The sequence below is a fragment of the Cervus canadensis genome, chromosome 27, assembly GCF_019320065.1.
Source record: "Cervus canadensis isolate Bull #8, Minnesota chromosome 27, ASM1932006v1, whole genome shotgun sequence".
In the NCBI taxonomy this organism is placed as follows: domain Eukaryota; kingdom Metazoa; phylum Chordata; class Mammalia; order Artiodactyla; family Cervidae; genus Cervus; species Cervus canadensis.
In genome coordinates this window covers 5,976,465-6,083,449 of record NC_057412.1, presented here as the reverse complement: position 1 = coordinate 6,083,449, position 106,985 = coordinate 5,976,465, and the positions used below count along the sequence as shown (strand labels likewise).

Here is a 106,985-nt window from a genome sequence, read left to right as displayed (position 1 = left end):
ATAAATTATGCTGCAAATAATAAAAATGCTAATAGGAAATGTATTCCATAACACTAACGCTGTATTTCTTGAGGCTACTGAAGCCCAGTTACTACTATCATTACAGGCAATCTTAGGCTACAATTGATCAATTTAGGAAAGGAGTTTTGGTGACCCAAGGGAAAGTGTGTGTGTGTGTGTGTGTGTGTGTGCGTGTGTGTGTGTGTGTGTGCGCGCGCGCGTATGTGTGTTGAAGAAGGCAGGGCCAGGCCACCTTTTGTGACCCTGCTTTCTCTGATCTCATTATGACGGGAACTTTCCTTTGTTCCCCTTTTCTTTAGTTTGGAATCTTGGGATGTGACTGACTGTCCCAGTGAGTCAGTTACCTTTTTCTGTTTTTTGCAACAGAGAGAACTAACAAGATACTGGTGCTGGGAGTACTGAGCCTGGATATCCCAGAGAAACCTCTTCTCCCTAAATGAAGAAGTTGAGGAAGGCTGCTTATTCTCGTTTGGGAAAATGAGGTGGGCTCCTGAGATTCCAAGTTGGAAGTATTATGGGGTCTTTTCCTATAAAAATACAGTTACATATTATTTTGATAGAGTAGAAATAATTGTATTGTTAGTAGTCTGTCTCAGATCTATTTTAGGTTAATGCGTATTTGTATAGTTGCAAGCTGGTCCAGGAACAAAGGAGAAAAGACGTCTAATTCTAAACAACCAACATATCAACTGCCTCTGGGAAGATAACCCTTTCCTAAGTCGACAGCTGCTTATCCTTCTGTACTTGACACCATTAATTTTCTAGCTGCTGAACGTTTGTGGTCTTAAAAGTTCTTGACCTCATCTGCTAGGTTGGTCTTAGATACACAAACGAGGTGAACCTCATAAAGAAATCGTACTGAAATGAGCAGCATAGATCTCTAAAGTTGAATCTCACCTTGTGCTTTCTGTCTTTACATAGGATTTATAAAAAGGGTGTTTCTGAACTATTCAAAGGGTGAAAGATAAAAAAAAGATGGAAGGAAGGGTGGAGGGAAGGATGGAAGGAAGGAAGGAAGAAAAAGCCGGAGGGAAGAAAAGAGAGTTGACATGACCTAAAAATAGCTTTCACATTATTAAACCTGTTCCCTTGCCCTAATTTCCATCATCACTGAATCCATGGTGAAAGTTGTAAGTGCAATAATGTGAAATGTAACTCATTCATTGTTATTTAGACTCCGTGCCTATTTTTCTTAAAACGTTACTGAGTAGCCAGCAGAGGGTGCTCTTTCCCTAATTTAAGTCTTTCCGATGACGACTTAACCAAAAAGTGAGGTGTTGCTTTATAAGATCAAAAACTGTCCTCTTTGCTTTCCTCTTCCAAATGTTACAAGATGGAATATATAAAACGCATAGGAAATGCAGTCTCTTTTAGCTTTTTTGCTAATAGAAAAATCTAATCTTGATGGTTTCTGTTCTTCAGTGGGGCTAGGATTATCAAATCTGTTCCTCCCTCGTAAACGAATGATCTTTCAATTTGCTGCATCCTGGGAGCTTCCTGTTCCTCAACCGGTGTGTGTGTGTATTCTTTCCGTCTTCCTATGCCAGTACTGTCCAATAGAGATATAGTGCAGTCTGCACGCGTAATTTAAAAAGGTTTTCATAGTCACACTAGACAAGTAAAATGAAACAGGTGAAATTAATTTTAAAATATATTTTATTTATTCCAATGTATCCAGTTTTAGGGCTTCCCTGGTGGCTTAGAGGTAAAGAATCTGCCTGCCAATGCAGGAGATGGGTTCAATCTCTGGGTTGATCCCCTGGAGAGGGAAATGGCAAACCATTCCAGTGTTCTTGCCTGGGAAATCCCATGGACAGAAGGAGCTTTATGACCATGGTTGTCACAAAGGAGTCAAACATGACTTAGCAACTGCTGCTGCTGCTGCTAAGTCACTTCAGTCGTATCCGACTCTGTGCGACCCCATCCCTGGGATTCTCCAGGCAAGAACACTGGAGTGGGTTGCCATTTCCTTCTCCAATGCGTGAAAGTGAAAAGTGAAAGTGAAGTCGCTCAGTCATGTCCGACTCTTCGTCACCCCATGGACTGCAGGCTACCAGGCTCCTCTGTCCATGGGATTTTCCAGGCAAGAGTACTGGAGTGGGGTGCCATTGCCCTCTCCTGACTTAGCAACTAGACAACAAAAATCCAGTTTTTATCATTTTAATGTGTAGCTATTATAAAAAGGGGGCTTCCCTTGTAGTTCAGTCGGTAAAGAATCTTCCTCCAATGCAGGAATCCACCTTGAACAGAGAAGAGCTGAATTTGGTTCATGGGTTAGGAAGATCTCCTGGAGAAGGAAATGGCAACCACTCCAGTAATCTTGCCTGGAAAATCCCACGGTTGGAGGAGCATGGTAGGCTACAGTCCATGGGGTCGAAAGAGTCGGACATGACTTAGTGACTAAACCACAGTGTGAAAATATTACTAAGACATTTTTTATTATTTTTTGGTACTGAGTCTTTTAAATCCAGTGTGTTATTTTACACTTTTGGCACAATTCAACTTGACCTATCGCTTTCAACTGCTCAATAGTCACATGTGATCACTGGTTACTGTATTTGATAGTCCAGCCCTATACCTTCCCTCTTTCTTTTATCATTTCCCCATCCCTAATGAAACTAGTAGGAAACGGCGTATTACAAAATGATGCTATGTCTGCTGGGTCTCTTTATGTCTAATTATCTGCTACTTTGGATCACAAAGGAAACGTGACAAATGACTTGCATTGTTTTGAGTGACTGTCATTTACCCATTCTGAGGTCTTTAAATAGAAAGTAAATAATATTTCCTAGCCTGTCATTTTTTAAGCAGCTCTAATTCTATCACAATCAGAGGTGTAGATTTGACTCAAAACCTTCAGTGTTTATTTTCTGAGTGTCTGTTTGCAAATACGTAACTACAATCTGTGGTATATTACCTATAAACCAGGATGTGCCTGCTCAGTCACTCAGTTGTGTCAGACTCTTTGTGACTTCATGGACTGTAGCCCACCAGGCTCTTCTGTCCATGGGATTTTCCAGGCAAGAACACTGGAGTGGGCTGCCATTTTCTACTCCAGCGGATCTTCCTGACTCAGGGATCGAACTCACCTCTCCTGCATTGGTAGGTGGATTCTTTACCACGGAGCCACCTGGGAAGCCCCCATATACCAAGGACTTTGTGCATATTATTTATCTGGATGATTCATTTAATTGTCACAATAGCCCGTTGGGTTAGTTGCTATTATTGATATTATTACTTCTATTTTAAGGACGAGGAGACTAAGGAAAGGAGGGGTTAGGGAGTCATCCCACGTACCAGCCAGGACATAGAAGAGAAGGGATTTCACGCTGGGTCTGCAGAACTCAAGATCCCAGCTTCTTTAACTTTGTGCTTGGTATTTCCCAAGTTGTGAGCATATTAACGGCAAGTTTAGGTTGTTGGTAGGGCTTCCCATGTGGCTCAGACGGTAAAGAATCTGCCTGCAGTGTGGAAGACCTGGGTTCGATCCCTGGGTGGGGAAGATCCCCTGGAGAAGGGAAAGGCTACCCGCTCCAGTGTTCTTGCCTGGAGTATTCTAAGGACAGAGGAGCTTGGTGGGCTATAGTCCACGGAGTTGCAAACAGCCAGATTCGACCGAGTGACTAACATGTTAGGATGCTGGTAAAGAGTAGAATTCTACAAATGGAAGTAATCCTAGAGTTCCTATAATCAGTTTTCTCTGTTTTATAGGAAGCATACACATACACATACTCAAGAACCCAAACCTGAGGCTGAGGGAGACTGAGCCATTTCTCCTTTGACTGTTCAGGTCTGGAACCCAGGCTTTCTGACTCCAAGCCCAGTGCTCTTTCCTCGGATTAAATTATCTCCAGAGTTAGACCCCAGTCTATAGGACCATTAGCCATCCTCTCTCAAAAGGAGGCAAGAGGTTTCAAATTCTTGTCAGGATGAAACAGAACTGACATCAGAAGGTTTGTTTGAGGTCATTTGTCTCATGGTGACTTTCATTTGGCCTTGTTCTTTATTTAGCACTTCAGTTTTATGCTCGGTGACAAGTTTGGCCATGTCGGAGGACCGTCCAAAGGTCAGCGGGCTGGCTGCTGGCGATGGGATGCTCCCTCAGAAGCCAAAGTCTATTACTGTGCCATGGAAATCCCCAGCTCACCTCTGCAGGACGATTGCGTCTTCTCTCTGGAAGTTGTGGGCGTTGCAGTCTTTCTGCACCCTGCTTCCTGGGAGCCTGATGCTGGCCATTCAGCACTTCATGCTGTGAGGACCTGGGTCACAGCAGGTCGATGGCTCGCTCGGGTTCTGAGCATCCTCTGATACGCATTCATTTCCCCGTCGGGGGCTGTGGTCTAGAGGAGAAAGACTATTCTTGAATTTGTTAATCGTGCTATTTTTTCCTTCTCTGATTTGAGTACAAATCTCCCCGACATCTTGCCTAAGGCTCATGATAATGCCCAGAAAGCTTTTATTTCCAAGTAATAGCTCATGCCAACATCTGTAAATAGGCTTCCTCTAATCTTAGATGTATGACACATTTTTCATATTAAACAGAATGTTGAAGTATTCCTACTGTGATAACTCTTCAGCTAATCTTGAATTTGTTCCAAGAACAATGATACTGTTCAAGGCTAGACACATCCCCTCCATCACCTGCTTAAAAAGATAATTTTCTTTATCTATGAAAAGGGAGGATATGGGTTTAAGTTTTGGCTGTGCCACTTAGCAGCTGTGACCTTGAGCATATTGAGTAACCTCTATGAATTTCAGTTACCTTACTAGGTATACCAGGTATATGAGAATGACGATAGTTACCTTCCTTGTAGGATTAATGTGAACAGCAAATGACACATATGAAAGAGCTTTGTACAGCATGAATTATTCAAACCTTCAGTTCAATTCAGTTGCTCAGTCATGTCTGACTCTTTGTGACCCCATGGACTGCAGCACACCAGGCTTCCCTGTCCATCACCAACTCCCGGACCTTACTCAAACTCATGTCCATTGAATCGGTGATGCCATCCAACCATCTCATCCTCTGTCATCCCACTTCGCAAGAGGTGGCCAAAGTATTGGAGTTTTCAGCTTCAGCATCAGTCCTTCCAATGAATATTCAGGACTGATTTCCTTTAGGATGGACTGGTTGGAGCTCCTTGCAGTTCAAGGGACTTTCAAGAGTCTTCTCCAACACCACAGTTCAAAAGCATCAATTCTTCAGTGCTCAACTTTCTTTACAGTCCAACTCTCACTCAATTCTCATCCGTACATGACTACTGGAAAAACCAGTAGCCTTTGACTAGATGGAGTTTTTTTGGCAAAGTAATGTCTCTGCTTTTTAATATGCTGTCTAGGTTGGTCAAAGCTTTTCTTCCAAGAAGCAAGCATCTTTTAATTTCATGGCTGCAGTCACCATCTGCAGTGATTTTGGAGCCCCCCAAAATAAAGTGTCTCACTGTTTCCATTGTTTCCCCATCTATTTGCCATGAAGTGATGGGACCGGATTCCATGACCTTAGTTTTCTGAATGTTTAGTATTAAGCCAGCTTTTTCACTCTCCTCTTTCACTTTCATTCAAACCTTAGTTTATGACATGTTATCACCCATCTGTGAACGCATGGATGCATGTATACTTATAGATGTGATTGTTTCTATGCCATGATAGAGACTTGGATCAGTCCTGAATGTTCATTGGAAGGACTGATGTTGAAGCTGAAACTCCAATACTTTGGCCACCTGATGCAAAGAGCTGACTTATTTGAAAAGACCCTGGTGCTGGGAAAGATTGAGGGCAGGAGGAGACAGGAACGACAGAGGATGAGATGTTGGATGGCATCACCGATTCAATGGACATGAGTCTGAGTAAACTCTGGGAGTTGGTGATGGACAGGGAGGCCTGATGTGCTGCAGTCCATGAGCAACTGAACTGAACTGAACTGAGGTGGAGTTGGAGATTCTTCATTTCTTCAAAACTCTGTGATGATGTCAATACTGCTGGTCCAGGGACCACACTTTAAGTGGCAAGACTAATGTTTCATGGAAGTAACGATTTCATTAAGAGAATTAGAATAAATATACAGAGACCCACAAAACAGTTAAAGTGATACCCGTCAGTGGTGTCAGCTGTTTCTAAGATTGAAAAAATGAGGTGAATTAAAATAAAACAGTGGTGCTCAACCCAGGGTTCATCTGAGGAGTTTATAACTTTTAGTAAAGAAGCATATTTTTGGAAGCAGGTGTTTAGGGTAAGATGTAAGCTGAATCAGGAGTTGAAATATCATAGTTCCAGATTAGTAATTGGCATTATGAACTGTGGGCTCTTAGAGAAGCTCATGTCTGCCAGCTTGATTCTGTTGGTTAACAAGTGGGGATGAAAACACATACTACACTTCGCCCAGTTACTATGCACATGGCCCATTACAGGTGAAGATCACAGTCCTGGGTTTCTCAGGAAAGGATACAGATTCTGAAGAAGGAGGATCTCTAGACAGGGGGCATTTTTACAAAGAAATGATGGAGCAGTCAGAAGGTACAAACCCTCAGTTCTAAGAGAAGAAGTTATTGGGAGGTAACATAGAGCATGATGAATATAGTTAATGATACTATTATATATTTGAAAGTCTCTAAGAAAATAGATCTTAAAAATTCTTAATGTACTGATACAGCCATATGGAGAGCAGCATGGATATTCTTAAAAAAACTAGGAATAAAGCTACCATATGACCCAGCAATCCCACTACTGGGCATATATCCCAAGGAACTCATAACTGAAAAAGACACTTGTACCCCAATATTCATTGTAGCACTATGTACAATGACTAGGGCATGGAAGAAAAGTAGATGTCCATCTACAGCTGAATGGATAAAGAAGCTGTGGTACATGCATACAATGGAATGTTACTCAGCCATAAAAAGAATGCATTTGAGTCCATTCTAATGAGGTAGATGAAACTAGAGCCTATTATAGAGAGTGAAGAAAGTCAGAAAGAGAAAAACAAATACTGTATATTAATGCATTTATGGAATATAGAAAGATGGTACTGACGAACCTATGTACAGGGCAGCGATGGAAACGCAGACAGAGTGAAGGGACTTGTGGGGACAGAGGGGGAGGAGAGGGTGGGACAAACTGGGAGAGTAGCATTGTAACACAGACGGCCAGTGGGAATTTGCCGTACGATGCGGGGAGCGCAAGCCCCATGCTCTGTGACAGCCTAGAGGGGTGGGACGGGGTGGGGGGGGAGGGGGATCAAGAGGTGGGGGACACATGTATACCGATGACTGATTCATGTTGATGCATGGCAGAAACCGAGACAATATTGTAAAGCAATTATCTCCCAATTAAAAATAAGTATTTTTTTTTAAGTATCTTAAAAAATTCTTAAAGAAAGCAAATTTGTAACTGTGTGAGGTGATGGATGTTAACTAAACTAATTATTGTGAGTATTTTACATAGATACATCAAATCATCATGTTGTATAGTTTAAACTAATACAATTTTGCATGTCAATTGTATTTCAATAAAATTAGGCAAACAAAGAAATGGTGAATCTAAAAAAAAACATATACTATGCTCTGACAACACTTAAAGGTTTGTTGTTGATATCAAATGAGAAACTATGAGAGAAAACACCATTCGCTTATTTGTTCATAACAATTGTGCATTAGATGCCTACTCTCGGCTCCAAATTAGGCTGGGTTCTGGGGAATACATCAGTGAAAAAAGGGTATAGTCCTTGGCTTCATAAAACTTGGAGTCCAGTGGTGAAAACAAACATCAGAGAGGAAATAATAGTAAAGTTGGGTGAGTGTTATGATAGAGGAAGCACCAATTACTGGTGGAGTTCATAGCAGGTGAATTCCCTTGATCTGAAAGTCAGGGATGACCTCCATAAGAACATAATATTCAAGGTGAGATTTGCAGGCTAGGGCTCCAGGCAGAAGGAGGATATGCCCAAAGGCCCAGCAGTGAAAGAGAATAGTAACCAGGAAGAATGTTTGAGTATGGCTGGAGGATGGAGAAAGGAGAGTGTGGATCCTTGTGAGGCTGGTTAGGTGCTATTTTCAGGACATCTGGTTACAGGTGGTAGCAGCCCAACGTCCAGTAAAAGTGAAAGTCGCTCACTTGTGTCTGACTCTGCGGCCCCATGGACTGCAGCTGGACAGATTCCTCTGTCCATGGAATTCTCCAGGCAAGAATACTGGAGTGGGTAGCCATTCCCTTCTCCAGGGGATCTTCCCAACCCAGGGACTGAACCCACGTATCCTGCATTGCAGGCAGATTCTTTATCAGCTGAGCCACCAGGGAAGGTCCCATCTTCTAGAGCTGAAGTATACAAGGGAAATTGTTGGCTGGTGGAAGTCTGTGAGTGGAGCTGGTCTCAAGGCGAATGAAATGAGATCATCAGGTCTGCGTCTGGAGTGGGTTGCTGGGCCCTCCTCCAAGGGATCTTCCCCACCCAGGGATCAAAACCTCGTCTCCTTCTCCTCAGATGGATTCTTTACCAGTGAGTCACCTGGGAAGCCCTGAGTTCTGGTCTTTCTCTCCTCCATTTCAGAGGCATGTCCCTCACATGGATGGGAAATGGCAGGGCGTGATTAGAGACATCTCAAGATGTACAGATCCCAGTGCAGCTATTACAAAGGAAATGAGGTCTCCTTTCTTCTAGAATATGTATAAAATCTCAGATGAGAACGCTGATTGCATCATGAATTAATGCCATTCTAGCCTATGATTATAGCTGAGGCAATCAGAGGATTACAATGATTGGCTGTCCCACCAAACTCACAGGTAGGGGAAGGGATATTACCTAAATGAGAAAAGAGTTGCTTTTATCAGAAAAAAAAGGGGGCACGGGGAGGCTGAACAGACAGAACCAAAAGATATTCATTTCAAGTACCTAGTCGGAATATGAAGGGGGTATGCCTGCCACAATAAGACCTCAGTCTTTTCCCTAAAGACAGCTTAGATGAAAGGTTTGATTTTGAATACATTGTTGAGATGTATGTGGACTATGTGGTAACCAGCAGTTATTTGGAGCTCACCTAAGGATAATGAGAAAAGATAGGAAGAAAAGAAAAAATAATGATTGCCAAATGAATTGAAAATATTACAATCACACACAAAATAGGAGCTAGAACAAAATGAAAGTTTATTTAGTTTATTTTCACCCTTAATATCAGCCCTGCAATTCCCCTTATGCTGACCTTGAGATGTCTGCTAAATACCTGTGGTTTGATGACACCTCCAGGCCTTAGGTTGGAAGAGAGTCAGATTTATTACTAGTGTTTAGGTCATAGTCTTTCTTCTGAGTCCTTTTGAAATTTATCATTTCTCCTATAGACATGATGGTCAAGCACATGCTATATAAGTTACCACAGCAATTGATTTCACATGAATTAGGCAGAACAGCAATATTCCAACTTAATTAAAACATGCAAAGATATAATTTATACGATGTTTACAACTGGTCAAAATGGGCTACCCATTAGTGCCATCACATCGGGATTAATGGAAGCAGAAGAGTCTTTATCTTTTTTTTTTCAGGCTCTTAGCTGAGTCAACAGAAACTAGGCAAGCAGTTAAGATTAGATAAAGTCATAAAAATGTATGTGAAAGCAAATTGTAGTTTCTTCAAATTGTGTCTGTGTAACTAAGGAAATCAACCCTGAATTTTCATTGTAAGGACTGATGATAAAGCTGAAGCTCCAATAGTTTGGCCACCTGATGCAAAGAGACAACTTTGTAGCCAAAAGACCCTGACTCTGGGAAAGATTGAGGGCAGGAAGAGAAGGGGATGACAGAGGATGAGATGGTTGGATGGCATCACCAACTCAATGGACATGAGTTTGAGCAAGCTCCGGGAGTTGGTGATGGACAGGGAGGCCTGGCGTGCTGCGATTCATGGGGTTGGAGAGTCAGACACGACTGAGCGACTGAATGAAAACTTGAAAGGATGATAGAGGAAAAACATGTAGGTGGGTCTGTTATCTAGATTTGTGCCGTCTGATATGGTAGCTATTAATACACAAATTTAAATTGTTATATTAAATAAAATTAAAAATTCAGTTCCTAGTCACCCCGCTCACACTTCATGTGCTTAATAGACACATGTGGCTACTATCTAACACATTGGACAACACCTATACGGAACGTTCCCATCATCACTGAAAGTTCTACCAGACAAAGCTAATCGAGATACCATTGAAGGGTCAGGTCCCCTTTCTTCAGGATGAAATAAACTAAAGACAAATTTTAAAAGGGATTTTTCTCTCTTCTCATGCCCAGAGTAAATTCTGCCAACTGTACCTTGAAAACACACTCCCAGATCTACACTCTCCTTTTCTTTTCTGCTGAGCCCAAATCATTATTATCTCTCATCTGTACAAATGAAGTAGCCTCCTGAACTCACCTCGTTTCTATATTTTAGAAGAATATATAAAGGCAAATTTAATTTGGAGATTTTGTTTAATATCTATAGAAACTACACTCCTATGTAGGGACCAGGAGACTTCCAGCCATATTGCTTTTTGAGTTACAGCGGAATTTTGATGAAAACATGAGCTGCACTAATTTTGTGTTGCAGGATGGAGGAGTCGAGGGGTACTGGGGAAATGGACACATTTTCAATAGTTTCCCATATTTTTCTACATTTGCTTCTTTTTGTCCCCCTACTCTACAAGGATGGTGTTTTAAAAAATTAATGCACAGTTAATTTTCTTAAAAGTTTCCATTCATTCCATTCATATATGGTCCCCATAGAGCAGCTGGGGCGGTTTTTAAAAAATAGATCAAATGTAAATTTTGTAAAAAAAAAAATGACTGCAAAAGAAGAAAATCGAACATTTATTGAATTCCTACTATTTGCACCACTCTGTGCTGTTCTTTTAAGTAAAGTATCTTCTTTAATCTTCATAATAATACATGAGGGAGGGACTCCCCTGGTGGCCCAGTGGTTAAGAATCCACCTTGCAATGCAGGGAATGTGTGTTTGATACCAGGTGAGGGAACTAGGATCCCATAAGCCTTGGAGTAACTGAGCCCAAGCACTGCAACTACTGTGTTTACCTAGCAAGTGACAAAGCTGGTGAAGAAATGAGTGAATGATCAGACGGCAAAGTCCACACGCTTCCGAGACTGACTTGCCAAACATTGTTAAACCCTAGAGGAAATTGGTTATTGGGCTTCTTGCTTTTGAGGAAAAGAGGGACTCTGTATCTTTATCTGCCCTATCTGTTTATTTATCTGGACTTTGCATCCTTAGTTGAGGCCAGCACTCTCCTGATCAGATTAGAGTTGAGTGAGTTCTGACACAGCTTATCCTGAAAGGGTTCCCTCCCTGACATTATCCTAGAGTTTAAAGCAGTGGCTCCCCACTTTTTGGGGCTTGCTGTGGGTTTCGTCACTTCAGTTGCAACCCCATGAACCCTAGCCCGCCAGACTCCTCTGTCCATGGGATTCTCCAGGCAAGAATACTGCAGTGGGTTGCCATGCCTTCCTCCAAGGGATCTTCCCAACATAGGGATTGTCTTCTGTGTCTCCTGCATTGCAGGTGGATTCTTTACTGCTGAGCCACCAGGGCTGCCCTTTTGGGGCTTGAGTCATAGTTAAAATACGAGTTTTTGAAGGCATACAAAAAGATCTTGAGAGAGTAAAAATAGGACACACATAGAAAGCCAGTAAAAATGACAAGGAAGCATAATAAAGTAAAACAACATCTCAGTATAGAACCACAGCCATCACACTGTTGATCATGGACTTTCTCTTTGAAACCCTGCCACCCCTTTGTCTGCACAGGACAACATGTTCTGTCTGTCACATTACTGTGTTCAGAGTATGCACACCGCAGCAAAGGTAAGTCTTAAAACTTTTATTATCTTTGTTGTTGCTGGGGGATCTCCGTGAAGAGACTGCCACATAGCAGTTGGTCAGAGTAGAAGGTTCTTTATTTTCTCCTATGAAATAGACCTCACCCCCCTTTTATCCTCTGAATGGCAGACCGTGGTATACAGGAAGTTGTCTGCATCAACTACTTTAACAATGGAGATTCCTAAGCTTCAGTGGTTTTGAACTTCATGTCTTGGGTTGGATTTTAACTCAAAACAGCTCCGTGACTCTTTTCTCTTGCATAAGGCATCTCTTGCTTGTTTTCCTAGTAAGTGACCCTGAGATCCAGGGATCACAAGATAAAATCAAGGTAAAGAGGATATTTCTGCACGTCTCTCGTAGGCCCCTTTGCCAAATTCCTCTGTATTACATAGGTTCTCATCCTTCCCAGGTTTCTAACCCTCTGGCCATGCAGCAGCTCCAGTTTATGTTGAGAGTTCCCATCAGCACAAACTCGTGCCAGAATGCAGTTTACACATTTTTTTTTTTCTTCTTCATGTAAATTTTCCTGCCAGCCAGTCTCAGGTTCTGTATCTTTTAAGGCCATGCTATTCAGCGGGTGAGTGTCAGCATAAAGTCGAACGATTCTTTAAAAACAACAGATAATTCCACTTCTGAGTATTTATTAGAAGGAAAAGAGAACACTAATTCAAAAAGATATCTGTGTCCCCACATTCTTTGCAGCATTGTTTACAATAGTCAAGACATGGAAATAACCTAAGTGTCCACTGATGGGTAAATGGATAAAGAAACTGATGTATACAATGGAATATTATTCAGCCACAAAATGAAGAAATGTTGGAGACACCTCTGGCGGTCCAGAGGTTAAGACTCCACGCTCCCACTGCAGGGGGCGCAGGTTTGATCCTGGTCAGGGAAGTAAGATCCCACATGCCTCCCAGTGTGACAACAGCAAAAAAGGAAATCTTGCCATTTTTGATGCATGAATGGACCCTGAGTGCACTATGCTGAATGAAATGTCTGAGGAAGACAAATGCTGTTTGATCGCACTTTTCTGTGGAAGCTGAAAAACAAATAATCCAGCCAAGAAACACCTGAACAGACTGGTGGTTGCCAGAGGCAGAAGGAGAAAGGTGGCTGAAATGTGTGAAGGGAGTCTAAGGTACAAACTTCCAGTCACAAAAGGAATAAGTCCTGGGGATGTGATGTTCAGCATAGTGACTATATATATATAATCACTGTGTTGTGTACTTGAATTGGAAAGTTGCTAAAGAGTGGACCTTAAAATTTCTCATCACACACAAAAAAAAAACTATGCGTGGTGATAGATGTTAACTAGACTTCCTGTGGTAACCATTTCAAACATATATAAATAGCAAATCATGTTGTATACCTGAAACTAATGTTATAGGTGAATTACATCTCAATTAAAAAAAAACAAAAAACAACTTTTTTTTCCCTCAAGTTTCCTTCTGAGAGGAAACATTCAGAAACATTCTCCAGGCCGCCTCCCAGCAGAGCTGTGGTTTACATTTAAACTAGGAGAAAGACCCCTTCCATGTCTTTAAACGTATTCACATTGTCGACCCCGTGTAAGGCCGGAAGCGCATAGCAGTCGTTGCATTTCCAGCGGCGGAAGGACTGAACCGGAAGCGAATCCTCCACGGGGAGGCGAGCCTTGCTGTCCGCGCTGTGCCGGGCGGCCTTACCCACATACCGCTCATGTTAGAACCTCCTTTGCTCAAAGAGAGAGCTTGTCTGGATTAGAACCTTGACGCTGTCCTGGGCTGGTAGTATTTGCACTCACTCACAGGAAAGGGTTGTGTATTTGTTGACCTGCCCACACGACAGAATCCGTGTGTGACCATCTCTAGTTACAGCCGTCCAGGAAGCGTCACTCCCAGAGGACGAGTGCTTACGAACGCGGGTTAATCTTCATTAACGGAGGTGGAGGTTCTCTTTCTGTCTCTACCGTCTCCTAAACGATATCCTTCCTGCAGTCCTTTTTTCTTCCAATGTTTATTTATTTCTTTTGACTGGGACAGGTCTCAGCTGCAGCACACAGCTTCTTCATTGCGGCCCGGATTCTCTAGCTGTGGCACGTGAGTTTAGTTGCTGAGCGGGTATGTGGGGTTTTAGTTTCCTGATTAGGGGTGGAATCCACGTCCCCTGCATTGCATGGTGGGTTCTTAATCACTGGGCCAGCAAGGAAGTCCCTTCCTGCAGTCTTTCATGCCTTGGCGGCTCACTAGGCCATCCTCTGGGGGCGCATGGGCCTAAATTTACCCCGATCAGTAGTTATTCAATAGTTATTCAATCATTTTTGTGACTGAATAGCTATTCATTCATGCTCATAGTTATTCAGTCATACTAAGTAGTTATTCAATCATTTTTGTGAATAAGCAACTCTCCTTAATCAGACTCTGGGTCCTGTTGAAGGAACACACACAGGGGCCTGGAGAGCCCCAGGTAGGATTTCTCATGTGAGAAACACCCTCTCCGAGAAGGGAAGCAGCTCAGCTGTAGCCATTTGACTTCTACCCAGATCTCAGATCCCCTGGAGGAGGGCATGGCAACCCACTCCAGTATTCTGGAGCCTGGCGGGCTACAGTCCACAGGGTCGCAAAGAGTTGGACATGACTGAAGCGACTTAGCACACTCAAACTCCAGTTGGTGGGATCCCACTGCTGATTGGGTTTCCCAGGTGGTGCTAGTGGTAAAGAACCCACCTGCCAATGCAGGAGACACAGGAGATGCAGGTTCAATCCTTGGGTCAGGAAGATCCCCTGGAGGAGAGCATGGCAATCCACTCCAGTATTCTTACTTGGAGAATCCCATGGACAGAGTCCGACATGACTGAAGCTACTTAGCACATATGCGCTGTGGTGCTGGAGAAGACTCTTGAGAGTCCCTTGGACTGTCAGGAGATCAAAACAGTCAATCCTAAAGAAAATCAACCCTGAGTATTCATTGGAAGGACTGATGCTGAAGATGAAGTTCCAATACTTTGGCCACCGGATGCCAAGAGCCAACTCATTGGAAAAGACCCTGATTCTGGGAAAGATACAAGGTAGGAGGAGAAGCAGGTGACAGAGGACGAGATGGTTGGATGGCATCACCGACTCAGTGGACAGGAGTTTGAGAAAACTCCAGGAGATAGTGAAGGACAGGGAAGCCTGGTGTGCTGCAGTCCATGGGGTTGCAAAGAGTCGGACACGACTTAGGGATTGAATAGCAGAACAGCAGCTGCTGATTAGCCTCTGGGCCAATCCTGATCTTTTGCTTTCTGTCTCTAGGACCCCACCTCTGGAAGCAGGGCTTGCCCTGGGGGATTTCAGGCCTAAGGGAGGTTTTTCTTTCTGATTCTTCTCAGTCCTTCAGTCCTGGGTGGTTTATCCTTTCTCTTCCACCCCTCCCCCACACCTTGCTGATTATTAATCTTCCCAAGATGAGGTGTTGCCCTTCTTGCTGATCCTGGTGCAATCCATAGAGCTCCTTGTGCTCTGAGCTGAAAGCTGTAGTGATAAGGATGAGGTCTTTGGCTGGGGGGAGGAGTTTCCTGCTCCTCTGTTGAGTCATAGCTGTAAACCTGTAAAATGCCAGTGAAATCTGATTAATGACCTGAAGGACATTCAAGTTGCATCCTTGAGGAAGGAGCTTGGAATTGTTTACCTGGAGGAGGAGTGGGGTTTGGGAAGAGATCCCAAGCTGTGGGGATAAACATCACATACAGAGACAGAAAAACACATGGAGCACTGGAAACTGTGTGTGCGAGCCCGCCAGGCTCCTCTGTCCGTGGCCTTTCCCAGGCAAGAATCCTGAGTGCGGTGCCATTTTCTCCTCCAGGGGATCTTTCCGACCCAGGGACTGAACCCATGTCTCCTGCATTGGCAGGCGGATTCTTTACCACTGAGTCACCTGGGAAGCCAATACTTACACCAATATTGCACGTAATCTTAGAAGACCTCAATGTGAATGCAGTCCATCTTTCAACACCTGGGTATGCTTGGGCAAGCCACTTTCCCCTCTGGGCCTCAGTTTCCCACTTGTCAAATTAGGATAACAGTGATCATCCCAGCTTTATCTGTGCCATCTCATAGGCCCAGTGTCAATGAGAGGAAGAGTAAGAATACATTTTGTAAACTATAAAACACCAGCAACAGTGGTTGTGTTTATTTATCTTACTGCCCCAGTAGAATAAACTATAGAATGTTTTGGAGGTTGAACGAAACAGTCTGAAATAATAGTGCAGTGTTAAATGGACTCAAATGGCATATAAATTAGTTAAAATGAGATATACAAAAATACTTTGAGTACCAAAGTTCAAGTTGAATCTGAATTCACTGTAGACTGGGCCCAAACCATTTTCTAATTCTAGAAGAGTAGCTCAAGAGTCCATGAATTTCCTATTCTTCATTGCAAAATTGTGTTCCTGTGCTGCTATTTTGTATCTTCCTATGAGGTTGATGGGCTTCCCTGAGTGGCTCAGTGGTAGAGAATCTGCCTGCTAATGCAGAAATTTTGGGTTCGGATCCCTGGATCGGGAAGATCCCCTGGAGAAGGAAAAGGCTACCCGCTCCATTAGTCATGCCTGGGAAATCCTATGGACAGAGGACACTGGTGGACTACAATCCATGGGGATGCAAAAGAATTGAACACAACTTAGTGACAAAAACAACAAACAGTAACAAACAAGGCTGACGTTCTTTTTTTTAATTGGAATATAATTGCTTTACAATGTTGTGTTAGTTTATGCTGTGCAATGAAATGAGTCAGCTATATGTATACACATAAAACCCCTCCCTCCGGGACCTCCCTCCCATAAACAAGATGAAAAGACAACTCTCAGAATGGAAGAAAATATCTGCAAGTGAAGCAACTGATTAATCTCCGAAATATGCAAACAGCTCATGAAGCTCAATATCAAAACAACAGTGCATGCATCCTAAGTCGTTTCAGTTGTGTCTGAGTCTTTCCCATCCTATGGATTGTAGCCCACCAGGCTCCCCTGTCCCTGAGAATCTCCAGGCAAGAATACTGGAGAGGGTTGCCATTCCTTTCTCCAGGGGATCTTCCCCACCCAGGGATTGAACCTGGGTCTCCCACATTGCAGGCAGATTCTCTACCATCTGAGCCATCAGGGTAATGTGCTCAAATCTTGGCTCCATTTTTAAGAGAATTTCTTTTCTTTTTTGTTTTCTTTCACCTCTCTTCCTCTCTCATGTCCCCATATTACGCACTTCTCCTCCCAATCCATGTTAACAAAAATGTCCTTTAACATTTTCTTCCAACCTCACAGCATCCACTCAAATATATACATGTAGAAGCCCATATATCTCTAGGTAAATATTTTATACAAAGAAATCATGCTTTTTTTGCATCATGCTTCTTTTCACTCAGCAGCTCCACATACTAATCCCTCCAAGACAGTTTCTGTGGCTTGGATTGATTGTTTTGAATGGTTGTAGGCCATTCTGTCATATGAAAACAATATGATTAAATCAACTACTCCACCACTGATGGACAGTTGCTTTGTTTCTATTTTTGCCATTATGTTCTGTGCTTCAGTAAACTATCTTGCACATAAGTCCTCTGCACTGCAGCTTTCAGCTTTAAAGTGTAGACTCCCAGGAGTGAAATTTCTGGGCAAAATGTGGAAGAATTTAAATTTTAATTGATATTGTCATATTGCTCTCCAGGAAGACATTAATCTAGCAACACAAAGCTGTGTGTTTTCCTCATAACCCTGCTAACAAGAGATGTTATCTGTTTTAAAAGGTTGTCTGTCCAATGATGTATAAAGTGATATTATATTGTGTATTTAATTTGCATTTCTTTGACACTCAGTAGATTTGAGCATATTTTTACTTTTCTTCAAACCTTCTCCTACCTGTACCCATTCACATTTTTTTTCCTGTTACTGTTTTCCGTTACATCTTAGAACAAGACATTTTAAACACAAAAGGACTCTATCCCTTCACTAAAAAGCACATCCATTATATGAACATATGTTTATATATCTCACCAATTATATATGTTAATCACCTATATTAATTACAAATTTTAGCTAACGTCATTAACTTTGAGTTACATTTTCTACTTTTTCACCTTCACTTTCACTCCTTTATTCAAAATCAGTGGGACTAGTTCTTGGATTTTCTCATCTTCCCACAGGCCCACTTTCCATTTCCATCTCTGTGCTCTATCTGCTGGTAAATAATTTTCTATTCTACCCTTTCTACTGAGTTGTTCCATTTCTACTTTCATGTTCTTCATTTTGAAAGATATTTTCCTTCTCTGAATGTTTCTTTTCTTTATACTGTCCATTTTGTTTCATGGGTGCAATATCTTCTTTTAAATCCAAATATGTATATATAGAATATTCTCTCTCTACATATAATCTGAATGTGTATACATATTTTGAAGTTTTTAATTGGAGGACAACTGCTTTACAATGTTGTGTTAGGCTCTGCTGCACAACAACATGAATCAACTATATGCATGCATATCTCCCCTCCCTCACGGGCCTGCCTCCGACCCATCCCATCCCACCCCTCTAGGTGGCCACGGAGCACCAAGCTGGGCTCCCTGTGTGATACAGCAGCTTCCCACTAGCTCTCTGTTTTATAGATGAATGGAGAAAGATGTGGTGCATGTACACAGTGGAATACTTGTTGTTGTTGCTCTTCAGTCACTGAGTCACATCCAACTCTTTGCGACCCCATGGACTGCAGCACGCCAGGCTTCCCTGTCCTTCACCAACTCCCGGAGCTTGCTCAAATGCATGTCCATTGAGTGGGTGATGCCATCCAACCATCTCATCCTCTGTCGACCCCTTCTACTCCCACCTTCAATCTTTCCCAGGATCAGGGTCTTTTCTAGTGAGTCAGTTCTTCTCATCAGGTGACCAAAGTTTTGGAGCTTCAGCTTCAGCATCAGTCCAATGAATATTCAGAACTAATTTCCTTTAAGACTGACTGATTTGATCTCCTTGCAGTCCAAGGGACTCTCAAGATTCTTCTCCAACACCACAGTTCAAAAGCATCAATTCTTCAGCACTCAGCTTTCTTCATGGTCCAGCTCTCACATCCATACATGACCACTGGAGAAACCATAGCTTTGACTAGATGCACCTTTGCTGGCAAAGTAATGTCTCTGCTTTTTAATACGCTGTCTCGGTTTGTCATAGCTTTTCTTCCAAGGAGCAAGGGTCTTCTAATTTCATGGCTGCATTCACCATCTGCAGCGATTTTGGAGCACAAAAAAATAAAGTCTCTCACTGTTTCCACTGTTTCCCCATCTATTTCCCATGAAGTGATGCGACCAGATGCCATAATTTTTGTTTTTTGAACGTTGAGTTTTCAGCCAGTTTTTTCACTCTCCTCTTTCACTTTCATCAAGAGGCTCTTCAGTTCCTCTTTGCTTTCAGCCATAAGTGTGATGTCATCTGCATATCTGAGGTTATTGATATTTCTCCCAGCAGTCTTGATTCCAGCTTGTGCTTCATCCAGCCTGGCATTTCGCATGATGTACTCTGCATGTAAGTTAAATAAACAGGGTGACAGTATATAGCCTTGACATACACCTGTCCCAATTTGGAACCAGTCTGTTGTTCCATGTCTGGTTCTAACTGTTGCTTCTTGACGTGCGTACAGGTTTCTCAGGAAATGGAATATTACTCAGCCATAAAAAAGGAATGAAATGGAGTCAGTTGTGGTGTTGTGGATGAACCTAGAGCTGTCATACAGAGTGAAGTAAGTTAGAAACAGAAAAACAGATATAGTATATCAAAGTGTGTATATGGAATGTAGAAAAATGGTGCTGATGAGCCTATCTGCAGGGCAGGAATAGAGATGCAGACATAGAGAACGCACTTGTAGACATGGTAGGGGAAGGAAAGAGCGGGATGGACTGAGAGAGTAGCATTGACTATGTACACTACAATGTGTAGAATATATGTGTGTGTGTGTATATATATATCTTAAGTAATTTTTCTATTCTCAGCAGTCTCTGTTTCTTCCAAGATACTTTCTTTGGTCTTTATTTCTATGTTAGAGATGTTCCTTGGGTGCCTGTTAATCCTTCCTAGTGAGGAGCTGAAATCCTGAGGAATGTCAGCACGCACAGATGGGGTGATGGACTGGAGGTGATGAGGCTGTGGAATTTGTTGGGCGCTCCTCCTCCTCCTGATATCAGTATCTTTTGCTCTGTCTTCCTGGGCCTGTGAGGTTCCCCTAAGAAGAATCTCCCAATCTCCCACCAGTCTGAAGAGCAAGACTCATCAGCCTTCTGGAGGTTGGGAAGGCCAGGATCACTGCACTTTCACTGAATCCCCCCTGTTTTCAGCTGGTGCACCCACAGTTTCTCTTCCCCCTTCTCCAGGGAACAAAGCCCGGCTCTTCCCCTAGATGAGGGTAGGAGTGCGGAGTCGAAAAGGGACTTAAAGACTTGCTTGTGTCTCAGGCAGATTTCAACAGGCTTCCCAGGTGGCTCAGTGGTAAAGAATCTGCCTGCCAAGGCAGGACATGCAGATTCAATATTACCCTGTGTTGGGTAAATCCCCTGGGGATGAAATGGCAACCTGCTCCAGGATTCTTGCCTGGAAAATTCCGTGGACAGCAGAGCCTGGTGGGACCCCTATGTAGTTGATGGGGTCACAAACAATCAGATGTGACCGAGTATGCACGCAAGCAGATCTCAGCACATACTCCTTATTTAAATTTTAATCATTCTTTAAAAAGTTATCTATCTATCTATCTGGCGGTGCCAGGACTTAGTTGCGGCAGGCGGGATCTTTAGTTGCAGATCTCAGTTGCAACTCTTAGTTGTGGCACGTGGGATCTAGTTCCCTGAACCGGGATTGAACTCAGCCCCCCTGCACTGGGAGTTGGGGTTCTCAGACTCTGGAGCACCAGGGAAGTCCATGAACTCATTAGTTTAGTTTCTTACTTTGCTCCCACTTCCAGAGCTATCTGCTGCCACCATCTCCTGAGTCTTTGGGGGATTCTGCATTGTACCAAGTTGGTCCTTGATCTTCCTTGCTGACGGCTGACAACCTCTGTGAACTAAGCCATCTGTCATTCTCACATCTGGATACTGCCAAACCCAAATCCTGCACCGTCTCTTCTCCAAGCCTCTGTCTGCTCAAGGTTCTGTGCTCATTCGTTAAAAAATCTTTTGCGGTAGTTTTGGAAGAACTGAAATGAAATTCAATCCTCTATCCTTACAGAGACAAACCTTTCTTAGCTCTTGGTGTTATGTGACTTTTTTGAAATTAGTATGCAGCTCCGATTTCTTTTTTTAACCCTATCTGACCCTCTCTGCTTTGTAGATTAATGATCGTGTGTGCATGCATAGTTGCTTCAGTTGTGTCTGATTCTGTGCAACCCCATGGACTGTAGCCCACCAGGCTGTGCATGGGATTCTCCAGGCAAGAATACTGGAGTGGGTTGCCATGCCCTCCTCCAGGGGATCTTCCCCACCCAGGGATCAAACCTGGGTCTCTTACATCTCCTGCATTGGCAGATAGGCTCTTTACCACTAGTGTCACCTGGGAGCCCTTAATGATCAATGCATTTCAATTTATTCCACATTTGGTTTTATATTCTTTAATTTATTTTTTACTTCTTTTTGTTCTTTTTCCTTTACTTGGTAGGTCTGGTATTCATTCTTTCTTTTTCATAATTTCTATACTTTTCCACTGTATCTTCTCTTTTTGGTCCTCATGACTATATAACGTATTTCTCTACCACTGTTGGAAACAAGATACCATTTATTTCCCTTATCAAGATGCTCTTTATACTTTGCTATCATCCCTCCCACCTTGATTAGCTGACTCCCCCAGAATACATTTATTCTTCCTTCCACCTTCCCTCCCAGCAAATGAGACCTTTGAAACTTTTACTCTAAATCCTCCCCACCTCCCAGCTTTCATTCTCAACTCCACTGCTTTGGGGTGAGATAGTGGAGAATTTTTGATTCTGTACTCCTGTTAGAATTTCTTCTTGCGGTATATTTTTTCTTCAAGAGTGCCATTATGAGAACAATTCAGGGTTGTGTTTAAAGAACATGAGATCTGGAGCTAGACCATGTGGGTTTGAATATGGGCTCTGCCCCTTCCTTGTCTTGTGACTGTGACGAAAGTCACAAGTTAAATAAATCTAATCAGTCTGCGCTTCAGTTTCCTCCTTGGTGAAGTGGGGTTAATATTAGTATTGTTCTCATAAGGGATTTCGTGAATGTTTAGTTACTGAATGACCAGAACTTAAAACAGCATTTCTTTTATAGTTGAGTAAATGTTAACTTATTAATACTTTTATACACATTATTAGATATTAAGTCTTTTTTCATTTACATATATATTATCAAGATATATATGTGTATAGCTATACTACACGTATACATATGTATATATATATACACATACATACATAAACTTCCAGGCAGTGAGATGGTGAAGGTGGGTGGGATATTTAGGGGGTCTGGAGTAAGGTGGGTCTTTCAATATGGCAAGGGTTGATTGGGCTTGGGGAAAGTTTGTAATATAGTAATTGGGAGACATCAAGAGAGTTGTTAGGCCAGTCAGGAAGCATACACACTCATCTGATAAATTGGTTAATGGAAATGTTGTTCTGAGAAGGTAGTATTTGCTCTGATGAGGTCTGGTGAGTGGTCCAGTGCTTGGATAAATGACTTTTTGTTTTTGAGAAGTTTCCAGAAACGCTTAAGTTACTTGCAAGTTCGTCTTCCAAGTTTCCTGGAATAGTAGAGTGATGTTAATGTAGACAGTGACCTGTGTAGTTACAGATGGTTCCTGGGTTCGGGGTTCAAGGTCAGACACCATCCCTCATGCTCGTCTGCTCCCAGCCGTAGTCTTCAACAGGTGCATCTTCAGCTCTGCTCTCTGAGGGTCAGAGTTTCTGACTTTTGGTTGCACACAGAGCAGTGATGCCATTAAAAGAAATTCGGGGCCAGATTGGAGGGACAGTGTGTCTCACAGAAGACAAAGGCAGAATGGATTAGAGGATGGGAAAGACTCTTTGGAACCCTTCCTTGGTCCCTTACAGTTCTAAGCAGGGAGATAGGTTGGGAGACCTCCTAAAGGAGACTGCTGTTGGTTAACTAACTAAATCTTAAAAGTCATAGAGACCATTATCGATTAAGCAGAAAACCATAAAAACCTAAGAACTCTGTGATCCTGTTGGCTTTACCAAATCCAATTAGAAAATAATATGCAGGCTTATAGTGAAAGACAAGGAAGCCTGGCATGCCTCAGTTCTTGAGTTGCAAAGAGTTGGACACAACTGAGCAACTGAACAACAACAACAGCAACAGCAAACGCAGGTTTATCAGAGAATCAGTTCCGTTCAGTTCAGTCATTCAGTTGTGTCCGACTCTGTGCCATGCCAGGCTTCCCTGTCCATCACCAACTCCCGGAGCTTGCTCAGACTCATGTCCATTGAGTCAGTGATGCCATCCAACCATCTCATCCTGTCGTCCCCTTCTCCTCCAACCTTCAATCTTTCCAAGCATCAGGGTCTTTTCCAACGAGTCAGTTCTTCGCATCAGGTGGCCAAAGTATTGGAGTTTCAGCTTCAGCATCAGTCCTTCCAATGAATATCAAGGGGCCGATCCCAAAGAAAGGCAATCCCAAAAAATGCATGCTCAAACTACCGCACAATTGCACTCATCTCACATGCTAGGAAAGTAATGCTCAAAATTCTCCAAGCCAGGCTGCAGCAATACGTGAACTGTGAACTTCCAGATGTTCAAGCTGGTTTTAGAAAAGGCAGAGAAACCAGAGATCAAACTGCCAACATCCGCTGGATCATCAAAAAAGCAAGAGAGTTCCAGAAAAACATCTATTTCTGCTTTATTGACTATGCCAAGGCATTTGACTGTGTGGATCACAATGAACTGTGGAAAATTCTGAAAGAGATGGGAATACCAGACCACCTGACCTGCCTCTTGAGAAACCTGTATACAGGTCAGGAATCAACAGTTAGAACTGGACATGGGACAATAGACTGGTTCCAAATAGGAAAAGCAGTACGTCAAGGCTGTATATTGTCACCCTTCTTATTTAACTTCTATGCAGAGTACATCATGAGAAACGCTGGACTGGAGGAAGCACAAGCTAGAATCAAGATTGCAGGGAGAAATATCAATAACCTCAGATATGCAGATGACAGCACCCTTATGGCAGAAAGTGAAGAAGAACTAAAGAGCCTCTTGATGAAAGTGAAAGAGGAGAGTGAAAAAGTTGGCTTAAAGCTCAACATTCAGAAAACTAAGATCATGGCATCTGTTCCCATCACTTCATGGCAAATAGATGGGGAAACAGTGGAAACAGTGTCAGACTTTATTTTTCGGGGGGCTCCAAAATCACTGCAGATGGTGATTGCAGCCATGAAATTAAAAGACACTTACTCCTTGGAAGGAAAGTTATGACCAACCTAGACAGCATATTAAAAAGCAGAGATATTACTTTGTCAACAAAGGTCCATCTAGTCAAAGCTATGGTTTTTCTAGTGGTCATGTATGGATGTGAGAGTTGGACTATAAAGAAAGCTGAGTGCTGAAGAACTGATGCTTTTGAACTGTGGTGTTGGAGAAGACTCTTGAGAGTCCCTTGGACTGCAAGGAGATCCAACCAGTCCATCCTAAGGGAGATCAGTCCTGGGTGTTCATTGGAAGGACTGATGCTGAACCTAAACTCCAATACTTTGGCCACCTCATGCAAAGATTTGACTCATTGGAAAAGACTCTGATACTGGGAGAGATTGAGGGTGGGAGGATAAGGGGATGACAGAGGATGAGATGGCTGGATGGCATCACTGACACAATGGACATGGGTTTGGGTGGACTCTGGGAGTTGGTGATGGACAGGGAGGCCTGGCATGAGGCAGTTAATGGGGTCGCAAAGAGTCGGACACGACTGAGCGACTGGACTAAACTGAACTGATTTCCTCACAACCATATGTGACTACTGGAAAAACCATAGCTTTGACAAGACGGACCTTTGTTGGCAAAGTAATGTCTCTGGCTTTTTAATATGCTGTCTAGGTTGGTCATAGCTTTTCTTCCAGGGAGCAAGTGTCTTTTAATTTCATGGCTGCAGTCACCATCTGCAGTGATTTTGGAGCTGCCCAAAAAATAAAGTCTGTCATTGTTTCCACTGTTTCCCATGAAGTGATGGGACTGGATGCCATGATTTTCATTTTCGGAATGGTGAGTTTTAGGCCAGCTTTTTCACTCTCTTCTTCACTGAGTTCCCCGAGCAGGGCTCAGACCCACACTCCCCGCAGTGACACGTGGCGTCTTAACTGCTGGCTGTGCTGCGCTTAGTTGCTCTGTTGTGTCTGACTCTTTTCCACCCTTTTAACTGTAAGCTCCTCTGTCCCTGGGATTCTCCAGGCAAGAATACTGGCACAGGCTGCCATTTCCTCCTCCAGGGGATCTTCCTGATCCAGGGATCGAACCTGTGTCTTCTGTGTCTCCTGCATTGCAGGCTGATTCTTTACCCACTGAGCCATCAGAGAAGCCCTTTAACCACTGAACCACCACGGAATTCTCTGAGTAGCTTTTTTTTTAAACTTAACTGATCTATTTTTGGGAGATAGTTTTACAATTAATGAAACAAATGATTTTTATTCTGATTTTACAAAGTCAAAAGCAGAATGCAGACAGAAAACTAAACAGCAAATACGATGATAATGATGATAAGTCTCAGAGTCTACATGATATGGCTCTGGCCCTGGACTCACAAGGAATGTCTGCAGTCCATCCCCTTGAGCTCATAGATTTTTGTCAAAGCAAAACACCCACGGTTCCCTTAGATAGAAGACAGAGATGGGAAGGGTCAGGCAGGAACTCTGAAAGCCAGAGGAGGCAAGATGCTTCTCGCAACGGGGGACCTGACCTTTGACTCTGGGCCCTCAGGAAATCTTGACTCTTTTCTTTAGTATTTGATCCTTAGCTGATGCAAGACTTTTATTTATGTTCACCCATTGGCCAACAGGGCCGTTGGGCTGTTTTCACATCTATAAAAGGCAGTGCAGAGTGTTTCCTTTGATCTGACCCGCCCATGCTGTGGCCTCGCCATTCCCAGCTAAGTTGGTCTTCCCCATGTAAGGGCTCTGGATCCCACTCCTAAAAGCTCTAATTTGGGGATCAGAGCTTGAAATAGCCCCAAAGGTATCCTGTTTAGCTTGTCATTTAAATAGCTAAGCCCCTGCCACGGCCATTTAAAACCCTCTCACCTTTCATTTAGCTAAGCAGTTCTGTTTTCAAATTAGGCTTGTTTGTGAATACAACATCTCTTTTTCTTTATCCACTGCAATTCTGCATCTATAAAAAGCATTGATTGAGGGAGGAGAGAGTGAAATCAACACTCCTTTTAGTAAACGACCTTAGCTGGAATTGTAGAACTAGCTGGGAACTGATCGTAATGGCTTCCAGCATCTCCCCTGTGGCTGCAGAGGCATGTAGGGTGTGACTCCTGGCTCCAGGAATGACTAGTTTTTTGACTTTGGGCAAGTTACTTAACCTCTCTTTGCCTCAGTTTCTGCACCTGTAAAATGGGAGTGAGAATAGACTTAATCACCTAGCCAGGATGGGTTTCATAATCTGTAGTGCTCCTTGTTCAAATTCTGATGTTATGAGAATGCTGGGCCCAGTTTCTAGATGGTGGGAGCAGAGCATTAAACCACGTGTGGGGTCCTTCTGAGCATGAAGCCAGGGTCGCTGCCCAGGAAGCTGGCCCTGCTCCTAGCATAGTTGTGAGGATTAAATGAATTATTGCATTTAAAGTCCTTAAAGCAGTGTCAGGCACATATGCAACCTCTGTAAATGTTATTTAAATCTAAAAATGGCAGTGGGTGAATTGGGAACTGAGGAGCTTACTCACAGCTCAGGAAACAGTGAGCTGGAGGTAAGTGAGGTAAGTGAGGCTCAGTCTGGGTCTGTGCTGTGTAGGGCGGCTGTGCCCACTCGTGTCTGATTCTTTACCACCCCACGGACTGTCACCGGCCAGGCTCCTCTGTCCATGGGATTTCCCAGGCCAGAATCCTGGAGTGGGTGCCATTTCCTTCACCACCATGTCCTATGGGTCCCTGCCTAATTTATTTATTAATAATATACTCCATGCTTTCTCCAGTGAGATTCATTCACTCTATTTTTTAACGATTTTTATGTTCCCTGCACAGTGATAGGCAGTGACAATATGTAGCTCATGACTTTTATTTCATTTACTTGTTCTCTTTATTTAAAGTGCTGTAAAACTCTAGAATAGACCTCAAGATATAGCAACTTTGTCATTGGACAAGACATGGGATTCTTACCTTATAAAACCATAAGAATTTAGAAGTGTCAAGGAAATGATGTTGGAATCTTGCTCTCAAGATATGAGTGAAACTTGTGAGTATAAAGTATTTTAAGGAGATATTGGGAGACTGGGATTGACGTATACACACCACTATGTATAAAATGGATAATTCATGAGAACCTACGGTGCACGGCGGGGAACTCTGTTCAATGCTTTGTGGTAACCTAAGGGGGAAGGAAATCTGAAAAAGAGGAGAATCGTGTATATGTGTAGCTGACTCCCTCTGCTACACAGCAGAAACTAACAGAACATTGTAAAGCAACTCTACCCCAATTAAGAAGAAGATAAATGTAGATATAAATATAAATTACACATGAGTTTTCTCATGGGGTTAGCCAGGGGATAATTTAGGTGAGCCAAAAGAAATCTCCTAGTTCTAACATTAGTACTATAATTACATGGATCCCAATTCTTCTTTCTCACTGCCCATGTAGACACAACCTGAAAGTCTTCGTTAAAATTATTCTATTTTTTATTCTTAATGTGCCCTTAAAGAAAATTGTTAAAACATCTCAGATCAATGGCAGATAAAATTTTCTTAAAATCTTAGTTAATAAAAAACCTAAACGGAGTACAAAATACTATACAGTTGATATTCTGATTCATCTTCATTTACTTTTTCTTGGTAAAAAGGGAATGTCGTTCTTCATTGTGAGTTTCAGAATCTAAATGTGGAAAGAGAATTCTAAAAGCATGCTAATTAGGCTCTGAAGAGAATTCTTTAAGATTTTGAATATATAAATAATTTTACCACTCAAAGTATGAATTAGCTATAGTTAGTCCAGAAGACTTTTTTTTTAGTCCAGAGGACTTTTTAAAGCAATACACTTTTTTTCCTGTTCAGGAGTGTTTTTCTGCCATTTTCCTGGAACTCAGGCCAGGAAGGGCCCTGAAGTACAGACTTGTCCAATTTGAATTGTTTGGGTTAATTTGACAACCCATGAAGTAGCACTTTGATTCTCATCTCGGTCATGGTAACCTTGGGACAGGTTTTCCGTTGGTTAATAAAGCAAGGTCTCCTTTCATACACAAAAGCACTTGTGAACTCTGTCCTAATCATCGATAGATTTCTTATATTTAACATATTCTCCAATCTCAAAAGGAGATAATCTCCTGTCCTTCACTGGGATTTGTCTGTTCCAGGAAAATGTCAATTTCTATTTGTAGACTCTTCTAGGAAATCTTCATTCTCCTTTAGCTGCAGCAATGATGGGAAGCTGCTCCTTCTCTGATGGGCTTGACAATGCTATTTCTGTATCTCATTTGAGAGGCTGGGCAGCCATTCATTTGTGGTTAATACTGTAATTCTTAAAATGTATTTTTAAGAAGGGGATGGAAATAGCTGAAAGCTCCGTTTTAGTCTGAATGCGATCACTGCTCAGGCACATTCAGAACTGTCAGCAAAATGTGGTCTGTGTTGAGCAACTCTCATGAATTGAAAGCAGCTAAGCTAAAAAAAGGGAAATTGACAGGTGTCTTATTAGGCCTTAGCTATTAGTCATTTTTGTATCTGCACAAGTAATTGACACTCCACTTCTAAACAAGGAGGGTGCATTTGCATGCTTTCAGGAAGAAGTCCTGCTGGGTGATTCTAATACACTATTTTAGGATGTGATGGCTTAATTTGTAAAACGTTTTGATGAACCAAACATGATCTCTTCCTTGTCACTTTTCTGGACGTCCTCAGGGTTCACAGTATAATCAAGGACTGAATGGATTTTGCTCGGGTATGAAATATCTGATGACTCAGGGAGGCTGGCAGTGAAATTGGGGGTGGTGTTGGTAACTGGCTACAACAGGAAAAGGAACAGGGATTATCTCCCTTCTGTTCTTTTCTTGACAATTGCTGTAAATATATTTTTGGTTCATTACACCCAGTTGATTCTTTACTGAATCAAAACTAGGGAACGAATTCTGAGGATAATTCATTTTTCAATTAGGGGTTGTTCCATTCCCTAAAATGAAAAAAAATTTATAATTGTAAGGAACATTAGAGCATCAATTTTAAATCTCTCCCTTATGGACAAGAAACTGTTGTTCAGAGATGTGAAGTGGCAATCTCAATGTGGCTAAGTGAGATAAAAGCAGAATGGAGATGAAAAGGTTACTAAAACAGTTTGATAAAATTTATGGAACTAGATTCCTCTTTCTTCTATCCCTGTGTTAGTGACTTTTTCCACAAAGAGGTGAATTGCTAAACCACATCACACTCCCCACTCCTGCATTTTGCTGTCACTTTACTTTTGACCCTGCCTTGGAAAACATGGAGTATGTCTAAACTGATAATCCAAAGACAAATTCTGAGTTGGTGATCTGATGAATTACAGTCTGAGTTGGTGATTTGATGAATTAAACACCACCACCTCAACGATAAAATGTTTACCTACCAACAGCTTCTCCTTTAGGTGATTGCTGCAACTTCTTAAGCGATTGGTCTTTGTGATATTATTCAGGAATAGTGTAACCCCAAAGTGACTGTGCCCTTGGGTAAACTCTATTGTTTCCCTATAACCAAAGGGAGTTACTCAAAGAGGCGAAGTGAGTCAACCGGTGAAGAGCTGGAAGCAGCACTGCATGTAGCCAAGTGCTTTACGTGCAAATGATCAAAGAGCTTTGGGAATACCAAGGGTAGAATGATTATACAGATGAGGTGACAGCAGAGATCTGTAAAAGTACAAAATTGACACCAAGATGGAGCGCTGAAAGTTATCCTCTAGGCAAGAGTGAGTCAACAAAAGGATCTTTCAACATTCTAATTGCTATCTCACTTCTACATGGACTTTGACTTACATCAAAGAATCACAGAGTTCTGTAAGGTTCCTTACCAAAAAAGCCAAACAAACAAAACAACCCTGCAGGGCTCAAGCTTCCTCCTGGCCATATTGAAGACTAGCTCCATTTCCTGGCAATCTCCAGTGATATTTGTGAGAACTACAAAAACCTTTCTGACAACTGATTCATTTTTTTTTCTCATTTTCTGAGGAGTGTAAACTGCTTTGATACTCAGCCTTCCCTGCTTGTAGTTTCATTCAGCCCTCTCAGGGCTACTATTAATAACCCTCTCTTACCACTCTCCCAACTGCTTTCCAGCTCACAAAGTTTTGTTTCTATTGTCTTCTTTCCCTTTCTCCACTTCCTTGTGAATTTATACCCAAAAGCACAACAAAACCCCAAACAAACAAAAAGTACAACAGCAAAAGTTTATTATTTTAGTAGAAGGATTTTGAAAACAGAAAAATGTTGAAGCTACCATTTTTACCTGGAAGTTTCTCTAGAAATAGAGCTATGGATCTTTTTAACAATTGAAATTTGTATTGAGGTATAGCCGATGGTGGCTCAGACAGTAAAGAATCCGCCTATAATGTGGGAGACCTGGGTTTGATCCCTGGGTTGGGAAGATCCCCAGGAGAAGGGCATGGCGACCCACTCCAGTATCCTTGCCTGGAGAATCCTCATGGATGGAGGAGCCTGGTGGGCTACAGTCTATGGGGTCACTTAAGAGTCAGACACGACTGAGTGACTAAGTGTAACACAGCATGTAGCTGATGAACAGTGTTGTGATAGTTTCAGATGAACACTGAAGGAGGGATCCAGCCATGCATATACATGAATGGATCTTAATTAGTAGCTTTTGAAGTTCATAAAGTGCTGTTGGAAATAAGGGCTACAAAATCAGGAATGCCCTCTAGAGCATTTCGTACCATCAGCTGACTGATGGCCCAACATCTGTGAACTGCCATCCTGTATGGGTTGGCACAGTGGGGTTATCTTGGAAGTGATTTCTACACTAGCTTGACCAGCAGCACACTTTATACTGAGACAGAGAGCCACATAAATATATGGAGGGTAAATGTAGTCCCAACGCAACTTCCATTTAGCCAAATTCTCACTTCTCCATTTCCACGCAAGTGTGGAAGTGTGACAGAGGGGACATTGGATGGTAAAGGACAGAAGTCTTAACAATACACTGAAAATAACCTGATGCCTTTGTGCTTTTGGATAAATCCATTTCTGAAACAAAAAGCCTTCCGGATTTCCTAGTGATGTAAGCTCATAAATACTCTTTGTACGCAAGCAACATTGCATTAGTTTTTGACTCTTGCACTTGTCACGCGAGTGTATGTTCCTCGGCTCTTTGTCTCGTCACAACAAAAATTTGGAGTGATGGACATTAAAGCCCCTTGGCGGGTCACAGCTCTGAGGACAGACCGTGTTATAGCTCTCAGGTCTCAAACGGACCGTGTTATAGCTCTTAAATAAATCAGTGTTACAGCTCAGTGTTACAGCTCTATTTATTTAGATAACAGCAGGAAAATCCATCTTCGAGGCAGGAGGGCACGTCGATCCAAAGAAGCGAAGAGAAGATCGCCCCATTGCATGGGGGAGAGAGAGAGCAAAAGGAGGGAAGAGGGCTTTGGCTCCTCTTTTTATATGTTTCTCTGTCTTATATGGGCCTGTCTTATGTAAATTGGGCTGGCCAGGAGTGTTGTTTGTTTTACCTGAGGTTCTCACTCCGGTCCTCAGACCTTCCTTTGTTCTATTTTCGCGGGCTTTCCCTTCCAGGTCTTTTAGCCACCGCCATTTTGGACTCTTTTTCCCTATTCTAACTACCTAACACAATGAAAAGAAGGCTAATTTAGATCTAAAACTTCTTTTCCCTTTCCTCTCATTCACATGGGAGGTTTGCCTGGCCTTTGTTCTTCTCCCGCCTAGAAGGCTCTCAGGTGAAGACATACACTCGAAGGGCAGAAAGGCACTGTATTTAATGGATCTTGCAGCTCAGTGTTTGGGGTTTTTAGAAACAGTTCAATGAGTTTCCTTGATAATTTTAGTGAAGTTGTGACCTTAAAATTGAAGCTCATTTGAGAAATGTCTGAAAGCCACTCAGGATACATTTCTTTAGGCCTTTAAATTTTAACAGACTTGTGTTCATGGGTTAATAGGGTGCAAAAGAAGCAGTTGCGGTTAGAACAAAAAAAAGGAGATCAACATTTATAGATGCCAGATGTTCAGCATTTTTCTCAAATACTGCACTAAGGCCAAGGGTGTCATGGACACCACTCAAACATGAGTTTCAAAGCAGGCCACAGAGGGGAAAGTCCCACAACAAATCAAGTGTCCTGCATGTGGCGATGTGGACAGGAAGGACCCTAACGGACCAGTACCAGAGAATGAGGAATCCTATGTTCAAGCTGTGTGCCTTTGCTTCTTCTCAGGAAAGCAATGTCATGTTAAATTAATGCGGTCACATTGTAGTTTAACTTTGGTACTTTATTTGTATTCAATTTGTAAACCTAGTTTTATAAGAGCTTTATAAACTTTTACAACTCTAAAACTATATAAAGAGTTCCTTAAGAAGCTTGCACACAGTTTTAGGCTGTCCTTAAGTAACATTGTTATCAAAACCATCTAAGTTAATATTGGAGAATGTGTTTTCTTTTAAGAATAGAAAACACACATATTCATTGCCTATGAAGTAGTCCTTCAAAAAACAAAATCAAGTTTGAACCTGATCAAGTTTCTCGAACTCTTTGTCGATTTATAAGTAATCTAGAAGACAGAGAAACATGATAAATAACACGATGGGGGTACAGTTGTGGGAAACTATGGTTTCTAAAACAAATAAACTGCCAAAAATTAGTTGGCAGTGGTTCCTATAGATTTTTTTAAATGCAATAAAAGTAGCAATCAATTCTATATTGGAAACTTGTTTGGTTCTTGATTAAAAATAAACAATAAGCTAAAATATAATATAAGAAATTTGTGAGAAAACTGGAGTTTGAATGTTGTCCAGATGTTTGATGGCGCTGTTATTGCTGTGGTGGTTCTTTGGCATGAGAATACTCTCTGGTTGTGTAAACGAGGGGAGTGGTCTTGCCTGCTGGGGAATTTTATAGACAATAACTTTTTGTTTTCTTTAAGATAACATGAAAATGATAAACTAAATCTATCTGCACTATAGTAACAAGTGTTAAAATTTTGTCTCAGCAATCCTTCCAGATTGTGTTCTTAGAAAAGATGCGAATGTTGAAATACAAGATCAACATGACTTCTCATAGTCAAGAATATTAAAGGAAATTTCATTCTCTTTCCAAGAGCCTGATGTCTTAATTATTTTAGAAATGGGAACATGTAAGTCAAATCCGTTGTTTAAACGCTATGTCGTGCCAACTGTCTTGGGACCCCATGGACGGTAACCCACCAGGCTCCTCTGTTCATGGGATTTCTCAGACAAGAATACTGGAGTGGGTTGCCATTTCCTTCTCCAGGGATCTTCCCAACACAGGGATCGAATCCGTGTATTCTGCATTGGCCAGTGGATTCTTTACCACTGAGTCATCAGGGAAGCCCAAATCAAACCTAGGCAATTATAAATAATACGTGTGAAGTGTGACATGTTAGTCACTCAGTTGTGTCCGACTCTTCGTGACTATAGCCCATTAGGCTCTTTTATGCAGGCAAGAATAATGCAGTGGGTAGGCATTCCCTTCTCCAGCAGATCTTCCTGACCCAGGGATTGAACCTGGGTCTCCTGAGTTGCAGGCAGATTCTTTACTGTCTGAGCCACCTCATATAGAATTTGAGTGGTTTTATGTTATAAACTTACAACATACAAGCTTATATATTGTAACTTGAATGGCTTTATATTGTAAGCTTATAATATACAATTTTATATGAGGTTCAAATTCTATATGAGGTTGGAAGGCGAAACAATATACCCCCCCACCCCACCCTGCCCCCCACACATGTACACTATATTATTCCAATTTGGGAAACCTTAACTTTTCCTTTGCTTGCTTGTTGGCTAATTCTATAGGTTAATAGTGTGAAAACTAAGGACCTTGGTTCATATCTGTCCCACTACCTGTTTTGGTGTGGTCCATGAGCTAACAATATTTTTTAAATTTTTAAATCATTAACAAACATTAATAAGAGAATAATATTTGGTGACATTTGGAAGTTGTATGAAATTCTAATTTCAGTGTCTATAAATACACCTTTAATGGAACACAGATGAGCCTGTTTTTACTATTTTTGTAAATAAAGTTTTACTGGCATCCATGACATTGTACAGGAGACAGGAATCAAGACCATCCCCAAGAAAAAGAGATGCAAAAAAGCAAAATGGCTGTCTGAGGAGGCCTTACAAATAGCTGTGAAAAGAAGAGAAGTGAAAAGCCAAGGAGAAAAGGAAAGATATTCCCATTTAAATGCAGAGTTTCAAAGAATAGCAAGGACAGATAAGAAAGCCTTCCTCAGCGATCAATGCAAAGAAATGGAGGAAAATAACAGAATGGGAAAAACTAGAGATCTCTTTAAGAAAATTAGAGATACCAAGGGAACATTTCATGCAAAGATGTTCTCAATAAAGGACAGAAATGGTAGGGACCTAACAGAAGCAGAAGCTATTAAGAAGAGGTGGCAAGAATACAAAGAAGAACTGTACAGAACAGAATTTTGGACTCTGTGGGAGAAGGCGAGGGTGGGATGTTTCGAGAGAACAGCATCGAAACATGTATATTATCTAGGGTGAAACAGATCACCAGCCCAGGCTGGATGCATGAGACAAGTGCTCGGGCCTGGTGCACTGGGAAGACTCGGAGGAATCAGGTGGAGAGAAAGGTGGGAGGGGGGATCAGGATGGGGAATATTTGTAAATCCATGGCTGATTCATGTCAATGTATGACAAAAACCACTACAATATTGTAAAGTAATTAGCCTCCAACTAATAAAAATAAATGAAAAAAAAAAAAAAGATCTTCACGACCCAGATAATGATGATGGTGTGATCACTCACACTCACCTAGAGCCAGACATCCTGGAATGTGAAGTCAAGTGGGCCTTAGGAAGCATCAATATGAAGAAAGTTAGTGGAGGTGATGAAATTCCAGTTGAGCTATTTCAAATCCTGAAAGATGATGCTGTGAAAGTGCTGCACTCAATATGTCAGCAAATTTGGAAAACGCAGCAATGGTCACAGGACTGGAAAAGGTCAGTTTTCATTCCAGTTCCAAAGAAAGGCAATCCCAAAGAATGCTCAAACTACCACACAATTGCACTCATCTCACACACTAGTAAAGTAATGCTCAAAATTCTCCAAGCCAGGCTGCAGCAATACGTGAACCGTGAACTTCCAGATGTTCAAGCTGGTTTTAGAAAAGGCAGAGGAACCAGAGATCAAATTGCCAATATCTGCTGGATCATCAAAAAAGCAAGAGAGTTCCAGAAAAACATCTATTTCTGCCTTATTGACTATGCCAAGGCCTTTGACTGTGTGGAACACAATGAACTGTGGAAAATTCTGAAAGAGATGGGAATACCAGACCACCTGACCTGCCTCTTAAGAAACCTGTATGCAGGTCAGGAAGCAACAGTTAGAACTGGACATGGAACAACAGACTGGTTCCAAATAGGAAAAGGAGTATGTCAAGGCTGTATATTGTCACCCTTCTTATTTAACTTCTATGCAGAGTACATCATGAGAAATGCTGGGCTGGAAGAAGCACAAGCTGGAATCAAGATTGCCAGGAGAAATATCAATAACCTCAGATATGCAGATGACACCACCCTTATGGCACAGAGTGAAGAGGAACTAAAAAGCCTCTTGGTGAAAATGAAAGAGGAGAGTGGAAAAGTTGGCTTAAAGCTTAACATTCAGAAAACTAAGATCATGGCATCTGTTCCCATCACTTCATGGCAAATAGATGGGGAAACAGTGGAAACAGTGTCAGACTTTATTTTTTTGGGCTCCAAAATCACTGCAGATGGTGATTGCAGCCATGAAACTAAAAGACGCTTACTCCTTGGAAGGAAAGTGATGACTAACCTAGAGAGCATATTAGCAAGCAGAGACATTACTTTGCCAACAAAGGTCCGTCTGGTCAAGGCTATGGTTTTTCCAGTGGTCATGTATGGATGTGAGAGTTGGACTGTGAAGAAAACTAAGCGCCAAAAAAATCAATGCTTTTGAACTGTGGTGTTGGAGAAGTTTCTTGAGAGTCCCTTGGACTGCAAGGAGATCCAACCAGTCATCCTAAAGGAGATCAGTCTTGGGTGCTCATTGGAAGGACTGATGCTGAAGCTGAAACTCCAAAACTTTGGCCACCTCATGCGAAGAGTTGACTCATTTGAAGAGACCCTGATGCTGGGAAAGCGAAGGGGACGACAGAGGTGAGATGGTTGGATGGCATCACCGACTCAGTGGACATGGGTTTGGGTGGACTCTGGGAATTGGTGGTGGACAGGGAGGCCTGGCATGCTACTGTTCATGGGGTCGCAAGGAGTCGGACACAACTGAGTGACTGAACTGAACTGAACTGATGTATTTATATCTGTCTATTGCTGCTTTCCACAAGAGAAATGACAGAGATGGGCACAGTCATTCCTCAGTAGTGGATTGGTTTCAGCAAACCCCATGGCCAAATCCATGGATGCTTTAGTCCCTATATGAAATAGTGTAGTACAGTGTATCTGTATCCACAAGTTCTGTATCTCCAGATTATACATCTGTGGCTTCAAGCAGCCCCACAGAGGTCGAATCCACGCATGGATATAGAGGGTCCACAGTAAATGCCACAGAGACTGCAGGGCTTCCTAAGCCTAAAATATTTACTCTCTGGCCCTTTAAGGCAAAACTTTGCAGACCACTGGTATAGGTAAAAACACTGAGGTCTCAGAAGTGTCTGGTCTTGACTTGCACAGCTTTCTGAAGGCAGAGTCATAATTCAAACTTAGATCTCTATGTCTTCCAGTGCTGTTGGTTTTCCCTATATTTTGCCCCCTTGAAATCATAATTTCTACTCATATAGTGCTTATTATCTTTCCAGCATTGTTATAATTACTTTCCTTATATCATCTTTTAATCACCAAAATCACCGATAAGATAGGCAGTGTAACTATTCCCCATACTTGGGAAAATTGAGGCACAGATTTGTTAACTAACTCTATGAAAGTCCCACATCAGCAAGAGAGAGCGAGGTTGGTGACCCGGGAAGCCTTGCTCTTGAGCACTGAGTTGTGGGAAGGAGGCTCCAGCGGGAGGGATATACGCACACTTAGAGCGGATTCACTTTGGTGTACCGCAGAGAGCAACACAACATTGCAGAGCAATTATCCTCCAATCAAAGAAGAGAGAAAAAAACACTGCATAGTGTTCTATCCCTTTCAATGAGGAGAAAACCAAGCCCCAGAAACAGAACACTTTTGAGTGGTTTCGTGCCTCTAATTCTAATGCCTCTCTTGAGTTTTATGATATAAAAATGATAGAGAGTTGGTCATTCTGCTATCTTAACCGTGCTGGGAACTTGGACGAGGCAAGTGGCTTCCAGTCACCTTTAAAATAAAAAACTGTGACAGTGTACGATCAGAAGTTCTTGGAAGAGGGCCACCTCGTTCTTGCTTTGGGGCTCCCATCTTCACTCTATGATCTTTTGCTATATTATCCAGACAAGCAGGTTTGGGAAGGAATGGCAACATCACTGCAAGTAAGGGTCACAAACAGGCTCCTTTGAGACCGAGGGAAATCCTAGCCGAGGTTTGACCAGGGTCAGGAGCAGAGGAAAGGACCACGCGAAACAGCAACTGTGTGAGACCCTCTCACAGTGTACACGGGACTCACGGCGCACACGGGGCTCACAGGACACACGGGACTCACGGCGCACACGGGACTCACGGCGCACACGGGGCTCACAGGACACACGGGACTCACGGCGCACACGGGGCTCACAGGACACACGGGACTCACGGCACACACGGGACTCACGGCGCACACGGGACTCACAGCACACACGGGACTCACGGCGCACACGGGGCTCACAGGACACATGGGACTCACGGCGCACACGGGACTCACAGGACACATGGGACTCACGGCGCACACGGGACTCACGGCGCACACGGGGCTCACAGGACACACGGGACTCACGGCGCACACGGGGCTCACAGGACACACGGGACTCGGCACACACAGGGACTCACAGGACCACGGGACTACACAGGATACTCACGGGACTCACGGCGCACACGGGACTCACGGCGCACACGGGACTCACGGCACACACGGGACTCACAGGACACACGGGACTCACAGGATACACGGGACTCACGGCACACACGGGACTCACAGGACACACGGGACTCACAGGATACACGGGACTCACGGCGCACACGGGGCTCACAGGACACACGGGACTCACAGGACACACGGGACTCACAGGACACACGGGACTCACGGCGCACACGGGACTCACGGGACACACGGGACTCACGGCGCACACGGGACTCACAGGACACACGGGACTCACGGCGCACACGGGACTCGCAGGACACACGGGACTCACAGGATACACGGGACTCACGGCGCACACGGGGCTCACAGGACACACGAGACTCACGGCGCACACAAGCCGGCAGGGTGCTTCCGCACCCCTCCACTCTCAGTGCTGTGAACCAAGCGAAGACTCTAACCTCCTGAATCTGTCGCAGGGAAAAGCCAATTCTGACTCCTTGTTGGAACTGTTTGGGTTTTGTTGTTGTTGTTTTTTTTTTGGCTTGCTTTCCATAGGCATTATTTACCAACAAAGGTCCGTCTAGTCAAAGCTATCTATGGTTTCCAGTAGCCATGTATGGATGTGAGAGTTGAACTATAAAGAAAGCTGAGTGCTGAATGGGAGACTGTCAAGACTAGCACCATGACAGGCGCCCTGAACTAAGAGTAGGCCTAAGTTTCAGTTTCTCCCCAGGGTAGGGTAATTATCTGCCCTCAACAGGCCACCAGAGACCAGCTAATCAGTACGTGCCCAGTAAACCTCCGGGAAGGTCCCCTGGAAAGTCCTGCGCAGGTGAAAGTTTGTACCAATAAAATTGCTTTGCAAACATGTAACCAATCCGCTTGCGCCCACTACCCACTGCTTATGTTTGAAATCGAGCACCCTATAAATGTGCGTGGAAACTGGGGCTCGGGGCTCTCTGACTTTGCACCACTGCATTGGTTGCAGCAGGGGCCCTGGCTCGAGTCTGCAATAAATTTCCCTTCCTTTGCGTGTTGCATTGTCATGGAGGTCTTCTCTTTTCCTGCTGGGGGATTCGGACAGCGGGCATAACACCGAAGAATTGATGCTTTCGAACTGTATTGTTGGAGAAGACTCTTGAGAGTCCCTTGGATTGCAAGGAGGTCCAACCAGTCCATTCTAAAGGAGATCAGTCCTGGGTGTTCATTGGAAGGACTGATGCTGAGGCTGAAACTCCAATACTTTGGGCACCTGATGTGAAGAGATGACTCATTGGCAAAGACCCTGATGCTGGGGAGGATTGAAGGCAGGAGGAGAAGGGGACGATAGAGGATGAGATGGTTGGATGGCATCACCGACTCTATGGATGTGAGTTTGAGCAAGCTCTGGGTGTTGGTGATGGACAGGGAGGCCTGGTGTGCTGCAGTCCATGGGGTTGCAAAGAGTCAGACCCAACTGAGCTACTGAACTGAAGTGAACCTCCGTAGCTTTTGTCATTATAATCATATATAATGGCCTGGCGCAGAGAGTCCTCTCCCTCTGCCCGACTGTTCAACTAAAATGCCTTTGTTCAGAATCCTGTACACCTGTGGATGGCAGGAAGAAAGAAATTAACACATCCTTTGCCTGAGGCTTGCCATTCTAGGAGGTACTTGCAAGATGAATGGGCTTTTTACTTTGTTTTTTCACCTCCCCCATCTATGATCTGTAAAAGAAACTGGCCTCCAGACCCCAATAAGAGGGTTGTTTTGAGACATTTATCTGCCCTCTTCTATTCCTTGCCCCAACACCTCAACTCCAATTCATTGGCCTGTCATGGGGTGAAGAGCTTGGACTTGGTAACAAATCTATACAGCTTTTGTTTTTTTAATTAATTAATGGTTGTGCTGGGTCTTTGTTGCTCGGTGGGCTTTCTCTAGTTGTGACAAATGGGCACTGCTCTTTGTTGGGATGCGAGGGTTTCTCATTGTGGTGCCTTCTCTTGTGGAGAAGCGCAGGCTCCAGGAGCATGGGCTTCAGTAGCTGCAGGAGGTGGCCCAGTAGCTGTGGCACGTGGGCTCTAGAGCTCGGGCTTAGTGGCCCTGTGGCACGCGGAGTCTTCCTGGACCAGGGATCAAACCTGCATTGGTAGGTGGATTCTTATCCATTGTATCACCAGGGGAGTCCTATGCAGGTTTTTTTTTTTTTTTTTTTAATTTAAATATTTATTTCTTTATTTGGTTCTGCTGGGCATTTAGTTGCGGCACTCAGAATCTAGTTCCCTGACTAGTGATCAAACCCCCGGCCCCCTGCGTTGGGAGTGTGGAGTCTTAGCCACAGGACCATCAGGAAGTCCCATTTATAGCTTTTTTGTGGTGCATCTTGTAACAGATTTGCATTCATTAGCTCAAAGCAGCCTGCTAAAATCCTTGTACTTTCTTGCTTACTTAAGTATTTATTCCCTTGTGTTTGCTTCAAGCAGATGTACCAGTGCTTTATATTATAGAACATCAGGGTTCAGAAGGAACTTGGGGGCTTTTGTGTGATTGATGGAAGAAAAGTCTGACATGCAAGAATTTTTTGTGGGGATGGAGTTGGGAGGGATGAAGAGAGGCAACTGAGAATGGCAGAAAAAGAGAAGGTAATTTTCTCCAAGGAGGCTGCTCCCGCCACTCTGGGGGAGCTATGTCTCCTGGAGCTTCAGATTGTGGTGAGATGAGGCAGGAGCTGGTAAACTATATCCTGCGTGCTCAATGTGTCCGACTCTTTGTGACCCCAGGAACTGTCTCCCACCATGGTCCCCTGTCCATGGGATTCTCCAGACAAAATACTGGAGTGGGTTACTGCGCCCTCCTTCTGGGGATCTTCCTGACCCAAGAATCGAGCCTGCGTCTTTATGTCTCCTGCGTTGGTAGGCGGGTTCTTCACCACTAGGGCCAACTGGAAAGTAAACTGTGGCTGTGGGACAAAGCTAGGCTGCTCTCTGTTTTTGTAAATAAAGTTTTATTGGAACCCAGATATGTCCATTTGTTTCCTGCTCTTGTCAATAAAGTTGGAGGCCCTCCATTCAAATGGGTCTTTTTTAAGAATAGGATTATTTATTTTTGGCTCTGCTGGGTCTTTGATGCTGCATGCAAGCTTTCTCTAGTTGCGGTGTGCAGGCTTCTCAATGCAGTGGCTTCTCTTGTTGCCGAGCGTGGGCTCCAGGTGCATAGGTCCAGTAGTTGCGGGGCATGGGCCTAGCAGCTCCCTGGCATGCGGATTCTTCCCGGACCAAGGATTGAACCCCTGCGTTGGCACGTGGGCTCCCATCCGCTGCACCACCAGGCAAGTCCCAAGTACCTCTTGTCTGTCGCTGCTTCTGTGCCCCATGACAGAGCTGAGTATTTGTGGCAGAGATCATAATAGTTCATTCAGTGTGAGACATTTATTATCTGATCCTTTACAGAAAAAATTGCTGACTGATGGTTTTAAGGGAAGACTAATTCTTCACTATCATGAAATCTTTCTTTTTTTGGAGATTATAGGCTGCATATATCAGATAGCAGTGGAGAGCTAACTTTAAAGTATTGATAAAAATGTCTTTTAAACCATTCTCTAAATGCTGCACAGAAATTTTTAAAATTTCTGTTTAATTTTTAAAGTTTTAAAAAATGTTTAATGTTTAAATTTATAAAACCCTAGACCTATCCTAGCCATGGCAGAGTCATGGGAATGGGTATTTTTCAAAGGCATGAACCCAAAATGAGGAAGTTTGGGAAATACTAGCCTGGTACATACCAAGTCTTTCCAAGATGCCTATTGAATTGTATCAAGAAATTGAAATCGCGTTAACTGTGACAACAGTCTGTACCACGAGCTGCCGTGTGTATTATAGACCACAATTTGGAAGCACATCAAGGGTTCGTTATTTGAAAATCTCCTTGATTTCCATTAAAAATAACTTTCCAGGACTTTCCTGGTGGTACAGTGGGTAAGAATCCGCCTGCCAACGCAGGGGATACGGTTTTGATCCCTGGTCCTCGATCCCTGGCCTGGGAGGATCCCACATGCCTTGGGGCAACTCAGTTCATGTGCCACAACTACTGAGCCCATGTGCCTAGAGCCTGGTCTCCGTAACAAGAGAAGCCACTGCAGTGAGAAGCCCGTGCACCACACAGTAACACCCGCTCGCTGCAACTGGAGAAAACCCTCAACAGCAACGGAGACCCAGCCCAACCAAAAAGTCAATACACAGAAAACCTTAAAAAAATAACTTTCCATGTAACAATAAAAATCCATTTACCACTGAAAAGCAGAAAATAAAAATTTTACATGTTGCTCCTAGCCAGAGACATACTGCTAATCTGTTAATATTTTGAGGTACACACCCTATCCTTTCTGGATTGAATTAGTATAATTCTATTGAATTCTTAAAATACCATGTGGTTATTTTGGGTTACAGTTGTGGGAAGGGATTTCACTTGGGTTTCAGATTTGTTACCCTCTTGGAAGTGTTTAGATAAAGAGCCAAGAAATACACCAGTGCTCCCATGGGAACAGAAGAACTGGTGAATGTGATTATTTAAAGCCTTGAATTTGTGTGATTGGGCTTGGACACAGCACATTTAGAATATTGAGACGTAGTCTTTTCTTTCCTCTATTGTGGTTGCCATCGTCTTTTAATGACGTCTTTTGCTTCGCATTTTTTTACCCACTGGGCTCATCACACCGCTGCTAATGTCAGGAGAATGCAGTGGGACACAGCAGCCCACACCATGGGTGGTCCCCAGGACTGCTGTAAAGATGCTGGAGAATTCTCTGTATAAAAGCCTACATCTGTCAGGTGTTTTTGACAACATCATGAGAGGCGATGTTTCTGTTGTGTCTAGTCTAATAACTGCCTTTTCTTTCTCTGGTTGGCTCGCCAAGGGCTTTGATGCTCAGGGCAGAGGAAGAAGATGCTACCTCCTTCTGGGTCCTTCCATCCTGAAGGGTCAGTTTCACTGGACTCCAGATGCCTCCAGTTACTGATTCCCTTGGCCACATCCTTGCCGCCACCAGTTTTTCCTGAAGGCCCACCCGGGAGCTTATTTGGGAGCAAGGGCAGAATTGGTACCCACTTCCTCATCAGCGCACACAGGATCCACAAACTTCAGTTTCCTTGAGGTTGAACTTAGGTGTCACGGTAAAGATGGTGTCGGGAAACCTAGATGCTAGACCATGAAGAAGGGTATCCTTCGTCTCCTTCAGACCCAAAGTTCAGAGTCAGGCATTGTTATTTGCTATTTGTTTTTGGCCGTGCTGGTTGTTGCTCATGGGCTTTCTCTAGTTGAGGTGAGCGGTGGCAACTCTTGTTTTGGTGTGTGGGCTTCACGGTGAGGTGCCTTCTTTCATTCCAGCCTTGAGGCTCACGGGCTCAGTAGTTGTGGCCCACAGGCCTTGATTGCTGGCTCAGCGGTTGTGATGTACAAGCTTAGCTGCCTTGCAACCTGTGGGATCTTCCAGGACCAGGGATCAAATATGTGTCCCCTGCATTGGCAGGTGGTTCCTTCCCCAGTGGACCACCAAGGACGTTCGGGAGTCAGACTCTGTTCACAAAACTACCCAATCTGATCTTCCATACAGAGTGCCTCCCGGTACAGCGGAAATAGCGTGAACCCAGGGATCGAATCCAGGTCTGCTGCATTGCAGGCAGATTCTTTACCAGGGAAGCCCCCAAATGAGAAAACCTGAATCTTTCCTGGGTCATTATTCCATGATGATCATTTCTCCTTGAACCTGTTACTTAAATCATCTGAGTCTTGGTGTGCTCATCCATTACACAGAGATGACAGTATCGACCATGTTTATTTCACAGGACTATTGGGAAGATGAAGATGAACCTCTTTTGGATAAGCTGTTGCTGCTGCTGCTAAGTCACTTCAGTCGTGTCCGACTCTGTGCGACCCCACAGACGGCAGCCCACCAGGCTCCCCCGTCCCTGGGATTCTCCAGGCAAGAACACTGGAGTGGGTTGCCATTTCCTTCTCCAATGCGTGAAAGTGAAGTTACTCAGTTGTGTCCGACTCATAGTGACCCCATGGACTGCAGCCCATCAGGCTCCTCCGTCCATGGGATTTTCTAGGCAAGAGTACTAGAGTGGCTTGCCATTGCCTTCTCTGCTTTTGGATGACTCTTTGATAAATTTTAATGCAATAGATACATGATGTTATTAACCGTAAAATAACATCAAACATAAAATTTCTGGAAAGATTTGCCATTAGAAATGCAAATAGGCATATATATGAATGCTTTTAATCGTTTGAATCTATACCCCTTATTACTGTTTATGGGCTTCCCAGGTGGCACAGTGGTAAAGAAGCTGCCTGCCAGTGCAGGAGACGTGGGTGTGATTTATGGGTCAGGACGATCCCCCTGGAGGAGGAAATGACAATCCACCCCAGTATCCTTACCTGGGAAATCTCATGGACAGAGGAACCCGGTGAGCTACAATCCACGGGGTCACAAAAAGTCAGACAATTGAGCATACACACACACACACACATACACACACACACTGTATGTAGCATAACAAATTAGCCTTTTATTCATTAGAGCAAGGAAACTTGCTATAGCCTTTTACTTATTTATTTAGCATTTTTTTGAGCACTTTAAAGTTTACAGGGAAAAATCAGTGAAAATCATGCAGCTCCCATCTATCTCCTCCCTCCACTTCTCCTCCCCTAATTTCCCCAATTCTTAACATCTTGCATTAGTATGGTACATTTGTTACAATTGATGAGTCCATATAGACACATTATTATTAACCAAAGTCTGTTGTTTGTAACTGTTGGTGGTGTACATTTTATGGGTTGGGACAAATGTATAATGACATAAATCCATCATTAGAGTGTCATACAGAATAGTCTCACTGCCCTAAAAACCCCACGTCCCGTCTATTTATCCCCCTCTCCCTCTCCACCCCTCGTCCCCTCTCCCCAAACACCTGGCGACTACTGGTCTTTGTACTGTCTCCATAATTGTGCCTTTTCCAGAATGTCGTATAGTTGGAATCATACAGTATGTAGTCTTTTCAGATTGGCCTCTCTCACTTAAAAATACACCCTTAAGCTTCCTCCATGTCTTTTTGTGGCTTGATAACTTATTTCTTTTTATCACTGACTAATATTTCATTGTGAGGATACACAAGAGTTTGTTAGCTATTCACCTATGAAAGGATGTGTTGTTTGCCTCCAAGTTTTGGCAATCATGAATGAAGCTGCTGTAAACACCTGTGTGTAAGTGTTTGTGTGGACACGAGTTTTCAGTTCCTTTGGGTAAATACCAAGGAGTGTGACTGCTGGATCATATGCTAAGAATATGTTCAGTTTTGTAGAAAACTACCAAACCAAACTTTGTCTTCCAAAGTGGCCACACCATTTTTCACCCTTGCCAGTATTTGGTGTTGTCATTGTTTTGGGGTTCTGGCCATTCTAATAGCGTATCTAATAGGGTATCTCATTTTGCTTTAATTTGCAATTTCCTAACAACATGTGGTATTCAGCATCTTTTCATGATTATTTGCTGTCTGTATATCTTTGTTTGTGAGATGTCTATTCAGAGCTTTTGCCCACTGGATTGTTTTCCTGTTGCTGAGTTGGATATCTGCCCTTTACCTAGTATGTATTTTGCAAAGATTTTTTCTCCCAGTCTGTACATTCTCTCTTTTTTATTTTCAATTGGAGGGTAACTGCTTTACACCATTATGTTGGTTTCTGCCATACATCAGCATGAATCAGCCACAGGAATACATGTGCCCCCCACCCCACCTTGAACCTTCCTCCCACCCATCCCACCCCTCTAGGTTGTCCCAGAGCCCAGGTTGAGCTTTTTGTGTTATATAGCACATTCCCACTGGCTCTCTATTTTGCATATGGTAATGAAATGTTTCCACCTTCCTCTCTCAATTTGTCCCATCCTCTCCTTCCCCCACTGTGTCTTCACCTCTATTGCTGCTCTGCAAATTGGTTCATCAGTACCATCTTTCTAGATTGCATATATACGTGTTCATATACAATATTTGTTTTGGTGCATCCTCCTAATATTTGTTTATCTTTCATTATTTAAACTCCAACATCCAATTCTTCTGAAGTGCTTCTGACCTCCAGGTTGATGGCTGGTAAAACGTTTGGACAGTTTGAACTCTCCCGGCCTGTTTACCGTCGACTCTCGTTGCGCGGTCGGTTGCATCGTAGATGGGATCAAGTCATCAAGCCCAACAGCAGCTCCGCCGCAGCCCTCACGTTCTTCCGCGGAATCATCGCTCTATCATTTCCTCCGAGTCGGCCGGTGGCCGGTCCAAGTTGGCCGGGTCGCGGGGAGCCGACTGGAGCGGCCGAAACATTTTTGCTGACTGCAGTCATGCTCTCCCGGCCCGCTTGCTGGAATAGACACAGACACGGATTGGGTCACGCTGAAGACATTCCTGTCTTGTGAAGCAAGTCTGTTTGTATTTTAGGTTTGCCAGGACTAATGAATTAAAACATTTGGACGCTCCGCAACTTGCTGTTTATCAATGCCTCTTGACAGGAGGAGGGTTTTTCTTTTGCGCTTGCTTTTTCTAGAAGCATGACAACATCCTGGCTGCGGGAGAGGCAGGGAAAGGAGAGAGGGGTCGCGGAGGGAAGCGGCCCAGGGGGAGGCCCCGCGGGACGCCGGGGTCTGGGGGACGGCAGGTAGCAGCGAGCCGCCCTCCCAGCTGTCCCTGCTGCTCAGATTGTCACGCTGCTATGTGGCAGGTGCGGCCCGCCCTGCCTCCAGCCCTCTCCTCCACAAAGGCAGCGGCCGGCCAAGGCAGCGGCTGGCCCTGGATTACTCGAGTCCAGACACTCGGCTAAGTGAGGTAAGGCGACAGGTGCGAAAGGCCAGCCAAACGCTCAGAGCACCAGCAACTTCACCAAAGCTCTGCTACCGCCCCGAGGAGGAATCAGCCCGGTTCCCCCAGGCGGTGTGATGAAGAGGCAAGTGGGTGCAGGGGCTGACAGCGTGCGGAACTCCAGATCCACCCAACGTTGCCGCCCGCCATCCTTTGGGAGGCAGACAGATGTTCTCCGTCGTGTGGAGGGGAGGGGCTCTCGTTAGCTGTGTTGATCAATTTCATCCCCCCCCACCCCCCACCCCTGGGCTGGAAACCCTGCCAGGGATCTATCTACAAAACCCCCGGAGGCACATTTCCACCCCTTGTGGTTTATGCCTTGGTGCAGGAAAGCACTGGGAGATTTAGCCAAAGGAGGAGTGAAGCTTTTCACCCTCAGATGTTCCGATAAAATGGTTTGGTGATGGTACAGGGTGTGATGATAAGACTTTTTCTTTTGGCTGCAACTTTAAGGGGATTTTTATTGTTTGTTTTGTTTAATTTGAGACAGTCTGTTCTATTCCCTAGGAACAGGTGGCTAACGAGATGGTTGATTCTAACCAGACGAGACTACACACAAATGTATGTCAGAGCTAAGATAAAGCAAATTTTGAGTCAAGTAACAGTGATTTTATATTACCCTTTTCTTGAGTCGAATGTTTCATGTTAATACTTTTTTCTAACTTAGAATGACATGGCTTGGAGTGCTTTATGGTTCATTGCTACTTGGAGTGTTAAATGAATGGGCCAACTATGATTCTAACTGGGTGATAAACAGTTGCTGGTTTTTCTCCAAAGCTATACTAGGTGTTTGATATAAGCTTGTTCTCTTTTCATGTACTGGGTAAGATGATTCCATATGTATGTATGTCTAAATATACATATATCTATATATGCATTTGCTTTGAATCTATAAATAATTGTAAAAACAAAATTTGGTTTTCTAGAACACTATTTTTAGATAGAGAAATGTTATGGGAAAGAATCAGAAACCTTGCTGTGAGAAAATGCCCTACTACAGCAGTTCCCAGAATCTCACTAAGGATGGGTAAATAGATGATTTGTATTTTGCCATTTTTAGAAACATTTTCCTTAAAATATCATTTGGAGTTTTTGGTTTACTGTCTCCATGAGAAGGAAAATAGAGGGCTTAGGGGGATGCTTGATTAAAAATAGAGACGTTAAATATATGGGTTTAAATGACAAGGATATCGTGTATTTATAATAACATCTTTTCCTAGTTCCATTGAATAAAAACAATCAAATATCTTTGTTAAAATGTATTTGGGCTAAATTCTCTTATTTTAACAAAGAAATAGTCATATATTTTCACCCACCCCAACCCATCTTATCTGTAGTATGTTTTTCCATTCATTTCTATCTTAGTTTATTAATTCAATGATAATTTAGTAGGTGGGGTGGAGTATGCATAGGATGTTTTAGGATTTGTCTTTTGCTTATATTGTATGTTGTCTTTTGCTTTTATCATATCTACTTTAGAAATGTTTGATAGACTTATAGGTAGTTAATCAGATATTTAAAGCACATACCATTCATAATATAAGGGGGAATGTCTTTAAGTAGTCTTTGGTATTGAAATAATTAAGTAGTCATTGAAATAAATCCATGATACGATACTCATTTGTTACCACTCCCAGATCAATAATTCAGATCCAGTTTAGGCTTCTGTGAAGAGCTGTCTGATGCCTTATTAAGATTCTTTATCCCCCTCAAAAATAAAGCAACTATGTAAGACCTCAAAGGGCCAGGGCTGGACGGGTCAGTGTAGGGGATATTAAAAAAAGTGAGGTGGGTGGAGATTTTGCTCCATCCTGTAAATCTCATTCTAGATGTATTTCCAAAGCAAAATTTTTTTTATAAGCCAGAAAAGGAATTTTAAATGCAGCAGGTGTAGGGAAAGGAAGCTAGGAGCTAGAAACAGCTTTAAAATAAGAAAACATTGTTTACTAATTTTATTTTCTAATTTCCAAAGGGCTCTTGGGACGATGCTGGATAAAGTGACCATGGGTCTCTCTTGTCCTTGCAGCTGGAAGACCCAGAGGAAGGCCAAGGCTCAGGTGCCCACATGATCAGCACAGCCAGGGTACCTGCAGATAAGCCAGTACGCATCGCCTTCAGCCTCGACAATGCCGCAGGTATGCTCTGCTCTGAGGAAAAGCGCCCCCCTACCACCACCCCGCCTGCTGCCTTCTTACCATCATCTTTTCCACGAAGCGTATTTAAAAATGCATGCCTGGGGAGTTCCCTGGCGGACCAGTGGTTAGGACTCTGCACCCCCTGTGCAGGGGCCACGGGTTCGATCCTTGGTCAGGGAACTAAGATCTTGCATGCTGTATGACCTAAAAAAGAGCATGCCTGGTATGACCCAGTGATGGGGAATGTGATTTTTTTTTCATGCCTTGTTGAAGTGTGGCTTCCAGAAATCCCTCTGGTGATGTATCCACCTCTATACCTTGGGTGGTTCGAGCGCATTTCTTTTTCACTTTCTCCATTTTCGCTTTCTCTTACTATAAAATTCATGAAGCTATAACAATTTCTAAGGAGGGCAAATTATGTCATTGTTCAAACTGCATGAGGAAACGTGTACTAAGAGCTGGCAGTTGGCTAGGTAAGATAAAAATATCACTGTCCTGGTTCCAGCAGCATTTCCTGAAACCCAGTTCCAAATGCTGGTTTCTCGTGGCGCTCCCACACGTCCGGCTAAATAAACAGACTCCGGCGGGAGTGATGAATGGGACAGGTGAGGCGGACCCTCTTGAAATAGTTCGGTCTGAGGTGAGGCTGCCATACTTAGAGCCGTGTGTCATGGCTTCTTCAGTGACCTCTTAACACGCATATTCAGTTGCACCTCCCTCGACAGGGGACCCCAGGTGGTGTGAGGTCACAGCCGTGAGGAAGGGAAGGCTTGGGTTTCTTCCATTGGCATCAGCTTTTGCTTGTAGTCTAATGTCATCCATTATAGTCACGTAATCATACACCTTAAACCACACGATCATTTAAACCTTAGATCTTCTGAGAATTGATTCTTTCCTTCCCTCCTTTTCTTCCTTCCTTCCTTCTTTCTTACGGTGCTCCTGGAGGAAGGAACACTTTAAAAAGTAACGATTGAAAGGGGACAAAGTAATCCAGAGTAAGGATCTGGGCTCTGTGATGTCTGACATTACACAGCCCATTCAGACTTGACTATGTGTGCACAGTCGCTCAGGCGTATCTGACTCTTTGCGACCCCATGGACTGCAGCCCACCAGGCTCCTCTGTCCGTGGAGTTTTCCAGGCAAGGATACTGGAGTGGGTTGCCATTTCCTCCTCCATCAGACTTTACTAGACTCCATGATTATGGGGTGACAATTACCCTGGGGTTTCCGGGCGGTGCAGCCTCCAGTGGCGGATTCATTCTAGAGGGGAAAGAGGTGAAGCCTTGATTCTTCATCACCTTCTCTGCTGACACTTTTCCCGTGGCTACTCTTATGCTGTATCCCACTCAATGTTGCCCTGAAAGACAATGGTGAAGGGAAATCCTCCCAACTGGTGAATCAACCCATCCCAGCTTAGAAATGACAATGACTATCAATTGCATTTGTCTTTTCATTAGACTTTCATTTATACTATTTCTGATCTTTGGAATAACCATGCTTATGTACCTATTAGTATTCTTAATTTGCAGAGACAAAGATTGAAGTCCAGAGACCACACTGTTTATAAATAACAGAGTTATGATTTAAACTCACATCCCTGGACTGGACTGTTTAAACCCTCTCCATTATTCCAAGCTGCATCTCTAAGAAGAAAAAGAAAACTACATGTGTAGGGAGAAAGAGTCTGTAAGAACTCTCTGTACTTTCTACTCAATTTATCTATAAACCTAAAACTGCTCTAAAGAATAGAGTCTCTTGTTAAAAACAAAACAAAAAGAAAAACCAAACAAAAAAAAGAAAAGCTCCTTCTGTTTTTATGCATTTCATAAATGCAAGATTTTGAGGAATACCAAGTGCTTGACTGGCTGGCTCTCAAGGCAGACACATATAAACCCAAACTCCAGGGAGAAAGAAAATGTACAGTTTTCTTCCTTGTGTTTGTGTTCCACATGAGCGAGACAAGTCCTGTTATAATCAACAGAGTTACAGAGAAAATGTAGTATATAAAGCTTGTTTGTTCTAAATAGTATGATTATGTCATAATTTGGAATGACACAAATAAATGTTCCCTCATTTTCATTTTAACAGAATTTAATTTATGTACAGAAAAGCGCCAAGGAGAGGGGGCCCTTGCTCTCTGGGTTGCATGAATAGATTCTTCCTTGAAGTACAAGGTGTACAACTTGTAATTAACTTACCACCATCTTTTGAGCACTGAGAATTCCTGCATACTTTTCATCAGTCAGTTTTGATTGGTTTGTTCCAGTCTCTTTCAAATGTCCCAAGAATGTCCACTTCTGAAATTCATGGGTTTTTTTTTTTGATATGGAAGCTTCCAATAAGGGTTGTCATTTATTTCACCTAATTCCTGCCTCTTACCCTACAGAAGGATGCTCATGAAGTTTTATGAACAACCTTCTAAAATTAAATTTTAAAAAGGATCATGCATTCCCATAGCTCTAGAAAAGGCACCTAACTAGAGAATCCAAGGCAGGAGCTAGAGTTCCCTGTTTCTCCATCTTTCTTAAAATAATCATCTGAGAACACTCATCAAAAATGTATGTCCCATGGCCCTACTCCTACTGCAGTAAGTTCCGACTGAAGTCCAACAATCTGTATTTCCCTAGGCACCTGCAGTTACAAGTGTACAGAAAGATGCTTTGCAGACACTTGGGGCACTCCCTCTGAATTCTTGAGTGAGGAGTGTGTGGAGTCACAAGTGAGACTCATGCACTGTGCATGCCTTTTGAATTCCAGTGCATGTGTTCTATAGACCACACATGTAGGGGGGAAACAAAGGAAAACATCTCATTTATAATAAGTAAGAAAACCAAGTAAACTTTTAAAAAGTAATTCCATATTTTTGAATTTATTGTAGGGAGTAAGGAGAGTCCACGAGAAAAGGAGACATCTTTGTCTGTGAATGTTGACTTGTTCATTTCTCATGAGCCTAATTCAGTGCTTATTCCTCTAGTCATCTTTTATTTTGCTTCATATTTTTCTGAGACAATTTAGTGTAAAAGTTAAGGGCCTAGGGCTTTGGAACTAGTGAGGGGTCGTTTCCAGATTCATTTCCATCATGGTTTGTGTGATCTTGCGTAAATCACTCAACTTTTCTGAACTTCAGTTTCCCATGTGTCTAGTAATAGCTCATAGAGTTATTGGAAGAATTAAATAACACTATATAGATAAAGAGGGCTTCCCAGGTGGCTCAGCGGTAAAGAATACGCCTTCAATGCAGGAGATGTGGGTTTGATCCCTGGGTGGGGAAGATCCCCTGGTGAAGGAAATGATAACCTACTCCTGTATTCTTGCCTGGGAAATCTCCCTGGACAGAGGAGCCTGGTGGGCTGCAGTCCATGGGGTTGCAAAGAGTCGGACATGATTTAGTGACTAAAGCAGTAACAATAATATAGATAAAGCATTTAGCATCATGCTTGACATGAGCTGAGGAGTAAACTAGCCCCTGTGTTTGTGATGACTGATTCTGGAGTATTAAGCAAAGTGTAAACCACGAGGCAGCTTTGTGTTCCCCTACATCTCACACTTCTGCCTCTTGTCAAGGTAGGGTTTATTGGATGAATGAGCTGCAACTACTTAGCAACTCGTTATCCACTTGGTGGATTGTGGGTGTCTCTGCCTCTGATCTTATTAATTAGCTGAGTTTTACTTAGTTTCTGTATTTCTAGCTCTCTGTCAAAGTCTGGTGGGCTCTGCAACAGAGAAGTACAGTAAGATCTCCTATGGGTTTTAAAAGGCAGAGAGATTTGGGGAAAAATCTGTCACCCAGAGCAGATCGGTATAGCTGTGTGATGTGATAATCATCCTGGGCTTGAAGGCAGGTCGGGTATAGAAAGAGAGTGTAGGAAAGATGCCATTTCTGGAAACCAGGTGTTAAAAAAGGAAGCTACACATCTTCTGGGGCTTCCCTGGTGGCTTAGCAGTAAAGAATGCGCCTGCAATGCAGAAGATGTGGATTTGATCCCTGAGTGGGGAAGATCCCCTGGAGAAGGAAATGGCAACCCACTCCAGGTTCTTCCCTAGGAGAATCCCAGGGGCAGAGGAGTCTAGTAGGCTATAGTCCAGGGGGGTGCAAAGAGTCGGACATGACTTAGTGACTAAACAACAATAACAACACATCTTTTAACAATTCTTCTTTTCTCCTTCAGACAGAAATCATGAGCAAAACCTAAGTCAGGAAGAGCACAATTTGTTCAGGAAATTCTTAAACTTTCTTCAACTGGAGCAGAGGTCTGAACTGTGGAAGAGTAACCTGACATTTACTAAGCCCCTCTCTGAGCTGGGCGTTTTGCTGGGGTCTTGTGTAGAAAGTTTGATTGCAGTTCAGTTCAGCCGCTCGCTTTGTTTTAGATAGCAATAAATTAGCATTACCAAGTCAATCTTCAGAGTGCAATGAAAGAATTTGTTTTGATCAGAAGTAGCAGAGTGTCAAGAATTCTTGAGCAAGGGAGTAATATGATGAAAATGGTAAGTGTTCAGTTGAAATAGCCTGGAATGTGAGGATATGAGAGAATGGAAGAGGCTTCTTACCATGGCACACAGATAAAGTGGTGAAAGCCTGGATTAGAGAATGGGATGGGATGACTGAATTCAGAGTACATTTTGAAGGAAGGGTTGGAAAGACTTGGTGACAGACTGGCCTTGGAGATGGGGAATTGATCACTGATAGCAAAATGAGCCACAAGTCTCCAAAAAGACTATGGACCTCCAAGGAGTTAAATAAAGGAAGTGCATTTTTAGGGGAAAAAATAAATACCTTTTAAAATACAATCTCCATTTCTAGCCTAACATTAGAATGCTTTATTAAGTAACATTTAGCTAACCATAACTCTCAGAGGCAGCAAGGCTTGTCTTTCTTTTTTTCTTTTTTTTTAAAGAATATATTTTATTGGAACGTCCCTGGCAGTCCAGTGGTTAAGACTTTGTCTTCTAATGCAGGAGGTGCGGGTTTAATCCCTGGTCAGGGAGCTAAGATCTGACATGGCTCTGGGCCAAAAAACCTAAGTCATAAAACAGAAGCAATACTGCAACAAATTCAATAAAGACTTTAAAAATGGTCCACATCAAAAAAAATCTTTAAAAAATTTAATTTTAATTTATTTATTTGACTGTGCTATGTGGCTTTGTAGGATCTAGGAATCTCAGTTCCCAGACCAGGGATCAAACCTTGATCTTGTACAGTGAAAGCTTGGAGTCCTAACCACTGGACTACAAGGAAATTCCCAGCAATGCTTGTCTTTAATAAACCAATAATATAACTTGTATTGCCTCCAAACTTCGAATTCCGAGAGTTGACTTTCTAAACAGGGACTTTCACGGAGTCAGTTTTCCTCAACAGAAAATGTGCAGAAGAGAAATATGGATCACATCTCTTAGGTTATTAGGGAGAATAACCTGGCCCTTCTCCAATTAGAATTTAGAGTCTAATGGACTTGAGGATTTGATGTTAATTACTTGAGAATTTTCCTTATCTTCAGTGGAGCCAAAATCTGGCACACTGTTGAAAAAATCTAGGCCTTGGCTTTAAAAAAAAATTTCTTATTATTATAGTCAGAGATACTTACTATTTAGAGTCAGAGATATAAGCCCAAGCTCATAGCTTTCAACATTTAAAAAAAAAAATCTGGGTATGATTTCATTAGAAGACATTTAGTTAAAAAAATCAAGACTCACTCTGTTTATGTAAACTGTTTTTTCCCCACAATCGGGTGTTTTGTATGGCAGTGGGAATTAGGTGGAGTAGCTGAAACAACTATCCTTGACTCCAGTTTAACTGCATATTATATGAATGTCTCTTTAGAAGCAAGATTCACACCTGCAAAGCTAGCTCTCAGCAAAACTGATACAGGTGAAGTGCCTCTTGCCACTGTTTCCTTCCTTTGGCTTTTTCTACCTGTGGTACCTTTTGGTGGTGTTTCTCTCTTCCTCCGCAGGGTCCCAAAGTTTCCGTGCTCCCTTCCCTTCACATTTCAATCCTTGTTTTCAGGAAAGACTCTGGAAAACCTCATTCAGAAGCTAAGCAATAAGTAAACGTCAAGACTGACGCTTTTCTCTCTCTCGGTGTGTTTGTGCGTATCCATGGGGGAATCAGTAGGAAGCCTAAGGATCAAGTTCCCACGGGAATTCTACCAGCCAGCTTGGTGAGGGTGGCATTTGAGGACGTGGGCATTCTCCTGAGTCACATTCTGTCCCACTTCTGACCTTACTTTGAGTTCATCTCTGCATGAAGGGACAACAATCAGCTGAAAACCACTCAAGCTCTTAGAAGCGGGGGCATGATCTCCTGTATTTATATCCTTTACGGTAGCAGTCCACAAGCTTTTTGGCACCACGGACCAGTTTCGTGGAAGACGATATTTCTACGGAAGGAGGGGTAGGTTTTGGGGTGATTCATGCACATTACATTTATTGTGCACTTTATTTCTGTTATTATTATAGTAGTTCCACCTCAGATCATGACGTTTTGGATCCCATGTGTTAGGGATCCCTGATCTATAGAGCCACAGAGTAGGGAGCCCTAGTAGAACTTAATAAATACTATAAAATCTATAATACCATATCTATAACCCCTTGGAGTTCGTTCTTCTGATACCAGGGGAAGAGTTTTTGAGACAGCTGGATTTATTGGTTGGAATCTGTTGCTGAAGGCTGTAAAGGAAAGATCAGAATGGAAATGAATGCTTATGGAGTTCCTGGGTGCTTTTGCTTGTACTATCTCATCAATTTAGTTCAAGTGACAACTCTACTGAAAAGATGTTATTATACCCATTTTACAGAAGTGGAAATGTTGGCTAAGGAAGGTTAAATAACTTGTGGAGGCGCTAGTAGTAAAGAAATCACCTGCTAATGCAGCAGACAGAAGAGACACGTGTTTGATCCCTGGGTCGGGAAGATCCCCTGCCGGAGAACGTGGCAACCCACTCCTGTATTCTTGCCTGGAGAATCCCATGGACTCCCATGGAGAATCCCATGTAGAGGAGCCTAGCGGGCTACAGTTCATGGGGTCTCAAAGAGTTGGACATGACTGACGTGACTTAGCACACAGACACTCTAATCAAGCAGCTGATATAAATAATGGGAAGGGAGTCAAAGCCAGGCCCTTGGGGTTAATTTTACTTTATTACCCATTTAGAGGTAGGGTCCAAGTGGCACAGTGGTAAAGCATTTGCCTGCCAATGCAGGAGACGCAAGAGACGAGGGTTCAATCGCTGGGTTGGGAAGATCCCCTGGAGGAGGAAATGGCAAACCACTCCGGTATTCTTGGCTGGAAAATTCCATGGACAGAGGAACCTGGCCGGTTACAGTCCATGGGGTCGCAAGGAGTCAGACACGACTGAGCACAAGCAAGTAAAGAAGGGATCTGAGTGATAAAAGAATGAATGTTCCTTTCAGCAAATGTCTTCCCTAGTGGTCCTGGGAAATGATGAAGGAAAGTTAGTTCTGATACGTTTTCATAGAGTGGGAAAGAAGAAAGGGAGAGGTAAATTTTACTTAGTGGTGTGCTGAGAAATAAATATATTTCCAAAGGGCTCCTGAAACACATGTTTCTGAGTGACTGACTATGTTTCTAAGCTGAAAGTGAAAGTCAAGTCACTCAGTTGTGTCCGACTCTTTACGACCCCACTGACTGTAGCCCACCAGGCTCCTCTGTCCATGGGATTTTTCAGGCAAGAGTACTGGAGTGGGTTGCCATTTCCTTCTTCAGGGGATCTTCCTGACCCAGGGATCGAACCTGTGTCTCCAGCATTGCAGACAGAAGCTTTACTGTCTGAGCCACCACGGAAGCCTGTTTCTAAGTTAAATAAGTCCAAAAATTCTTACAAAAGGATAAATCAATAAGCTTCACAAAATGATAGCTACAGTAATAGTGACTAGATGAGTGTTTCATAGAAACATAAAATCTGTGTTTAAACTTAATCAGGTCTCTCCATGCAGAGAAATATCACTCAGTCTATTTGATATATGATCTTGTTTGCCTGATAGTTTTAGGTACTGGTTAAGGTAACATGGTGATTTTTACTAATTGACAACCTACTAGGTATCATACCAATATCATACCAATATGATACAAAGGTATCATACCTTTGTCCATATCCATATCTCTAGTCCTAATTTTATGGGCCCTGAAAATTCAATGTGTATTAAAGCAGTCTCATCTCTAATGTTTAATAGGTAGAAAACAAAGTTTAAAAAAAGGATGAAGTGTTTCAAAATGATATGATGCTCTAACAAGAACCACGCTATCTATAAATCTTAAAATAGGTTCTTGATGTATTAGTAATGTGAGTTGGCCGCCCTATGTCATTTATTTATTTCTAAAAATAATGTGAATCTTTATTTAGCTTTCAAATGAAAGTACTCAAAAGACTTTTCATGTCTAAGTTAAAAATTTTTTTAAACATTATTTTATATAATGTTTGCTTTGATATGGAAGTAAAGAGAAACCCTTTTAAAATTCAGATTTGAATGAAGAGATTAAACCTTAAAGACCTGAAGTTATGGCCACAACAGGGAAATCTTTAACTTGGCATCAGTTCAGTTCAGTTCAGTTCAGTCGTTCAGTCGTGCCCGACTCTTTGCGACCCCATCAATCGCAGCACGCCAGGCCTCCCTGTCCATCACCAACTCCCGGAGTTTACTCAAGCTCATGTCCATTGAGTCGGTGATGCCATCCAGCCATCTCATCCTCTGTCATCCCCTTCTCCTCCTGCCCCCAATCCCTCCCAGCATCAGGGTCTTTTCCAATGAGTCAACTCTTCGAATGAGGTGGCCAAAGTATTGGAGTTTCAGCTTCAGCATCAGTCCTTCCAATGAACACCCAGGACTGATCTCCTTTAGGATGGACTGGTTGGATCTCCTTGCAGTCCAAGGGACTCTCAAGAATCTTCTCCAACACCACAGTTCAAAAACATCAATTCTTCTGCACTCAGCTATCTTCACAGTCCAACTCTCACATCCATACATGACCACTAGAAAAACCATAGCCTTGACTAGATGGACCTTTGTTGGCAAAGTAATGTCTCTGCTTTTTAATATGCTATTTGGGTTGGCCATAACTTTCCTTCCAAGGAGTAGGTGTCTTTTAATTTCATGGCTGCAATCACCATCTGCAGTGATTTTGGAGCCCCCCAAAATAAATTCTGACAATGTTTCCACTGTTTCCCCATCTATTTCCCATGAGGTGATGGGACAGATGCCATGATCTTAGTTTTCTGAATGTTGAGCTTTAAGCAAACTTTTTCACTTTCTCTCTTTCATCAAGAGGCTTTTTAGTTTCTCTTCACTTTCTGCCATAAGGGTGGTGTCATCTGCATATCTGAGGTTATTGATATTTCTCCTGGCAATCTTGATTCCAGCTTGTGCTTCTTCCAGCCCAGCATTTCTCATGATGTACTCTGCATATAAGTTAAATGAGCAGGGTGACAATATACAGCCTTGACGTACTCCTTTTCCTATACGGAACCAGTCTGTTGTTCCATGTCCAGTTCTAACTGTTGCTTCCTGACCTGCATATAGGTTTCTTAAGAGGCAGGTCAGGTGGTCTGGTATCCGCATCTCTGAGAATTTTCCACAGTTTATTGTGATCCACACAGTCAAGGCTTTGGCATAGTCAATAAAGCAGAAATAGATGTTTTTCTGGAACTCTCTTGCTTTTTCGATGATCCAGTGGATGTTGGCAATTTGATCTCTGGTTCCTTTGTCTTTTCTAAAACCAGCTTGAACATCTGTAAGTTCACGGTTCATGTTTTGCTGAATCCTGGCTTGGAAAATTTTGAGCATTACCTTACTAGTGTGTGAGATGAATGCAATGGTGTGGTAGTTTGGCATTCTTTGGCATTGCTTTTCTTTGGGATTGGAATAGGGTGAGTTAAATTACATAGAGTACTGAATTACTCTAATTCAGTAATTAGAGTCAGTGATCTTGATCTTATCTGTTCTCTTTGGATTATTCAGATGATGAAGATAATACCCTTAATCCCTACCATTATACATATACTCACACATGCCAGCACACACACACACACACACACACACACACACACACACACACACACACATACCCTTTCTCTACCGTTACAACTTTGGCTGAGTTTATGGTGAAAAGATGGAAAGTAAACGTGATTATATTAAGCATTCATTATTACTACTGATTATTTCCTAGGTGCTAGGCTTTAGGCTAAATGATTGACATATAAATTCCTTTACTAATAAATTTCTGAGACAGAGAATGTCACACCCATCTTGCAGAGGAGAAAACTGAATCTCCAAGAGATGTTGATCTTCCACTCTCACCACATAAAGAGTGGCCAACTCGAGATTCAAATGCAGGTCTGTCTATCATACCAAGTGGCCCTGACCCGTGTCCTTAGTGGTTAGGAGTCTTCACAGGCAAACAGTAATCAGGAAAGGTTCTGGATGAGCCTCTGCATTGTGGCTACCACCCAAACTCTTGCCTCTCTAGTATCAACTTGCCCCTGGTATATCTTGAAACATAGTCTCCTGGGCACCAGCACCAGGGGTTGTCCTGTAGGCAGGACAACAATTTGTGGAGGCACAGCGCAAAAATTCTGGGGCTCTTTGTTCAAAAATTACTAAGAATTTCAAGACAGCGTACCCAGATCATTAAGCCAAGTGTTAACCGCCTGGGCGAAGGGCAATTGCGATTGTGCGGGTGCATTCCCAGGAAGCCGGCTCTGACTGCCGGACGTGTAGACTCATTGAATGGATTCTATGCCAGCTGTCTCTCAGCTTCTTGGTTGGGGAGTGGAGTGAGGCTTGGGAATGTTCTCTGAACGTGACTTCTTCCTCTCCTGATGTCATCTTCTCTGGGTGGAAAGCTATACTTGTTTTACCAAGGATTTAGAGTTTGGAAGCCTACATAGACTTAGTTGTATGTAGGATTGAGGACACAGGGGTTGGGGGGTAGGGGGAGATGGTTGACTCCAGAATCCAGTCAAGATGTTGTCTAGAGCAGTTGTTCTCAAACACTGGTTCATAGACATGGTTTGGTTTTGATGAAGTTTTCCTAACTGATGTTAAACAAAGGAAATAAGAACATAGTGTGTGTGTATGATTATGTGTGTCTATAAAGCTCAATTTATCCAATGTTATTGTTGTCATGGGGCTTCCATGGTGGCTCAGATGATAAGGAACCTGCCTGCAATGAGGAGGCCTGGGTTCCATCCCTGGGTTGGGAAGGTCCCCAGAGGAGCCTGGTGGGCTACAGTCCATGGGGTCACAGAGTCAGACACAGCTGAGTGATACACAGACAACACACACACGAGGGCATGATTCCCAGTGTTTTGGGGAATGTGTTCCTGGCTCATGAAGTACAAATGTATGGGAAACTGCGGAGCAGAAGGTGGAGAAGCGCAGGGCAGAGGAGAGGAGCCCTGGGCGGGGTGACGCCACTTATGAGACTCCTTTCCCTTCTTGGGGCCCTTTGTCTCCAGCTCTGCTCTGAGAATCTGGGACCAGATGATTGCCCAGTCCCTTCCAGCTGCAGCATTCTCTGAGAGCTCTGGCCGCATAACTCTAATTACTAAATATCAGCGAGGATTTGGGTTACAGACCCAATGGGTCTTGCTTATCCCATTCATGGAGAAACCCAGAGTAGACAATTTAAGGAAATCTGAAACAGAATAACCACCGAAGCAATCCAACAGCTGCTAAATAGATGCTTAGACAAGCCCATCATAAAATGTACTATGGTATGTCATAATGGTTGGGATACCAATCAGAAAGTTCTATCTTAAGTACCATTGACTTAGTCACATTGTGTTTGCAAAACAGGCAGTGAACATCTGTTTATTAAAAAAAAAAATGCCTCTTTCATTCTTTCCTTTATCTTTCATCCTTTTATAAATTCCTGGGGATACATTTAGCTCGATCCATCAAGCCCATAGTGCCATTTTGAAGAGGAAGCCTATGAATTATTTTCTCAGTGCATTAAAAATGTGATAAAGTGATGTACCAGTTGAGCAGAGAAGCTCAGTCCCTGCCTTGAATGTAATAGGTACTCAATAAATATTTGGTAAATAAATACATTTTAGAAGATGTACTTGCATTCTGATTTTTATCACATTATAAACATATCTAGCAGCTACTCTCCTTTATTTTTTTTTTTTAACAAAAGCCAAATTTGCCAACGGGGTGTCTTACATAGCTACTGTACACTCTACTTTGTGCTTCTGGAATTGTCAAAACAAACCTAACTGCACTTAGGAACTCCGATCTGATATCACTGTCAAAATGTTTTACAATGATTTGGCCAAATGTTTGTGGAACAGCTGTGCTGCTAGTCTGCCTGAGTCATTTTTCTTCTTTCATTTTGGCCCGATCCAGTGATTCATTATTCTGCTTTTAGAATATTTGCCTATTTTTAAAACCAGTCAGAGAAGGCAGCCACTGTTTAAAAGTAAACACACCACACATCAACTTGGAGCAGCTTTGTAAGCAGCTTTGCAAGCCCTGAAATTTCTGGCTGGCAGGGATGCCAGCTAAACCAGATGGCATCAGGCATTGAAATACAGGACTGGCTTTCAAACACGGTCAATTCCTTACATCTGTCTTTGCTTTTCTTGTTTCTGCTGTCATTTCCTGCTTGGATTAATCCAGCCCGATCCATTCCTTAACAAAAATCTTGCCTTTATTTTCTAAAATATTTTTATGTGTTTATTTCTATGTCAATCAATCAGACTTTTTTTTTTCCCCCAACTCTAGGACTCAATCTTAAGCCTTTTCTTGTCTGCAAAATTGTCAACTTGGTTCCATATATGTGCTTCTATCATATATGGTGTATCAATAATGAAAGATTTTTATAATGGGCTTTATTAATCCTGAGTCACACCAGATATTTGCTATTTATTATAGTAATAAAGATGAATAATTCCCCTCTCCCCTTTTTATAGTTAAGCAGGAAGGAGCGTGACTTCACAGGAGCAAGGTGGATTAAGTCCCAGGAAGCCTTGAGTTCCATTCCTGGGTTGTCTTTTAGAATTCTAGAATGCACTGTCTGCTCTAGTATGTCATAGGAGTGGTTTCTCCTCCTAACAAGTGCCTGCTCATCTATGACTATTAGTTGGGGTGCCAAAGAAGAATACTTTGGTTCCCATTTACCCATGCCAAACAGTGTTGCTGGCCTTGAGCTCAATGAGCCGAAATAGTCATGATTTGGGTTCTTGCTGATGTTTAATCTCTCTGCAGGGCTTCCCTGGTGGCTCAGAGAGTAAAGAATCTGCTTGAGGTGCAGGAGGCCTGGGTTCGCTCCCTGGGTTGGGAAGATCCCCTGGAGAAGGGAATGGCAACCCACTCCAGTGTTCTTGCCTGGAGAATCCCATGGACAGAGGAGCCTGGTGGGCTACAGTCCGTGGGATCGCAAACAGCCGAACATGACTGAGTGACTAACACTTTCCTCTTTGAGTTATGAATGTTTTACTGGAGTAAATTTAAATGCACCTTAAACCAAAATCTGTTTTACAAACTATAGGTTTTATAATAAAGGCTACCTCCAAAGAGTCAATAGAAACAAGGACTATTTCTTTTTTTAAAAAAAATCCTGTTTTTTGTCCAGTTCTTTGCAAATGTTGAGATGGATTGAAAAAGTCACAAAATATTGGGCAGAAGTTGTCACTTCTGAGTAGGAAGAGTCCATTCCAAGGACCAGGGGGCTGACTGTCCTCATTTCATGGTGAGACGGCCCTCCAGCCTGCAGCGAGGGTCTTGGGAAGAAGGTCCCCCCGCATTTGTACTTGCTCTCTGAAGCTGCATAGCGTCAGTGGACCTGGGGGCATTGTCTGGTAGGTACAGGCGCAGATGAATTCACCATTGGGACCAAACTGTTATTGTCTGAGGCCACTCTTAAGTGGGGGTATTGTTACACTTCTGTTGTTGTTTATACTACCCTTGGCTAAAATGTACCAGATGCTCTTGAGGCATTTGGCAGGGATGAATCCTGTCCTTGTTTGAATTATCTTTCTGGTGATAATCTTTGGTGCCTTGGAAGAAATGTAATCCCTCAGAAACTCGGAACTCTTTGTCTGGAAGAAAGTGAAAGTCACTCTTTGCGTCTGACTCTTTGTGACGCCTTGGACTACACAGTCCATGGAATTCTCCTGGCCAGAATACTAGAGTGAGTAGCCTTTCCCTTTCCCTTCTCCAGAGGATCCTCCCAATCCAGGGATCAAACCCAAGTATCCAGCTGGATTCTTTACTAGCTGAGCTACATGGGAAGCCCACACTCTTTGTCTACTGCGTTTTATTTGATTGTGTTGTCAACAAGTGGATAGAGGATGCTGCCTTCTGCATTGTGTATGGACCATATCCCTTCTCGAGTTTCAAATAGAACTTCAAAAGTTTTTATAAATGAATTTTGTTATGGTAGTGAGAACATAAAAAAAACCCCAGGATCTTTCTTTCTTATAATTTAAAATAGTTTTGGCTTTTCAGTTATTTGTTTAGCCTGTATTTCATCTTATTCTCATAGTCATACCTGGGTTAGGTGTGGTCAGCAGGAAGAGGACTGGAAATGAATGGTGAGTGGACCCACAGGGCCAGAGATACAGAGGTTCTGCTGACGAGAGGGCTGTCCTTTCATACCATGGCTAAAGGTCAGAAGTATGTTCTTTTTAAAAAAAAAAAAAATCTCTAAAGACAGTCTTTGTTAATGCTAAAATTGCTTTGTTAAGGCTCATCTGGAACCACTACACTTCTATCTTTTTTAAAAAATATATTTTTCTGTTCAGAATTTTCTCATTTTTTGTTCGTTTATATTTTATGTATTAATTATTTTTGTCCACACCTTGAGGCTTGTGGGATCTTAGTTCTCTGACAAGGAATTGAACCTGCACCCCCTGCATTGGAAGCTTGGAGTCTTAGCCACTGGACTGCCAGGGAAGTCCCCCATAGTTCTGTCTTTATCTGTACAGAATAATAGAATGAACACCAGCAGCTACTCACTACTCTAGATCCCATAACTCTTTTAAACTTCCTAGTGAGCGTCAAAATGCTCTATTTCAAGATCATATTGTTCTTGAGAAGCACTTTCTTCTGACTATATGCACAGCTTTTCTTACCATGTGAATGCAACTGGCATGAATTCTTTCAGAAATTCTGCTGTAGAAAACCTGTCCTCTTGCCCAGTGATTGCCTTAGTACAATTCCCATAGTCTTTTTGTCTAAGGAGGTCAGCCTTATTGCTATGGCAAGGATAGCAGCAGCAGATTCTTGAAGAGATTGGGGTAAACCTCTCAGGTTTCCTCTGATGCTTCTGTGGACCGCTTCTTTTGATCCAGCAGCACCTGCCTATTTTAGTTTTTGGCTGTACTGAGTCTTCCTTGGGGCGCTTGGGTTTTCTCTGGTTGTGCTAGAAATGTGGGCTTCCTCATTGTGTCATGGGCTTAGTTGTCCCCTTTGGCATGTGGGGTTTGACCAGGGTTTGAACCCACGTCCCCTGCGTTGGGAGGTGGATTCTCAGCACGGGGCCACTGGGGAGGTCCCAACACCTGCTATTGCTGCCAGCCAGGGAGGGCAGCTGAGGACAGAGCTGCGGGCTCTCCTGCATCAGGGCAGCGGGTTGGACGTCAGGTTGGCATTGCTGCTCTGGGAAGAAACGCCCTGATTGGGTGGCCGCCTGTAACCTAGACGACGGAGCTCTGGTCACCTGCCTGGCAGTGGTGGTTTGTGGTAAGGGCGGAGGGCAAACCATCAAAGCTGGCCGCCCTTGGAGTCTTTCAGGGCAGAAGTAACACTTCTCTTTTTCACTCACACGTTCTTCTGTTCTATTGAGGTTGTCCTGGCCACCTCATTATCACCTTGTTAAATAAAGCACTTTCCTGCATATCATATTTTTTGGTTTTGGCTAACGTTGAAAGACAAGCAGTGTTTCTTCACTGGGGAACTACCAGACTGAGCATTTAACGATTCTGCTTGCAAAATTTTGGGACAGAGAGAGCACAGTGTACCAAAAATGAGCAAAATTGCCTTCTGCATTCTTTCTGTCCCTAACTGAAGTATACAGGTCCAAAGATGGCAAGAGCAGGACAACTCTCCCCAGAGAAAGGGCTCTCATGGTGAAGAATTTTTATTTTCATGTTTTAGATGATACACCACCGGAAGATGCCATTCCTCTGGCCTTTCCAGAATTAGAGCAGCAACTACAGGTAAGCGTTTTTCTATAGAGTCTTTCACTTTTCCTCTTTAGTTTCATAAAATACAGTGAATGGAAAAGTCATCTAATTGGGAAAGACTGATTTGTAGACAGAGTGGAGATTTCACATCATCAACGTCTTAATTTCTAGGACTCCATGGTCATGAACTCTCAGGTAATGTCCCTGTCTGTTTATCTGGCTATCACATAAGAATATTAAGAACTCAGGGTATAAACAAGTTCCTACATTAAAAAAAAATTATTTATTTGAACTGAAGGATAATTGCTTTACAATGTTGGTTTCATTTCGGCCATATATCAGCATGAGTTAGCCATAGGTGTACATATGTCCCCTCCCTCGCGAACCTCCCTCTCACCTCCCACCCTTTCCCACCCCCTAAGTTGTTATAGCAAGCTCCTCCTTTGAAGGAGTTTTGGAGCGTGGGGATGGTCTGGTCCCTGCTCTCCTTGCCTGTGGATGTTTCTGGGCCATTGCAGTTTTGGCCCATGGTGGGTTGGTGATTTAGTGATAAACTATAAGGGAGACTTGCCATGTGTGGCAAGAGTCAGAATAATCTTCCTTTCTCTACTCCACTCTTATCCCCTCCCCAGTTCTCTGAGAATTCTTAATAGAATGTAATTATTTTAAGTTAAATCTTCTGAATATGTACTTAGGGAAAACCCTAATGAACTTTTTGGCCACCCTGATATTTTGTATGCATAATTTATGAATGATCTATCAAAGATATCCTGTTTTAATACAGCAGAATTATTTGGAAGGAGCTAATTTATGACACATTAATTTTCTTCAGATGATGTATAATGATTTCAGAAAGATGACTTTAGGAAGAGGTTCTGCTGAAAATACTGGATACTGGCCTTGGGTCAGATGTTCTCTTGAGTACTTCACTTTGCAGTCACATTTAGACCAGTCTAGTAGGGGTCTTGAATCCCATTACAGATATTTGTTTAGTCACCACTTTTTTTCTCTAAATACCAATTCTGAAATCTTTCACGGGGGGAGGGGGTCTACCACCTCCAGTTAGTTCCCAGCTGATGTTTCTTCTTGACTTATACTGGGTAGTTTTCCCACGTGTGGATGTGCCTGGTATCCTAATATCTTTTGAACTTGGGACTCCTGGACCAGAACAGCCCTTGACAGAGGTGGGAAGAACCAAGAATGAACCCTGTGCAACCAAAGATAGGGTCCTTTTTTTGTAATCTGGAAGCACCTAGGTTGGGTCTGAAGAGTGGTGCTCCACTGCTGGGGTGGTCCCCTGAAAATGTACCCAACGTTGGTATATGTTGACTAGACGTGGTGCTGACCCAACAAGTGTTGACCCAACATGGGTCAACATCAGATGTGATCAGACCTCCTGGAGGAGCCCTTACCTCATCTCTGCACAGTCCTGGGCATCATCCCAGCCCTCCGATAGGAAGCCTGCCAACAGAGCCATATCAATGATGTGGAGATTACTGAAGGTGGTCCAGGAGGTGGGAGGTTATGACCACAGAGCTGTCAAAAGACAGCTCCTTTCTCCTCTAAAATGTCTTCTGCAGCTGTGACCTACAGTGCCTCCTTCCTCTCCCATCCCCGTGTGGGGTCTTCATCCCAGCTCTCCTGATTCCTGAGATATAACCACACCCCCAACCTCTCTTATCATGGAGGACAACTCAGCCGTTCCTCTGCTTTCCAGTCTGGCTTGCTCACATGACATACAACCTCCCTTGCTTAGGCTCTGTCCTTCCGGAGGCCTATGTATGTGCTACTCCTGGTGTAGTTGGGATTGCAAAATAATAACTCTATTTTTTTTCCCAGTCACAACTTTTCTCCTTTATTTTACTGTTACCTCAAAGCTATTTTATTATCATAGGAGACAGCTGAAATTAAGGAGTTAACATGTTTTGAAAATAAAAGTGAATGTGTGTTCAGATTCTTATTCACCCATCAATAGTGTGGATCGTGAATTCTACTTTTTTGTATCGACAATTTTTTTTCCTTTGGGAACATTAATGGTCTTCCCTGACTCGTGGATCATTCTTCACAGGATTCATAGCACCTCTGGAAGTTATCCAGATAATTCTTCTGTTAAAGTATTGCAAGATGCATTTGAATTTTATAGCTTTAATCCCATTGACATGTATTAGAAATTAAGTCTATTTAGTTATTTAATCCAGTGAGATTATTTCATCTTCATTGAGCCTTAATGAATTAGTCAGTTGGGAGGCTGATTTCTGCTTCAGGGGTTATGATACCCCCAACTTTCCCACCCTAAAATATAGCATTCTTTTTCTTTTTTTTTTTTTTTTAAGAGTTTTTGATGTGGAACATTTTAAAAGTCTTTACTGGATTTATTATAATATTGCTTCTGTTTTATATTTTGTTTCTTTGGCCATGAGGCATGCAAGATCTTAGCTCCCTGACCAGGGTTCAAACCCACATGACCTGCATTGGAAGGCAAAGTCTTAACTACTGGACCATCAGGGAAGTCCCTATAGTATTGTTTTACCACTTCATGACTAGAGAGAACGTTTCCAGCAGTACAGCTGAAAACATTTAAGAGAGGGCTTGTTTTTTGGGTGAAGGATCTGATTGAGTTTGTTATAACATTTTGTTATAAACATTTGTTATAAACATTTACCATTAGTCAAGCCATTTGGTTAGGTTTGCCTCTAAGACTGTTGTCTGTTACCTTTATTGTATACTCTAGGGTATGAGTGACTAAAATATAAGAAGGTAGGGATTGAGAGGGGAAAGATAACACAAAGCTATATCTAAAAGCAGATTCTTATTTCCATGCTTAGCATAAGCATATAAATTTAAGCCACTCTGCAGCATAAAGTCTCTATATTGAAAGCAATAAAAATGCTTTATGTATGGAAGGAACCATCGATTCTGTGGAGTAGGCTGTCTTTACAGTCAGTTCCTTGTGCTTTCATCACATAATAATGGCTCTTGGAATTTTACCGACCATCATAATCCTCTACAGAAGAATAAAAGTTAGGTTACAGAGGTATATGAAGTGCTTTGTGGTTGTAACCGTTTGCTTGAGGATGAACTGATTCTTACTTATCTCCGAAAAAGTGTAAGTTAAAGTTTCTGACTCTTTGTGACGCTATGGACTGTAAACTGCCGGGCTCCTCTGTCCATGGAATTCTCCAGGCAACAACACTGAAGCAGATAGCATTTCCCGTCTTCAGGGGATCTTCCCAACCTAGCGATCTAACCCAGGCCTTCTGTACTGAAGGCAGATTCTTTATTATCTGAGCCACCAGAGAAGCCCTAGAGCCTTATAAATATGAAAAATAATTGATGCTAGTTGATGATTGCTAGCCCTACTCTCTGCATACCCTCACATTTAAATCCCACCCATGCATATTGAGTGTTACTTGGACAAGGGGTGTTTCCCCACAAATTATCTCATTTGATCCTTGCAACATTTGTGCAAGCTATTATGTCTCCGCTTTAAGGATGAAACATGTGAGTCAAATTTTGGTCTACATAAATTTGCTATTTCTGACTAGATCTCTGATTCTGAATCTAGGTAACATTTTTTTTCTTTTCAACTGTGGCGGAACCTATGGGCTGCTTAAATTACATTGATATGTGGAGAATGTTTGATTTGTGAGGTTGCTATACTGTGGTTATAGGACAGACTTGTAAAATCTGTTCTGACTTTCGGATGTCCATTACACACTCTTTCATGGTTTATAAAATGCAGCTATAAAGTATTTGGTAGTTACTCTACCACCAATTTGACCCCCAAGATTTTTCAGTTGCTTTGCCAAGAATCTGGACATGTTTGAGCATGTAATTCATGGTGCTTCTATTTTCACAGAAGCCAAAAAAAGCCTTGGGCAAGAATAGCAGTGACAAACATTTCTCTTGATGTCTCTATTAATGCGAAATGTTGGGCAAGAGACCTTGGGGGTAAGGTAGGTGTTAAAATGAGCAACTCTATATAGGCCTCAGCCCAGTGGCAGATGGTAGGTTGGTTCTATTTTGTGTGGATTCCTTTCCTGGAACTTCGTTTCTAAATTCTTCATGTCCATTAGGGGCAGTGTTTAGGCAGAGCTAGTTTAGACCATACTGTCAAAAGAAAGGAGGTTCAACTCTATATCCACTTGTAAGAATGAATGAAAAACAGGACTTTTCTTTAGGCCTCCGTTTCCTTTTATTTGAGGAAGAGGTCGTGACTGACCTCCCTCTCTTTTCTGAAGGATGGCACAATCCTTTAACAGTCCCAGGGTCTGGTCAGAACCAAATTTGTCTTATTAGTAAAATTTAACCACATGGTTATGTTTTGGAGATTATAGTTTGACCTATGGAAGATCCAAAAGCTAAGCTTTGTGATCTTTATTACCCTGGGAAGATTATGCTTTTATAATCAGGTGGAGGACATGCCAACAACTAGATTGTAATAAACTTGGTAAGGGGAGTGACAGCGATTAGGATATGCACAGTGGCGTCGGGCTGACCTGAATTTGGATCATAGCTCCCCATCTACTAGTTTTGTAATTTGGGACATGTTATTTCCTTTCTGTAAATCTCACTTTTTTTTCAGTTTCTTTCTCTATTTTTGGCCATGCCATGGGACATGTGGGATCTTAGTTCCCTAACCAGGGATTGAACCCACGCCCCCTGCATTGGAAGCCCCAAGGTCTTAACTCCTGGACTGCCAGGGAAGTCCCAAACCTCACTTTTTTGACTGCAAAGTAGAGACAATATCTCATATCATTGTGCAAATTAAATGAGATGACGAATAGATATAGCACAGTGCTTGGCAAAATAATTGCTCAATGTTAATTTCCTGCTTTAGTGAAACTGTTTATTGAATGAACTATTGAAGTACTAGTATCTTTATATGTGTAAAATGAAATGAGAGAAGCATCTCTTTGGATTTTTGAATTAGGAATGGAGATGCCCTCTTCTTTAAGATATTTGGAAAACAATGACTTTTTTTTTTTTTCAAACCAAATTGAGCAATAGCTTCAATCCCTTCTAAAGTCCTCCCATCTAATCTGAGAAGGCAGTAACAGGTGTCTCTGCGGTACACATTGAGCTTGCTTTTTTCTCAGGCAGAGTTTGGTAAGTCCAGAAACTGATGTCACCTCCACAAATAACCAATTTCTTAGCCTTGGTTGTATACTATAGTGTCTTGTTATCCTAGCAGTCTCTCCTGAAACTTCTTTTAGGTCTTGCATCAGTGTATCACTTGCTGTCTGGGAAACAAAGATGGTATAAAATGGAGGGTGAGCATTCCAGGATTCTACTACACTGCTCTTGAACATCCAGCTAAAACACTAAAAAAAGTTCTGCCATTTCCTCTCTCACACATGTATTAAAAAGTATATTACAACTTGTTTTTTCTTGGCTGCTGTGACTACACAGAAAACATATATAGACAACTTGGAGCTTTACAATGATATTATTGTAATTATTATTTTATTTTTTTTAATTATTATTATTTTTTGAGCAGTCCAGTTTTTGGGATATGCATTCTTAGAAACATTTGGGACACTCAACTTATCTGTCCCTTTAATAAATGCTTATATTGATAGAATTGACTTAAAGATCCTTCATTCCCATATTATATATATAATATAATGTCATATTATACATAAATACAATTTTATATATGTGTAATGTAAAATTATATATGTATAGCAATATTATATAAAATTTTGTGTGTTTAATATAATATACAAATGATATAATATATTATATAATGTATAAGATAGGCAGTATAATTATTATTTAGTGATGACTTTGACCATGATGTAGATACTATGGAAATGTCAATTCTTAAAATATTAAGAAAAATATTTACAATTCCGAGATAAAAGAGTTTTCAAATATGGCAGTTAGTCCTGACTGTGGTTTTCCATTTAGTTTTAACAAATTACACTTGTTCATTTGGGGACATTGAAATGAGACACAAATTTAAACCAGACACCCCCCATGCTACCCCCAAAATAAAGATAACACCGAGAATCAAGGAATAAATAAGAAGTCTGCTCAGCAACTGTAGAATATTTAGTTCTCTAAATATATCCTCTGTGTGGGAAGCTGGGAGAGGAAAATTAAATTCTTACGTTTTTTAAGTGGATGGGGCCAGTAGTATTTGAAGAAGCCAAGCAGAAAACGGAAATGCTTAAGCTGGCTTTGCCCCTTGCGGAGAGATGCTTGGCTTGGTCCGTTCCCACGGGGCTCTTTCCAGAGGACAGAGTCCATTTCGGGAGGCGCTAGCTATAAAACGATGGATGGGATGGTGTGGCTCAAGCCAGCATTCTTGGACTAGGAGCCTGTGGTTTCTCTCTTACTTCATCTTGTTAAACTGGTCCTGATGATTGGGGTGGATACCAGAGATCGTACTGGTTCACTCACACTGCTGTGTAATTTAAAGCCCTTGCAGACTCTATCCTTAGGCAGCGGCAGGATGAGGGAGGGGATGGGGGTGAGGAGGAAGTGCCTTCTCCTGGGCTCTGACTTCATCCAAACCCCAATCTGTGTCTTGGGAAAGTGTGTTTCAACGTTGGCTTGAGACACTGTCAAGGGAAGGTCTTAATTTAACCTTCTTAGAACTGGCTGTGTTGTGAATAGACCAGATACCACATACTGAGTGTATCGGAAAAGTTGTTTCTGCAGTTTTGCAGAGTTTGTGCTCTAGGGCCTGAAGAATACTTTTATGCTTTCAGTTTCTTTTCTTTTTTAAATTTTTTCTTTTTTGCAAATGATTGTATACGTGGGATTTTTTTTTTCAAATTGTAAATCTTTTATTTTATATTGGGGTATTACTGATTGACAGTGTTGTGATAGTTTCAAGTGAACAACGAAGGGACTCAGCCGTACATACACATGTATCCATTCTCCCCCAAACTCTCCTCTCATCCAGGCTGGAACATAACATTGAGCAGAGTTCCCTGTGCTATACAATAAGTACTTGTTGGTTATCCATTTTGAATATAACAGTGTGTATGTGACCTTCCCAAAGTCCCTAACTCAAATAGGGTAACTTTGGCTTCCTTTTCTTTGAAATTCAATATTTCATTCTTTAAATAAGAACGTGCAATAAATGCATCCAAACCAAGGGAGAATTTAGGGTAACTGTGGAGAAAGGAAAATTTCTCTTCATGAAACGAAAAGAAATTCACTGTCAACATGGACTTTACTTATCGCTTGTTCACTCCTAGCACGGGAATATAAGTGTGAAAATCTCTTGACGGAGAATAGTCAAAATCAAGCAAAGAGAATTGAAATAAAAAAGAAAAGTGTTATAGGTAAATGAGAATTTACTGTATAGCACAGAGAAACATATTCAATATGTTGTAATAACCTATAATGGAAAAGAATCTGAAAAAGAATACATATATATATATATATATATATGTACACTTATATAACCAAATCACTTTGCTGTATACATCTGAAACAAACACAATGCTATAAATCAACTATACTTAAAATTTTTTTAAAATGTGTTAATTATTATTCCAAGAAATTAATAGCTGTTTTTCATCTGGTTACTACAGGCATTCTTTTACATTATTTTTTAGTTTTTTTTTTTTTTTTTAGTGTGAGCACATGCTAAATAGTATCTTAAATCAACGTGTGACTGATTAATTCATGAGTGCCAATGTTTTAAATGTCACATGACGTAAGCCTACTAGTAGCTCCATTTTAAAATTGGAAACCTGATTCCTGTGCTTGAATTTTAGGAATCTATTTCCTCAGGCAAACACTTTATTCAGTGAACTCTGTTGGTTAAATATTGTCCTCTATTTTGAGGGCTTATAAGAAGTGAAGAGAGACTCTCACTTTTGGTGAAGACCTTACGGTTTGACACACACACACAAACCCACATTACATCATGAAACAGTGAGAGTGGGCTCCGTCATGCCGGACCACACATCCCATTACTCTGTAGTTCTATTTTTTATATCAGGTAAATTCCTGCTGGGGTGAGAACAATATGTGCTTAGAAAACTCTTGGATTAGTTTCCTGAACTGGGGTGAGTGACCAATGATGTTAAATGCCTTTCCAGAGGCAGTGGGTCCTGCTGGCCAGAGGACACTTCCAGTTTGCCCAGCAACATGTGGGTTAGAGGCACACAGTTTCAAGTTATAAAGGGCTGGGAAATTTTAATTCCCTGGGGAGAAATTTGGGAAGGAGAGAAAGATAGGGTGTGAACAAAGTGAGTCTCAGGTGGGGAATCCTGCAAGCGATGCTTAGAAGATGGGCTGGGGCCAGCAGAAGGATCTAACGATACTTTATTTTTTTTTCCATTAACTTTTTAAAAACTTGTGGTAAAATCTCATAACATAAATATTATCATCTTAATCAGTTTTAAGGGTACAGTTCAGTAGTGTTAAGTATATTTGTATTATTGTGCAATCAATCATCAGAACATTTGCATCTTGCAAAACTGAAACTCTGTTCCCATTAACCAATAATTCCTCATTCACTCGCACTTGCCTCCACCAGCCCCCGGCAACTAAAAAGACAATTTTACAATATTGCGGTGGTTGTGCAATATCACTTCTTGCCTTGCTTAAAAAAAAAACAAAACTATTTTGCTCTTCAATGCTTTCATGCAAATTGGAAGAATGTGTATTGGTGCTGAATTACAAGTCAGGCTGGGTGAAGACAGAGCTCTTAGGGGGCAGGAGACTGAAGTGACCCTGGCCTCATTTTAGTCCCTGAAACACCGAACACTAAGTATTTTTGGCTTTTTTAAAAGTTGAGAAAAACTTCTTAATTGTGGGCAGTCTTGAAAATATTGTGATATATAGCATGGTCAGCCTGCTGAGAGCATGTGAGGATATTGAATATATCTTGAAATGCTCCCTTTCCTCATGTCCCTTTAGCAGTGATCACGCTACCAGTACATAAAAACATCTTCAAATTTCCCACAGTTAAAAAGTGCCAACAGGGACTTCCCTGGTGGCCTGGTGGTTAATACTTCGCCTTCTAGTGTAAGGGGATGCAAATTCAATCCCTGGTCAGGGAACTAGATCCCACATGCCTAGTGGCCAAAAAAACAAAACATAAAACAGAAGCAATCTCACAACAAACTCAATAAAGACTTTTTAAATGGTTCACATAGAAGAAAATCATTTAGAATGTACAATGGATTACCTGGTTCTGACTTAGCTGGGTTTTTTCCTTAAGGTTATGAGAAAGCAAGAAGACACTTATATTTGAACAATTTAAAAATGAATCTAGGGACTTTTCTGGTGGCCCAATAGTTGAGACTCCTTGCTTCCAAAGCAGGGGGCACACTTTTGATCCCTGGTCAGGGAACTAAGATTCTACATGCCAGGCAATGCAGCCACAAAGTTAAAAAATAAATTAGTATAAAAAAAGCTTTTAGAAAAACAATGCCAATAAAAAAAGAAGTCATGAAAACCTTGCCCCCTTTAAAAAAAAGCATTTCGTGTTGGCACGCCAAGGGGGAAAACAGGCCTCTCGCCTCTTAAGAAAATTACTGTCTGTAATTTTCAGTGTTCCTTTTAAACTATAGCAGCGAAGGCAATTTCTTCCTTTCCTTGCATCTGTATCCTCTTCGGCATGCAAGCATGGAGTCCTAGAATTTTCTGGCTGTCTCATAGGTGGCTACGCTGAATTCATGGTGCAGGTACCCCCATGTGGCAGCTTATGGGCTGAGCTGAATATAGTTTATGAGTGTTCATAAGGGCAGGAAATAGGATGCGTTGAATCTTAGGGCTTTCCAGTAGGCAAATCCTTTAACAGGGCACAGGTGATTTAATAGCAACTTGGCAAGGGTACCCAGAGTAAATTGCTTTCATTATCCTTACTCTTACATCTGGTCATTTGCCAGTGTAGCAGGTGAAAATTGATAAGGGGGTGGTGATTTCTAGGACTAGAGGAGCCAGGAGTTCTGAATGCCTTTGGCGATGGCTTTATCTCCTGGAGTGAGTTGTACTGTAATACTCCTGGGCACTACTTTGCAATTTATTTCACTATAAAAAAGCATAATGATTCCAACAGGCTGGGTTTATGCTGTGAATGTGTTCATGGGGCAGTGGGGAAAGATACTACATAATAGAATTATTGGATGAACTTCCATAGATTAGAACACAACAGATGTTCCACATAAAGGTTAATTTCATCCACATCTAGTTTGAATTTTATTTCCTTTAGAAGATCTCTATTCAGAAGGCTTCATGACAAATAGGAAGGGTGATCTTATCAGTCAGATTTTATAGAATTTTGTAGAACTTTCTCAAATTTTTTTTGATATCTTGCGTGAGACTGCTAAATATGACACCCAAAGAAATCAGTGTCCTTGAAGAATATAATGAGACACAAGTAGTAAGGAATTCATTATTTCTCATTTACTAATATAAAATTAGTGAGATTGTAACCTAGTCAGACACATATCTTACATATTTAAGAATACTGTGAAGAGAAGTTTAGACAGAAGAGCCTGTATAACAATTAAGTCATCTTTCTCAGATATACGGCTTCCCTGGTGCCTCAGATGGTAGAGAATGCGGAAGACCCGGGTTCGATCACTGGGTTGGGAATATCCCTGGAGAAGGGAATGGCAACTCACTCCAGTATTCTTGCTTGGAGAATCTCAAGGACAGAGGAGCCTGGCAGGCTAGAGTCCTTGGGGTCGCAAAAGAGTCAGACACAACTGAGCGACTAACACTTTCTCAGATATTTTGCAACATTTTTCTATAAATAATTGAAAAGGGTGATTACAAGCCTCTTTAAAAGAATATTAACTAGTTTTTCTCAAAGTAATGTTTTTAATATCATGCTGCTAATTAGAACTTAGAATTGCGAACTGAGGGAAAGCCAGTTCTTTAAAAATAAATTCTAGAAAGAAGTCAGCATGTTGTGGTTAGAACAACTTGTGTGCTGGCCGTTTTACCCCTCAAGGATGGGAGAAATGCACAGACAGGAATCCTTGTTCTCTTTGCCTGCACATGTTGTAAGCCTTGTTTTATTTGGGATTTGGTCTTTCATATGGTTTGTTAATTCTTGCAAGCATTATTTCCAGGCCAGCATCATTTCTTCAGTTTGGATTCCTTTCTTTTTTTTTTTTTCTTGGAGTATAGTTAATGTACAATATTGTGTTAGTTTCAAGTGTACAACAAAGTGAATCAATTATACACATGCGTCTTATTTTTTTAAGATTCTTTTCCCACAAAGTCCTTACAGACTACTGAATAGTGTTTCCTGTGCTATACAGTAAGCCCTTATTAGTTGTTATTTTATGTATAGTGATGTGTGTACGTTAATCCCAATCTCACAATTTATTCCTCCCCCCATTCTCCCCTGGTAACCATAGGTTTCTTTTCTATTTCTGTGACTCTAATTTTTTGTAAGTAAGTTTATTGGATTCCTTTCTTGTAGGGCTCCCCCTCTCTACAAGTTGCATTTATGCCTCTGGGCATCAGGAATAGAAATCAAGGGGTGATTGAACAGACAACCGAAATATTCTCTAAAGCAGAGTTTAAGATTCTTGGAATTATAGGGGACTTATCTTTCAGTGCATGGCAGGTCACTGACCTGTCATGGGTCTCGGCTCTGGCCTGGGCCTGAGGGTGCCCTGGAATAACACTGGAAGATGCATGGAGGTGGGAGGCATCGGGCCACTTCTCCATTTGTAGTCCGATAGAATCAGCCAGTCCCTGTCCAGTGTGGATTGACAATGCCATTCTCCTGCTAAACCTCTCCCTCTGAAGATCATCAGGATAGCACGATGGTTGGTAATTTATTCTGCTACAAGGAAATGGACTGATTTCTTCTTATTTTTTTTGTGAAGCCTCTGCCACCTTGTCATGACTCCGTGGAATCCATGCAGGTGTACAAGCAGCACTGTCAGATAGCAGAAGAATACCGCGAGGTGAAAAAGGAGATCGCCCTGCTGGAGGAAAGAAAGTAAGTACTGTGCCCCCCCGGGGACCCGCATCCCTGACCGCTGACCGCTGCTCATGGACTGTGGATGGTAGGGGAGGACAGGCTGAGCGTGGGGGCGAGAGGAAAGGAGACGGGTGGGCAGGAGAACTTTCTGTGGTTCAGGCGCTCCATGCCTTCCTCTGTCATTCTAGGAGTGATACAAGTGGAACTGTGCTAGATGAAGGAGAGTGGCGAGAGGAACCAGGGGAGCGTGTCCTACTCAAAGCTTAACTTTTTAATGAGCATTCTTTAACTCAGGAAATTAAAGATGCCAAAATACCACCTAGAACCATGTGATGTTCCCTGTGAATGTGCTTCAAAGGCCCTGGCACTTTGTCTTAGGGTGGATTTTAATTAATGCTGGCATGCCCACCTCAGGTAAAGGAGCCACTGGGATGGCTCCTTGGGATAAGGTAAATGTATTAGTTGATTAACTGCATTTTATAGCTCAGTAGTTCAGTAAGTTTTCTTTTCTTTTTTTTTTTTTATTTTGACAGCTTCTATTATCATTAAAGTTCTGCTGTAGGGAGTTAGGCAGTTTACTAATTAAAGCATTCTCACCTTACCTACTTATAACTTTATGCTTCTGGATTCTCCTCCTAATTTTATATTAAACCTTTTGTTTTGTATTGGAGTATGGCCGATTAACAATGTTGTGAGAGTTTCAGGTGGACAGCAAAGGGACTCAGCCATACATGTATCCATTTCCTTGACTGCACTAAATTCTGCCGATATAAACTCAGTGATCCCCATTCTTTCATCCTTTCAAAGCATCAGACACCTTTTCTTCATAGCTTTGGTCAGTGTATACTTACACATTTATTAAGGAGATCTTTGAATGAATATTTGCATCTCCTGCTAAGTAGTAAGTGTCCTAAAAAGGGGGGATAGTCAGGTGTTTCCCACCATCATTTTCCTGAAGCACAGTACATAGCATATGGATACTGAATACATTTTTGGTGAATGAGTGACAGATAATCCAAACATATTGCGAGTCTTTAAGTTTCTGCTGCTCTTCTTCTTCTTACTGGAGATCACAACATATTTATATTTATACTTATATAAAGCATAATTTTTAAATGACTCTAAGGGAAACATATTTTGTTTTGAGAGATTTATGAAGCTCTCGGGACCCTTTGAAGACTCCCCAGATGGTAGTTGGACAGGATAATATGGTGGGGAGCCACACTGGTTTTAGGGTCAGACATCATTTACTCTAAGACCAGTTGGCATGTTACAAATATCTTCTTACTTCCTTACTTTCCTTCAAACACAAAGTCATACCTGGACTTTTGGCTGTAGGGCATTGAAAGATGCTCATGAGATGAGAAATACAACTTTTCCTTTGTATGTCTGAGACTTTCTTTTTGGTCTAAGACTTTTCACAAATTGGTTGGAATGCTTTGACTGTACATTTACATACAATCTGAGTCCTTCAAGAAGTGTCATAAAGGAACTGAAGATGCCTATTAATAATGTAACCAGTGATGAAGTTAAAGGAGGACTTGTGTTATCAGTGGCTTATAAATGTATCTTCCAGTTGGTGTATATGTGTGTGTGAACTATAGTGTTGTGATAGGGAAAAAAGTCCCAGGTAAATTATGTATTTATTTGTAAATACTTTAGACTGAAGGTATAGCGTTATTTAAATTAGCCCCATGTGTAGCTTTTTTTGGGGGGTGGCAATACAAGATTTTCCCACTAAATTATATGTTTTATGTGTATATTTTTGTATACTGCATCAAAAAATACAATAGGACAACAATATGAGAGTGATTCATCACTTATTGAAACATATTCTTGCTGTTTCTGCAAAGCTCATCTTACTTCCTCTCTTCAAACCTATTTGGAAGGGTTTGGAGTTTTCTTGAAATCATGATACTGTCCTTTTTTTTTTTTCCTCCCTAAGTAATTCACTAGATTTTAGACAAAGGCCAGATCCTTTGATTATTTTTTTCCTTTCTTTTTGGCAAAGTCTCTCAAAGTCCTTTTTATTCATTTCCATTTCTGCCATTTGAGATTGGGACTTGTTACTTCAAATCTTGGTCAGTGTAATATTCTAACGGTTTTCCCTGCCTGTGGTTTCATGTTGCTAGAAAAGGACATGAAGTTCTCCGCCTAGATGGTGAGATCTGCCTCAGTATGGCCGTGGTACCTCTGCAGAATGTTTTAGCTCGTTCTCGCCGTTTCACTTTCCCTGCCTCTGTACCCTGCTCACACCAGGTTCTTAGTCTGGAGTCTCCCTCCTTCCTCTTCATCTGTCCAAATGCTACCCTTGAAAAGAACTTAGCCTGTATCCCTCCCCAACCATCCCACCATGATCAGTGCTTTTCCTGGGTGAAGAAAAACTTACTGGAATGATTCTTTGGGCACTTTTTGTAGGGTAGTGTTATCAGTAGTTACTCACTGACTGGGCTCAGATGGTAAAGAATCTGCTTGCAATGCAGGAGATGTGAGTTTGATCCCTGGATCATGAAGATCCCCTGGAGAAGGAAATGGCAACCCACTCCAGCATTCTTGCCTGAGAAATCCCCATGGACAGAGAAGCCTACAGTCTACAGGCTACAGTCCATGGGTCACAGAGTCAGACACGACTGAGCGACTATCACTATCACTGAACTGTATGTCCTGTCTTTCTGACTCTGTCTAGTTCTCTGCAGAGCTCGATACCCTTTAGCCTCTCTATGTATCCCAGTCACTGAATCAGGAGCTGAGCATAGGATAAAATATGAGTTGGGGTGATTTACAGTAGGCGATTATAGGAGATCATTATATCCGCCATGTTGGTGTTTTTAATTTATAATTTGTACGGTCTGTATTTAAAATATGGAGTCAGTATCAGAAGTGAAGAATTGCTAAGATAAATTGTTAAAATTGGAAGTATGGTTATATTTTATATTTGTAAAAAAATGAGTTTGGTCCTACAAAGGCTTTGTGCGGATCATGTTGTTTTTCTTTTTCTTTTTTTTTTTTTTAACACTTTACTGAAGTAGAAATTCATTTTGCAACAGATATTTTCCTGAATGGTCTTTTTGTTTAGGCAAGATTGTCGTTCAGTGGCTAAGTTGTGTCCGACTCTTTGCGACCCGATGGACGGCAGCATGCCAGGCTTCCTTGTCCTTCACTGTCTCCTGGAGTTTGGTCAAACTCACGTCCATTGATTTGGTGATGCTAATCAACCATCCCATCCTCTGTCATCCCCTTCTCCTCCTGCCGTCAATTTCCCCAGCTTCAGGGTCTTTTCCAGTGAGTTGGCTCTTCACATCAAGTGGCCAAAGGATTGGAGCTTCAGCTTCAGCATCAGTCCTTCCAGTGAATACTCTGATTTCCTTTAGGATTGACTGGCTTGATCTCCTTGCAGTCCAAGGGACTCTCAAGAATATTCTCCAGCACCACAATTTGAAAACATCAATTCTTTGGTGTTCAGCCTTTTTTATGGTCCAACTCTCATATCCATACATGACTTTTGGAAAAACCATAGCTTTGACTAGATGGACCTTTGTCAGCAAAGTGATATCTCTGCTTTTTAATACACTGTCTAGGTTTGTCATAGCTTTTCTTCCAAGGAGCAATCGTCTTTTAATTTTGTGGCTGCAGTCACTGTCCGCAGTGATTTTGGAGCCTGAGAAAGTAAAATCTGTTATTATTTCCACTTTTCCCTCTTCCCTTTGCCATGAAGCGATGGAGCTGGATGATCTTAGTTTTTGGGTTGTTGAATTTTAAGCCAGCTTTTTCACCCTCCTGTTTCACCCTCATCAAGAGGCTCTTTAAAAAAAAAAAAAAAAAAAGAGGCTCTTTAGTTCCTCTTTACTCTCTGCCATTAGAGTAGTATCATCTGCATATCTGAGGTTGTTGATACTTAGTCAAAGTAGAGTGGACCAAATGGATTTGACTGAAATAAACCAGCTCTTCATTTTTCAATCATTTGGATGAGAATTTCTTCCCTATTATTTAATACAGTGTGACTGATTACGTTGCTTCTGGTGATCGGCTAGCATAAGCTAGACACACAGAGAGATGCTAATCCAGGTGTTCTATTTTAATTTTTAAACACTCTATTTATTTGTTGTGTCTTTCAAAAGGCTTTATTCCATTCTATCTAACCCGTCTATACGTAGCAAATATCTAAGATGTGTCCTACACTGTCCTCACTTTCACAGAATTTATAATCTTGCAGAGAAGAAAAATCTACACAAGATGACAAAGCAAGATAAAATGATAGCAAACTTATGCCATAAAGACATGCTGTAAAACTTCCCAAAATTCCTCCGCTAAGAATAGCCATGGACTCAGACTTTGAGAAGGAGCTTATGGTTGCTGGGGGGAAGGATGGGGGAAGGATTAGTGAGGGAGTTTGGGTTGGATATGTACACACTGCTCTATTTAAAATGGATAATCAGCAAGGACCTACTGTATAGCACAGGGAACTCTGCTCAGTGTTATGTGGCAGCCTGGATGGGAGGGGAGTTTGGCAGAGAATGGATATACATGTATATATATGACTGGATATATATACATCCAGAGAATGGATGTATATGACGGAGTCCCTTTGCTGTTCACTGAAACTATACAACATTGTTAACTGGCCTTACACCAGGACAAAATAAAATGTTAAAAAAAAAGGACAGTCCCTGTGTTCAGTTGTGCAGTGAATGTTCTATACCTCACTGAAAGGAACCCTATACATATTAACCCAGGTATTTTAAGAGAGTTTTTAAATGTTGGCGCCATGTGGGCACAGGTTAAACTGAACTTCACTCTCATCTCCAGAGGGGGTCTCCCTGGATCTAGTTTGAGAGACTTCACAGAGGGGAGAGAAGAATTGATTGTATATTATTTTAAATCTTGTCTGTTGGATGGATAAAGAGAATCAAACATTTTCTAAGATTACAAACTCACAATGGGGTGAATTTAATTTAAAGAATAGTTTCTGGTTTATTGACCAATGATATACAAACAGCTTCTTTCATTGGAAAATTTTCTCTTCTCAGTTGAAAAAAAATGACAATTTTACTGAAAGCTTTAAAAATTTACCAATAATTCTGACATCTTTGCAAAACTCCTATAATTTTTGCCTTTTTTTCCCTAACCCTTTTGTATGTGAATAAATATATTTATATAAGTACAAATATAGTAACATAAAATATGTACATACTTTTTTCAATAAATATGAGCATTTTTATAGAACACATAAATTTTGTGTATGTAATGGAAACTCACAGAAATGAGATATTTTATTTTTTTTGTTGGGCTGTAAACTTGAGTTGGTTATTTTGTTATTGTTTTCTTTTTGTTTCCTCTGTTTTTTTTTTTCTCTTGACATTTCCTTTGCTTTTTTCCTTGCCATCCTGTGGGTTAATTGAACATTTTTTAGGATTTCATGTTTATCTATTTAAGTATTTAAAAATTTTTTTTTATTGTGGTACAGTTGATTTACAATAGATATACATATATGTATCAGTTCAGTTCAGTCGCTCGGTCATGTCCGACTCTTTGTGACCGCATGAACTGCAGCACGCCAGGCCTCCCTGTCCATCACCAACTCCCGGAGTTTACTCAAACTCATGCCCATCGAGTTGGTGACGCCATCCAGCCATCTCATCCTCTGTCGTCCCCTTCTCCTCCTGCCCCCAGTCCCTCCCAGCATCAGGGTCTTTTCCAATGAGTCAACTCTTCGCATGAGGTGGCCAAAGTATTGGAGTTTCAACTTCAGCATCAGTCCTTCCAATGAACACCCAGGACTGATCTCTTCAGGAGGACTTGACAAGGACTCAGTCTTGCCAACACCAGAGAGTTCAAAAGCATCAATTTTTTTGGCGCTCAACAGTCCAACTCACATCCATCACCACTGGAAAAAATAGCTTTTGACTAGATGACCTTTGTTGGCAAAGTAATGTCTCTGCTTTTAATATGTTATCTAGGTTGGTCATAACTGTCCTTCCAAGGAGTAAGCATCTTTTTAATTTCATGGCTGCAATCACCATCTGTAGTGATTTTGGAGCCCCAAAAAATAAAGTCTGACACTGTTTCCACTGTTTCCCCATCTATTTCCCATGAAGTGATGGGACCAGATGCCATGACCTTAGTTTTCTGAATGTTAAGCTTTAAGCCAACTTTTTCACTCTCCTCTTTCACTTTCATCAAGAGGCTTTTTAGTTCCTCTTAATTCTCTGCCATAAGGGTGGCGTCACCTGCATATCTGAGGTCATTGGTATTTCTCCCAGCAATCTTGATTCCAGTTTGTGCTTCTTCCAGCCCAGCATTTCTCATGATGTACTCTGCATATAGTTAAATAAGCAGGGTGACAATATACAGCCTTGACATACTCCTTTTCCTATTTGGAACCAGTCTGTTGTTCCATGTCCAGTTCTAACTGTTGCTTCCTGACCTGCATACAGGTTTCTTAAGAGGCAGGTCAGGTGGTCTGGTATTCCCATCTCTTTTAGAATTTTCCACAGTTTATTGTGATCCACACAGTTGAAGGCTTTGGCATAGTCAATAAAGCAGAAATAGATGTTTTTCTGGAACTCTCTTGCTTTTTTGATGATCCAGTAGATATTGGCAATTTGATCTCTGGTTCCTCTGCCTTTTCTAAAACCAGCTTGAACATCTGGAAGTTCTCGGTTCATGTATTGCTGAAGCCTGGCTTGGAGAATTTTGAGCATATTCATATATATATTTATACACACACACACACACACACATATATATATTCACTCTTTTTTAGATTCTTTCCTGTATAGGTCATTACAGACTTATTGAGAAGTCTGTGTAGTAGTATACTGTGTATACAGTAGATCCTTATTAGTTATCTATTTTCACATATAGTAAGGTATATATGTCAGCCCAAATCTCCCACAGATATTTTATGACATTTGAAATTTATCACTGAATTGTTTACATGTCTTAAAACTGTTTCTGGGAATTCCTTTTTAGTCCAGTGGTTAGGACTCTGCCCTTCCACTTCAGGGGGCCTGGGTTCAATCCCTGTTGAGAAATTAAGATCCTGCAAGTCATGCGACACAGCAAAAAAAAAAAAAAAAGAAAAGATATATTTAAACTATAATTAGTTCTACCATTAAATTTGTAATTAGTAAAGTTTGCTTTGTGTTTTATCTCATTCAGAGGAGAAACCACTTGTTGCTCTATGTATGAAAACTTGTGTTAGGTGCTGTAGTGTTTAAAAGTTTGGCTTAGAGGGGCTTCCCTGGAGGTTCAGTGGTTCAGACTCTGAGCTTCCACTCAATGCGGGGAGGGGATGGTGAGGGTGAGATCCCTGGGTGGGAACTAAGATCCCACATGCTGTGGGGTGTGGCTGGGGTGGTGGTGGTGGGAAGATCGACTTAGAGTATCAGAAAAAGAGGTAAGCTCTTAGAAAATTTGGGTTGAAAAATGTTATGTAACAAAAGAAACGATTCAGGGATTTTTGGTAGACTCAGAGTTGTGTGACCATCATCACAATTTTAAAACATTTCCATCACCCCAAACAACCCTGACACCCCAAGTAGTTGGTCCTCATTCCCCTTCCTCCTGCCAGCCACGGGCAACCACTCATCTACCTTCTGTCTCTGTGTGTTTGCCTCTTCTGGATATTTCAGAGAAATGGAGTCATGCGGTATGTGGTCTTTTGTGACTGGCACCTCTCAGTGTAATATTTTTGAAGTCCATCTGTTTTGTGGCATGTGTCAGGGCAGGGAGACCTTGGAGGTATTGCAAGTTTGGCTTTAGACCATGGCAATAAAGTGAATATTGCACCACAGAGTCACACAAATTCTTTGGTTTCCCAGTGATTATGAAAGAACCTGCCTGCAATGTGCGAGACCTGGGTTCGATCCCTGGGGTGGGAAGATCCCCTGGGGAAGGGAAAGGCTACCTACTCCAGTATTCTGGCCTGGAGAATTCCATGCACTGTATAGTCCATGGGGTCTCAACGAGTTGGACACGACTGAGCAACTTTCACTTTCGCTTCATTTTCATGTTTATACTATTAATCTGTTAAGTATAGCATGTAATCTACTAAATGTGTAGCAGCATTATGTCTAAAAAAGTATATACGTGAATGCTAAGTTGCTTCAGTCATATCTGACTCTTTGCGACCCTATGGACTATAGCCTGCCAGTTTCCTTTGTCCGTGGGATTCTCCAGGCAGGAATCCTGGAGTGGGTTGCCGTTCCCTCCTCCAGGGGATCGTCCTGATCCAGACACTGAACCCGCATCTCTTGCAGCTTCTCCACTGCTGGTGGATTCTTTACTGCTGAGCCACCAGGGAAGCCCCCAAAAGTACATATCTTAATATAAAAACACTTTATTGCTAATCAATGCTAACCTTCAGAAAATTGTGCTCTTTTTACATAATAACATCAAAGATCATGGATCACAGGTTACCTTTACAAATACAGTAATAATGAAAAAGCTTGAAATATTTTGAGAATTTCCAAAATGTAATACAGAGACACAAAATGAGCAATTTTTTTTTTTTTTAAAAAAAGCAAAGACAGTATCTGTGAAGCACAATAAAGCAAAGTGCAATCAAATGAGATACAACTGTGCTTCATTTCTTTTTGTTGTCAAATAATGTTCCACTGCATGGTTATACCACGTTCATTTATCCATTTGTCAGTTGACGGACCTTTGGATTCGTTGCACTTTTGGCTATTATGAATAATGCTGCTGCAAACATTAATGAAGTGTTTGAGGGGATGTATCTTTTCGGTTCACTTTTACTAGGAGTAGGATTGCTGGGTCCTGTGAGAGCCCCATGTGTAACCTTCTGAAGTGAAAGTCACTTAGTCGAGTCCTCCTCTTTGCGGCCCCGTGGACGATACAGTCCGTGGAATTCTCCAGGCCAGAATACTGGAGTAGGTAGCCTTTCCCTTCTCCAGGGGATCTTCCCAACCCAGGGATCGAACCTAGGTCTCCTGCACTTCAGGAGGATTCTTTACCAGCTGAGCCACAAGGGAAACCCCATAACCTTCCAAGGGGCTGCCAGACTGTTTCTGAAATGGCCACATCATTTTATATTCCCATTAGAAATGTATGAATGATCCAATTTCTCCACATCTTTGCCAATGCTTATTATGTCTTTTTGATTATAGTCATGCTAGTGGCTATAAAATGATGTTTCTTTGTGGTTTTTGATTTACACTTCCCTGGTAGCTAAAAATGTTGAACATCTTTTCATGTGCTTTGTGACATTTCTATGAAGTCTTGGAGAAATGTCTATTTGGATCCTTTGCCCATTTTTATATTGATTTGTCTTTTTATTATTGAGTTAAAAAAAAGGATATATAATTTTAATGGCAAAACATTAGAAAAGGGTTTTTACAGGGAGAATACCACAATTAACATCTGATCTGTGCTTCTTGTCTTTTCTTTTTGCTGCTCTGCATGGCATGTGGGATCTTAGTTCCCCAATCAGGGATTAAACCTACATCCCTTGCATTGGAAGTACAGTGTCTAAACAGCTGGATCACAAAGGAAGTCCCTTCATGTCTTTTAAAAGTATTTAAAATGATGCTTGAGGGAGCAATATCTCACTGAGGGGAATACATCGGGATGGAGGAAAATGGAGCGTAAGCAGTTTGCAAAGTCAGTTTAGAAACAGCCCTATTTTGATTTGATTTTAGTTATGGTATTTAATTTGCTTTGAAATTTCCAGCAGCAAAAGGTTTTTCTATTTCACCAGAAACATTTATTTCTTTGGGACAGTCCTGTGTTACATTTTGGAACTCAGAGGTTTTTAACCTGTGTTCTGGGGAAATGCTCAAAGACGGGACAAAGAGGGTGAGCCGCAGGGAAGGGCCAGAGGGTGGAGGTTTTCAATTTTACGTGTTTTACTTGCTTCACTTCAGGGAAGAGTTTTCTTTCCACAGTACCACGGTTAGCAAACACTGAAAACCAAACCTCGCTTTTTTTCATTCCCAGCATATTTTTCTGAAATATTTACACAGCCCTCAGAAAGTGGGTTTTCAGGGTTATAAAGAAACAGTGAATGAGGATATTTCTCCACAAGTGTTTGCAGGGTATGTAGTAATGAGGGAGCAAAATTCAACCCTCTTTCCTAAGATGTCTAATATAGATAAGATGGTTTTTATGTAAGTTATAGGATTTGAGTTCATTTTCCAATGGGGGAGATACACTTCCTGGGACTAACTAGGCAATCAAGAATGGAGGACAAAAAAAAAAAAAAGGACAAAAAAGAAAAAAAAAAGAGTGGAGGGCAGGGCTTGGTTTGCAACAGGATTTCAACAAATACGTGTTGAGTGAATGAGTGGAAAGGCCAAAGAAGTGTCTTGAGTCTTCACTTTGCTCGAAGAGGCGGAGGTGTGGTCAAGGGGATTCTTTCATTTTAGGACTGAGATTTATGTGAGATCCCACTCTACCAGATTTCATCAGACTACAAGGTTACACTTTCCACTGGTGCCCCAGTCATAATGATTTGGGCCTTTAAAGAATCCTCCTACAAATGCAGGAGATGCAGGAGATGTGGGATCAATCCCTGGGTCAGGAAGACCCCCTTGGAGAAGGAAATGGCAACCCACTCCAGTATTCTTGCTTGGAGAATCCCATGGACGGAGGTGCCTGGCGTGCTACAGTCCATGGGATTGAAAAGAGTCCAACCGGACTTAGAGACTAAACAACAACAGAGCACAGATCTTTCGAGAATCACTAACAGTGCAGTCTAAATCTTTATTTAAACTAAACGTCTCCCCGTGATGGAGATAGCATTTTATTACTTTATTATTTATAATACTTTAGCTCCTAGGGGCTAACCTGCCTAGGATTTTTCTTTTCCAAATAAAAATCTTTAGTCAGCTTTGAAAGTTCAAAGAGCCTTAGTAGTGGTCTTCATAGAAACAGAGAAATATTTGTCCTAATGATGAATCTATTTCCAACCTCCTACAACATAAAGAATATCCTTCATTTTGGAATTACTTTGCAGAAAGTCTTCAAGTTCTTTCTACCAACTCACTAGGATTTCCCCTTTTCCTATTTGTTTTAGCAAATAAAACCTTTGCCAGGCATGAAGCTTAGGATGGGGACAACAGATCATCTCTGGTGCAGCCAAGGTTATGACCTTTTCACTATTGAGGAACATCATGTGGAAAACTGTTACAGGTTCTTGACATCAGAAATAAGATTCCTGTAATGATGTTCTTCTGCACCTTTATCAAAACTCTTTTGAAGGGAATGATAGAAATGATAAATAAGAAATCAAAGCAAGACCCTATCTAGTCAGTCATACGTATTGACTTGTTCTTCAGATCATCTATTTATAAGATTGTGTTTGTAGCTTGATGTGCCAGGATTTAATTATGAATTGCTAATGGATGAATATCAATTTGTCTATATAAACGGGAAACCTGGGTTCAATCCCTGGGTTGAGAAGATCCCCTGGCGGAAGGCATGGCAACCCACTCCAGTATTCTTGCCGGCAGAATCCCCATGGACAGAGGAACCTGGCGGGCTACAGTCCACGGGGTTGCAAAGAGTCAGACATGACTGAGCGACTAAGCCCAGCACAGCACAATGGATGAGCATCAATTTGTCTTTATAAATGGGTCTTGGACAGGAGGCAATAAACATTTTGACAGTATTCATTAAATAGATGTAGAATTGCTTATCAAATACATGAAACTAATTTAGAAACCTATCAATTGAGTCTTCTTGATTCCAGTAAGGAATAAATTATTATTGACTTTCTCCGATGCAAGAAGATTGGATTAGACAATCATGACCATTCCTTTTAGTTGTAAAATCTGTGATTTTTTGATTTATTTTCCCTGCCAGTTAAAACTGGTAATGGATGTCCTCACGAGTTTTAAACAAGATCAGACATGGAAACTGGAAAGTAGCTACTGTTTGTGTGACACAGTTAATTTGAAGAGATGAAAAGAACAGGAATAGATGATCTGATGGGTGAGGGATTTGGAGGCATGTCTCTTTTTACTTACATAAGTTTTATGATCAATTTCTTTAAGATAGTTACATAAGAAACTGTGTGTGTATGCTGTCACTTCAGTTGTGTCTGACTCCTTGTGACCCTATGGACTGTAGCCTGCCAAGCTCCTCTGTTCATGGGATTCTCCAGGCAGAAATACTAGAGTGGGTTGCCATGCCCTCCTTCAGGGTATCTTCCCAATTCAGGGGTCAGACCCACATCTCCTGCATTGCAGGTGGATTCTTTGCTGTTGAGTCAATGGGAAGCCCATAAGCCCATAATTAAATAACATTTAATGATTAACGTTTATTGCTTAAGCTAAGTTTAGAGGCGAGAACCTTAAACTTTTAATCAGAAAGATAGGTTTGATTCACAGCTATTTCTTAATAGGTGTGTGACTTTTCCCAATTAGATTTAGTACTTTGAGTTTCTATTTCTTTATCTTTAAAACATGTGTTGACCCTGAGGTACCTTACTCCCCAATTATATTTAATCAACAAGTATTTTTTGCAGACTTTATATTTTTTCCCCCCCTTTGGTCACACTGAACCTGATCAGGGATCAAGCCCATGCCTCCTGCAGTGGAAATGTGAAGTCCTAATCATTGGATTGCTGGGGAATTCCCTATATTCTTTTTTCAAACCAGTTTTAAAAACCATTTTAAACCATTTAAGCATAGTTAATTTGCAATGTTATCTTAGTTTCAGGTGTACAGAAAAATTACTCAGTTATGTATATATAAACATATAAATTCTTTTTCAGATTCTTTTCAGATTTGAGTATACTTCCCCATGCTACACAGTAGGTCCTTGTTATTTATCTATTTTGTATATGGTAGTGTGTTTATGTTAATCCCAAACTTCTAATTTGTCTTTGGGAGCTTTTGTATTCTAAACACCATGGAAGATTCAAAGATCAATTAGAGCCCAAAGGAACTTTGTGTATATGCATATCAGTGTTCCAGGTTATCTTCCCTTTGTCCCTGTTGGGCTGTTTCTTTCCAATGGCTGATTTTGCTCAGTCAGTTCAGTTCAGTTCAGTCACTCAGTCGTGTCCGACTCTTTGCAACCCCATGAATCGCAGCACGCCAGGCCTTCCTGTCCATCACCAACTCCCAGAGTTTACTCAAACTCATGCCCATCGAGTCGGTGATGCCATCCAACCATCTCATCCTCTGTCGTCCCCTTCTCCTCCTGCCCCCAATCCCTCCCAGCATCAGGGTCTTTTCCAATGAGTCAACTCTTCGCATGAGGTGGCCAAAGTATTGGAGCTTCAGCTTCAGCATCAGTCCTTCCAATGAACACCCAGGACTGATCTCCTTTAGGATGGATGGGTTGGATCTCCTTGCAGTCCAATGGACTCTCAAGAGTCTTCTCCAACACCACAGTTCAAAAGCATCAATTTTTCAGTGCTCAGCTTTCTTCACAGTCCAACTCTCACATCCATACATGATCACTACTCAGTGGTCACCAAATTGGGTATGCAAGGTAGTCCGTTGAATGCAGGAAGAAAATACTAGAACTTCTATTCTTATTTGCTTTTGGCCCTTTTTCTAAGGCAACTGTTTATTTTGATAGTTTCAAATTTATGGAAAAGTTACAAAAATGGTATGAAGAACCCCCATATTTCCTTTATTGCATTCACTAATTATTAAAAATTTCCCCAGTTGTGGTTTATTCTCCCTCTCCCAAAGCTGTACACCACTGGGGTTCTTTCTCTCTGAGAGAGGCAGGATATGTATCTCTCTATATCACACATATATATATATATATATATGTACAGATATATATGTGTATGTAAACTTCAATATCTATATCTCTATCAAGCTCCATTGTCCTAAATACTTCAGTGATGTTTTCTTAGGACAAGGACTTTCTGTCACTTGACCTCAGTACAATAATTAAAATTAAGAAATTTAGCATTGACACATACTGTTATCTAATTCATAGCCTGTATTTAAACTGCATCCCCTAGTGGCTTAGCTGTAAAGAACCCATATACAAGTGCAGGAGACATGGGTTTGATTCTTGGATCTGTAAGATCCCCTGGAGAAGGAAATGGCTACCCACTCTAGAATTCTTGCCTGGGAAATGCCATGGACAGAGAAGCCTGGTGGGCTACAGTCCTTGGGTCACAAAAAGTTGGACATGACTTAGCAACTAAACAACAGCCACCAAGAAATTGCATCACTTTCCCAATAATGTCCTTCACAGCTTTTTTTTTTTTCCAGTCCAGAATTGCATATTGATTTTGTTGTCATTTCTCTTTAGTGTTTTAAAATGTGAAACAATTGTTTTTAACATTTTGAAGAGTACAGGCTAGCTATTCTTTTTAGCATTTCCCTCAGTTTGAGGTTGTCTGGTATTTGCATGTTTTGGAAGGAATACCCAGGTGGCACTAGTGGTAGTAAAGAATCTGCTTGCTAACGCGGGAAACATGAGACATGGGTTCAGTCCCTGTGTGGGGAAGATCCCCTGGAGGAGCGTGATAACCCACTCCAGGATTCTTGTTTGGGGAATCCCATGGACAGAGGAGCCTGCAGGGCTGCAGTCCACAGAGTCACAAAGAGTCAGCCTTTGTGACTTAGCAGAGCAGGCACACACCAAAGAAAAGATGTGGGGTCTCTTGTGATTTGTGCAACATCTGCTGGCCTCATTACTAGAAATGTCAAGTTTGATCTGGTTCAAGTGGTCTTCCAGGTCTCTGCACTTTTTCCTACAGAGGAGGAAGAAATGCAACATACCCTTACGTGGAGGTAAAGGAGAATTCAGTTAAATCTAGTTTAGGATTAACTGACACATAATAAGTGGAGTGGACCTGTTTTGGGTTGTCATGTTTATTAATGGCTTCACAGGTGGTTCTAGTGGTAAAGAATCTGCCTCCCAATGCCGGAGATGCAAGAGATGCGGGCTCAGTCTCTGGATTGGGAAGATCCCCTGCAATAGGAAATGGCAACCCACTCCAGGATTCTTACCTAGGAAATCTCATGGAGGGAGGAGCCTGGCAGGCTACAGTCCATGGGGTTGTGTGTCCCCCACCCCCAATTTATTAAATCTAAAGATGGACTCCAAATCTTTAGCTCTTTATTATGTGTACTTACATCAATGAACTACTTGCAAATATTTATTGAAAACTGATTTTGTTTAAGGCATTATCACTACAGGCTCCCTCCAATAACCTTAGCCTGCTTCCTGAATTCCTGAATTGTAGGAGTCAGACTCCTACAAAATGTAAGCACATCATTTTGTAGTTAGAGTGACAAGATATACATAAGTACTAGAGAAAGACATGGAAAATAAAACCTGCAGGAAGCAACTGGAATTTCTTAGTTCAAAGAAACTTAGTCAAGGTTTGTTAAACTCAGAAAACAAGAGAAGTAATATCTGAACTTGGAGGACAAAACTTATTAATTGATAAGGGACAAACTATAGTCCCCCTACCTTTAAGACAATAGCATCTTAAGTTGTAAACAAAATTTGCTGCTTTTTTTCTCCAAAATAGTGGTAACATTTACAGTTTGTTGAACCCTTTAAAGGATCACCTTTCTGACTGTTGATGGACTTATTGAGCTTTATGGAAGTGTATTTTAAGTATTTTGGATATACCTAATAGAGGTGCTGGAATAAAATAAAGGGAGCTAACATTTGTGAAGCTGGAAGAATGAAAGTAAGTCATTGGAGAAGCAGAAATGGGTCCGATTTAGCAGAGTGGAATGACATATTCGGCTTCCAGTATGCTCTTGCTGTGTAATTTAATTTGTTTCATTACGTTTTGTGCCTCTGCCCCACCTGCCCCGTGCATCTTCAGAAAGGAGCTCATTGCCAAGCTGGATCAGGCAGAGAAGGAGAAGCTGGACGCCGCTCAGCTGGCTCGGGAATTCGAGGCCCTGACGGAGGAGAATCGGACGCTGAAGCTGGCGCAGTCCCAGTGTGTAGAACAACTGGAGAAACTCAGAATACAGTATCAGAAGAGACAGGGCTCGTCCTAACCTGACATGATTCAATGTGAGCATAAGAGGTTGGTGACTGCTGAGCACTGGCCAAAACATTTTTTATTTTCAAGGGGTAGCTAGTAAAATCTGTCGCTTCTCCTTATTACACACACGGCCAAGGTCTACACTAATGACTTGCATGCTTGCCAATCTAGTTGGACAGAAGGGCTATTTTCTTTTAAATAAGATAATGAGAGCAAACCTTTACCAGATGTTTTTAGAGATCAGAATTCGTTTCAAAACATTTTTTTTCCTTATTTAGCAAGATATGATCATACTGTATATATCCGGGTAGAAAATGATAGAGAACATTGACTGTTTCTACTAAGAATCACAAGCAGAATTCGGCCATGAAACAGCCTAGTAAGATGCCCACTGCGGTTTTACATTGGTGTATTTTTAAATTTCATGTCTTTAATATTTCAACTGTGCTCCAATGTGAACTGTCAGATACTTCACTGCATATATTTATGTTCACCAGTTAGGTTTAATCCTTCCATGATTGATTGCACTAAGAATGCATGGTTGCATATCATAAAAGCTTTCTTATGAAAATATTAGCAGCAGGTATGTCTGTGTCAGCCCACATTTGTAATGCTAACTTGCTGTTGTAATAAAAAACTGATAAAGGTGCATTTTCTTCACGCCACATTACCTCCTGGTAAACATTTCTGCCTTTGCTTGTGTGTGTTCTGGGGGAAATGGAAAGGTATTGCTTGGACATTACTTTGGTGAGTTCTCATGTAAACATCAATAAAATTCTAACTACCCCTCTGTTTTGGGTCAGTGATAACTAAGAAGAATACATGAGTAAATTCAGGATTAAAATGATTTTCCCCTGTTCTATCTATCACAGTATTTCCCCAAATTGATCTCTTTGTTTTATGTCCATTTCTATTCTTGTAATTTCTTTTTCATTAAACATGGATCAAAACTCTCCAGTCTGTATTTTGTTTCTTTCTTAACCTTAATTTATGCTAAAAGTTGGCATAAGCTAACCCTAGTCAGAATTTGCTCTTAGTTGTATTTGGAAGTGCCAAAAAAGCAGCGAAGTCTCTTTTCTTGGTAAGATTGTGGTTTCTCAAATAAATAATTTAGAGCTCTATCCTGGAATGATGCATTAATGTCTTAAAGTATTTGCCCAGAAAACATAAAACAAAATAGTTGATTAAAGCCCTAAGATGGCCTGGGGTAGACCAGTTGTTATTAACTGGGGTTGATGCCCTCAAGGGACACTCAGAAAATTCTAGTTGTTGTCTTGCCTAGGATGGGGGTGCTACTTGCATTTAGAGAGGAGAGGCCAGGGATGCTGCTGGACATCCTGCCATGCACAGGACAACATCACAACAATGAAGAATTGTTTGGTCCAGGCTTCCTTTATGGCTCAAGCGATAAAGAATCCACCTGCAATGAGGGAGACCTGGGTTCAGTCCCTGGGTTGGGAAGATCCCCTGGAGAAGGGAAAGGCTACCCACTCCAGTATTCTTGGGCTTCCCTTGTGGCTCAGCTGGTAAAGAATCCACCCGCAATGTGGGAGACCTGGGTTCAATCTCTGGGTTGGGAAGATCCCCTGGAGAAGGGAAAGGCTACCCACCCATTCTGGCCTGGAGAATTCCGTGGGCTGTATCGTCCAAGGGATCACAAAGAGTCAGACTTGACTGAGAGACTTTGACTTTGACTTAGACTTTCAATGTGCCAGTGGCCCCGAGGTTGATGTACCTCAGAGTAATCACTGGACAGTCGGGCACAATGCAAGGGGAAATGTGATGCAGGGCCATGGGTTTCTTGTCATGTGGTGTGTTTTCATAAGGTCTTAGCATCCTCACGCTCAGTCTTCTCCTTTGTAAGATGAAGCTTTTTGATGGATCTCAATTTGAAATGTTATGTGAGCCTATTCACCCTTAAGCTGCTTTGTAGAGTGCAGAGTGCTCAGCTTGGGGCTCTGTGATGACCTAGATGGGTGAGATGGGGGGAGGGTGGGAGGGAGGTCCAAGAAGGAGGGGATGTGTGTATACATATGGCTGATCTGCTTCGTTGTGCAGCAGCAACCCACACTATAAGGGAGCTATGCCCCAATTAAAATAACAACAAAAATAAAATGCCAAAGATAGAAAAAGCAAAACGAAACAACAACAACAAAACAAACATTTAACCAAAGGTGAAAGTCCCTATTATCCTGTTAGAATCTTCTTTTTGCAGTAACCTCAAGACATAAATACTCATACAGAGGAGGATTTGTTCACTAAATTTATATGTTTCTAAGGTTAATGGAATGGATCAATGGTAAGTTACTGATCTTTATATACAAGGATTAGTTTTTGTTCACTGCCCACCTGAAGAAGGTTACACATATTTATGGAATTCAAGCAGTCATGGCACCTTATAGAAAATGGCAGGGGGGAGGGGGGAGCAGGGAAATAAAGTTCCAAAATCTCTCCATTCTACTAGAATGGAAATAATCTTGCAAGGTCAAAATACTTGAACACACTTGTTATTATGTGGGAGACACTAAGTAAATAGTTTTCATATCTCTGCATACCTAAATGGTTTTCAGATCAGTCTCAGCCTGAAATTTTACTGTGTTCCCAAAAGATACCTATTCATGACTCAAAAGCCAGCATCTCTCTAGGTTTGTGTGTATGTGTTTTTGATTTTTTAAATTGAAGTATAGTTGATTTTTAACAGTGTCATATTAGTTTCAGGTGTACAACGCAGTGATTCACCATAGGAGTGTGAGTTTTAAGCAGATTTTATTCTTTAAAAACATGGAAAAAAGATTTCTCTGGTGGTCCAGTGGTTAAGAATCCGCCTGCCAGTGCAGGGGACACAGGTCTGACCCCTGGTCCGGGAAGATTCCACACGCCACGGGGCAACTAGGCCAGTGCGTCCTAACTACCGAGCCTGCGTGAGTCCTCGAGTCCATGAGCCACCACTACCGAGCCCACAGACTCTGGAGCCTGTGCTCTGCGGTAAGAGAAGCCCCCTCAATGAGAAGCCCACGCACCACAACCAGAGAATACCCCTGCTCACCCAACTAGAGAGTGCCCGCGGGCAGCGACGAAGACCCGGCACAGCCGTAAATAGAGACAGATAAAATTCAGGGAAAAATATGCAAGCACTGTCTACTTCTGTAGCATTGCAAGGGAAATCTAAAAGCGAAATTTCTCATTGTCATGTTCATCTTTTCATTCATTTGACAATTCCCTCCCCAATCTTATTTACATTGCTTATCATCTATGTAACACAGAATCACTTAAGAATTTTCTCTCTTCAAATATATTTGCAGTGTTCTTGTGATTAGCAGTAATGAAAGGTTTATAGAGCATTAAAAATGAGCACAGAGGTTCTGTTAGTATTAAAATGAAGGTACTTGAATGTGAGAAAAATGTAACCCACATTATACTCTGTAATTGCTAAAGAATTTGCTGTTTGTGAGCCGTCTGGTTTGTGTAGAGACATGAGGAGAATGTGGTTACAGGTGACTGAAAGTCCAATCTCAACTCATCACTGTTGGTGTCTCTGTCACTCTGGCGCCTGAGCTGGGATGTATTATTAACTCGGCACAAACAAGGAACTGAGAGAGATCTGGAATTCAGTTCCACAGAAGTTTACTATTTATTTACCAAGTGCAAGGCAGAGTAGCCACAATAGGACCCAAAAGTGAATAACTCAATGCCAGCCTTCCACCCTTTGCGGAGCGGTAGCCTTCCCAGAGGGTGTATCTAGGGCGTTAGTGAGGCATGAAGTTGGGAAGTTCCACTGGGCCCTGTTTGTGGGAGGGTTTGGACAAAATAAACCCTTTGAAAGAGTAAATGATCAGGGCCGGACTTGAAGATAATGAATAGGGTTGCGGGGCACAGACTGCGTGGAACTAGAGACATAAGGAATTGTTAGGAGGTCAATAGCAAGGGGTGTGTGGTGGCCACAGCAGGGATGGAGTACAGATTAGGAGTGTTGGGACAGATGTAGTGAGAAGGAGAATCCACGTGCCTTGGGATGGATGGCACGTGTCGCTGAAGGTGAAGAGAAATGACGTTTGATGAGCCCCTTCCATGCCGGACAATCCAGATTCATCACATTGGCTGTATTATTTTATTTCTCAGAACAGCCTGAGAGGTAGCTGTAATTATCCCCATTCTCCAAAGTCAGATCTAAGGCCCCAGGATTCATACAGTGTTCAGTGTTCACCAGGGCAGGGATTCAAATGAAAACTGACTTCTTCCCTCCCTGTCTCCATTCCTTCCTTCACTCCTTCCCTTCCCTTTTCCTTCCTTCTTTCTTTTTCTCTCCCTTTCTTTCTTCCTTTCCTTCTCTCTTTCACTGAATTCTTGTACTTTGCCAGGCATTCTGGAAAGTGCCAGAGATACACAGTGAACTGCAGAAATGTGAGACCAGTACTCAAGGAACCCTTAGTCTAGTTAGAGAGGAAACCGTTTACTTAAATACCTACCCATGCGTGCGTGTGCCCTACGTCGCTTCTGTCGCATCTGACTCTTTGTGACCCCATGGATGGTAGCACCTGAGAGGCTCCTCTATCCATTCCAAGGGATTCTCCAGAAAAGAATGCTGGAGTGGGTTGCCAACCCAGGGATTGAATCTGCGTCTCCTGCCTTGGCAGGTGGGTTCTTTACCTCTAGTGCCACCTAGGAAGCCCCCAAAATACTTACCCTGGGTAGTCTTAAATCTATCCCCAAATTCCATCACTAGGTAGAACCTAATTGTCCTCCCATTGAGTGTGGACAGCAAGGAGATCCAACCAGTCCATCCTAAAGGAAATCAGTCCTGAATATTCATTGGAAGGACTGATGCTGAAGCTGAAACTCCAATACTTCGGCCACCTGATACGAAGAACTGACTCACTAGAAAAGACCTTGGCACTGGGAAAGATTGAAGGCAGGAAGAGAAGGGGATGACAGAGGATGAGATGGTTGGATGGCATCACCCACTCAGTGGACATGAGTTTGAGTAAACTCTGGGTGTTGGTGATGGACAGGGAGGCCTGGCGTGCTGTAGTCCATGGGGTCACAAAGAACTGGACACGACTGAGAGACTGAACTGAATGTGGGGTGGACATAACGACTTATTTCTAACAAAGAGAATAAAGCAGAAGTGGCCGTATGTGTCCCCTACGCAGAGGTCATGAAGACACAGGGCTTCCTTCTCATCTGCTCTGGCGTGCTCTGGAGCTCTAGGCAGGCCGGCTGCCCAGTTCTGAAGAGACTCGGGAAGCCCAAGGCGAGGCACATATGAAAAGAAACAGGCCACATGGAAGCAGGTCCTCCAGTTCCCGGCGAGACTGCAAATGGCAGCAGTCTGGCTGACCTCTTGCCTGCAGCCTCGTGAGAGACTCTGAGCCAGAATCAGCCGCCAAGCTGCTCCTGTTTCTGAGTCTCAGGATCTTGGAGATGATAAATGTTGTTTTAAGCAATGGGGTTTTGGAGTGATTTGTGATGCAGCAATAGATAAAAAATGTAGCAAATAAATGAGGTAAGTGCCAACCAGAAAAAAATATATAGTCTATGAGTTCATATGGGCTTCTCAGATGATGCTAGTGGTAAAGAACCTGCCTGACAGAGCAGGGGACATGAGACCTGGGTTTGATCCTTGGGTTGGGAAGATCCCCTGGAGGAAGACATGGCAACCCACTCCAGTATTCTTGCCTGGAGAATCCCATGGACAGAGGAGATTGGCAGGCTATGGTCCATAGGGTCACAGAAGAGTTGGCTGTTACTGAAGCAACTTAGAAACCACGTACACATGAGTTCATGTAAGACAAAGAATCCAATTGAGATAGGAGTCTGGGATGCTTTCCTTAAGGTGGTGACTACTGAGCTAAGATCTGGTGGATGAGTAAGAGCTGGAGAGGCAAAGAAAGCAGGAAGAGGAAGGAGTCCAGATGGAGTGAAACACGTGCAAAGGCCCTCTGGCATGTTCAAAGACTTGCATGGAGGCCCATGTAGCTGAGCATGAGGAAGTATACAGAATATGGGATGAGATGATGTTGCAGAATAAGGCAGGACCTTGACGTTCACGTTAAGAATTTTGGCTAAAATCCTAGAAACAGAAGGAAATGATGAAGACTTTAAATCACAGGGGTAACATGTTAACACATTATCTTCTAGGGAAACATGTTTTAAGAATTTTCTTTGTTAATTCATTTTAAGCTGCTTAGAGTGCTATACTTTAAAGAGTCATTTATACTATACAGATTTAGCTAGCTAAACAGATGATAGGATTATTTGTATAGGGTTACCTTTAACTTGAGAAGTCATTTCAGAGAACATTTTTCTCCTTCTTGAGGTTAGTAAACCCTTAATCATATCAGGTGGCCTGGCTTAGAACAGGAGAGGGTCTACTTCCATCATCACCATTAACAAATATAATTGAATGACATTCAAAATCCTGCTTTTTCACGAAGATTTTTGTGATCTACCTGTTTTTTTTGGGGGGGGAGCGTGTGCTTATTTCACATTTCAACACTTTCACCCATATTTCAAAGTTGCCAAACTCAGACCTGATAAAAGAATATAAGTTGTGAGTATGTTATTCGCTCAGTCACGTCCGACTCTTTGTGACCCCATGGATTGCAACCCACCAGGATCCTCTGTCCGTGGAATTCTCCAGGCAAGAATACTGGAGTGGGTTGCCATTTCCTTCCCCAGGGGAGATCTTCCAACCCAGGGATCGAACACGGGTCTCCCACATCACAAGCAGATTCTTCACCGACTTAGCCACTAGGAAATCTTAAGCAATTACAACTTTGGAGACAATTTTTTCCACCTGTTTTATTTTTACTTATTATTATTATTTTTTATTTTTTCCCAATTATTTTTATTAGTTGGAGGCTAATTACTTTACAATATTGTAGTGGTTTTTCCCATACATTGACATGAATCAGCCATGGATTTACATGTGTTCCCCATCCTGAACCCCCCTCCCACCTCCCTCCCCATCCCATCCCTCTGGGTCTTCCCAGTGCACCAGCCCCGAGCACTTGTCTCATGCATCCAACCTGGACTGGTGATCTGTTTCACACTTGATAATATACATGTTTCAATGCTGTTCTCTCAGATCATCACCCTCACCTTCTCCCATAGAGTCCAAAAGTCTGTACTATACATCTGTGTCTCTTTTTCTGTCTTGCATATAGGGTTATCGTTACCATCTTCCTAAATTCCATATATATGCATTAGTATACTGTATTGGTGTTTATTTTTCTGGCTTACTTCACTCTGTGTAATGGGCTCCAGTTTCATCCATCTCATTAGAACTGATCTAAATGAATTCTAATTTTAATGACTGAGTAATATTCCATAGTATATATGTACCACAGCTTCCTTATCCATTCGTCTGCTGATGGGCATCTAGTTTGCTTCCATGTCCTGGTTATTATAAACAGTGCTGTGATGAACATTGGGGTGCACGTGTCTCTTTCAGATCTGGTTTCCTCGGTGTGTATGCCCAGAAGTGGTATTGCTGGGTCATATGGCAGTTCTAGTTCCAGTTTTTTAAGGAATCTCCACACTGTTCTCCATAGTGGCTGTACTAGTTTGCATTCCCACCAACAGTGTAAGAGGGTTCCCTTTCCTCCACACCCTCTCCAGCATTTATTGCTTGTAGACTTTTGGATAGCAGCCATCCTGACTGGTGTGTAATGGTACCTCATTGTGGTTTTGATTTGCATTTCTCTGATAATGAGTGATGTTGAGCATCTTTTCATGTGTTTGTTAGCCATCTGTATGTCTTCTTTGGAGAAATGTCTGTTTAGTTCTTTGGCCCATTTTTTGATTGGGTCATTTATTTTTCTGGAATTGAGCCGCAGGAGTTGCTTGTATATTTTTGAGATTAATCCTTTGTCTGTTGCTTCATTTGCTATTATTTTCTCCCAATCTGAGGGCTGTCTTTTCACCTTGCTTATAGTTTCCTTTGTTGTGCAAAAGCTTTTAAGTTTAATTAGGTCCCATTTGTTTATTTTTGCTTTTATTTCCAATATTCTGGGAGGCGGGTCATAGAGGATCCTGCTGTGATTTATGTCGGAGAGTGTTTTGCCTATGTTCTCCTCTAGGAGTTTTATAGTTTCTGGTCTTACATTTAGATCGTTAATCCATTTATTTTTGTGTATGGTGTTAGAAAGTGTTCTAGTTTCATTCCTTTACAAGTGGTTGACCAGTTTTCCCAGCACCACTTGTTAAAGAGGTTGTCTTTTTTCCATTGTATATTCAAAAACGTGGAGCACTTCACGAATTTGCGTGTCATCCTTGCGCAGGGGCCATGCTAATCTCTGTATCGTTCCAATTTTAGTATACGTGCTGCTGAAGCGAGCACTATTTTTACTTATTATTTTTTTAACTGAAGTATAATTGCTTTACGATATTATGTTAGTTTCTGCTGTGCAGCAAGGTGAACCAGCCGTATATATGCCGATGTCCCCTCCCTGTTGCGTTTTCCCCCTCTTCCCCCAATCCCACCCCCCTGGGTCATCACAGACCACTGGGCTGAGCTCCCTGATCTACACTGCAGCCTCCCACTAGCTGTGTGTTTTATACACGGCAGTGTATACATGTCAACGCTCCTCTCCCAGTTTATCCCACCCTCCCGCCATGTTATTTTTAAAGGATGATAATGATAAAAAGTGGACGTGTAGATCGAGTCACACACATGTGAAATGTCCACAGGGCAGAGATGAAATCACCCACAAAGCTGACAGCCTTAACCTTCAGCTTCTTTGAACATCCTTCCAGTTCTTACATTCTATGTTTTAATTTACCGGGAATACATTATTTCCTATGGTGGTGGTTTAGTCACGAAGTCAGGTCCGACTCTTGTGATCCCATGGACTGTAGCCCACCAGGCTCCTCTGTCCATGGTATTCTCCAGGCAAGAATACTGGAGTAGGTTGCCATTTCCTTCTCCAATTATTTCCCATGGTTAGAAGCAAATACTCCCTGAAAGAAAAGTGTCTTATATTCAAGAGAGTTTGAAGTTCTAGTGTTAAAATCATATCCACTTCCATTTGCTCCCTGAAACTTTGAGCACGTTCCTGATGAATCCTCATATTTGCACGTTTCTCCGATTGCTCTGGGGCAGGTTGATAAAAAGCAGCAGCTTTTAAAAGCATAGATAACGCCCGTGAGGTGATGGCCTGAGTCACACAAGCTGGAAAACAAAAGTTTTCCCCAAGGAGTTTGTCTTTTAAAACCTTCTCATTCTTTTGGACTAAGAAGTTTAAGACAAGAAATTCTGAGCAGAAGGACTGAGCCAGTGTGAACAAAGGAGGAATCACGTTTCATTTCATTAATTGTTTAAAATTTGTTTTTTGATTGGAGAACAATTGGTCCACAATGTTGTGTTGGTTTCTGCTGGAATATATATATATATATTCCCTCCTCCTTGAGAGGAATATATATATAGCTATACATATATACACATATACCTATACATATAGAGGTATATATATACAGCTACGCGTATAAATATATTCCCTCCTCCTCCCCCCGTGCCCCGCTTCCCATCCCACCCCCCTAGGTCATCACAGAGCACTGGGCTGAGCTCCCTGTGTTATCCAGCAGCTTCCCACTAGCCATCTGTTTTACACATGGTTGTGTATATATGCTAATCCCTATCTCCCAATGTGTTCATTTTCTTCATCCCCTGGTGTTTCTATAAGTCCATTTTCTACATCTCTGTTTGTATCCCTGCCCTGCGAATAGGTTCATTTTTCTAGAAGGAATCAAATTTTTCAACAGCCAAACAAGAAAGAATGTGTCTGCCATCTGCTACACTGATCTATTTTATCTGTCTCTGGACATGTCTGGGCAGTGGCTGTTCTCTCAAGGTTTGAGCCTTGAAAAGCCAAAGATCAAGAAATAGTTGGAGGAGGTAAAATTATGTGTGAAAACAGCTCTCCGCCCCACTACCCCCAGCTTCTTAATTGCCTGCTCACTTCTCAAAAATGGAGTAAATGCTGAAGTGGCTGACTTTCCCCATCATTCCTGTAAATAAGGATATGACTCACAAACCCTGCAATCTCCAGAGTGCCATAGAGACTATGGTGATTTGGTTATTTAAAAATAGCTGAGAAAAAGAGCAAGAAATTGACCATGGGTAAGTTGGGGTGTTTTCATTTTTTTTTTTAATTGAAAACAATTTGAAAATTGAACTTGTTATTATGCCTGGCCCTAAGTATTCTTAGAACATCTGGCCTGTCAACCAAATTTGGGGGTTTTATGATTTCTGGAAATGAACGCGGTGAACACAGCGAACACAGATCTCAGACCCCAGGCAAGGAAAAAAAAAAACCCAACACTTACCATGGGGTCATTGTGGTCTGTGTGCAAATTCTCCTTTTCTCTATAAAGTAGAGATGAGTGTTGATGGCCTTTGTATACACAGCCCCTGACCCCCAAACTGTTATACAACTATTGCAATGTTATCAATACAGATATGTAAGGTGCTAAAAGAATAATAGTGGTATAGGGCTAGCAATAGCTTATGTTAAGCCTACTGAGTAGCATTCATTGATCTGTAGCTTGCTGGCCCAGAAATTGAAAAGGAATCTCGTTATTGTTGGTGCAAAACCCCCCAAAGCAAGACTATCTGAAAATCTAGGTTTGAATTTGAGGTTGAAATTCAGGCAGGGCATCTTCATCTACCTTAAATCTCAGTCTCACTGGGTATTGTAAGGAACACCCAAAAGGGGCCGCTAGAAGAGAACTTCACTGGTGAACTATTTACAAACCTGGGGACAGAGGTTTCAGATTTGACTCCTGTGTTCTTTCCTTGTCATATCATGAAAGTGAAATTGTTAGTTGCTTAGTCGTATTTGACTCTGTGACCCCATGGACTGTACCCTCCAGTCTCCTCTGTCCAGGTGGGCTACAATTCCATGGGGAGCATACCGGAGCATACTGGATTCTCCAGGCAAGCATACTGGAGTGGGTTGCCATTCTCTTCTCCAGGGGATCTTTCCGACCCAGGGATTGAACCTGGGTCTCCCACGTGGTAGGCAGATTCTTGACCACCTAAGCCGCCAGGGAAGCCCATATCATAAACCCTCTTTAAATGTCTGCAAATACAAACCAAGAGGACCAGAAGCTCCTCCTCCCCAGAGACAGATTAGGAGTAGGGTTGCCAGACAAAATACAAGATGTCCAGTTAAGCTGGATTTCAGAAATCAGATAAACAATAAATAGATTTTTAGTGTAAGTATGTCCCAAACATCAGTGAGTCCACCAGGCTTCTCAGTCCCTGGAATGGAATTGTCCAGGCCAGAACGCTGGAGTGGTGAACCATTCTCTTCTCCAGGCAAGCGTTACCCGGGACAGACTCACATAGAAAATCCTTTTTTGCAGTTCATCTGAAGCTCAATTTTTCATTGGGAATCCTGTATTTTTATTGGATAATACTAGCAATCCTAATTAGGGGGTATGGTGGTGAAGACATTGCAAGTGTAGCTACATAATCTGCCGTCCCCTGCCCCTTGCCCCCAAACTTGTCCTTCACTGCAGCATGTTCAGTGCAAAGAAAGTAGCCTCTAAGTAGAAAGTGGTATAGAACTTCTGAAAACATGCTCTTGCAACACCAGTGTTTGAAACGTAAAGCATTTATAAAAAACAGAACCAGGAAAAAAAAGAAAAAAACCAAAGCATTGATTCACAATCATACAAGTTTGAGAAACACTGGGCTAAATTAAAGAGTTTTTGCAGCTTTAGGATTTCTCCCAGCATTTAATACTAACATGCATTGTGACACCAATAATAGTATTTTCTCACTTTATTTAAAAACCATCACAGCAGGGACTTCCCTGTTGGCCCAGTGGCTAGAACTCTGCACTCCCAATGCAGAGGGCCTGGGTTCAATCCTTGGTCAAGGAAGTAGATCCCACATGCTACAGATAAGAGTTTGCATGCCCCAACTAACCTGCTGCAACCTAATAAATAAATATTTTTAAGAAATCACAGTGAACAGATAACAGCTTAATATCCTTTGGTTCCACAGTGACCAGGAATTTCCATTGAAATGCAGTTTAGATTTGGTTGTTGTAGTTGAGTCTCTAAGTTGTGTCTGACTCTTTGTGACCCCATGGATGGTAGCCTGCCAGGCTCTTCTGCACAGTGACCATGAATTTCCACTGAAATGCAGTTTAGATTTGGTTGTTGTAGTTGAGTCTCTAAGTTGTGTCTGACTCTTTGTGACCCCATGGATGGTAGCCTGCCAGGCTCTTCTGTCCATGGGATTTTCCAGGCAAGAATGCTGGACTGGGTTGCCATTCCCTCCTCCAGAGGATCTTCCTGAAACAGGGGTAAACCTGGGTCTTCTGTGTCTCCTGTATTGCACATAGATTGTTTACATTTGAGCCACTGGGGAAGCCCAATAAAATCTTTAGAGCCTCAGTTTTTTCTGCCATTATTTAGGGATGTCCCTTGTCTTCACAGTCTGAGATAATGGCAGCTGGAGGAGAAAGGGACAGAAGGGCTGTGGTCTAGGGGAGAGCTGATTATCCTGGGACCTGCTATAGGATGCTTCCAGTGACATTCCCGAGATGGCTAATTTTATGTGTCCACTTGACTGGGCCACAGGGTGCCCAGATATTTTGCCAAACATTATCCTGGATAAGTCTGTGAGAGTGCTTTTGCATGAGATTTGCATTTAAATAGGAAGACGGAATAAAGCAGATTGCCCTCCCTAATGTGAGTGGGCCCCTCAGTCAGTTGAAGGCCTGCGTGGAGCACAAAGTCTGACCTTTCTATGAAAAGTCCCGCTGCCTGCCTGCCCTGAGCTGGGACATCAGTTTTTCCTGCTTTTAGAGTAGAAGAGAAATGTTGGCTCTTTCTGAGTCTCAAGCCTGCTGACTTTCAGAAAGGACCTACACCCCTAGCTTTCCTGAGTCATCAGCTTGTACATGACAGATCTTGGGACTTATCAGCCTCCGTGATCACATGAGGCAATTTTTTATAATAAAGCTCTCTCTCTCTATGCCTCTATTGCTCTGTTTTCTGCAAACTCTAATACGATGTTATTGCCTGGAACTTAGCACTGAAGGAGAGAAGTATACGGGGTGAAACACGTGGGGTGAAAGTAGGATACTCTGCTGCAGGAGGGAAATTCAGACTGTTCAGGGCAATTGTGAGTAAGCAGTGATGTTGGCATGGTCTTTTTTATTTGGGGAAATGATCAAGAGTGTTGCCAAATCAGCGGGTCAAGTTCCCCATTTATCAAATTGGAAGACAGATGTCCCACCAGATGAGAATTTTAGGAAGATATTAATCATATCCAGATGCCTTCACTTTTTTTTGTTGTTGTTGTTCTACCAGTTTATTGCTCTCAACCCATCTCCCTCCACCCCCATGCATGCGTGCTCAGTCTCGTAACCCCATGGACTGCAGCCTGCCAGGCTCCTCTGTCCATGGGCTTTTCCAGGCAAGAATACTGCAGTGGGTTGCCATTTCCTTCTCCACAGATTCCTTCACTTTTAACCTCTATCCAGAACATGTTAGATACAAATACTTCTTTTTTTTTAAATTTTTTTTCATTTATTTTTATTAGTTGGAGGCTAATTACTTTACAATATTGTAGTGAGTTTTGTCATACATTGACATAAATCAGCCATGGATTTACATGCATTCCCCATCCCGATCCCCCCTCCCACCTCCCTCTCTACCCGATTCCTCTGGGTCTTCCCAGTGCACCAGG

The 106,985-nt window shown here is 42.0% G+C and overlaps 1 protein-coding gene and 1 non-coding gene across 5 annotated transcripts; one reads left to right on the top strand and one right to left on the bottom strand.

Annotated features, from left to right (window-relative positions):
• Positions 1–46,822: 46,822 nt before the first annotated feature.
• MAP3K7CL (MAP3K7 C-terminal like) lies at positions 46,823–94,230 on the top strand. 4 transcript variants are annotated; one of them, XM_043449080.1, is made up of 6 exons: positions 46,823–47,089; positions 47,630–47,683; positions 49,149–49,257; positions 65,377–65,438; positions 77,228–77,343; positions 93,110–94,230. In XM_043449080.1, exons 2-6 carry the CDS (start codon positions 47,648–47,650, stop codon positions 93,288–93,290), a joined length of 504 nt encoding a protein of 167 aa, XP_043305015.1. In that variant the 5' UTR covers positions 46,823–47,089; positions 47,630–47,647; the 3' UTR covers positions 93,291–94,230. The 4 variants fall into 4 exon arrangements, with proteins under 4 accessions (XP_043305015.1, XP_043305014.1, XP_043305013.1 ...); XM_043449079.1 differs by lacking the exon at positions 46,823–47,089 and adding an exon at positions 47,185–47,207; XM_043449078.1 differs by lacking the exon at positions 46,823–47,089 and adding an exon at positions 47,436–47,535.
• Positions 94,231–101,514: 7,284 nt separating this feature from the next.
• Positions 101,515–101,618, bottom strand: LOC122429013. Its single transcript, XR_006265884.1, has one exon. It is a non-coding gene; the product is annotated as a U6 spliceosomal RNA (small nuclear RNA).
• Between the last annotated feature and the right edge of the window lie 5,367 nt (positions 101,619–106,985).

Excerpts from the sequence above, each read along its gene's own strand:
- MAP3K7CL (XM_043449077.1), top strand. Across the intron at positions 47,684-49,148 it reads AGACGAGACTACACACAAAT|CTGGAAGACCCAGAGGAAGG; the intron begins GTATGTCAGAGC and ends TTGTCCTTGCAG. Across the intron at positions 77,344-93,109 it reads GCCCTGCTGGAGGAAAGAAA|AAAGGAGCTCATTGCCAAGC; the intron begins GTAAGTACTGTG and ends GTGCATCTTCAG.